The sequence below is a fragment of the Aythya marila genome, assembly GCF_965140915.1.
Source record: "Aythya marila genome assembly, chromosome: 1".
In the NCBI taxonomy this organism is placed as follows: Eukaryota; Metazoa; Chordata; class Aves; order Anseriformes; family Anatidae; genus Aythya; species Aythya marila.
Window position 1 is genome coordinate 126,791,663 of NC_139042.1, and position 119,686 is coordinate 126,911,348.

Below are 119,686 nucleotides of genomic sequence, written 5' to 3' on the forward strand. Positions count from 1 at the left end.
GGTGCACAGTTGGTCGGGGAGAGATCTAAACGTGCTACATACTGCATGCTAAATGTAAGGACAAGGAGGGCACTCTGGGTAGCAGGAGGCGGAGGGGTGAAAAGGACATGTATGGGGAGATGAGGCTGAGGAGACAAGTATGGAGGAGTGGTAGAAATTAAGAGATAATGAAAGCAAAGAACCAGGCAGCATGGTGTAGGGCAGGGAAGGACTAGAGAGAAAGTAATTGACTCAAGCACTGGAGATTTCATCTGAAACTGTGAGATTAAATGTTCAGTAGGGGGATTGCAAATAATTTGGCAGTGATTGTTAATGGGATTGTTACTGCTACGCCACATGTAAATAAGCATTACAAACAGCAGTGTAATCACAGAGAAAACAGAAACAAGATGTAGTTTCCAAAAAGAATATTGCTGTTTCCCTTCAGCAATTGTATTTTTTTTTAATATATTTTGAATTGTCCTTGCATCACCTGGTTGAAAGGAGCAGTTTAATACAGTTTTGAGCAATCCAGTTGCAATACAGCAGGAAATTCCTGACAATGCCATATACAGAATGCTTTCAATTGTGTATCCCTGGGTATGTGAAGTTTGACATTTATGGAGGGTGTAACACATGGAGAATTCAGGGCAAATTAAAATGAAAATGCAGACCTTAGTATAGACAGATAAGGGGATGTCTGCTGAGACTCATATAGAGTTCACAGAGCTGGGGGGATTAAGTTGGGAATGTTCCCAGCAAGGGTAGGCCTGCTTTTCAGTAACCATATATGTAATGGTCAGACCTGGGGAAGCTGGAGGAAAACATCAGTGTTTTAAGCAGCAGAGTGGGAGCTAAAAATCTTAAGTTTTCACCTTAGATTCTCTGGGTTATTGTGGGTGAGTGATTTTGTCAGTGCCAATGTCCATTCAGCTATCAAAAGAAGATACTGTCCTCCCTGGCTCCCAGAAAGTTGTCAGGACCTGTGAAATAATGCTAGAGACTTTGCCTGCATTGTCAAAATGCTGGTAGCATTTACAGGAAGAACCCTAAGAGTTACTTTACCCAGTGAAGAAACAGCTACTCGCATTATCACAGTGCCTATTCGTGAGGTGAGCATGACTCTGAGCTTGCCTAGTTTATCATACAGATACTGCAACAGCTTTGCTTCTCCTAGGATTTTACATTGCAGTGCATACTAGACTATTTTACTAATCAGCTCTTCAAACATGGCCTCTTATTCTCATCCCAAAGAGATGCTCAAGAAATGTAAAATAAATTAATGGATCAGGTTGCCTTAGAAGTGGGCCATACTTTGGAAGGAAGGAATTTTCAGTTAGGGATTTTACTGTTTTAATGATGCAATTGTCTCCTCTCTGGGTTCAAATTTTCCCAGTACTGAAAGGATTTGAAGCAAGTATATTTATTTCTGTGAAAACCAGTTGAACAAATGTCTTTGCAACAGCTTTTTATCTTCTGCCTAGAGCATGTTTATATATCTGACCAATACATACTAATTTTGTTGGAAGCACGTTCTTCTTGTATGAACACTGTAAGCAGTAATGAATGACTGATAAATGGTAAATTCTCCATCCTTAGAGGTTTATAAGATTTTGCTTAACAAAGTCATGGGAGACCCGATCTAGCATTGGCAAAAACCCAGCTTTAAGTGCAAGGACGGTCTAGACAACTTCCAGAGCTCCCTTCCAATCAGCACTTCAGTGATGTTATCAGTGAATGCAGCTTGATTCCTGCTTCAGATACAGGATACTAACTGCTGGTTTTGCATAATTGAAGCTTCCCTGTCACTTTCAGCTACACCAAACAATAGAACCTCAGATTCACTGCAAGAAATGCAGGGAAGATATCATTAAAACACATTCCCCTAATAAATAGGCTAACACTTTTCATGAGTTTTCTTTTATTTTGTATTTAATCGGTTTAAATCATTGCAAAGTATCATCTTCTTTTACTACCCAAGTACCTACTCTCTGCAGGTGAGGCAAGTTTTCCTGGGTTACGTTTCTTTTGGGCAGGCAGAGCAACCCTAAGGCACCAGATAGAGAAGGCAGAGCACAAGCTTGGGCTGTGGTTCTTTTCTGAAGTCCCCAGGGAACTTAGACATGAACTACTGCCCTCTTTTCTTCCCATACGGGTTGCCACAGGGCAGAATGAGATTCCTAATAAATGTTTGTTCTCTTGCTAAACTTGGATTTCTTAACTCCAAACTTCCTCAGCATAGCAAACTTACAATGATAGTAGGAGAGGGAAAGGACGGACAGATAACTGATCTATCCTTTTACCCTTTTTATTCTCATTAACATAGATGTCTACTCTTTGGAGCTTGGCTGAGGACTATGAGTAAGACAGATATCCTACTGCTGCTTGCAAAGGTAATAATTACCAGAGCTATTGATCCTCCTGCTGCAGACCAAAGTAACCATGGTAGAAATAATGGTTAAGAAGAAATTTCCTCTTAGGATACAACACTACCCATCACGCTGCGTTACATAATGAAACCAGGAAGGACTCCACCAAACAGCAATAACTTGATTTATTTGTCCCAATAAGTTGACCTGGAACAAGAACCAGCATAGACAAAGCAAGACCCAGGCCATGTTATGTTCTGCTGTGTGAGGGCAGCTGCTGCTCTGGGGGCCTGGTTAATGTGTTACATGCTGTTACTGGGTTGAACTTTTGGCAGCTTTCTATCATGTTACTGACAATGGTACGGTGAAGGTCAGACTATCTCTGAAGATTTGATTGTCCAGTTGATCTCTGGCCCCTTTTCCTGGCATTAGCTGTGGTGGGACCAGGAATGGAGAGCACAAGAGACCAGGGTGGGTGGAAGGGAAATGTTTTCACAGTTTGCACTCCCAGCTTTCAGATCCTGTGGGACTGGCCTGCTTGTCCTGCTTGTAGATGGGGGTTTGGCACACCCACTCTTGCTTCCTCAGCACTTGCTCAACCTCCTGCTCCCAGTTCCAAGCAAATCATCTCTCCTCCAGGAGCCTCCAGCATCAGAGCCATGGCCAGCTGGGAGCCCTGCCAGAAGTGGAGGCCTTCCTCTTACCCTCTGGTGTTAACCCTTCTTTTCATTAGCTATCACCCTTCCTCCTCCATCGCCTGCTGCTCTGCTCTGAAGATACAGCTCCAGCCTGCTGGGCACTCTCCCCTCCCTCTTCCCCCAGCACCTGGCCTTCTGCCTGGGCTCGGAGCAGCCAGTTTCAGCTCCTCCTTGCAAGCCTCTCCCATTTCCGGACAGGCCCTGGCCCACTGCCCTTATCTCTTCCAGCCCCCAGGCTGTTTGCGGAGGAAAGTATAAAGGGGTTAAGTTAGAGAGCAGAGGTGCAGTACAAGCAGCACCGAACCAGGCTGGGTTATCTGTTTTTCTGCTCTACTTGCCACATCCCGCTCTGCACCATGGGGAAAGATGGACTGCCCAGCAGCTTTAACATCTTTCTCCTTCTCTTCTTCTTCCTTCCTGGAGATGCCTCGCCCGTCTCGCCCGTCACAGAGCCGTAAGCTACACAGGGGGGTCCCAGGGCAGGCAGGAGAACTGGGCTTTATTCCTCTATCTGTTGCTTTGTGTCTCATCTTCTGCCTGTTTTGTTTTACCCGAGGATAAAGACATCAGAACTGGGTAAAACATCTTCTGCCAGCAGCAGCAGAAGAGAAAAAGAGAAAAAGAAAGAAATAGAGGAAAAGAGAAAAGTAAAAGAAAAGAGAAAAAGAGGGAAAAAAAAAAAGAGAGAGAGAAAAGAGGGAAAGAGCTTTTGCTTGTAAAGAGAATTGACATGATTTCAGCGAAACTCTGCAACAATTTGCTTCTTTACTCAAAAGATAACTTTTTATAGCTGTTTTATAGTCATTTATACATTCAGTTTTCTAAAGTGAAACACTTTTTTATTTTTTATTTTTTGAAAAGACAATAAAATGTTTCATTCATTATGTTACTCCCAGGTCAAAACACCTAGGAGGTGTGAGTGCTTTTCTGATTGATAACACACTCAAAACAAGAACAAATAACGGATTTGGCATGACCAGAAATTGTTTTATTTTTTAATTCACATTTTTCTGCCCAGCCAATGGAATGAAAATTTCAGCCTCGTACAGAATTATGTAGAACTGTAAGGCTGTGACAGTTAAGGTCTGTGAGGTGCTAGCAGACTGCAGGGGTACCTTATACTTCATTCCTTCACCTCCTTTTGACCCATTTGTATGTGATGGAGTATGTATTGTGTGCATGCATGGAAGGCTGTGCTTACAGTGCTCTGAGAAATACAGGGTAAGTGGACAGCAGGGTCAGGATCCAAGGGGCCAGAGCTTTCTCCCTGCAAACTGGCTGGTGGACATAAAGGTGTCAGAGCCTCCCATGCACCAAGAGGAGTGCCCTACCTTACTACGCAGGTGTTGAGGTCCCTTCTACCAGTCACTTGCTGTTCTGGGGCTGAGGAGGCCAGAGCCTGCCCACCCAAAAGGATGCACTGGTTGTTGTTAGGTGGATCAGGTTTGATTCCCAGATGCAGTTCTGGGCAGCATGGCAACGCCAAACTGCTCATGCTCTGCAAAGTGGTAGGCTGCCTAGGACAGAGCAGGGACCCACTGCTTACCATGTCCCAGAAGTGCATCACTTCCCTGCAAAGAACTGAATTTGCTACAGGGTTTTGCTTAAGATCTGGCACCACACTGTGGCAGTTTTGGATCCCTGTGAGGATTGAGAGTAATGCTACAGATGGTTGGCAGAGTGGAGTCAATGCCATTTATTCAGTAGGTATTGGCACTTGAATGACTCCTGAATGCTACTAACATAGTCTACTAGTAGACTTTTTGCTCTTCATGCCACAGGCAGTATTCAGGGTCCCAGGAAAGAACACTGCTATTGTGCTGGAACCTGGAAAAACATATCCTTTCCAGACATTTACATTGAGAATTTCCTGTGGTATTTTACTTTTGAGACCCGGCTATCTGCTTTCCTGTGCTATTACAGACATGCCAGAAATCTTACTGCACTCCTAGAAAATGTAGCTCTCTCCCTGAACAGTGAGGGCTGTAGTTATCAGATTGGTTTATTTGCCCTTTCTGTACAGCTCCTTCCACCTATTCCTGCTCCTCTGACTTAGCCTTCCCCCTCTTTCTAGGCAATACATGGTGTTGCTGCCCTTTCTGATAAACACTGATGCTCCTGAGAAAGTCTGCGTTCAGCTGACCCACCTGAATGAGTCTGTGACACTGAGTGCCACGCTTGAGTATCAAGGGGAAAACAGGAGCCTGATTGATGATGTGGTGTCAGAGAAGGATATATTCACCTGCATCCCTTTCTCTGTGAGTATCTAATCCCTTTAGGCTGATTCATTGCACCAAGGATGAACTGTAAGGGCACTGAATAGTAATGAACAGAGTAACACTGTATAGGTATTCACTTTCCTCTTGACCACAGGTATGTTCATGTCCATCCTCAAAACTCTGTCAGAGCTGAGCTCTCCTTAGCATATCTGAATGGGAAATGCTCAGTCCTGGAAAGCCAGCTTCTCTCTAAGACAGGAGGAGATGTATAAGGATCTGACATGTCTGGTTTGGAAAAATAAATGTTAAGCAAAGACTAGAGACATTATCTGAAGGAGGAAAGGGATTACTCCATACCCCTCTGAATGTCAGAAAGACAGAAAGATTTTGATCAGGACATTAAGAATTTCTTGGAACATACTGGCAGAGTTGTGAGTTCCTTTACTGCACAATACTTGCACAATCACTACACAAAAGTAGGAAAGTATAGGAATACGGGACAAGTAAAGATCAGTCTCTTGTTCCTGATTTTAGTCTTCTTCACCTCTTTGTTGGGTCTGTCAGGGTTATATTAGATTTGTTATTTTAGGAAGGCCAGTTCAGTTCAATAGGCTTTTGCAGGTTGTCCATAACATAGTTGCCATCTTGTCATTCCCCAGATTCCAAAATTAAGTATCCTGTCACCAGTCATATTTCTCACTGTGAGAGTGAAGGGGGAGACCCTGCAGTTCATCAGCCGCAAGATGGTGTCGGTCAAGAATTCTGAGAGCTTGGTCTTCGTCCAGACAGACAAACCGATCTACAAACCTGGACAGACAGGTACCAGGGAAGGGGTGGAGATTTGCATTTGAAGCACAAATTACCACAAAAACTGTCCATTCTTAGTGCTTTCAGTGGGGGTTAGAAGAGCAGTCTCTCGTAGCTGAATTGTATGTTTTTAATCCTCCATGTGGGAACAATTTGGGAAACTTTAAAGTACATGCATGTAAGTGGGGCACCTGTGCACACACTCCCTGTGCCACTGGGAGTTCTGTTGTTGTGGTCCGTGTAGTTTGGATTCCCTTCCATAGAGTTTTGATCCCCTTTGTTAAAACCACAAAAACTGGAGCAATGACTGGCTATGTGTCCTGTAGAAAACAGGGCCAAAATTCAGGCTAAGTTGTGAAATAGTTTTCAAAGTGGCAGCTGATTTTGCTCAACAAAGATGTGAAGATAGAGAGAACTACATAAGCTATTACTTCCAGGCCATTTGTCTTCTAAACTTGGCCTGGACAGGGATGAATGTCCTAAAAGAGACACTGAATTCTCTGTTCATGCAGAGCCAACACAAACTTGCAGCCAGGTGCCAAAATGATTTTCTTGCATTCACTCTTCCTAAGAAGTCAATCTAGTTAGAGGAAAAAATTAGAAGACCCATGCTAATTCCAGTGTAAAGATGTATCTTTGCAAAGTAGGCAAAGACAAATTTTTGGTTCCAATTGATCAGTTTCTGATGCCCACAGTCAGTAAGATGTTCCCACTGCTATGGATTTGCTCTTAATATCCTGTAATTAATATAATTTCTTATTTGGGCAGCATAGCATGACATAGCTTTGTAGTGAATGAGATTTCCATATAAGAGAACAACTGTTCTCTGTTGTACTGTGTTTGCAAACAATGTTTTCTGCTTGGTGACTGCACTGTCAAACCTCACTATATGTTTTTCTCCATCAGTTCTGTTCAGAATTGTTTCTCTGGATGAAAGCTTTCTCCCTGTGAATGAAGTGGCAAGTATAACACTTCCTTTTCAATAGTCGTTTGGCCTTATATCTTCCATGTGTGAAAAGTAAGGAAAGAAATGTCTTTTGGGGAGATAGTTGTGCAGTTCCCAGGTTATCTCAGGTTTTGTTAACAGGATCTGTTCTTCAGATTTCTGCATGAGACTGCCTCTGCATTCTTGGAAAGGTTTGAGAATGTAACTGCAAATGAATAATGGTGTAAACACCTCAGCAGTGAGCAAATCTGCCACTATCACAGTGGACATCTGCTCTAGCTGGTATTCCAGATAATCCAATGTTAGTAATTTCAGGTGACTTTTCTGTCCTGGGTGAATGCCTGATACCAATGATGCCACTCTCTTGATGTATTTCAAAACGCATGATTGCTCCATATCAGGGACTTTCTTCCTTACCCTACTGCATTATCAGCAAGTTCCCTGAAACATGGTCGTAGCCATGGTCATTTGACAGTACTGTTTGCGCTGTCTAAATGCACATTCTAAATATGCTGTTTCATTTCTTCCCTTTCTAGTTTCCGCTGGTCTACATTGAGGTATGTACAGACATGAAATTCATGTTCAGATCTGTAAACTTGCCAGTTCCTCAAGATGTTTCTTGTTTATTTTATTTATATAGCAGGTCTGTAATATTTATTCAAACACATAAAGCTTTAACTTGTATGGTGGCAACCATGTACTCTGGGCCCAGAGCTCGTTTTGTTGTCCAGCCCTGGGCTCCCCAAACAATCCTGCTATTCCTGCCCTGCAGCCTCCCGGGGGTGGGCCTCTCCTCACTGTTTTTGTTAGTGCTTTTTAGTTATTGCAGCCTCACACTGTTCTCACAATTTCCTTGTGGTCTCATTATCTATAGGACCCAAAGAAAAACCGTCTGTACCAGTGGACAGAGGCAGAGTTAAAGGGGGGGCTAATCCAGCTGTTCTTCAACCTCACCTCTGAACCCATCGAAGGAACCTACTCCGTGGTGGTACAGAAAGCCTCTGGGAAGAGAATCCAACATTCCTTTTCCGTGGAGGAGTATGGTAACTGTTGCTGCAGTTTCAGATTCCTTGCAGCTAGCCCAACAGGGCATGAAAGATAATTGAACAGAGCGGTAGATATGATCAGGACATCCTGTATGGCTAGAAAATGTCTCTCAGTTCTCTCCCTCCCAAGCATCATTCCTTTTGGAGAAGAGAAGACTGAAGGACCTGGACAATCTGTCTTCACTCCTCCCTAAGGCCCAGGCCATGCAGTGCAGTGCTCCCAACTGCCTATATCAGCAAAGTTCCTAACATGAGCAAGTGTGCTTGTAGCAGTCTATGTTATTGACCAGTGGCTATACCTCCTCTCAGAGGTGATTTAAAGCCACAGCCTCATCTTCAGCTGGCTACGCACATCAAGTGTGATGCTATGAGTCTAGGTCTCACCTGCCTGAGTTGGAAAGTCCTGACTTTTTGGTGTATGCTGAGGCTGTAGATTCAGATCTTGCTTGTCCTCCCCCACAGGCTAAGCCTGTAGGTGTTGTGATGCCTTAATGCCTTAACATATCTCTGGTGATTTCATCCCTGTGCCAGTCCCAGATTCTTGAGTAGGAAATGTAATCCTAATACAAATCTGCACATGCCTCCTCCTTCCCCTGCCTTCCCTTCCAGTAGTCACTGCCTCCCTCAACACCCCAGCAAGCCAGCAGCAGCCTTTGTTTAATAGTCTGCTACAATCATGTAGCCAGGATGAGTCTTCTGGAAGCCCACTGTCCTCTTTAATTTGCATGGCTGCCCTGAATTTCTCCTCCTTCTCCCAAGATAGTCACTGTCCACTAACCCTCTTGCAGCTGGGTTTGGATGTGATGTTACTCTGTGGTGAGTCAGCAGGGAAGCTCCAGGGCCTTTCCTGTTTTCCAAACTGCTAAAGTCTACATGCTTTGGAAATGCAAAGACCAAGCTGTAGTCCCAACTCTGTATGTTTCTGAGAGATCTCTGTTGACCTAACGATCTGTTTTAATGTATCATACTGGTGTGGGACTGATCTGTTTTAATGTATCATACTGGTGTATCATACTGGATCTGTTTTAATGTATCATACTGGTGTGGGACGATCTGTTTTAATGTATCATACTGGTGTGGGACTAGCCCTTGTGTTACCTAAAGAACTGCTGTGTTTTAATAGTTGGTGTAATTATCCTGTCTTCTTACCCAACACAGTGGCTGGCTGAATGCCGGTGGCTTTCATTGACTTTGGTGGGATGTGCAGATGACACTGGCCACTAAAATCTGACCAGTTAGATGCTAAAAGCTTTCAGAACATTTGTAAGAATAACCTTTGAGCAGCCTTCGGGTCTCATTCTTATGTTATTCTCCACCATATAGACTATTTTCCTTTGTTTTTGCTGCAGTGCTGCCCAAATTTGAAGTAACGGTGAAAATGCCCGAGGTGATCACCATTCTTGATGAGAAGCTGAAGGTGACAGTTTGTGGCTTGTGAGTGTCATTCTTCTTTCAGTCCTTGGTTTCTGGTTTCACCTCAGCTACTGATGAAGGTCCTGTTGGGAGACTTCATTATATTTCTCAACCATTTCTGGGTTCTAGGACCAAATAGACTACATATACCATTAGACAAAAGGCTTTACAATTTTGCTTAGGACACTTTGTAACATAGAAACATTGTTTTTCTTTTTTGTTTGTTTGTTTTGTTTTTGAGAGTATTTTTGCATATTTTTAACATATGAGGGTCATAGAGGACATAAGATTAGCTGCTGTTCTAGAGAAGAGGTCTTTGTTTATCTCAACTTGGAATTGCATTTTAAACTTGGCTTCTACTCTCAATGCTGTGAGAAAACCATAAGTGATGTTTCCTTTGAGTTATGTCATTCAGTTCTGTGTGGCATGTTCCACACGTCCTGCAGGAAGAGACACAGCATGGGATGAAAAATGAGCTGAGAGACCCAATGCACATACATAGATAAACCAGTTGCGTCTGATTTGGGTGGTGATGTAGATACTTGCAACATGTTCTCCAAGACTAGGTGTACTCTCAACTGAATAAGCATTATAATAAATTATTTCTGCACACTTATGTCTTATTCCTAGGAATCAGGATTATAAGACTCAGTGCTTCTGCCCTTATTGCCAACCTTGATCCTAAAACATTACCAAATTTCTTGCTGCCTTTTACTTCCTATGATGACCCTGCTGTATCATGGAGGTGGTTTTAGGAAAGAGTTTTGGCTCCACTGGGGGTGAGCTAATCAGTTTCTCCATTCCTTTTACATTCCTCATGGCTCTGTTTTTCTTCCTATCCTCCCTGCTTGTAGATACACATTTGGGAAGCCTGTTCCTGGCCTCGTGAGTTTCCGTGTGTGCAGGAAGTTTCAATACTCATCCAGTTGCTATGGTGAAGAGTCTAAGGCAGTGTGTGAGGAGTTCTCTGGACAGGTGAGTCATGATAATTCCAGGGGGCAAAGTGGTAGGAGAAAATGTGGTTTATTGAGCATGCCTTTTAGGTACAAGTTTGCTCTGATGGAGTAGGTACAATCATGAGTGTGAAGAGGGGAGAGATTTCATGTATTTTAAGAAAGCCTTAAGAAGAAATGAAGATTGGATGCAAGGTGAAATCTGAAAGGCCTGTGCTGTAAGAAAGGTGTGTGAAAAGGCAAGAAGCTTGATAGAGAAGGAAGAGGTTACAAGAAAAAAATAAAAAAATCAGGAGACTAGCAAGTATAAGGGAATAATGAGATAGGGTAGGTATGCATGGTGAATGCAGAGTTGGGGTTGGCTTGCACTAGAGTCAGTGTGTGGGATCAGAAGTTGTTGCTTGATACAGGAAAGGAACAGAAAGAAGGGGATGAGTTTGAGCAAGGAGGAAAAGAATATGAATTTAGCATCAGTGATTAAGACAGATAGATACTCCCCTGACACACACACTACTATCACACTGGCAAGTCTACAGAGCAAAACTGAATGGCATTTGGAGCATGGACAAGTTGACTCGTGCTAACTTAATTGACAGAAACTGAAGGTATCTAGCTGAGGCAGTTGTGGACATAGGCTAGGACAAGAGAGCAAGCAGAAGAGAGCATGATTCTTGGAATGTGCGACAGCATCATCCCCACAATTGCCTCTGCTACTGTGCTGTAATCCATGCTAAATGGAAACATGAACACTGCAGTGCTAAACTCTGTTCTAGGTAGCTCTTCCCTTGACTGTGGAGACCTGTCTTGTACATGAAGATAATGAGAGGTGGCAAGCTTTTGAAATACTTTTCCAGCTGTTTTATTCTTTCTACACATACACAAACTTTATCTATGGTTTATGTATCACTAATACTGCCTGTGCATTTTAAGTCAGCAGCTATATTCCAATGTGCCTGACACCTGGCAAATGCTTCCTGTGTGGCATACACAAGAATAATTCTCTATGCTTCTGTATCAAGTGTTTAGAATAATAAACATCATAAACACACACATAAACAAAAATCTTCTAGGTTGCACATTCTTTGCTCTGATGTTCCTGCAGATACTTCAGAATGCTCCTTGCCAAGTTATTTAGGTGCTTTTCCAGTTTTGATAAAAACTGTGAAGAGCATGGCCTGTGAGGCTGTGAGCTTTTCTTCCACCTAACCACATCACACAATGATGGGATCATTAAGTTGGAAAAATGTCATGCACATGAGACTATAACAGCCTTTTTGTTTTCCTCCAACAGACAGACAACCATGGTTGCATTTCTGAAGTGGTAAAAACCAAGTTATTCCAGCTCAAGAGAACTGGATATGAGGATAAGCTCCATGTAGAGGCTAAGATTAAAGAGGAGGAAACAGGTATGAATGATCTAGATCAAAGAGACACATAATAAGCCCTGGAGAGACTAGCAAAGAGGCCTGCCGAGTAAGAGTGAGGGAGAAAAGCAGACTCCCAGTTCTGGAATCCTAAAGTTTCCTGCCTGGATATCAGGAGCATCAACTAAATTTATTGTCCAACAAAGGAGGATTGACCTGGAGCAAAAATAATTAATGTCAGGGAAAGGCAAATTAATTCTTCAATCTTCTTCCTGCAGGAGTGGTGTTGACTGGAACAAGCTTCTCCAAGATCACAAACACCATCAGCAAAATCACCTTTGAGGATTCAGACTCCCACTACAAACCTGGAATCCCCTTCTTTGGACAGGTAGGGAAACCTTGAGAAGTGGAGTGTCATGAGTGCTACTGAACCTCCTGGATGGGCACATGCCCACATCTGCAAATATGCTGAACCTCAGTGTTGCTGCTAATCCCTGATGACCTCCTCAGTTCTTCAGGCTCTCTAACCTGGGAACAGCAGCTGAGAGCATAGCTTTCATTCTGCTTTCCCCCTCTGTCCTTGTGACCCCTCTTCTTCAGTCAAGTCACATTTTGCTTCTCTGGTCTCCTGCTTAATAGGAGGCCTTAACTGGTGTGAGTGCATGTCAGTCTTTGTCTCTAGTCTTCTGGCACAGAGATGGAGATGAGAAAGAGACAAAGAAGTAAGATTCAGAAAGTTCACAGCCCTCTCTGGAAGAGCGAAGTGATGTGAAGTGATGCAAAGTGCCATGGAAATTTCCCTGTCTCAGATGGACCCAACATCCCCAGCTTAGTGACTGTACAGGTGTTCTCCTGTATCATCCTGTTTTTGTTCCTGCAGGTGAAACTTGTGGATGGGTCTGGTGCTCCAATTGCCAATGAAACTGTGAGGATTTCTTTACAAGGAGGCCAGGAAACCAACTACACAACAAATGAAGAGGGCAGGGCACAGTTTGCCCTGAACACTTCCATGCTGGAATTGGAATCTGTTGGAATTAGAGTGAGTCATGGGGGCAAAGTGATAAAGTGACCAGGAGGGATGGAGGGGGAGTACTTCTGAAGTTTCTACTACATATACAGAAGCACTTAGCTTCTTGATCCTGGTTGTCTTTGCCAACCTCAGCATCACTATGGTGGAAATAGCCATGCAACAGACCAGGTTGCCATGTGACAATTGCACTTAGCTTGTATTTGATTTCAGCTTGGCAATAGTAATAGAGGGTTAGAAGAAACATCAAGAGGTCATATAGTCCGTTCTGCTCCAAGGGATCACCAACCCTACCTAGACAAATCTGTATCAAGGATGCATCTAACTTATTCTTAAAAATCTCTCATGGTGGAGTGCTGCTAGTGCTTCACTGTCTTTTCAACTAAATGATTTCTCAGGTGTCTCATCTAAGCATCTCTCCAGGTTTAATTTAGCATTCTGAGATTCTAAACTCCTCTCTCCTTCCCTCCTTCCCTCCCTCCTACCTTTCTTCCCCTGCCATAAATAGAAAAACAGTATGAACAATTAACAGAAATTCTCTCTGTGGTGTAGAGTTCATTTATCTGGAAGAAGTTAAGTGCTGCTGAGCATCCTTTTGTTAGTGGAAAATGTAATATATATGTAACATACACATTTCCTAATATTTCACCTTGGAATAAGGCACTTTGTCCAGACTTATATTTGTTTTTTCTCCATACAATTCTTTTGTCACAGATTAAAACCATTAAAAAATATCTAGAAGTTACCACAATGTGCTTGAAAGTTGCAGAATTTTGCAAGATAAAGAAAAGGCAAGAATTTCTAAGTGTAGTGAGAAAGATAAAGAAATAAGGGCATGGAAAGCACATGAAATATTGAAACAGCACCCTTAGAAATGTGAAATATTTTCCCTTCACTCTTATTTTTAGGAAGACATGGCCTCTCACCTGCTAAACTTCTGTTTGATTTAGGTTTTGAATTCTCAATTGGAGAATTTTTCTCCTTTTCCGTAGCATCCTCAGCTTGATCCTGGTGCTAGTAATTCCTGAACTGGACAGCAACATCTGTTCTCCAGTGCCAGTGATGATAATAAAAATTAAAATTGGTTTATTTTCTCTTTAAACTAACTGAGAATTAGAGAGGGCAAGATATTAGGGTAAAGAGTCCATATGATGATACTGACAGTAAGTAAACAACCGATAAAATTCAGTCTATTTGAGACAAAGCCCAGCTTCTCTGGGATTGAGTCATTTCCAGTTATTTGCTCAGGATACTGCCACCCTGTCTGTCTTTCATCTTCGAGGCTCATGTTTCTGTTTTGGGTAGAATGCCTTTTTGTTTTAAGTACAAAAAATACCAAACTTGTAACACTAGACCATGAATGTTGGTCCCAGTTCTTCTGCCTGTGTTTGAGGATCTCTATGTGTGTATTTTCTCCATTTCCAGGCAACTCATAAATCATACTCCCACTGCTTCGACCATTCCTTGGTTTTTCCACATTATGAAGAAGGCCATCTCTACATAAAGCGCTTTTACTCCCCTAGTAAGAGCTTCCTCAAAATTGAGCCCAAGTCTGAGATGCTAAGCTGCGGCTCCCCCACAGAGGTGCGGGTGCACTATATCCTTACACCAGAGGCCATAGGAGAGGAGAGGAAAATTGTCTTTTACTACCTGGTAAGTTTGCACTTCCCATACAGTCAGCTTGTCACTGGTAATTGTAGAGGAGGTGGAGATGGAAATTGTGGTTTGAGGCAGCAGGCTTTAAACACTTCCCCATCATCCTCCACATGTTCTTTTCCCATGAAAAGGAGGGTCAAGGAGTGAGGATGTCCCAGTGTCCCCTGGGTGAGCACTGGGATTCTGCTACAGGGAGGCAGAGAACAGCTGAGCAGGATGCAGACATCTCCCTGTTGCTCACTTATAAACACTCAGTTACTCTCCTCTCAGGTTCTCCCTCTTTAAGGTTTAGCTCATGCATAACCTCAGTCACAGCAAGGTTTCTCCTTCCATTCAGGTGATGGCCAAAGGAATCATCAAGCAATCTGGCACCAGCATTCTGGATTTGGACCAGGAAAGTGGTAAGTTTCCCTCCCCTGCCATATTGTCTCTGTCCTGTGAGGCTATGCAACTGTGGCAGACACACAGGCTGCTTCCATGTGCAGTGCAGGAATTCCCATATCCATGTTCCCTAGGATGTGGGAAGAGTTTGAGCTTTCTTTTCTGTCTTTACTCATTTTTAGCACAGATTTGCACTAACCCCTGTACCAGCTGTCTTTATTCTAACACTGTGTTTCTGGGGCTTCAGTGCTCCTCAGAGACACTGTCTGGTGGTTTGTTTTTAGAAACTCAACCAAAATTCAGCTTGCTTATGCAGTGTAGAACAGGACTTGAAACAGGCCTTTCCAGTCAAACAGTGAGTCTTATGCATCTCTTTGAAAACAAATTCATCCCAATTGGAGACCTAGAGTTTCATTATAGCTAGAATGAAGTTCATCATCAAGGAAAAGCTGGAAATTTGGCTGCTCCATGAGCAGGTTTCCTGTACTTCAACTTTTTGCTCTTGTTTTGTTAGCCAACGGGGTCTTCTTGCTACAGTTGCCTGTGGAAGCTGATATTGCTCCAGTGGCCCAAGTGCTTGTCTACACCACTACTCCTGGCAGGGAGGTGATTGCTGATTCAGCCAAGTTCAACATAGAAAAATGTTTCAGCAATAAGGTAAGTGATCACTTCTTGAGGGAACAGCTATTAGACTGAAACCTGGTAAAACTTTTGTTAGATTTAGCCTGTCCAAGCTCATTTACTTAGATTTGCTAACACTGGACAAGCCACTAATAAATTGTTCTATGGAGCTTCACTGCTTTTTGGTTTGTGCTAGCTTGGAGGAGATCAACTCTTGGAAAAAGGATGCTAGCAGGGATTACACTGCTAAAATCTCTCATCAACAAGTCATAGTCACTGATCTCACAGACAATTTGGGGTAAGAAAAGGGGAGGCCATGTATCTTATGTCATACTGCAACACATGTATTTCACTCCTTTTCACACAAATTCTTTGTAAGAATGATGTGGCATCTTGTGTGGTCGCAGAGCAAAAATAAAACACACACACAGCCCCAGTCCAGTAGGCACATCTAATCTTTGTCAGATCTTTCAACTTTCATACATCTCATCCTGTCATTGTAATTTCTGTTATACATAAATGAAGCTAAACTTTGCTTAAACCTGCCATCTGTACCGAGCAATGAATGGTGGTGCTCCGATAGCACAGATGAGACTGCTTTTCAGCTGAAAGAGGTCAAAGAAAGTTCTGTGAACATACAGACCATGATTCTCTTGTGGACCCATCTATTCGTTATGCAGAAGATCAGAATAATGTATGAGCAGCCCTAAGAAGAGAGGATCCTCAAGCTGCCATTAGAGCTTCAAAATAATAGTACACTGTTAAAGGCAGTCCCTTGTCCCACTAAAAGCCAAACTAAATGAATTCTTGATATTGGTGTCACTGTAAGACATTGGACACCTGAATTTTCTTTTTATCTTAAAGGTCATTCTATGCACAGTATTAAAGTCTAGGCACATGCCAAGTGCCAATTAATTTATGTGACTAGGTACTGCTTTCCTCTCCAAAAGCATCCTGGATTCAAAGCAGCCTGGCTGGGACAGACTTTGGGCCATCAGTATGCTAGACATTGTTTTTAGTAGCAAGCTTGCTACATTCATTGTTCTGCTGTTTCCTCAAGAATATTTTTTTGCATTCACAAGGTTGGGAGACCACCCTGGGAGAGATGAGGGTTGTCAGCAAAAGGCATTGTGTGGTCTCACTGGGACATGAAGGAGACTGGCAGCTAGTGCAGCTTTGTCAGGGAACATGTTTAGTGTAAGGATGCTGTGATTGCTGTATGTTAGGGGCGCATTTGTATTGCTGATGAGAGGGAAGATCTATGCAGGTCAGCCATGCTATTATAAAACCATGTGAGATAGTGTTGAAATCAGCTTTGCTAGAAAGAACTTGCAGGGCAGAGGTTAGTAGGAGGTCATTAGATTTGTGAATTAGCTTTTGAGGAAGGCACATTAGTCTGGCAGGTCTCAGCCAACAAGCCGGTTCTTCAGAGCCATCACCAGGCAGTACATATTACAGTATTGCTCCAAGGTATCACTGCTTCTCATGTTACCAGTGAATCTGCCAAGTGAGATCACTGCAGGTTTGTTGTATCTCCACAGCACCTCTGGTTGCAGCACAGAGATTGAAGCTTGTTCAAAACCATACTCAGCTGTCTGAACAGATCTAGTCACTGTGTGGGATTATCTCATCACATTCACAGTGGCCTTAAAACCCCCAAATGCCTTAAAAGTTGTGAAAAGTCGCGATGCTTAAGTTGACAAGAACTGTTAGTGCTGATTCCTCTGGCATTGCAGGAAGGAAACTCAACAATGTTTCACAGAGGGAAGGGTGTGAGTATACATGTCTGTGTGGGATTCATAGGGTTGGGACTGATGCTCAGCTGGAGTCTTGCAAGGCTAGGGCATCTGTGACATAGGTATTCCTGTGGATACAGGTGGACTTGAGCTTCTCTCCTTCTGAAGGCCTACCTTCTTCTGAAACGCACTTGCTGTTCAGAGCCTCCCCAAACTCCCTCTGTGCTGTCCGTGCTGTGGACAAGAGTGTTCTCCTCATGAAGCCAGAAGCTGACCTGTCACCTGGCTCTGTAAGTACTTAATTTGCGTAGTACCTCAAAGCCTGGTCAGAGCAAGAGCAACCCAGTAATGGGGTAGAAGCAATGAAGAATCCTTCCTGAAAGTGCTGACACAGGAATGCTCTCCTGTGCTCTTGCTAATCTTCAGTGGGCGAAATCTGAGAACTAGGCAGCAGCTGTTTGTTTGTTTGGGATTTTGCACAACTGTAGGAATGGTAATTGGGAAACCCTGTTAAGGAAACTGCTTCTCATGTCCAGAGCCAAAAGCTGTTCTGTGTTTAATGATGATTTTTCAGTTTTTCTCTCTAGACATGGATTTATTTTACTAAAGTAGCATCTAGAAGTGTCAGAAAGTTCATTCTCCTCATGCTAAGCAGCAAATGACATTGCCAGAACAGGGACAAAGGGCTGCAGCCAGGCTGGCCACTGTAATTTTTCATATATTTGAGCCATAGTAACCAGAGTAACATACTGTCCATAGCAAAAGAGGCACTATCTCCAAATTTGGATGTCTGCTTGGACTTCCAGTTTCCTATTGCAACCACTTCAGGGAGGACCATGGCTGTGTGGATTTGACTGTTATGATGCTTGTGTCCAAATCCTTTACTTGTGATGGTGGACACTGAAAAATGCTAAATGTCCTGGCTTCTTCTGCCCAGGTGTATAGCTTGCTGCCCGTGAAGGAATTGCAGAGCTATCGCTATGGTCCAAACGTGCATGTGGATGACCCCCTGGAAGACTGTATCACCTTGAAGAATATAGTTGTGAATGGGATCACCTATTCTCCACTAATGGATAGTAACGAAGATGACACTTACAGCATCCTAAAAGTAAAACCTTCTTGCATGTTTGAGGAGTGAAATGGGAGAAAGAATGAGAGTGCTTAAACCTTTTGTGGCATGATGCAATATAAGGAAATGACTTGTGAATCTCAGTAGTCTGACACCAAGTTCAGTGAGAGTCATAAGCTTCACCTGTCATGACAGCTGTACTCCTGACTTGAATTGATCAGTCTTAAAGTTATCTTTTTACACGAAAAGCTTTGGGATTGGCTTGAATTAAGGTTCTAACTCAAGTTCTGTGCCATTACCTTACCGCATATAAATCAGTACGTCCCTGAGCTACACTGTAGCCACGGATATTTCCTTCCAAAGGGGAGACTCTCTATCTAATCTCTGGCAAATCCTGACCCCTAATCTGGAATCAGACTGGAATCAGTGCCCTACAGGCAAAGGGGATCTATCCCTTGACTTCTCTGAGCCACCTGGGCACCCAGACCCAGGGCTGGGGGGGATCATCTCAAGGTCCAAACCACAGACCATAACAGCTTCTGCTTTAGAAGCAATAAAATACTAACATCAAATCTGCTGTGTAAACCTCAGCTGGAATCAGTAACAGCAACAACAAAAAAATAAATCTTGTGTTTCTCTTCCATAGGAAATGGGTTTAAAGGTTTTCACAAATTCCAAGGTGAAGAAACCTAGGTATTGCAACTTTGGCAATTACATACCTGCAGGAATTGCGGTTCCAAGTGCACTCATGTTACCTAACTATGACGTGAGGACAAGCGGTAAAGGAATTGAGTCTTGCTGTCATCTCTATTCTGAACAGAGATCCCATCTGTTTTTTGGGGGGGTAAATAAACAAGAGCTGGGGTTATGGAAGCAGTAATGAAGTGGGGTGTTCACATATGTCATCTTCATCATGAGTGTGGGGCATGTCTCTTTTGCTGGGTTGTAAAGGCCTATGGATAGGCTTAAATCAATATAGAAATAAATATAGAAATTAGATTAGCCAAAGTATAGTTGAACAAAACTAGGAGGTAGATAAGGACTTTTTGTCTTTGTTTCGGTAGATTTCTCTTTCCTTTTGTCAAAGCCAAGCATACAAGGTCATAAACAGCTCTTTCCTCTAAGCTGCTCATTTTTACTTCATTTTTACTTGCCTCTCATAGTATGAGTTTTGCTGGGGACCGGTGGGTAATATGGAAGAGCTAGCCCTTGCTAATAAACACTGACCCAGAAACTTCACTGCTTATAGTACCAGTGCTCACTACAGCAACAGCAAGCATCTGCTGCCAGCACAGCTTCTAATTGTAGTGTATATTGCCACTTTCTCAGACCAAAGCATGATGCTGATGTAGATCTTGTTTGTTTGGAATTATCATCCTTAGACTCTGCTAGAATGTATGCCTCACCAATGCACCGTGTCAGCACTCCTGAAGAGCTGACAGAGACAGTCCGAAAGTATTTCCCAGAAACATGGATCTGGAGTTTAGTATCTGTAAGGTGAATGCCTTGGAATATTTCCTCCCTTCCTTTTATAATATAATTGGTTTTACAAGATGAAAACATGAATCTCATGTCTACCAAGCCTTTTCAATGCCAAGAAGTCCTTCACTGTTTGCAGAGATCAGTTGGCATTCCCCTGTGATGGAATTGCCTTTGTCTGTGGTTAGGTTTGTCCACATAGTAGTAGTGATTTTAGAAGATGTTCAGTGCCCAATATAGTGTGCCCAATCATTCATACAGCAAATATGATTCATTAGGCTGAAAGGGATACTGATAGTCACCAAAATCCCGTAAAAATCACCCTGTCCTTTCTTGCTGTCTCTTGCCAGCTCTGAAGGAAATGCTGAACTAGATGTGACCATCCCTGACACCATCACCGAGTGGAAAGCCAATGCGTTCTGCACTTCATCAGACACAGGCTTTGGCCTATCCCCAACAGTGTCTCTCAGAGCCTTCCAGCCCTTCTTTGTAGAGCTCACCCTGCCTTACTCTGTAGTGCGTGGTGAGGCCTTCACACTGAAAGCCACCGTTTTCAGCTATCTGACAGCCTGCATAAGGGTATGGAAGATTGAAATCCTTCTCTGTACCCACGTACCTTCTTGTACACTTCTTGCCTTCACCTAACCTTATCTCTGAGTAGCCTTAGACCCTTCTTTGCTAGAGAAGAAATAACTATTGCTATTTTTTCCTGTGTCTCTGATATTTTCTCCCTGTCTCTCAAAATCACCCCTCCTCAATTACATCTCTCTCTACAAATGGCAGGTCAGTGTGGCTCTGGCTCAGTCTACTCAATTTCTGGCAACTCCAGTGGGAAAGGAGGAAGAATCTTATTGTCTCTGTGAGAACGGGAGGAAAACGGTGGCTTGGCTAGTGACTCCCAGATCTCTAGGTAAAAGTCTCAGAATACTGAAAACTGCAGGGAGGGTTTCTCTATGCTATTCTCCCAGTTCAGTATCTGGTGTTAGAGCTACATAGTTTCCTGGGAAATACCGTGGCTGAGTGTCTCATCTCCGGTTATGCAGGATGTAAAGGCTGGTGGACTCCTAGTGTCCAAGGCCATGTCTGGCACTATGTGCAATTTCATCAAGTCTTACAGGCCTTGGACATCAACTTCTGAAACTTTGCTGGCTGGCAGGGACATTCTGTCAGTTCCATCCATGTCAGAGATTTGATGATTGCTCCATGAGGCCTTCACACTCTGCTTTTGCTGTTGCTGTTACATGTTGTGGTAGCAGCCATGGTTTGCATGCCAAGTAGCGGAGTGCTGAACAGCCATGATACTGATGAGTCCCACCACAGTGGTGTCCTAAGTTCTGGAAAAGAGCCACCAAAACAGTCACCTTTCAATGGCAGTGCAGCCCATCTGCTCCAGCATGCATTCCGATTTAGATAGCTAAATTCCTGTGGGAAAGAAGCTGGGCTCAGCTGTGATGGGAAATCCTTACCTTTGGGCCTGCAGGCTGAAACTCCCAGAAATGTCAATGAATCCTATTCCCTGGTGCTGCCCAGCAGGACTGGCTGACCCCTGTTTCCTCCAGGGCAGGTGGAGTTCTCGGTGAGCGCTGAGGCCCTGCAAAACCAGCAGCCCTGCGGGAACGCCATAGTGGAGACCCCTGAGAAAGGACGGAAGGACACAGTCATCAGACAGCTGCTGGTGGAGGTATGGGGGCTGTGGGCAGGGGAGAACTGAGCTGCCTAACAGGCTAGAGTGTTCACTGCATAGACACATGAAACAGAGCTCTAGGGGGTCACCACACAGTGTGGTGATATGATGGTCTTACATTATCTCTGTACTTTGGCAGGGCTACATAAAGGTTGCAGGTTAATAACTGTGCAAAAACTGTGTCTCCTGCCAGTATTTTAAACTTTCCCCATCTCCTAATGTAAACAGTTTGCCAGTCAGCACAAGCTGTCTCTCTGTTAGCTGAGTAGCCAAGCAAACTGCTTCTTAAGCTGAGTGTTACACAGTTCTGTTTGCTACCATAGCCTGGCTCCAGGGTGAAGGCAGGGGAATCACAAGCACCTAAGGGAGTTAGATGCCTGCAGAAAAGTCCCCACAAACTCCAGATATTATAAAAGTCCAGAAAACGTGTTAAAATTGTACAGCTTATCCATTTCCTATGGCAAGAAGAGTTGCAGATACTGCATGGTATAGAAGGAAATGTTATGTGGCAGTACTGCTGCTTTTATAAGAAAATGCTAGTTTATTATACTGGGTGTTGTAAATCTGACAGAAATATTCTGTGTTCTTAGCCTTTCTCTGTATCATAAAACAACTTAATGCTTGCATACTATGTTGTATTGTACCAGTAGTGTCATTGCATATTACAGTGCACATCTTTACTTCCTATTCTCAACTTTTTTTTTTTTTTTTTTTTCACAAGGCATCTGCAGGTTTATGATAAACAGAACTGCAGACACCTTCCAGGCAGCCCTCTAGAACTACTTTGAGCTTTTGCTACCAAAAGCGCTTACTGTAAGCTGTAGTACTTGTTAAAATGATACAGGAGTTTCACTTCATACAGCAGTTAAAATAGTCACCCATGTGATTGCCCTGCAGCATTTTCCCTCTCCTTCTGCTGTCCTTCATCCATGTACAACTGTGTTGGGTCTGTCATTTTGGATTCTGGATTTTTTTAATTTATTTTATATTTTATTTTTACTTAGATTATTATTTCAGAGCTCTTTTTTTTTTTAAATTCCAGGAAGTGTTTGTGACTGCCTTCCCTTCTCCAGTTCACTCACTTTTATTTTCACTCTGTTCTTAGGGATGTTGTTAAGGATCCCTCTGCCTGTATTCCCTGTCTCAATAACTTCTCGTTTCTCTTGTTTTTCTTCATCCCACTCAAGCCTGAAGGAGTTGAGAAGGAAACAGCCCAGAACTTTGTGCTCTGTGCAAAAGGTAAGGCCTTCTCTCCCCGTTCTCTCCATTTGTTCTTGTGTGGGTGGTGGGGGACATGCCTGGAGGAGGAAAATAGTGCTGCCTCTACCATTTTCTGGATAGGCTGATATTTCTAGATAATCAGAACATACCCCATCACTTGGGACCCTGAGACCTGTTTCTTTATAGCAAGGGATGAAGGGAAGAGGAGGCTTTCCTGATGTTCTACTGAAGCCCCTTGCTCTTATATTAGACAGTTTTTGGGACTGCACTGAAACTGTTTGGTCTTGTTTCTCTCTCAGGAAAGAGTTTGCAGGAGAAGTTTTCCCTGTCGCTCCCCTCAAATGTGGTGCAAGACTCAGGCAGAGCATATTTCTCAGTGCTGGGTGAGTGAGCTGCCCAGGAAGGATCTGATGGGAGAAAGAACCATGTACTGTTTCTGCCTGCCTGCCTACCTGTGTTGGCCTCCAACCTCACAGCTTTTTCTCCTGGTTCCTAGTACACCTCACTCCTGCATTTCATCCCTTCTGTCTCAAGTACTTTCCCTTCTAGTTCTGATCTTCTTGTTCCCTTTTCTGAATCTCATTCCACTCAGGGTTCTCTGCAGTGCCCTAAACATTGACTCACTACCGTCCTTTTCTGTGTTTCATTCCAGGACCATTATCAATACAGATTTTCTTTTGTTCTTCTCTATCATCTCCTGCTTCTTTTGTTCTGTAGCTTCCTCTCATTCTGGTTGCCAGCCATGAATTTTGTTAATATCCCTCTCATATCTCCTGTTCCCTAGGTGACATCATGGGCACTTCCATGCAGAACCTGCACCAGCTCCTCCAGATGCCATTTGGCTGTGGAGAACAGAACATGGTCCTGTTTGCACCCAACATCTATGTCCTGGACTATCTGAACAAGACAGGGCAGTTGAGTGAGGAGATCAAATCCAAGGCCATTGGATACTTAGTGAGCGGTGAGCTGGGACACAACTTTTGCTTCTGCTTTGGATTTTTTCCAGATCCACTGTGGCTTTCTTCTGTCAAATGCTGGCCAGATGTGCAAAGAGAGCTTCTTTCTTGTTCAGATCATCTCTTCTGCATGCCAGTGAAGCCCCTTCCATGTTTGTTCCTTTATTATTATCTGTTTCTTAAAGCATTAGGATACCCAGTCATTGTACCCACTTTTCTCTGCTCCCTAACAGTGTCACAATCCAGTGCACAGTTGCAATGTGACCCACTATAGTAGCTTGTTGTCATTAATGTGTCCTGCCTGCCTTCTGAAGAAAGACAGGTGCTACTTCTCCTCATGCAGTATAAAAAGTGTATGGAGGTAGGGATGTATCAGTACTTCTTATTTGCTAGTATAGGACTGACCTGCTCCTCTCTCTTTTGCTTTTGCTGTAATAGCTGTTTTTATGTTCCCTCATCCCTCAGCAGATGTTCTCCGGCATCTGTGAATCTTGCTTTAACTCTTTGTTGCAGGTTATCAGAGGCAGCTGAACTACAAGCATGCAGATGGCTCTTACAGTACCTTTGGACAACGCTATGGCCAACCAGGGAACACCTGGTGAGATTGAGTGTCACCCGTGCCTCCCCTGTATCCTCTCTTTCTCAGCTACACAGCTATAATACATGCTGTATGATGGTAAATAGGAAACGCTGTTGTAGATAAGCAGACTTTTCAGAGATATTCTGGTCCCTGTGCTGCCTCTCACTTCATGAAAGAGGATGCATCAGCCAGTTACGTAGCTGAAGCACCTCCTCCCACCTGCAGCTCTGAGGACCATGACGGATAAGAAGGAAGGAAATAAGTTGGGAAAGAAGGGAGCAGGGATTTTACATTCCAACTGGACAAAGCTGAAGAGTTGCAGTGACAGCTCTTCTAGAGCAGCATCTGCTGAGAAGGCTGCTGGGAAAGGTATTTGCATATAAGTGGAAAGGATGATAATCTGAGAGCAGTGCTGTATGGTTATTTTTCAAAAGTGTTTGTCTGTTACTAAGCAAAGACATCTTAGACAAAAGTGTGTGTTGCCAGAGTGACTTACTGTGAAAATTTGAGTTGATTCAGAATATCATTGCCGTTCACTTTCAACTTTAGGTAATGGTAAAAGTGGATGATTTCATCACCTTCTGTTTGCTTTTAGTCCTCGTGTCTCAACAGAACATTGGCCTCTCACTACATGCTTGTTTCTTCCCATAACTGCTTTGTAACAGCTCTAGCCTCTCAGCTCACTCTTTTAATATGTGCTACTATATTCATAGTTTTACTGACACATCTGGGGAATTCTGGGAAATCCATGAGACATGAATTTCTAGTGAGAGTCCTTCCAGCAGACCATGAGCTACGAGGGATTCATTCTTCCCTGTCATTTTGATTATTGCTGTCACACAGATGTTAAGCTAATTGGCATACAATTATCTGCTTTTTCCAAAGAGATTTGTTTAGATGCAGATTGTCTTTGTCCTCCAAACTATAGCTTCAATGCAAAAGAATCATAGGGTTTTATAGGCCCAGAGACAGAGGAGAACTCAAGGTGAGAAACAATTTTTTGACAGATACTTTGAGGTTAAGATGTACTTGTGGTCCAACTAATTGGCCTTTCATTCCCCAGGCCTTCCTGCCTTCCTCCAGACAGGTGAAGTGCACATGAGATGGACAGTGGGCCTGCACAACCCCTCTCACTGCTCTTTCTTCATTATAGGCTCACGGCCTTTGTCCTCAAGTCCTTTGCCCAGGCCCGGCCATACATCTTCATATATGAGGAGCACATCCAGGATGCTTTGATCTGGCTCACTCAAAAGCAGAAGGAGAATGGTTGCTTCCACAGTTCTGGGACACTCCTGAACAATGCCATGAAGGTAGCATGCCTGCCTGGTTGGCTTTTAGTTAGGCTTGTGCTTGACCATAAGTCAAATGGGTGCAGTTGAGCTTCTTGAGCACCCAGACAGAGAAATCCCATGTCAATGGCAAGAAGTAATGAGGCAGAGGCCATTCTGTATGATTGCCATGACAGGAAGAAGAGTCAAGGCAAACCTGCTGTATAAAAGTAACAGTGATAGCACCATATGAGCAGCAGTGGGGGGAGGAAAGCTAAAGGGTCTACAGTACAGAATAAAGTATTACCACAGCAACAGTAGAAAAAAATGAAGATGAAAAAATATGTCACTAAACATCTACCTTTGTCTTTCCTGGCAGGGTGGAGTGGACAACGAGGTTTCACTGACGGCCTACATCACTATTGCACTGCTGGAGATTCCTCTGCCTGTAACTGTATGTGACTGCACCCTAACTTGAGTCAGTCTAGCATGACACAGTACTGTCCAGAATTTGACCCAGACTGGAAAAAGTACACAGCTGTTGGTTCCTGTGATATAGGAGTTATGTGCTGTCATGTTAGACATTTCTGAAAAATACTGTACTCTTTATGTCCCTACACCTTATTCTGGCAGACCCCACTTCAGCATCCAGGGGAATGATGTATAGTTAGTAAGGCACAAACCTCATCTATTCCCAGCCTTCCAAAAATTGGTTATCTCTCCACAGCACTCAGTGGTGCGTAATGCTCTCTTCTGCCTGGAAACGGCAGCAAATGCAGAAGAAAACCATGTGTACACCAAGGCACTGCTGGCGTACGCCTTTGCTCTGGCAGGAAAGGAGGAGAAAAGGAAGGCAATGCTTGGCTTGCTTGAAAAGGAAGCAGTGAAAAAAGGTGAGTGTTCCTGGTGGGACATTGCTTTCTTCCAGCCCACAGACCTTACCTCTTCTCTTGATAACATGGCTCTTGTTGGTGGGGCAGTGGGTGCAGGAAATGGCTTGTGTGGGTGGGGAAAAGTGTAGAGAGAGGAAACACCTGTGACAGCTCCCTCTCAGTGTCCAGTCCCACTTCTCTGCTATGAGGGGATTCCTCAGGAGGCACTGCACAGCACACCATCAGTGCTGAGCAAAAGCATGGCTCTGCTAGCATCTCACCTTACTCTGCTCCTTTTGTAATGCCAAAAACAACTTAGTAAAGGCTTAGCAATGTTTATGGGTGCACCTTCCTCCCAGCGGATGTGCTTGACACAGAAAAAAGTACAGAGGATGATAAACTAGGGAAGAGAGAGATATGCTGAGACAGAAGACGAACATACGGGTCATTTCAGAGGCCCTAGCGTAAGCTCCGTGTCTTGCAGGAAACCGCATAAAGACTCAGAAGTGTTCTGGTAAAGTCAGCCTGGGCAGTCAGTTTGCCCAAGCGTTGTCTGTCACGGTGCTGAAGGAAGCGCCACCAGCACCTTCTGCCTTCTGCACCTGCGGGTGGCTCTCAAGCCCTGCTCCTCACGGAGCTTGTTACTTGCCCCACCCGGGCATCTCTGCTCAAACTGGGACAGTGTCCCAGCCCGGTGCTCCGTGTAGATCTCTGGCTCCATGAGGTGTTCAAGCCTTTAAATGCCTCCATGAGCATGGAGTTTAAGTGCAAGCGGTATCCTGGTGCAAAGACAGGACCTCAGCACTCCTAGACTAGTTGTAACCGTGCAACGAGTGAGGTGCTATTTCTCTGCTCCTGTTTCACCCTGTGGTTGCATGCTGGGGGCTCTGTCCTCACCGCAGCACCAACAGGGCCAGTAACTCCTTTGCAAATAAGTGTTCCCTGTTGTCTTCTTTGCCCACTCCCTGCCCCCTGTGAAGATGGATCTGTTCACTGGCAGCGGCCTGGGAAAGAGATGGTGGCTGATCTCCCCTACTATCGCTACCGAGCTCCCTCTGCTGAAGTGGAGATGACGGCCTATGTGCTCCTCGCTCACCTCACCACACAGCCGGCGCCTTCCCAGGATGAGCTGTCGTTCGCATCTCTTATTGCAAAGTGGATCAGCAGTCAGCAGAATCCCAATGGAGGCTTCTCCTCCACCCAGGTGAGCAACTCCCCTCCCGTGAGCTCACACGTCAATGTCAGGAGAGTGTCAGTGTGTCAGAGAGCAAGGTAGGAGCACGGTAAGGTTTGCCCCGGCAGGAACTGTACCCCTGCAGTTAGCCCTGTAGCGTCTGCCGCAGCTACCGAGTTCCCAAAAGGCTGCAGGCCAATATATATGCCAAGTAGAACCAATGGGAGTGACTGATATTCGGATTCATGTCCTGGCTTTCTTGACGCAGAGGGACAGAATGGCAGTGGCATGAGTGACAGTGCAATTTGGGGTCCTCACCACAGTTTGTGTATGCACATGCAGGTGCTGCTTCCCCCTGTGGAGAATGCTTTTGAAGGCTCCACAGAGCTCCACAACAGGGAGTTGAGGGTCAAGCGAGTGCTGTGCAGAGGACACAGCGAGAGCATGGAATCGTATAAAAACTCACCTTTTCCATCTCTCCTTCCTTAAGAGTGGGGAAAATGGAGAGTGGAGGAGAGGGTGCCCACCGCCAGCAAAGGGCAGGCTCTGGGAGGACGGGTTGTGGAAGGGCTGACTGGGCTAACGCGGCCATCCCTGGGTGCCGGGACCCGTCTCTTGCAGGACACAGTGGTGGCTCTTCAGGCCCTGTCTCTGTACGGAGCTGTCACCTACGCCAAGAGCGGAACAGCTTCCCAAGTGACCCTGAGATCTGGAGGGGACTTCCAGCAAGACTTCCAAGTGGACCCCTCAAACCGGCTGCTGCTGCAGCGCATACCCCTGCCCCAGGTGCCTGGGGAGTACAGCGCAGAGGTGTCTGGTGAAGGATGCGTCTACCTGCAGGTGAGGGTGGTGGAGGCTGGTGCTGTCCCGGGAGAGGAGCCCCTTCCCCGGGACAGCAGGAGCCAGGGAGAGGACAGCAAGGACAAGGGAGAGGGGAGGCATGGGAGGGAAGGCTGTGGCGGAGGAGAGAAGTGTTGTTGTACAGGGGAAAAAGATCAGGAGGGACAGTGCTGGAAGTGTGAGGGAGCTGTGAGAAGGGAGAAGAGGGAGGGCTGGGCAGGTAGGCGACGGTCTCTCTCCTGGGCTGTGCATGCACACCCACGCTCACACAGAGCTGCTGGCTCTCCCCCAGACGAGCCTGAGGTACAACGTGCAGCCCACGCAGGAGGACGCGCCCTTCACTCTCCATGTGTACACCACCCCAGAGACCTGCGAGGACTCCCAGGTCCCCAAGGTCTTTAACATAGGCATAAATGTCAGGTAAGTCCGTGCCTGGTCTGAGCCTTCCTGGGAAGCCATGGGAGCTGGAGGAGCTCTGGTGGTCCAGGGTGAGGCAGTCTGGGAGGGGCAGGGCAGCCCCCGCAAGGTGCGCCAGAAGCAGCCATGCTGGGAGGAGGCTGTGGAGGAAGGGGGCGTCCTGCGGGGTGAAGCTGTGTGAGGAGCCCAGGGCTGCAGTAGTGAGGGGTGGCACAGGTGTCTAGGGAAGTGCAGTGGGCTGGAGAAGAAGGTGTTGGGCTGCCAGAAAGCGGTGGGATGTCAGGCGTTAGGGAAGAAGTGGAAGTGCCCCCAGCTTTGACTCGAGGTGCTCTGAATCTTTGCTGCTTGGTTCCTCAGTTACACAGGTGAGCGCAACGTCTCCAACATGGTGATTGTTGATGTGAAAATGCTGTCGGGATTCATCCCTGTCAAGTCTTCAGTAAGAAAGGTAGGCGCCCATGTGAATTATTTCTCCAAGGATATCTGCCCCTAATCCACGCCCTTTTTTGAAGGTGGCCCTAGTTGTTCTGTTATCTTTTCCACTGTTAGCCGTGCCTCACTTTTTCCCCTAGTTCTTGTACCCGTCTCTTCTCCACAGGTCTCCCGTGGTGCTTACCTTGTGCACACAATCTTACCTTTTGTCTTATAGTTTGTCCTGTAACAGTTTGTTTCTAGATTACCTTTTGAGAGGTTCATCAAGTGCATGGCCTATAAAATAGTAGAGATTATGAGATGACACTGCGGAATTAGCAAGCCTCATATAATGTGTTATTATTGCGTTTTTCCATTGCTGTGTTTGGGCCAGTTATATGTCTCTGCTGAAGCTAGGCAGTACGTCATTTTGCCAGACTGGTGAAGGGAAGACCTTGGGCCTACCAAGGAGGCACTAAGTTCCATGCTGCAGACTTAGTTGTTTCCCTCATTCCCCCTAGTATTTATTCCCTTAGTGTCCCATCCATAGGCCTGCGGAAGTGGCACAGGGAGATTACTCTCAGCTCAGTAAAATTTTGCTTTTCTTTCTTTAGCTGCAACAACGCTCAGGTATTGAGCGTACGGATTTGAGTACCAACCATGTTTTAGTGTATCTGGAAAAGGTGAGTGTCCATCTGGGGCTGGGATGGGTCAGAGAAACACAAGCATGGGGACACCCAGGGCAAAAGACATGGACCTCAAAACTACCATGGGTCTGACAAAAGTAGGAATGAACTTCATACTGACTTTTGCCAAGCTTTCAAGATTTACTGGTACCTTCCTCCCAGCCCTCAGCAGGTTTTCTCTCCATGCCTGCACACAGATCAGCCCACACCTGCCCACCAGCCACCGGCTCCCCAGTGTGGGGAAAGGCCCCATGGTTTCCCCTTGCCCCTCAGCCAGGCCACACACACCCCCAGGGCCCAGGGCGGTGGTGCCTACCACCAGGGCCCACTGGTGGCAAGGAGAGCACTAGTGGAATGAGGCCAGTGAGGAGACACCAGGAGGGACCAAGGCAGATGCAGAGGCACCCCTAAGCCTCCACTGCTTCCCTTCCCCAGCTGAACTATGAGACCTTGAGCTTTTCCTTCACGGTGGAGCGGGACATCCCTGTGCAGGGCCTGAAGCCAGCCCAGGTGAAGGTCTATGACTACTACGAGACAGGTAAGTGAGGGTCTGGGGGTGCCCTTGGGAACGAGCATGGGGAGTTCGATACGTGGAAGTGCATGGGAGCTCTGGGGACCCACAGCTGCCCCTGGCACCCAACCCTATGCCAGCCAACAGCCCTGCTCTCTCCTTCCCCTTCTGTTTTCCAGATGAGTTTGCCACACAGGAGTACAGCGCTCCCTGCACCACAGGTAGAGTACAGAGGAACAGATGACATGTTCTAGTATGGCCAATTGCAGGTTCTTTTGAATGAACATCTTTGCAAACCTGGGGTATCCTCAGCCTAGATATAGTCTCTGGGCATGTCTTCACTATGGCTCTAGCAGTCTTGTGACATACCTTAGTACAGAGAAGGAATGCAATACTGGCTACACCATGTCCTGTGTAAGCCCTTCATTTTTGTTCACTGAGGCTCGATCCCAATGTTATGGCCTTAATTTACACAGAGACACTTGTATTTTCCTCTGTGTATGTCACGTTGAGGAATTGCCTCCCAGCAGTCTTGGGGAAATTATGATGCTATTGACATGCCTTCAGTGGGGACCTGTCAAATTGCCCTTTTTTTTTCTTTTTTTTTTTTTTTTTTTTTTTTTTTCCCATCCTTTGGGAAGTCCAGGTGCTGAGAGAGAACATGTACAGAGGTAGCACATGCTTTCTAAGGTGGATATCTCTGCCTCCCCTTCCCTCTCTGTAGCAAGGATTTCTTGAACATGTCCAACCATTCCCAATCCATCTGTGACTCAGAATTTTAGGTGATGTAGGTTCCTAGGTTTTAACTGGGCTTGAACTCACATGGCATGAAAGAAGGGGCCACCAGAATGCAGGGAAGATATCTGGGACTCTGGATACTGCTTCCTCAGGAACCATCTCTCATTCTGTCCTTTCCTCACCTCCAGACGAAGCCGAAGAGGGAAATGCTTGAAGAACACATCTTATGTGAGCCCTGCTGGATCAGCTCACATGTCTGTGCCTCTAGAGGATCTTCTTGTTAAGGTGGCCTACTGAAACATTACATAAGGACACCTCAACACCAAGAAAAGAAGTGACAGTGTAAATAAATTAAGTCTTGATTCTCCAAAGATGCCTCTGGCCTTATTTTTTGTTAGTGTGCCTTTTTTCTCTTCCCATCTGCAGCTCAGACTATGGTCTGAGATTTAGATAAAGAGCCATCCATTGCAAGAAAGTGTTTGGCAATTCCTCTGGAATACCAGGAGACAGACATTTTTTGGCAGTGGGGAGGTTTGTCATCATACTTGCCAGTTCTCTAGGAGGAAAGGGAATTCTGCCTGGTCCACTATGCCCTGGAAACTTGGATCCCTGCTTGTAAATGTGGGTGTTTTCTGCAAGACAGTTCTTGGACATAAACCTCTCTTCATGTAACTCCTGCGATTCCATGGTGAAATCACTGCTGTGCAGTAGATGGGCTGTATAACCTGTCCAAACTGATTTTTCAGAACAGATAGAAGTGAAGGGAGGACCTGTGAAAGGAAACATTTCCCATTCTGGCACAGAAGACGTTGTCTGTTTCCAAACAGCTGAAGTGAAATCAGAGGGGGACTGGCAACTTAACATCATCCAGAATTTCAAACAAGATCTACCTTCTGAGCTAAAATTGTTGCATTTTTTATGAAAACTTTATCTTATTCCCCTCAGAGGAGGCCTGTAGGACTATTTTATTCTTTTGAGTAATTTTCGTACAGTTTTCATTTTCTCCCCTTTGACAAGTTGCTGATCTTGCTTGACCCTAGCTGACCTAGTCTGATGTGTTACATGGAGTGAACAGTAGGTTAGAAGGTGTGATGGCCAAAGGAAGCATGACAGAGTGTTTTTGTAGAAGCTTTTATTTGACCAAATAACCATGCTCTTTTTTCTAATGCTTATGTGTCAACCTTACTGTGCCTATAAACTCTGAATGGGTATAGCAACAAAAGTCTGAGTGGAACTTTTTCTTGTAATTGGCCAAATTATATGGGACAATTACCAAATTGCTTGTCTGATTCCTGAGTTCCCATCATCTTGGTATGTCCTTTAGAAACAAAACAAATCAACCAGAGTGCTAGTGTGTTTCTAACTTTTTTCTAACTAGGCTTACAGCTAGGCTCACAATTAGGCTTAGAGTATTTCAGCAAAATTCAGATGAGAGGCCCTGTACCCCTATCTGGTAGTTTGGGTTAAACTTTTTGCATGTTAGTTACACAAATTATCACATACATTCTAGTCTCCCAAAGATCTCTTCCAAAGATGCAGTAGAGGTCAGCCCTAGCTCACTAGGTCATATGGCATGTGGTGTATTTTATTTGAATTGCTCTGTGTGCAGAAGTGCCTTTGAACTTTCCAATGATAGCTTAAGCAAACATATCTGTAGGAATCCCTCATGCAGCTTGTTTCATATGCACAGACCCAGGTTGTCAATAATATGTCACAGATTAAGCAAATAACATATTTATTTTAATGTTGCTTAAGCTCTTTGAGTTGTCATTATCCATGTGGGTGTCTGAAGATCCTCTTTCCCTTTTATGAGCTAAAACTCATCGTTTTGTGAGGAAAGCAATTTGCTCTGGCATTTTTCTTTTTTTATAGTTGTCCCCCTGCTTTGGGATTATTAGAGTATTGGAGATACAGTATTGGAGATACAAAGTCCCCGCTGAGACTGTTAGTTAAGGCCAAGCAGGTTCAAAAGTGCCAGGTGTGCAAACTTGTGCATGCAGACATAGGTTTGCAAATACAGATCCATCTACAGCAACCTGTAGATGGATGTCAACAGCTCCTTTAGTTTCATTTGCTTTTTGGCAAGTAGTTTACCATGGTTATGTTGCTGCATCTTTTCTGCCTCAAATGAAACAAAGTGATCATCATGACAATTTAGTTTAAAAATGTGTAAAATGTCTGGAATATGTTCCATTCACAGAATTTGGATAATGGTTTTCTACCAAAGAGTTAACACAATATTTTGTGGCTGCCAGGTTAAATTAAACAACACCTAATTGCTGCCCATGAGTAGCCACATCACTTATCATCTGGCTGGAGTTCCCTACCTAGCCCACATCTGTAAAGTAGTTTAACATCCCTCTACTTGACTAGGATGTGAATTGTCTGTCACATGCTTGCAGGCCCTCCATGGCATATGACACAGGAAACTTTATCAAGGCTACTGTAGGAAAGCACAAGAATATCCAAATATTCCATTTCTACCCCCATAGAGCACGCTTTACATGCTTCAAAGGCAAACTGCAATGGTCTAAAATCAAAACAGTTTCATTCAGAACCCAAAAACTATGTCGCTTTTAGCACCTGGAAAATAAATTATGTTATGCTAGGAAATGAAATAGTTTTACTATTTCTAAATCAAATAAAAATGGAATTAGTATTCGTGCTCAATTAGAAATTTTTCTCAGTATTCTCTGAAGCCTGTTGATTTCATAGGCTTCTCTGAATATGAGGTGTCAAAAAGGTCTTGGGTGAGTGAACACCAATCACTAAGAGATAATGTGAAATAATATTAATATTTAACAAAATAGCTGAAGAACTTTATTTGTTTTCAGTACCAATGTTTGGATAGGCGCACTAAGAGAAAATTGGATGCAACAGCTAGCTGTGCATACTTTGGATATACAACAAGCCATGATATCTAGCAATAAGCATTTAATGAGAATAAACAGTCACAACCTGGAAACACCTTAATATAAGAGGTTTAGGGACAGTTTCACCAAAGCAACTCCATGATTTAAATAAACATGCTATTTATACTAGACTCAGATAGTTAGGGTACTGGCAAATGCTTTTAGGAAGCTTCTAGGCCATGCTGCTTGCCAAGAGGGTTTTTACTCATACTCCCTGGGAACCTCCAAGAAGAAGCAGGTGCAACATATGGAAGTTTCCACAAGAAGGCCCAAGCTTCATCTGGAGAACACACTATTATTATAAATTATCAGCTTAAAGCATAATACATGCATATATCCCTCTGGCCCTCCACTGTCCCAACACCCCTTGCATGTTCTAAGCTTCATATATAACTTAGAAGAGGGCAGACTGTGTATCTGCTCCCACACTTCTAAGAATAAGAAACAACCCTGGATGGAGTGGCTCCTGGGCACATTATTTCGTGTAACGTTAGTTGACCATCCAGAGTGCCTCCAGGTAAGTTACATGGATAGGAACCTGCAGAGGGCAATTCAATCAAGTCATGGTTTCTAAGCCAGGGAAGAGAAATTGCTCTCAAGAAGTACCTGTCCTTCTCCATTGTTTAGACAGAATCTCAGCTAACAAGTTCGAAGTAAACATCTCGGAGAAGGCTACATTAGAAAAGCTGACCCTGACTTAAATCATCTTCTATCTTCATAACTGTCAGCCTTACAGTTCTGCACACAGGCATGGCTGGATGGGATGCTCTTTAACCTAAGAAGCCAGACAGATTAAAGCTGTTACTGGAGATTGAGCAGCAAGAAATAGAACTGGGAATAAGCTGTTCAAAAATCATTGGTCAGTACAGTTAATTTGTTTGTAAAGTTCATTTTACATTCCTTGCAGGCACTATCCAAATGTCAGTCTATTCTCTCCATAGCTGGTGGTGACAGCGAGGCAGGTGGGGTCTAGCAGCTTGGAGTGTTCCTCACACGTTGCCCTGGTCTACTTCCTCTGCAAGGATGAGAGAAAATGGAAGGGAACCGGAGTTAGAGTGATATGATAGTTCCCTCTCTCAGGTGGAGAGAAAGAGAGAGCAAGATGTATCATGCTGCAATGTGCCAGCAGCACATAGGGCTTTGCCACATACAGCTGCTAAGCAGGCTGGGGTGCAATATTGTACAGCTATGCTCCCCCCCCCCCCTCACCTCCCCCCCCAAAAAAATAAAATGACATGGCTGTGTGTACACCAGGGCAGTTTTCTCTCACCATACGAGGGAGGCAAACCCAAGTTCTTAAAATGGACAAACCACTTCAATAGTAAGGGCTGTACAGGATTCCTCCTTGATTCCTTCCTGCTGCAGGTATGGCTGTATACTCAGAGTAGGAAATGAGGGGCTACGAGCAGTACCATATTACAGCTTTGGTGGAAAGGTATACCATGCTTGGGCAGGAGGTTTTGGGGCACAGTATGGTATCATGGAAGGTCAGATCATGACATGCTGCTCTATGGGGTATATATGTTGGTGACCTTGATTTGTTCTATTGATTTAGACAGAGCGCTTCTGGCAAGCAGAGTGCCAGGTGTTTTGGAAGAGCCAAGTCCCATGATCAGAAAGATCCCATAGCTACACTAGCAGGAGAACTCAGGAAGAACCAACAGACACCCTGATGCCAAGGCAACAAAAATGATGTAAGAAACTCAAGCTCAAAGAAGAAGGAAATGGGGCACCTTCAGTCAAGCCAGGAGAACCTGACTGTAAGAATACAGGGAGAGTCAGTTTTCAATGAGACAACACCACTGTGCCTCTTGTGTTCACAGTTTTGCATCCAAAATCTGTGCATGTGCATTGGGAAAATCTCATTCAAAATAACTGTCAGACAGACATAAGCACTGAATGGAAAACCTCATGCACAGTGAGGAAGATGTAGAAAACTCTGAAGAAGAGAAGGGCTCTCCATACCCTACCTGTGGTGCAGGGAGCGCTGTACTCCTGTGTGGCAAACTCATCTGGAAAACAGAAGGGGAAGGAGAGAGCAGGGCTGTTGGCTGGCATAGGGATGGGTGCCAGGGGCAGCTGTGGGTCCCCAGAGCTCCCATGCACTTCCACGTATCGAACTCCCCATGCTCGTTCCCAAGGGCACCCCCAGACCCTCACTTACCTGTCTCGTAGTAGTCATAGACCTTCACCTGGGCTGGCTTCAGGCCCTGCACAGGGATGTCCCGCTCCACCGTGAAGGAAAAGCTCAAGGTCTCATAGTTCAGCTGGGGAAGGGAAGCAGTGGAGGCTTAGGGGTGCCTCTGCATTTGCCCTGGTCTCTCCTGGTGTCTCCTCACTGGCCTCATTCCACTAGTGCTCTCCCTGCCACCAGTGCTCTGGGCCCTGGGGGTGTGTGTAGGACTACAGGCCTGGCTGAGGGGCAAAGGGAAACCCTGGGGCCTTTCCCCACACTGGGGGAGCCAGTGGTTGGTGGGCAGGTGTGGGCTGATCTGTGTGCAGGCATGGAGAGAAAACCTGCTGAGGGCTGGGATGGGAGAGTCATCCATATGAGAGAGACAAGGAGACTGGCAAACAGGTTTGTGTTTCATGGTTACAAGACTTGAGGTGCTTAACATTCCACTACTTAAAGAAGTCCATGCTATTGCCAATGTAATTCAGAGCTCCACCGTGTGTCCCTCTGCAACCCTGAGTTTGTCCTCACCTTCGCTATATACACCAGAACGTGGTTTGAGCTGACTTCTGTTCTTTGGATTTGGAAAGGCTGGATGCTTGAAAGCTGGAAAGAGGATACAAGGAAGAGGTTACAGTTCTGAAGGGATGTCACTCATCCTTCAACTCACTTCTTCCTATCACAAAACATTTAGCAGGTAGAGGCTGAGAACTAAAACATGGAAAAACTATGCCCTATAGGAATCAGCAAATACTCTTGTGTAGAGCCCCTCACAGTAAGACTTATGCCAGTTCTGACCAGCTGATGCTGTTGCACTTCCTTGACAAGAAAAAAAAAAAAAAAAGAAAAAAAAGTAATGAGGGAATGGCATTTTCACAGCTATTGAAAATCTTTTGAGGCTCCTGAATACTTGAAATTGGGCCTGATCATCTCTTCCCAACTCTCAGGCTCAGGTCCACACAATACATTAACGCAAGCTACCAAAAGTGGTACAGGTGTGAGAAGGGGCTGTTGCTACTGGAATCCCTCGTGCACCATGGGAGATCAGTAGACAGGAGATCGGTAAAAGAACCAGGGTAAAAAGTGAGGCACGGCTAACAGTGGAAAAGATAACAGAACAACTAGGGCCTCCTTCAAAAAAGGGCGTGGATTAGGGGCAGATATCCTTGGAGAAATAATTCACATGGGCGCCTACCTTTCTTACTGAAGACTTGACAGGGATGAATCCCGACAGCATTTTCACATCAACAATCACCATGTTGGAGACGTTGCGCTCACCTGTGTAACTGAGGAACCAAGCAGCAAAGATTCAGAGCACCTCGAGTCAAAGCTGGGGGCACTTCCACTTCTTCCCTAACGCCTGACATCCCACCGCTTTCTGGCAGCCCAACACCTTCTTCTCCAGCCCACTGCACTTCCCTAGACACCTGTGCCACCCCTCACTACTGCAGCCCTGGGCTCCTCACACAGCTTCACCCCGCAGGACGCCCCCTTCCTCCACAGCCTCCTCCCAGCATGGCTGCTTCTGGCGCACCTTGCGGGGGCTGCCCTGCCCCTCCCAGACTGCCTCACCCTGGACCACCAGAGCTCCTCCAGCTCCCATGGCTTCCCAGGAAGGCTCAGACCAGGCACGGACTTACCTGACATTTATGCCTATGTTAAAGACCTTGGGGACCTGGGAGTCCTCGCAGGTCTCTGGGGTGGTGTACACATGGAGAGTGAAGGGCGCGTCCTCCTGCGTGGGCTGCACGTTGTACCTCAGGCTCGTCTGGGGGAGAGCCAGCAGCTCTGTGTGAGCGTGGGTGTGCATGCACAGCCCAGGAGAGAGACCGTCGCCTACCTGCCCAGCCCTCCCTCTTCTCCCTTCTCACAGCTCCCTCACACTTCCAGCACTGTCCCTCCTGATCTTTTTCCCCTGTACAACAACACTTCTCTCCTCCGCCACAGCCTTCCCTCCCATGCCTCCCCTCTCCCTTGTCCTTGCTGTCCTCTCCCTGGCTCCTGCTGTCCCGGGGAAGGGGCTCCTCTCCCGGGACAGCACCAGCCTCCACCACCCTCACCTGCAGGTAGACGCATCCTTCACCAGACACCTCTGCGCTGTACTCCCCAGGCACCTGGGGCAGGGGTATGCGCTGCAGCAGCAGCCGGTTTGAGGGGTCCACTTGGAAGTCTTGCTGGAAGTCCCCTCCAGATCTCAGGGTCACTTGGGAAGCTGTTCCGCTCTTGGCGTAGGTGACAGCTCCGTACAGAGACAGGGCCTGAAGAGCCACCACTGTGTCCTGCAAGAGACGGGTCCCGGCACCCAGGGATGGCCGCGTTAGCCCAGTCAGCCCTTCCACAACCCGTCCTCCCAGAGCCTGCCCTTTGCTGGCGGTGGGCACCCTCTCCTCCACTCTCCATTTTCCCCACTCTTAAGGAAGGAGAGATGGAAAAGGTGAGTTTTTATACGATTCCATGCTCTCGCTGTGTCCTCTGCACAGCACTCGCTTGACCCTCAACTCCCTGTTGTGGAGCTCTGTGGAGCCTTCAAAAGCATTCTCCACAGGGGGAAGCAGCACCTGCATGTGCATACACAAACTGTGGTGAGGACCCCAAATTGCACTGTCACTCATGCCACTGCCATTCTGTCCCTCTGCGTCAAGAAAGCCAGGACATGAATCCGAATATCAGTCACTCCCATTGGTTCTACTTGGCATATATATTGGCCTGCAGCCTTTTGGGAACTCGGTAGCTGCGGCAGACGCTACAGGGCTAACTGCAGGGGTACAGTTCCTGCCGGGGCAAACCTTACCGTGCTCCTACCTTGCTCTCTGACACACTGACACTCTCCTGACATTGACGTGTGAGCTCACGGGAGGGGAGTTGCTCACCTGGGTGGAGGAGAAGCCTCCATTGGGATTCTGCTGACTGCTGATCCACTTTGCAATAAGAGATGCGAACGACAGCTCATCCTGGGAAGGCGCCGGCTGTGTGGTGAGGTGAGCGAGGAGCACATAGGCCGTCATCTCCACTTCAGCAGAGGGAGCTCGGTAGCGATAGTAGGGGAGATCAGCCACCATCTCTTTCCCAGGCCGCTGCCAGTGAACAGATCCATCTTCACAGGGGGCAGGGAGTGGGCAAAGAAGACAACAGGGAACACTTATTTGCAAAGGAGTTACTGGCCCTGTTGGTGCTGCGGTGAGGACAGAGCCCCCAGCATGCAACCACAGGGTGAAACAGGAGCAGAGAAATAGCACCTCACTCGTTGCACGGTTACAACTAGTCTAGGAGTGCTGAGGTCCTGTCTTTGCACCAGGATACCGCTTGCACTTAAACTCCATGCTCATGGAGGCATTTAAAGGCTTGAACACCTCATGGAGCCAGAGATCTACACGGAGCACCGGGCTGGGACACTGTCCCAGTTTGAGCAGAGATGCCCGGGTGGGGCAAGTAACAAGCTCCGTGAGGAGCAGGGCTTGAGAGCCACCCGCAGGTGCAGAAGGCAGAAGGTGCTGGTGGCGCTTCCTTCAGCACCGTGACAGACAACGCTTGGGCAAACTGACTGCCCAGGCTGACTTTACCAGAACACTTCTGAGTCTTTATGCGGTTTCCTGCAAGACACGGAGCTTACGCTAGGGCCTCTGAAATGACCCGTATGTTCGTCTTCTGTCTCAGCACATCTCTCTCTTCCCTGGTTTATCATCCTCCATTCTATGTTCTGTGTCTGCCCTCAGAGCAGAGAAGTGGGACTGGACACTGAGAGGGAGCTGTCAAAAATGCAACTACCTTGCACAAGTGTTTCCTCTCTCTACACTTTTCCCCACCCACACAAGCCATTTCCTGCACCCACTGCACCACCAACAAAAGCCGTTTTTTCAAGGGAAATGGTAAGATTTGTGGGCTGGAAGAAAGCAATGTCCGATCAGGAACACTCACCCTTTTTCACTGCTTCCTTTTCAAGCAAGCCAAGCATTGCCTTCCTTTTCTCCTCCATTCCTGCCAGAGTAAAGGCGTACGCCAGCAGTGCCTTGGTGTACACGTGGTTTTCTTCTGCATTTGCTGCCGTTTCCAGGCAGAAGAGAGCATTACGCACCACGGAGTGCTGTGGAGAGGGAGACAGTGAGGCTGGGCAACAAGCTCTCTCCCATTGAATTCTATCATAGGAAAACAGGAAGAGTAGGTCCATTGTACACACGGACCCCTGAAAAACCCCACTGCTCTGTCTGATGGAGATTGTACCATCATGTATTCCTTCCCCTCCATGTCTTCTACCCCAGGTAACAAGTGGACAGCCAGAGGCTGTTCCTTATTTAGTACCTTCTCTTTTCTAATACATCATGTTACGGTGTTTCTTTTCCAGTTTGATTTTAAAAGTGGGAAGTAGGGCTCTAATCCTTCTGCCTAGGAAAGTATTCATTGCCTGACTGATTGCATGGGGTGTTGTGCCAACACAGTATGCTCTTACTAGTGTTCTGGTAGGAATGTACAATTTCAACAGAAAAGGAGAATTTTTTGGATGTAGAAATCCTATCCGTGTCATTTCTGGGATTTAAATATTATTTAACTCACCGTTAATCCATGGTGTACTCTTTTAAGTGAGCAAAAGCAAGATCCTTCACAAAAGAACTTAGAAAAAGATTAAATGAAATGTTTATGTGGGAGACAGGATTGGACAAAGGAGGAGACTGGAGGAAATGTTATTCCAGTCTGGGCTTGAAAAGAAAGAATATTCAGACAGTATTTCCTCTTTAAAAGGTAAAGGGGCTTGATAATCTGTGGGGGCCTAGTAGGGTAAATTACTACCAATAGTGACTCAGGTGATACATACAGTTACAGGCAGAGGAATCTCCAGCAATGCAATAGTGATGTAGGCTGTCAGTGAGACCTCATTGTCCACTCCACCCTGCAGGGAAACACAAAAGTAGATGTCATTCCCACAGAGCACCACTGACTTCTCCCTGTGCTACGCTATCTACATCATGCAAGGACAAATTCTTCCTAGCCTCCTACTTATCGTTAAGTCCTTCAGAAGTTGCCATTGGTTTCTTCCTGCTTTTTTAATAGTTCATATACATAGATTCCCCCTCCTTCCCAATCCCCAAGTGCTGATATATCTCTTTTAGTCCCAGGCTGACTTACAGTCAACTTCCAGCCTCACAAAGCTGATATGGAGCCAAACAGGCAGATATATTACCTTCATGGCATTATTCAGGAGCGTCCCAGAACTGTGGAAGCAACCATTCTCCTTCTGCTTTTGAGTGAGCCAGATCAAAGCATCCTGGATGTGCTTCTCATATATGAAGATGTATGGCCGGGCCTGGGCAAAGGACTTGAGGACAAAGGCTGTGAGCCTGAAAGCAACAAAGGGAACTGAGACAACCAGCCCTGTATCCATCACTGGTGATGGGGCCCATGCAGATATCACTGTTCCGGAAGAAAGCAGTAGAAGCTCCAAAACTTGGTTACGTGGGCTGGTTGGAAACTGCAAACTAGCTTAGCAATTTGTTGAGACAGGGACCAGTGCTAAAGGTAACTGCCATTCACAGACATGAGGACTGTGGGTAGGTGGGCAATTGCATTCTAGGGATTCATCAGCATCTGTTAAGAAGAACTTGCTTGGGCATCCTGAGGGTCATCCTTACTTGAGCTGAACCAGGGTATTGGGGAGGTAAATAGCTATCAGTGCAGCATTACAAACCTAAAGGGGATCTCCCTTAGCATCCTTCCTTGTTCCATTATCCCACATGATTATTTATGATGTCATGATTATCCTTTCACTTACACCTCCATTTCAGCTTTCACAATGACCAAGCACAAGAGGACACTGAGAAAAGGGAGGGGATGAAGAGCAGAAATACAAAGCCAGTACTACTGAAGTCTTACCAGGTATTCCCAGCCTGCCCAAATTGGGGCCCAAAGGTGCTATAAGAACCATCCCAGTGTTTATAGTTCAATTGCCTTTGATACCCTGAAATGGAGAGCAGAATATTTTTGTTGTCTCAGTACTTTTCAAGGAGTCATACAAATGAAATGTAGTAGAAATTGTTCTGGCTGTAAAAAATCAGGCCCAGTCAAAGGTGAAGAACACTTCTGAAATCTCAGTTCTAAAGACTTTTTGGGGCCTGAGATTCAGTATAAGCAGCTGCCAAGGTTACTGGTTACAGACTGATTTATATATTTCATAAAACCCTTTTATTATAGAAAAGAGTTATTTTATTGCCAGTTCTGGACTTTTTCTATGTTCCTGTTTGGACGCTGTCCTCTCTCACCCTGCACCTCTACCTGAGTACGGAATTCTTTCTTGTAGGTACTGTGTTAAATGCACTCAACCTACTACAGTATCATGTTCCCTTCCAGAGAATGCACTAGGAAAACCTCCCACAGATCATACATGCCAGTGGTAAAGTGTCCTTATCCTTATGCCAAGGAAAGGAGTTAACAGAGAAGCCATGTCCCAGCTCACCGCTCACTAAGTATCCAATGGCCTTGGATTTGATCTCCTCACTCAACTGCCCTGTCTTGTTCAGATAGTCCAGGACATAGATGTTGGGTGCAAACAGGACCATGTTCTGTTCTCCACAGCCAAATGGCATCTGAAGGAGCTGGTGCAGGTTCTGCATGGAAGTGCCCATAATGTCACCTGGGTAATGAGAGATTTTCAAGGGCACATTAGCATAATTCAGGGCTCAGAGGTCAACTATGCACAGGTTGAAAAAAACATGGCAGTGTTTTAAAACAGCATGTGACACTGAGAGTACTTCACTTACCTAGCACTGAGAAATATGCTCTGGCTGAACCATCCACCACATTCTCTGGGAGAACTAGAGCAACTGTCTCTGACATAGACTTTTCTGGGGAAAAACAAAAACAAAAACAAAACAAAACAGAAAACAAACAAACAAACAAACAAAAACAATAAGAACAACAACCAGATCAGTTTGGTTAGGCTTCCTGATTACGTCTACATGTATGCGTATCAGCTAATGGGTTGAGATACCATTCACTGCACAAGGGTTTCCTGCCTTCAACAAATCCATTCATCTGCATTTTTGTTGTGGAATCCTCCTATCCTGCACATTTTCCATTAGGCCTGCAATACTCTCACACACAAAATGTTATGGATTTCTACATTGCACTATCAGCAGGCCTGGTTTGGAAAATACACTTTCTAGCCTATTTTTCTGGCCTCTCCTGCTTTGGTGGCAGGCCTGGCAGAGTTCAGTTTGTGATTTTACTTACATAGAATTAAAGACATTAGAGATAACCCTAATAAATACCAGATATTCTGTCCCCACAGGGACCTAGGCAGCCTTACTTCCTAAGAGCTATGCTTCTGGCTCTGCAATTGCAGAAGCTATTACAATCACAGCTGTTTAGGAAGAATTAATTTCACTACCAGTTGGACATCCATGTAGCTTATTCAGTTTCATTAGATCCTTATAATTTTTAAGCCTCATTTTCTCTTTATGTCTTAGTCTTTTCTTCATGGAAAAAAAAAAAAGAAAAAAAAAAAAGTCCTAGAAAGAAATAAGCTCTTACCAGATGCACAGATCACAGAGTTATATGTAGTTTCCACCTCCATCCCTTCTGGCTTTGGGGAAGAGGGAAGAAAGAAAGAAAAAAGTGAGAAACAGACAGAAAAAGAAACAAAAGAATGATCAATAGAGAAACTAAAAGGGACACTAAAAAGAAAACAAAAAACTTGCAAATTCTCCTGTAGTAATTACTTCATCGTAATGCAAAGCCTTTAGAAGTTGCTTACAAAGACATTCCTCTGTACACAAAACTGATGATAGAATCATAGAATCATAGAATGGGTTGGGTTAGAAGGGACCTTAAAGATAATCTAGTTCCAAACCCCCCAGGCTATAGGCAGGGATGCCACCCCCTAGATCAGGTTTGCCAGGGCCCCATCCAGCCTGGCCTTGAACACCTCCAGAGGTGAGGCATCCACACCCTCTGTGGGCAACCTGTTCCAGTGCCTCACCACCCTCTGAGTAAGGAATTTCTTCCTGACATCCAATCTAAATCTCCCCTCTTTCAGTTTAAAACCACTCCCCGATGTCCTGTCATAGATACATGAGCAAAGAGTCCCTCTCCATCCTTTTTATAAGAACTCTTTAAGTACTGAAAGGCCATGAATGAGAGACTGTGTCAAAAGCCTTACAGAAGTCCAGGTAGATGACTTTTGTCATCTGTAACACAGGTATGTTCCTTAGTCCAGCCTAGCGGAACATTTCAGACTGTTTACAGCTGATTGTGACACTACAGGATATTCATGCAAGAGTTTTGACAGGTGATAACTAAAGCACTCCAATGTTCCCACAAGTTACATATTAGAAAAAACAAAATTTAAATATACGCCATTCAACTGGTGATTTTTGACTACATTTAATGAGGGTAACTTCTGTTCCTCTATTTCAGAAAATTCTAGCCCCGTTTTTCAGAAAAGTCAGAAAAGAAGACATATTTTCTGTTGAGGTGATCTAGAAGATTCTGCATAAAACTAAGGAATCAAATCTTTACTAGAATTTTTTTTTCAGAGTTTAATGTAGTAAGACCCCCTCAACATTTTTTTATCCTCCAAACAGGGGACTTGCCATTCCTTCATTACTGGTTTCCAGCTTTTGCCAAAAGATTTTTTTTTTCCAGTATGTAAAAAATGGTATTACCCTGACATTCTCACACAGTTAAAACATGTTGTCTCTCATTCTTCAATATAAAAGAGATGGAGAAAGATTAAAAGTTTGGGGAAAATTCAAAATCCAATAAAAAGAGAGAAAGCATTAGGATAAACTACAACCAAGCTAAATGCTTGTTTGCAAAGGTGCCTAGTGTTTGTTTCAGTGTACCACCCTGAAATGCAACTAAATGAGTTCCATTGTTTTGTTTGATTTTGAACATTTCAACAGGAAATTAAAATATACAAAACTAATTATTCAAAAGATTTTCATTTCCAGCTATGCAATTATTGGGTGAAAACAAAAAACATCCTGTATCCCAATTAGCTTTCATCAAGGATTGGTTTCCTGAGGGCAAGAGAATGCCCCATGGACTCTGGTCATCTCCCTTTGCTCTCCCTAGAGTCCCATGACCTGCTGCAGGGAATATTGACATCCATGTGTTTGGGACAATGAAGCTCCACCCCAAGCAAGTTGCACTGTATCCACCCCTGCTAATTAATTGTTGGATGCTAATCTCTGATTCTATCCACTCAGGGCTAGATGGGGTAGATTAATTACTTCATTACAATAACAGAGTGATACCAGTAATCTCTTAGACAACCCAACAGAAGTTATTTTAATGCTTATTCAGTTATTTTCACTTCCCCACCATCTGGGAGAAAAGACTCTTTTAAAATTCAGAAGCAATTATCTTCTAGTATCTTCAAAGAACAAAGTAATTACTCTTTTTCCTGAAGGCATGTATGAAATTGCATTTTTTTTCCTGAAATGTTCAATAGTTCTTTGTGCCCTGATACATGAAATGCACTGTACAATCACATTCATTTGTAAATAAGCAAAATTAAAAAATAAAACAAAACAGACAAAAATAGGACTGTTGTTCCATCATTACATACAGGTCAGAAAAACATTTTCTGAAGTTATATATTATATGAATCCTAGATCTGCCTAACTGAAAATTGGAATATCTACAATTTATGGAGGAGTTGCGATGTCTTGACTAAATTTTCTTAAGTAAGATTATTTCTTTCCTTTCATGTATAGGAGTGACAATGTTGTGACATGATATAGTATAGAACTCACTATGCAAAAAGCTAGTATTATTTGTTTGCCATTAATATCACAGGGAGTCTTAATACTGTGGATAAATTTTATGACTGCCTATTTATCATAAAAACTGTGGTTTAATCATTGTAAAATAGTGTCTAAGAAAAAAATGTAGAAAAGAATGAAAAAAAAAAGTCAGTTCATACTGGTTTGAACATTCTTAAAAGTATAATAAAAACATTTCAAAACAGTGATGGCATTTTTTTTTTTTGGAAATACATGTAGATCATGGCAACTGTTTCATGATCTAGAGTACTGGCCATGTCCTGGAGGAGACACATAAGTTTTCTGGCAAAGCTTCCATTTGTAGCCTCTCCCTGTGACTTATTACAGGCAACACCAAGGAGTTCTCATTTTTCTCCCAGATGATATCTCTGGGATGAACCTGCCATGTTTGCTTATGTTTCCTGTTTATGTAATGTAACACACTGCTTTTATGAGTTATAGGATTTGTTGGCCTGTATGAGATTTATCAGCTCTTAGTTTAATGAAGCATGCAGAATAAGAGCCATTATTTCTGCTATCACGACTTAAAGATCTTTATCATGCAGCAACTGTTACTATGTAGCGTGAAATTATTGTTACTCTTCTCTGCCACCTAACTCAACATCCCCCATACCTCCACCAGCAGCTGTCTGATGACTGTGTCCTTCCGTCCTTTCTCAGGGGTCTCCACTATGGCGTTCCCGCAGGGCTGCTGGTTTTGCAGGGCCTCAGCGCTCACTGAGAACTCCACCTGCCCTGGAGGAAACAGGGGTCAGCCAGTCCTGCCGGGCAGCACAAGGGAAATGGGGGTTTGTGTTTGTGCTGGGCACTCTCAGCTGTGTTACAGAGATTTTCCAGGAGAAGAGCTAAATATGTGCCAGTGTTTTATCTTGATCCAGCTGCAGCCTTCTAGACCACCTCTTTTGTGATGGCCACCCAAGCAGGTGCTAATCAGTCAGCAAGAAGAGCAGTGGAGGGGCAGGTCTTCTAAATCAAACAGTCTTGATTGGGGATTACTCAGAGAAAGCTAGCTCTGAATTAAATATTTCAGACCCAGACACATTAAGATACTTCATAGCTCCACAACAGGAATGTCTAAGCATTTTGCAAGTGTTAAGGGAATTTGTGATTTCTATTCAAATTTTGAGAAAAGGCCACAATCCTTAGAAAGTCTGTTTAGGACCTGCATCCTAATATTGTGTCTCAGCCTCAGAGCTGGACTTCCCACTTCTAGCACAGATAAGTTACTTCCAGACAAGTTTGGGGTCCTAGTTCCTCACACCAAAGATCTGATGCTATCCACAGATATCTTATTCTAGTATTTCCATGTAGTCCAGCCTCTTACCTAGAGATTTTGGTGTTACTGCCCAAGCCACAGTTTTCCTTTCATTCAGGCAGATGCAGTAGGATTCTTCCTCCTTCTCTACTGGAGCAGCCAGGAAATGAGTAGATTTAGCTAGAGACACGCTGACCTGCCATTTATACAGAGAAGTGTCAAGAAGGTTGGAATTACAGAGAAGCTGAAGTTACTGGAGTACATGGGCATGGGCATGGACCTGGTTATACTGTGGGACTGAGAACTTCATGGATATGGCAGTGCAAGAACTGGGTAATAAAATGGAAAAAGACTGAGGTGAGTAAAATTTTAAGAGATTGGTGAGATAAATGTGGAGAACACAACATGTATTACTCTTTAGAAAGGAAACTGATTCAAGGAAAATGGAGAGCATTTATCAATTATGTGAATAAAGACAAAGCAATGTCTATGAATGAAACCATGAGTTAAAGATCCCCCATCACAATTAATTAGGTGAAGAGGTAAAACTCCAGCAGTGTGAAAGCTAGTAAGGTAACAAGGGAGAGTGGAATAAGGAACCTGAAAATAGCAAACAAAACAGGAAAGACAGGGAAATGATACAGCATTTGAATGACTGGATCAGTATTCCTCCTTGTTTCAGCTTCCTTTCAGAATATACATCAGTGTTTGTGAAACACCAAGCAAAAGTGATTGAGATTTCATTAGAATCACCTCTCAAATTCTCTTGTCTCCTTTGATGGTGAAAGAATGCAGATAAGAATACTAAAGCTATACAGTTCTGCTCAGTGTCTTAAGGTTAGATGCAGTCAATTAGAGGAAGCATATTCCAGCAAATGTGGCATGATACTTTGTGAGATCACAGAATCATGAGGTGAGACTAAAGGCTAAAAAAGTGTATCCACTCTTGTGAGCCTGGATTTTCCATATCGGTAGGCAATGACACTGTGGTCTACAGATGACCTTATGGATATGAAGTCTATGTGGTCTATAAGTCTAAATGGTCTAAAGATAACTTATAACAAGTTCCTTGTTTGTATAGAACAGTAAAATAATTATAGGATGTCAAGGCCAGAGGCCTCATTAGCAGAGCTTTAGATTCTGAATCGAACATAGCTTTCAAAACTTTGCTGGAAAAACTTATTCCTCCTTCATGAAATCCATCAAGAATTCCTACATACATACACCCATATGAAATTATAATCAGGGATCAGTCAGCTGGCTTGGGAAACTATGTTATAAATAGCCCATTGTAGTTTTTCCGAAGCTGTCAGATTGAGCAAAGTAGTGAATATCTCTTACCCTGATGCAGGCTGTTAGGTAGTTGAAAATGGTGGCTTTCAGTGTGAAGGCCTCACCACGCACTACAGAGTAAGGCAGGGTGAGCTCTACAAAGAAGGGCTGGAAGGCTCTGAGAGACACTGTTGGGGATAGGCCAAAGCCTGTGTCTGATGAAGTGCAGAACGCATTGGCTTTCCACTCAGTGATGGTGTCAGGGATGGTCACATCTAGTTCAGCATTTCCTTCAGAGCTGGCAAGAGACAGAGAGAAAGATTTCAGTCGTATTTTGATCTATGCTTAGTGGCCTTGAAAAATCCCTCTATCTACTAGAAAGACCCCTCTCACCAAAATGTTGACACTTTCATTAAAGCTTAACTATCTTCTGAGGTTTTGCCCCAGTGACCACACTCTACATTCCCATAAACACTTACTTCACTGAAACTATGTCCCAGATCCATGTCTCAGGGAAGTATTTCCGGATGGTCTCCACAGGATGGCCAGCATCCATCTCTTCCATCATTTCATAGTCTGAATCATAATAAGGTTGCATTGAACTGCCTAAATCCGCTCAAGGAAAGGAAGAAAGAAAAAGACATATCAAACTCATTTCTAACCAAGGAGGATACTTTGCTTCCATTTAGTGGTTATTCTTAGCTAAAATTTTAAAATTTAAATAACAGCTTAGAAAACTTGATTACGGCCAGCCTCACAGACTCAAACTTTGAGCTGTCTCTATTTGTAACAGATCACAGTGATCCTTGCACTACATTCTTAACCTCATATAGACTGTCCACTGAAAACAAATGTATTGCTCTGTTGTCATCTCAATATTTCATGTTTCCTAAAGCTACTGCTCTTACAGAGATTGGGTGGGGTTGATCATTCTTCCTCCACTGCCAGCAAATCCAGGAGCTAACTTATGAGGCTACCAAGTGTACGTTTCTATTGCAATAGAGAAGTCAAATGTGGAATTCACTGCCTCTAGATATTTGTTTCATATAATTTATTAAGTTTTGTTGAAAAAATGATTATGTTTATACATGGCCAGAAACAGCAGCCACATTTATCCCTCCCTTTCTCCATCTAAGATTCTTTTGAGCTGAATATGTATCTTTGCATGTATGGCCACTAGCAAATAAGTAGTTCCGGAGAAAGGGAACTCTTCCTCACAGTGTTGCATAGTGCTGTGCCTTACAAAACACTTTCTATCAGTCTCAGAAGACTTTCCGTCTTCTCAAAGCAGCCAGCTGTCTCATGCTGTGCTCTGAAGACAGATCTGGCATTCCCAAACTAAAGACTTGATATGCTTTAACTAGAAGGCTAGAAAATTTCACCTGACCAAAGACTATTGTTTTTAATAGTAACTTTAATATTGTACCACTAAAAGTCGGTGATAGGAAGTGGTGTAGGTGAGAATGTTTTATATAGCCTTTCTAATCTCAGAGCTATTTAGAAAAAAAAATAAAATCTTTTTTCTATCTTCACAGTCACTGCAGCAGCAAAGTGACCTACCCAGACGTTTACAATCACGTGAATGGAAGAACTGGGAATAGAATGAAGCTTTTCAGCCCCCAGAGTTAAAACATAAACCCACAGATTCATACCACCTTTTCATTTATCTTGGTCCACTTTTGCCATTGTTGTTCCCCTAGTTATTGCTGAAATGTACCTACCTAGAAGTAGAGACTGTCCTTTTTTTTTAAGGTTTCTATAGATGGGCCTTTTTTGATGGAGGAACAAAGCTTATACTTTATGCTGGCAGTCCATCCGAAGGTAGATGGTCTTAGTGTCTACAGAATCTCTGCTGCAGGCCTGGCATGTGATTCACTGAGAACACACAGTTTTAACTAGGCATACCTGACTAGCTGGAGATAAGCACAGAGAGCTGTATCAGTTTCATATCTCAGGACTGTATCCTGAAGGAAATGATCCTGATGTAGGTTGGCATATCTGAGAGCAGAATCAACTTGTCTGCTCTGTGCTAGTGCTGCCTCAGCTTGAGTACTGTGTGCAGTTTTGAGCACCAAAGTATAAGAAGGATATCAAACTGTTAGAGAATAGCCAAAGGAGGGCTAAAAAACAAGAAGGGTCTAGAGGGCAAGACACATTAGGAGTGACTGAGGTCACTTGGATTGTTCATCCTGGAGAAAGGTAGACTGAGGGGAGACCCCAAGGAGACCTACAGCTTCCTCGTGAGGGGAGTATAGGAGTAGGTGCTGATCTCTGCTCTCTGGGGACAGCGACACAACCTGTTGGAACAGCATGGAGCTGTGACAGGAGAGGGTCAGTATGGATGTTAGGAAAAAGTTCTGCACCCAGAGGGTGCTTGGGCACTGGGACAGGCTTCCAAGGGAAGTTGTCACAGTACTGAGCCTGCTGGAGTTCAAGAAGCGTTTGGACAACACTCCCAGGCATAGGGTGGTCCTGAGTGGACCCTGGAATTGGACTTCATGATCCTTGTTGGTCCCTTCCAACTCAGGATATTCTATGATTCTGTGATTCTAATTAATATTCAAAGAAGGAGATGAGAAGAAAGAAGCACGATGCAAAATTTTAGGTAGTTGTGTCGAGGTAGAGTGAAGCAGGCCTTCTTACCAGAAACCATGTAATTCCTTTCCATCATGTGTTCTCTGTAACGCCGGCAGATTTCAGGCTTATGGATCTTGCTGCTAGTGAAAACTTTTAAGCCCAACAGCTGTTAAACAAAAAGAAAGTACAATCAACTTTTGAAATTATACTATTTTTACTATGTCAAGAATAGATATACTTATGTCTGGAACTGAGCAGAATAGCAAAGGTTTATATATAAATACTCGATAGATTGGTTCAACCCAGATGTTGAGGCCTTGTCATGACATACTCATCCTAAAGCTAAATGCTGGCATGATTAGGCAGAAAGTCAAGGTCTACCGTGGGGACATGTGACTGAAAATGATGTGTGAAAGGATTGAGAGTACCTATCTAAAAAGTCTTGTGCATGACTCTGTAGATGGGTGCAGGTATGTTTGAGGGTTATCAAAGTAACTGTCACTTTATTAAACCACTAACTACAGCAGACAGGGAGACAACATGCACGACTACGGAAAGGGTTTCTAGTATTATGGCACCAGGGGTCATTTCTCAGTACTGCTTCCTTATTTGAGCCTATTCACAGGTTTTTGTCCTGGCATTGAAGAGACCTGTCAAAGTTTTAATGGCTTGGAGAAGCGCTTAGGTATGAGCAATAGGCTACATAGATGCAGGGCCTGGGCCTGTGTATGTCTTGCATACACAGCATAGCAAGCTCACACCAAAGTTCATTCAAAAAGACCTTCAGGACAGGGAAGAGGAGGAGATGATACTGTATTCCAAAAAGGAGTAACTAATAAAAATGAAAGGCTGGTGCTTACTTTGAGAATGTCATAGGCATCACCTTTGCCATCAGGAGAAATGGGTACGTAGACAAATCCATTTAATAATATGTTGTCAAGCGACAAACAGGGGTTTACATTGTCATCTTCCAAATAGTAGTCCTTGAAGCTGTAGCCCTGGATTTCCTTCATTTCTTCTGGGAGAAGATCATACAACTGGGAAAATGCAAACAACCAGGGAAAAATGTGGCAGGTTGGTACTCATGGGGACACAGACACTACCTAATGATCAAGTGATAAAAGACAGCTTCTATAAAAACAGGTATAGTGAATGCAGCTATAAAAATATATGGCTTTATGTCCATCCTAGTTGATTCTTGTATTGTTCATTACCAGAAACAGCCAAGACTTACAGATCTGTGAGAGAGCTCATCTTCAGGCTTCATGAGGAGAACACTTTTGTCCACGGCACGGATAGCACACAGGGACTTTGGTGAGCTATGGAGTTGCAGACGTGTGTTGGAGGCAGGAAGACCCTCCTTGGGAATAAAACTCAAGCTGACCTGCAACCCCAAAAGTAGGTTAAAGCAGCAACTTTGCTGGATGCAGTTACATACTATTATACTGAAGTATCTAGCCTTGTGAACTGAGTTCTGCTAGTGCTCTACAGCTCTTCTAACATATTCAGCTTTGACTAGTGTGGTTTATAATGAGCAGTGATTCTTTTTCTTATTCTGTCTTCCTCCACTTTTATAGTTATGGCTTTGTAACTTATTCAGTCACTAATCCTCAGCCAACATCTGATCAGACCATTCCATGTGAATTCTGCCTCCATTCTGGAACTAATAATGGAACTACTGGCCATGAAGCAAACATGGGTTACATAAAACCTGACTTACTCACTTTATTGGGGAGGCAACTTTCAACCTGGAAATCCGCTGAACTGGCGATGACTTCCCCGCTGGGTAAAGTGGTATACACGAGCATCTGTGCCTTGGGAGCAATGGTCGCCTCAACAGGAAAGGTCAACCGAAATATCCCGTAAGCTACCAGAGAGAAGAAATGCTAAGCTATATACAAGAAGTTCTGCCTTCTTCAGATAAAGAAGTCAAGTTCACTCATGCTGAACATTTTAGTTAACAGGGGCAGGAGTACTGATGCATGACTGATGTCTATGCCTATTGCTGAAGACACCTGCATTCAAACAGTGATCATGTAATAGCCAAATGAGATGTTTAGTGGGCCTCAACATGTCCTCTAGATTCTCCCCAGCTAACACCTGGAATCACCTCCTGCTGTTCCCAACCTTTTTCTTCCTCAAGCTCTAAGATCTGCAGTTTACAAAAAAAAAAAACAAAAAAAACAGATGAGGGAAAAGACATGGAAATAAGGGACTGCTGTAATAGGTGGCAGCAGCCAAGGTTGCAGAATAACTGAAAAAATAACTCCTCAAAATAACTCCAAAGCTAGTATTTATTTACCTGAAACACCAAACTGTCACTCCAACTGTAGTAGGAAATGCCACATTCTAGCTTGACCTGAGCTTTTTGTCACAATTTGGATGAAGGTGATAGAAAATCTTTTGATATATATCTTTTGATATGAACCAAGGTATTAGTTTAATCACTACAACTAGTGAGGTAGCAGAACTTTCAGTCATACCCCCAACATCATTTCACGCAGCATGTAAGAACTTTTACTTTCACATACTGCATACTCCTTCTCATGGGCTTCTAAAATGATTTTCCTGGTCTTCTTGTCCAAAGACTTTTAAAGATGCATGATAGTCAGTCTCATTCAATTATGTAATCTTTGAACATTGTATATATACAAAAAAAAAAGATTGGTTAGAATATATACATATATATAATATATATATATAAGCATGCAAGCTATACATAAATATATATACCTATATATATATAGCTTGCATGCTTATGAGGAAGAAGTAACACCCCAAAAATGAAGAAAAGTGAGAGAGAGAAAGAAAGGGAGACAATCTTTTTCCTGCTCACTGTACACATGGGTCTTAAAATACTGGCAAGTACCCACAGTCAGAATTGGTGATGGAGGTCAGTGGAAAGCACTGGTTCAAGGAAAAAATAATCAAAACATTCTATATATTTTCTATGAAAAAAGTACAGAAAGTAAGAACGTACAGCAACAGACAGAATTCGGACCAAACAAAACTGACTCAAACCATTTAATCTAAAAGGAATTAATTTTCAAAATGTAATTCAATTTTTCTTGAATGCTTGAATTGCAATAATTTCTCTAAGTCCTCCTGCCCACCATCTCATCAGACATGCTAAAAATACATAGTTCTGCTCACCATCTCCAGGATTCACAGTCAGATCATGAGTGTCTGCTAACATAATGCTTCCCTTGGCCATCACCTATGTGACAGAGAAACACTCCTATAATTGTTGTTACTCATGACAAAAGGAAGAAGAATGAATGTTCATTGGGTTAGCTGTAGGGTGTGTGAATAGCACTGCCAACTGTGAGCAAAACCAAGAAGATACTAAGCAAATACTAAACTGGAATTTACTAGGTCTTTGGAGCCAGAAACGTGCCTTCCTAGAAGGACTAGTGTTTCCTCATCAGTTCCACCTTCTGTACACACTGTATCAGGTTCAAATGCACTTTACCTCTGAATACACATAAGTTTGGGGGGTCACATGCACATTTCTAACATTTTGGAACAGATTGATGATCAAAGGTTCTCCTCACTCCACTCTCACTTGCTTTGTGAAAAAGGATGGAGAAAGATTGAATCAGGATTATTATTATAACTCACATAGAGTTTGAATAGAAGAACACTGGCTGTAAAAAAGTATTTGAATAAAGTATCTGAAGTCAGGTTTGAAGCAACAGCCTGAATGCTAGCTGTGATTTCCTTATCTCTAGAAATAGTTTCCTTTTTCACAGCCAAAAATGTTCTTTATACAATTACTGTATAATCTTGTCCTCCATGCAGTATATCTATTCCACAGTACTATATTTTAATTTCAAGGTGTGGGAAACACACCTACAAAAATGTAAGTTTCCTCACCGTTTTCTTACCTGCTGCATGTATATACTTAAGATCTGCTTTACTAAGCCACTAGGATAAACAGGAATCTTGTGCTCAATTTATGGTTAGCAGTCTTGAAAATAAGCACACAGACATGTCTACCATAGTTTCCTATTTTCTTGTAATCTCAGTCTAACTCCTCCTAAATGTCCTTTATTATCCATCAGAACAGAAGTGTCTGTTCCACTTATGTTTTCTAGCTCTGCAAAGGTACTCTGTCTTGTATTTAATTCTAGCATCATTAAATGGGATAACCAGGAAAACAAATTTAGGGGGAAAGAAATTCTATTTGAATAGTCATCTGATTCTTTCTCTTCCCCCAAACAAAAGTGATAGATCATTGTTCAGTCACAGCTCAGTTAGCTTCTCTTCTCTGCCCCCCAAGAACGATTCAAATCATGGTTAATTCCAGCATGGTATAGTCTGTTCCAGTTGCTTTGGGATCCCAAAATTTCAATCATTGCCTGATTTACGAACACAGCTCTAAGCTTATCAGGTACTGGTACTGTAGATAGAGGTCTTGCTCTAGTTTCTGTGGTCAGGTGTCTCCCAAAGAACTGAGTATGAGGCAGGTTTCTAGCTCATCTTTCATCTTCTTGTAGGATGCTGGTTTCTGAGCTGTGACTATATATGAACCAGAATTTGGAACAGGGTACACTAGTAGTAGAGTATTATTAAATGGGAGTGTTGGCTGCACCAAAGACAATAGTCTCTACATCAACATTTTGACCCTCTTCTGTTCTTTATCAAACATGGGCAACATAACCATGTCTGCACACAGAAGACAACATGGGAAACACTATGGAAATATGTTTAAATCCCATGGTCACAAACCACACTTTTTCAGTTTCAAACTCCCTTTATCATTACTGAATAAGGACTAATTGCATAGCAGTGCTGTGGTTGCTGTATGGAAAGTAGTGCCACAGCGCTCTCTGTGGCCACGGATTAAAGTAACCAGGAACAATTCTTACCAAATAGTAAATGACAATTTTCCTCTGCTCTCCAATAACATCTGGTGTGAAGACATAGTGCACATGGACCTCTGTGGGGAAGCCACAACTTAATGTCTCAGGCTTGGGCTCAATTTTGAGGAAGCTGTTACTGGGGGAGTAAAACCGACTTATGCTATGCAAAGCATGCTCATATGAAGGCGTGATCCAGTCGCTGTCATAACAGTTCAGTTCAGGTTTATGTTCAGCCTGATAAAGGAGAATAAAAAGTTCACAGCTGACCAAAACCAGGTAACAGATCACATAAATATGCATGGGAAAAATCTGGTTATGTTCTATCTTTCCCATTCTTAGATGAAGTTAAAGGGAGATAGACATAGAAGAACATGCACAGGAGACAGAGAAGAGAGGTGAACTGCCAAAAGAATTGCTATATCTCCTGTTTGGCAGAAAGACTGATCATAGAATCATGGATAACCCATGGATAGATAATTCCTCTGCTGATCAAGAAGAGAGAGAGGCTTACCCCAATCTCTCTGCCCTGTCTCTGCCACTCACTCGGATTTCCAGGGAGGCTTCCGTGAAGGTGGTAGTATCAATGGAAAACCAGGATTGTCCCTGTTCATCTGTAGTGTAGTTGCCTTTGTAACTGTCTTCATTCACAGAAATTCTGATAGTTTCATTGGCAATGGGAGCATCAGTACCATCCACGAGCTTCACCTAGTAAAGTAAAAGCAAACTTCAGGTTTTAGACTAGAAATAGAAAACAATTCCCAAGTCCTACAAACCCTTTCCCCTTGTCATCCTTGCCAAGCAGGGTGTTTCTTATGGAGAAGAGCTAAAGAGATGAACGTGGAAATGTGGAAATGTGCAGGTGAGTCCTAAGTTGTCTAAGGTAGCAGATCTTCATCAGCAAAACAATCTGATTGGCCCATGGAAATTATCTGTCAGGGCCTTGAGTTTTTCAATAGGTTTTAGTATCATCTCTTCGTCCGGGAACTATGAGTTCAGGCTTGTGCCTTGCCCCAGTCTTTGACTAGGCTACATTGGAGTTAGATCTACACTCAGCTTTCTCCTGCTGTTCCCATCTTGTTGACTGGAATTCCTTGACTGAGCTCAGCCCTGACTTATCACCTTATGTTATCTGGTGACTACTGGCCTGTTGGTGGAAACAGGTACTGTCAACACTCCTGCTCTGCCCAGTCTGGTTGATGTCAACTAGTGATGATGTCACTACTCCTACCTGTGTTGTGGTCACCTTTTACTCCTGGCTCACTTTCCTGTGTAGAATAGCCCATTCTTGCAGCTCCCTAATGTTATTCTCATGTGTCAGAACAGAAGGCCTTCTATTATGTAACTGGTATGACTGCTGGAAAGTTCAGTGATGTGTTTGTCAGGGTGCTCTGACTGACACCAATTTGCCTGCCTAAGCAGAGGCAGAGGAAGGTGGACTATGTCTTCTGCATTATGTTCTGCAACACACTGCTGTTCCAATTGATGGGATTATGCACCGCTAAGTCTGCTGTGCCATTCACTTTCCAAGGTCTCAGAAGTTCCCTACCATCCCAAAGAGTGGGATCCCTGGTCTGTAATAAGAGTCCAACAGGTGGAAGCTGACTTTGCTCATGATGGATGTGATTTCACAGGAGCCTGTTCCAACCATCTCTATTCCTGAGAAAGAGCACAGTAAAGAGGGATTATTAATGAACTGCAACATTTATAGACATGTCACTCTATGTTCCTCATCTTTTCCAGGCCCTCCTGTTGTGGCGTGCCATCACTTTGCCATCTCCATATGATACGCACCTGTGCCATCTTCTGTGATCTTGCCTTGCACCTCGATGTTCATTTTATATCCGCTGCGCTGGAGCTGAAATATCTTGGTCCTTACTACATCAGAAACACACCCACGAGCATCTGCCTAAGCAGGTGGTTGGAGAGAAAATTGGAACAAATTTGGTGCCTCGTGAAACAGGAATAGGTATTACAAACCCAACATGCTTAACTGCTGTTCACGTAATCCCAGCCTCATGTTCTGGGGTTGTCTCCAACACCAGCACTTGTTTACAGCCCATTTCCATGTGTTTCACACACTTATTTTCTGTGTTGTGAGGCTCTTCATACTTAGTTCTCCAAGCCATGCAGTGGTTTCCTTGTTATTTCCCTTCTACCTTAGCCCTGTTTTTCTTCCTGTTTCTTCCATTGTCTTTACTCTCTTCATTGTTGTCCTTTCTCTCTTCTTTTGTTTGACCCATATACTATACTGCTTTCTTGTCTTCTCCTCCTCTTTTACACTCTTTGATCCCTGCCAGTCCTTTCCACAGTTATAAAATTATTTCCCAGATTCTTTCCTTAGTTTGGGGATCAATACCAGGGGCCTCATAGCGGCTAACTGGAGACCTGTGACCAATGGGGTAAGGATTTCATCTGTGGGGTTTTCTTCATCATTTCTGTTTCCAGTTCAATGACTGACCTCTTAAGAATATCCTTCTGTTAGAACATCTGTTTTTCCCTTGACAGAGTGTTATCATTGATGTTCTACCAGCTCACAACAGTCATAAATTTGCCCTCCATTAGACAACATTGCCCATTACCCATAAGGAAGACCCCTACATTTTAATCTTGGAACTCACCCGCCTGACAAATTCTTCACACACAGCTTCTGAATCTTTTCCATAACAATGTGAACCAGAATGAGAAAATTTCCGGCACACTTGGACATTCACCAAACCAGGGACAGGTTTCCCATAGGTGTACCTATTAGAAAGTGTTAAACAATATACTGGATGATGCCAGTCAGAGTCACATTCAAACATAGCTCCTTAAGAACTTCTGTGGATGACTTTATAAAATTTCTTCTCAAAGCCTAACTAATCTGATATTTTAATGATGCTAGTGATTATCTTTCCATCATTTTGGTGGTGAGATTCTTACATCATACATTAGAATCTGTTCTAGGTGGGAGACATCTGCAGAAATGCAGGAAAAGATTGTCTGTATAAAACTATTTCAGCTGGGATTATTCCTGTATGTCAAACTGTTGAGGGTTCAATGAAGAAGCAGAAAGGTTGAACAGGGGCTCAGGTGGATCAATTTAATAATTAAAAATTACAACACTGGGTTTGCACAACCTGCTTAAGTGATGTCTGATTTGACATCTCCAAGGTTCAGGAATGGCAGAAAATCTCTAACTGCAGAAGTGTAAAATGAGAAAGAGAGTGTAGAGTAAACTGGGAGGAGAGAAATGCTGCTTGGTTTGGCATCATCTTTTAAGGAACACAGAGAATCCACTTCTCATTGTCTGTTAAGGCCAAGTAGCAGGCTCAGAACAGATAAGGTGGAACAAACCTGCACTAGATGTCTTAGAATAGTATGAAAAGCCTTCCCAAAGTCTTCTTTCTGTGCTCAGCAGAAAGGAGGAATGAAGTAGGAGTGAGAGATTTACTACAATTCTGTGACTCACAGACCACAGACAGACACTGGAAGTTCCTTATCCTCAATAGTGATCATCTTGGGCAGCTTCACCAGGACCTCATACTTGGGCAGCACTAGATGGGAGAGAGAAAGTCTGATGAGAAGGATGAAGAGTGCGCAGAAACCCAAACAATCAGCTTAATATCAACCATCACTTCTGTGTGGTGTTCAATACAGCTCTGCTACTCCTTTCCTATGTTTTTACAGACTTCACCACCATTTGGGTTTAAAGGGAATTAAGGACTGTTCTAGCCCCTACCTTCCCTCAGCACATGCTTGTGAGATCCTGTTGTCATCAGACAGCCGTGTAGACCCCTCACATATGCCTATTCAGAGGGACATACCGGTGCTGTATGTTGTGTTTCATGTTTCAAAACACATAATTTGAGCTAAGTCTTGGAGCAGAACATTCACCACCTGTGTCATTTAACACCTTGAAACAGCTCAAATCATTGATACTCTCTGGCTGCTTCTTACTGTTCTGGAGATCCCAGGCTGCTGTTAGGCTCACTGATATGTAGTATGTGAAACTGTCCTCCATGTACATATGTTTCTACTGTGTCTAGCCATGGAAAATCAGTTCTACATTTTCAAGTGGATTAAGCAGCAATAAGGCCTGATATAAAGAGTGTCAGGTAAAAAGCATGTTTTACTCCTCAGTATTAATCACAGAATCATTTAGTTTGGAAAAGACCTCTAAACTCATCAAGTCCAACTGTTAATCTAGCACTGCCAAGTCAACCATGTCCCTAAGCACCATATCTACACATCTTTTAAGTACTTCCAGGGATGATGATTCAACCACTTCCCTGGGCAAACTGTTCCAATGCTTTACAACTGTTTCAGCGTAGAAATTCTTAATATCCAACCTAAACCTCCCAGGGTGCAACTTGAGGCTCTTTCCTCTTGCCCTATCACTTGTTGCTTGGGAAAACAACCACCTTGCTACAACTTCCTTTGAGGTAGTTGTAGAGAGTGATAAGGTCTCCCCTGAGCTTCCTTTTCTCCAGGCTAAATAAACCCAGTTCTCTCAGCCACTCATTAAGTTACATCCATCTTCCTGTTTTGTATCCTGCAACACTAAGCCCCCCCAGCTACTCAAGCCCAGGACTGCACTGAAGTATACAATGGCCTGCTTCCAGGCTTTGTACCTGAGATTTGATTTGATTTGATTTTTTTTTTTTTTTTTTTCCCAGTACAAGAGAGTAAGACAAAGGAGGGTGTGCACCTCCTCAGCTCAGTGATTCAACCCCAGGATACATTTCCTCAAAAGACTCTACCTAAGGTGTAACAGAGTTAACAGGTGTAGCAACAGGGGAAGTTCATGGGGATAAGGCTAAAGAATGAATAAAAGAAAAACTATTTTAGCATGAAGCTAGGAAAGGCATATACATCTTTGTTTTGGGGAGGAGGTCTGAGACATCTCTGTGGGAGGAGGCACAGCCCAATTGTCACCATGGCAGGCTGGAGCCTGTAACCTGGTTTGTGTTCAGATTATTCACCATGTTCATACTAGCCACAATGACTAACTGCAAATCAGATAAGCCAGTTCCCAAGCATTTCAGATACAGTCTTCTTTGGTTCTGCACTCTGTGTTTTCCAGAAATTGCAAGTTCTGAGCAATGTGCTGGGTGTTCCAGGTTTTATACAGCTGGGGGAGCCCCAGGGAAGACCCAGCACAGAGCACAGGGCAAAGAGCCACCTCAAATGCACACACAAGTTTTAATTGCAGAACTGGGGGGTTCAGATGCAATTTTTGAGGTGGAGATCACAAGCCATAAACTAAGCAACCACCTCTGGTATTTGGCAGCTTCTATGGTAGTTCCTCTGAACTCCATTGCCTGTGTATTCAGAATCCCTGTCTTTTCCATGCCATTCCCAGGAAATCCCAAAGGATTGAGAGGCCATGGTAAAAGACATTTCTGTCAACCCTGCTTGCAGCCCTTCCCTTCTTTCCTTACCATATTCCTCCACACTGAAGGAGTGCTCCACATGGGAGGTAATGCTCTTCTGCACGACTATTTTGTAGGAGCCTTGCATGGGGTCAGAGGTGAGAGGGAAGGACAGTTCTATAAGGCCGGTCTCCAGTTCCACTCCTTGCCATTGGTATATACGGTTCCTCTGTGGATCCTGCAGGTGAGAATAACTCTAAGTCACAAGGCAGTAAGTTATGTACATAAACAGGGCAGTTTGGTGCAGGATGCTCGCAGGGACAGAGCAGTGGAGTGCTCAGGAAATATACATCCAAGCTAGGAAATGCCTAGCTGTAATTACTCAGTAATCTGTGAGGATGTGTGACTCCACGAGCACTTACCTGTCAGTTCTGCATAGCTACCATGAAAGAAAGCAGACAGTTTATAACTCTGGAGGTCTTGTGTTCTCTCCTGCTCAACAACACTTGCATGCTTACAAAGTATGGGGCGCAGAGGCTGGGAAAGACTGACAAGGTAACACAACAGAAAGATGGACAGCAGGAATAAATTGAGCATGAGAGGAAAGGAAGGAAGTTTCATTACAGACTTCTTGACTTGCTTGTACAAAGTTTTTTTTCTGTGCCTGGAGTAGAGTCTGCTTGAGAACCAGTGCATAGTCTGTTGAGGAATGAGATATGGGACTGAGAAATCTACATGTTTAAGAGCCCAAAGTTTGTGGAAGGGTGGGACATGGGGGAAGGAACAGGGAGAATATCAGAGGAATAGGGAAAGTACATCCCAGATAAGTGCACCCAGCTGAGACCTCTCCCTTGTCTCTGGCCATTCCTAATTCTGGGGCTGAAACCTCATCACTGTAACAGCTGAGTATTGCTCGCTGTGAATTGACTGTCAATAGGCTATGCTCCAAATTCATCAAGACAGCCACAAATTTCTCAGAGATGTCACTGAACTAATGCAATGGTGCATTGAAGCTTGATGTACCCTTTCTAGGCCCCTCAGCAGCACAGTTAATGTTTACAGCCTTTCATTTTCTGCTTGCTCTATGCATTGTACCTTGACTGTCACTAAAACCCTGTTTACTCTAGATAGCTCAAGGTAAGTAACTGCTGATTGGGTACATTTACTTCACTGAGATTTTATCCCTGGGCTTAGTAAAAATGTGATGTGAACAACGTCATAGCTGGAGGTCATCAGTCGGAGGGCAGCAGAGCCTTGCTCCCAAGAAGCACTCCCAGGCGTAGGGAAGGCACAATCAGTGAAGTGTCTGTGGCTCTGACCAAACCCTCTTCATCATAAAAAAGCTCACCACATATTTTGAAGAACACCACTTGGGCATCCTTACGGGAGGAATTCATAAAATGTTTACAGATGGGCTTGTAATCTTGTTGCCATTTCTGTGATGGATTTATGGGGAAAGCCTGAATGTCAGTTTGTGTGTTTTTCCCAGGAAGTCTTTTTATTTTTTAATGACAGAAGCAATGTCAAAATAACAGGTCAGAAATAGTCTCATCCTAATATCTGCCTTTGTGGTCGACTATAATCAGTTAGCTATGTTAAGGATGGAATGATGAACATTCCTTTCCTTAGCCCTGCTAACTTTAAAGCTGTCACCTTCCTTCAGTATTGCCACCCTTTTCTTTGGTCCAGTCCAAATTTAATGCAAGAATGTGGTAAACTGTGGTGGATCTGATCTGGCCAAAAAAAAAAAAACAACCAACCTAACCAACCAACCAAAAAACACCAACCAACCAACCAAACAAAAAACAATCACAACCAACAACCTAGGGAAAAACAAATGGTGAATTTGTTGCCAGGTGAGTTTCCCAGTCTATGTCTATAAGCCCCAGTCTTTCTGTAAGAGTGTCTCACAGATGTCTGTGAAAGCTGAACAGCAGTGCTAGACTGAAAAGGAGCAGTAAGGAAGGGAGAGGTGCTGGTGGGAATGGAGGACAAGGCCTACACAAGCTGGTTTAAACAATACTGACAAACACTGTGCATCACAGGCTGGAGCTGAAAGCTATCCAGGCCTTACTGGTATTTTCAAACAGAAGCTTTTCATGGTACTGGTACAAGAATGGTTATGAAATTATTAGTGTTTTTATACAAAGACATATAGGATTTCAGGAGGCTGTGCATAGGCTTTCTTTCTTCTTGCTCATTTCATGAAATTCTTGTATTCAGGGGACTTGTTCCTTTGGGGCACTGCACCCAGGAGACAGACCTCAGCATAAAGCAGTTCTGAGATGTTCTCATCCTCCTGTCCCACACCATAAGTTTCTTACCCTGTTTTCTTCCACTATTCATAGACTGTCAGTAGCCCACCAGCTCTGCAATTCTGTTCTGGTTGTTTGCTGAGATGAAGGGAGAATAAGAGCACTCTGGCAGGAGTGTAGAAAAAAAGAACATAGCCTGTTTGTAGCCCATGCTCTGCTCCCCCTGTTGTGGCAACACTCCCAGCTTTAGAGAGAGAGAGCGCAGAATGGAGACAGGAAACTCAAGCCACAGGGAGCACTACTAGGACTGACTACATAGGATTCAGGATCACACAAACCAAATTGAGGATTGTGAATGCTGGTTTCATATCTGTTTGTGCTGCTGTCATGACTTCAGGGTCTATCACTGGGTCCTTCCTATCATTTTTCTGCTAGAAGATGTCTCTGATAGTAATTGGAACCTCTGGTTACTCAGCTGAAATAGGGGGTACCTCATTCACTGACAGAATCATCCTTCCCTCAACTTTTGTCTATCACTGAGGTTCAACTATAAAATATTAATAATAATAATAATAAAATAATAATAATAAAAAAAACAGGCAGGTTTGGGATGATAGGGGATATGCCTACTTACATAATTTTATTTCTTTAATTTTGCTAATTTGTTTAATGCAGTTTTATGGTTTCAGTCATACTTGGCAGACAGAGAATCCTAGCTCTGCTTGGGAAGAGGAATAAGCCATTCTAATATGACCTCTAGGCATGTGTAATTCTGTTCACAGCATGGCTAGTACTCATTAACTATTTTGGTGCTACAGCACATTCCTCAATCAAAGAACCATTGTCAGAACTTATTTTGATGCCCTACTAATCAGCTGTCATTTACACAAAGGAAAAAGGTCGTGCACCCATCTCTTTTCCCTTGCACTTCAGCCTACAAATACCACTGCTGGGGAATAATACCTCTGTGCATTCATATTCTGCTGAAATAACATACATGTAGTTATCCACTCACCTGAATATAGACCAATGGAAACTGTGGGGAAAGAACAAAGGAAAATCAGAGTTAGAAACACAGGTTGCATGCAGATGGAAGCAATTTCCTGATTTGAACTGAAGGGAGTAAAAACAACCTCGTAAGAGGTCCTCTGAGTTCTTTTCTGTACTTGCTCTGCTTCCTTAGTTCTTGATAGATAAGGGAATCTCTCCTATAATATTTTAGAACTCCAGCTTTTTGTCTTACCACAGTATGAATATGTGATAAAGTAAGAGTTTCTGAAGAACTGTATGAGGATCTGACTGACAAATAAGCTAAAAGGTGAACTACACCAATGACCAGTTTCTTCAAACTAAGTCTTTTTCATGCTGCTCTCTGTCTCTAAGCATGTGGTTGCACCCGCTGCCAAAAACATCTACACATCTGTCACTTTCAATGGAAATTGTCTCACCCATTTTTTCTCTAATGAAATCCCTGCCTACATGCTTGCTTATCCACATACATTCATTTGGTAATCTGGTTCTAAACATCTAAATCCCTTTGAAAAAAGGGGTGAGGTTTCTCAGTCAATGGAGTCAGATGAATTGTGTCCCAGGACCAGATATGACATATAGGATGGATCAAGGATGGTGTAAATAAGAAAGGATTATTTGCTTTAAATGCTCTCTTTGGTGATTCTGGATGAGGATAGTAATGGTATTAACTGGGAATTACACCTTCTGGTTAAAAACAAGGAATTATGTCTCTACCTTCTCATTCAGTGGGTGGAAGTCCTTGTCCAGAGAGACGATCCGAAATAGAACTGAAGAGTGTAATGGAAAAGAAGGAAATTCCACTGTTAGATTTTTAGCCATTACCAGGAAATGTCAATGTTTCAATAACTTATAACTCAGGTTCACTTCAGTGTTCAACAAACTCTGAACTGAGATCCCTAAGTTATAGAAACAACTAATTTAGGGTCTCTCTCTTTCAGATGGTGATAGATAGGATAGGATAATCAGTTCTTGGCTTAAATGAATTGTCCCTTGGGGGTGCTTGTTCTGCTCTGTTGATTCAAGTGCAGCCATGGGAGACTGTGCTTTGAAGTCATCCCACATTTGTGCCTCTTTTTGATTCTGTGCCATCTGAATAAGATGCTCTGCCTGGAGGATGGAAAGCAGCAATGACAAAGGTACCACATGGCCTAGATCTCAGCTGAAAGAAGTAAGATTTACTGTTGGCTGTAAATCCCCCCATGAAGAAGTCTGAAAACTTTAATGAAAGTATGAGTCCTCTGAGGAATGAAGCTCAGACGTTTTTTTGCTGTCAGAGTCAACATCAACCCAATTCCTTGTACCTGTCTGTCCGGGCTTGTAGATGGGTTTGTCTGTCTGGACAAAGACCAAACTCTCAGAATTCTTGACCAGCATTGACTTGCGGCTTCTGAACTGCTGCGTCTCCCCCTTCACCATCACAGTGAGAAATGCCACTGATGTGCTATTGGATTTTGGGAGCTGAGGAAAATGAAGAGAATTACTACTTCAGTGATTCATCTCATTGGACTGAGCCCTTGGAGGACAGAATATTAGCTAGGTCTAAAACTTCTCTGAAGGAATGCCAAAGATACAGGGCCAGAAACAAGAGTAAGACATGACTTTCTGATGTGAACTTGGAGGGCTCATTGAGGGAAGTGATTCTCCACTTCTACTCCTTACTAGTGAGACCTACCTGGAGAACTACGTTCAGCTCTGAGGCCCACAGTTTAAGACATGGACCTGTTGGAGCAGGTCCTGAGGAGGCCTATAACGATGATAGAGAGGGCTGGAGCACCTCTCCTATGAAGACGGGCTGAGAGTTGGGGTTGTTCTCTTCTCCATTTCCTTGCATTTTCACTATGCTTCTTCAGCCTGTCCTTCCAATACTGGAAGCCTTTCCCTATCGTCATCTATAAGCTTTCCTCAAAGAAATATTAAAACTGATCTCGCTCCATCCTATGATTTATTAAAATGAAAATCTGCCCAGATTCATTGTTTGTCGGTGGTACTAGTTGCTTACACTACTCACCAACCACCATTATGTAGGAAACAATTATGAATATGACCCAGATGGAGACAATATAACCTTGTGGACTTTACTTTCTTTCACCACTTCACCATCTTCTTTGGTTCTCATTCCACTTCATCAGTATTTTTCCTCTGAGGCTTAACCAGATCAAACCACGATGGGTTATGTTCTACTTTAAAGTCAAAGTTCTGGGATGAATCATCCCAAAAGAGTTCCCTAAGCCCTGCATGCACAAAAATATCACGTGGGATACAGAATTTGAGGAAAATTGATCCTCATAAGGCTATCACAGTCAGTTTTCCACATCAAATTCTTTTTTTGTTTGTTTGTTTGGCTTAGCTTAGAAGCCTCTAACTGCAGCATCTTATTTCTCATCTCTGAACTGTTCAGTAATACTACGCCTTAGCAATAAGCACAAAGGATCAGCCTAAAGGAATTAGATACTCACAGAGAAAGGGATGCAGGTGAATATATCCTTCTCCGACACCACATCATCAATCAGGCTCCTGTTTTCCCCTTGATACTCAAGCGTGGCACTCAGTGTCACAGACTCGTTCAGATGGGTCAGCTGAACGCAGACTTTCTCAGGAGCATCGGTGTGTATCAGAAAGGGCAGCAGCACCATGTATTGCCTAGAAAGGGGGGAAGCAAGGATCAGAATTGTGAAGTGGTATTAAGAAAACAGTATTAAATGAAAGGAAATTAACTAATCAGCAAGCCTAATCCATTACTATCTCTGTGAGCTCCAGTGCATATACACATGAACACATACATTTTATTTTGGGTTTATACATGTTAAATTGCCTAACTAATTAGCCTAAAAGCAAGAAAATGCTTTCAGTAGAGGAACAATTTCTATGCTAATAGACAGCCCTTTATAAAGGCTGTTTTGTTCAGCTTCACAGCAGGGAGTAAGGATGGCGTGAAAAGTTCCAGGCTGTTAATTGATTTTTGTGTATCCCACAATCTCTTATTGAGACTCAAAGGCATTAGCTAAAAAAGGTTGAAAATTCAGCAGTTACAGGGTTGAAAAAACCACCTACTTCTGTGGCTGCTCCTGTTTTTGCTTATCCAGGTTTCCAAACCCTTCTCACGCTGAGCAAAAATGTGAGTGCTTGCAGTTTGTGACCTTATTAAGATGAGCACACAAAGGATTTCAGAGAGCAGTGGTTTATTGCAACAGAAGTGCACTTGCATCTTCAAAGAGCTTTTGACAAAGGTCCCTCACAAAAGACGCATAAACTAAGCTGCCCTCCAATAAAAGGGATAATTTTACTAATTTTTGTTAATAAATCCAATTATTAATTCCGATGTGGATTAAGTGTTTAGAAGATAGGATGTAAATGGTAAGAACAAATTGTGTATTTGTACAGCAGAAGCAGGTCACCAATGAAAATCTTAAAGGTCTGCGTAGGGACCCCTGTTGTTCAATCTACTTCTAAGTGATCTGGGAAGTAAAATTTTTCTGATAATTATCCAGAGTAAGAAAATGTTGAAAAGTTAAAAACTTGTGAACTAGTTGTGAAAAACTTTTATCATATTGTGGGACTATAGCAAAAATGTCAAATAAACTGTTCATTAAGGGAAAAGAATGATTCAAGGAAGAAAATACCACCCCCACTACTATACCCCCAATACTATCATGTATATCATGCATCACTAAGTGGGCTATTACCACTAAGAAATGAACTCTGCTAAACACTCTTCTAAAATTTTCATTCAGTGATAAGTGACAAATGGCTTGGAAGGAACTATCCTTAAATCTGTGATCGTAAAGAAAGAAATAGAGGACAAACCAGAACACACAGTTTTGCCAATGTATAATTGCATCCACATCTCGAATATGGTATGCTGTTTTCTTCCCATTTCAAAAAAGAATTTAGAAGAAAGATTCAATGAAAGATGGTCTGAAATCTGGAATAATTTTATAGGAAGTGACACTACAAAGATTAAGATTCTTTAGCCTGGAAAAAAAGGAATGAGAGAAAGCTTATGCACAAAGGATTCCTAAAGTATGGTTTGTTCATCAGCTGTAACAATACACGTACTAAACAACACCATGTAAAAACATTAACTGACACTTCATGAAAAATAAAATGAAGCAGAAACTTCTTCACTAAGGTGCAAAATTAAATAAAGGAATCTAATGGTAATAGGCACTATAAAGCCCAAAGTATAATTCTGGTATGACTAGCCGTGGCTCTTGAACCTTCTGGTGTTCTCACACAGTCCAAGAAGAGCAAATATACCCAGACTGCATCATATGATAGACAGCAGCTGACTGTCCTTCCCTAGGTAAAGAACAAAAGGAGCCAGCAGGTACTACTGAATTTGATAATTAGGACCCTACCTGCATGTGCAGCCAAGTGCAGACCCTTAGAAAGAAGCTGTCACTCCCAGCTGCAGGTAACTCTAGGATATGGTTTGTGCCCTATGGTCCCAGTTACATTAAGTTTGTTATGAGACAAATTAAGGCAAGAAGACCAGCTATTCTTGATAGGAAGGTTATCAAAAATGGCCTGGGTAAATTCACTGTTCAGAAGGGGCTAGAAAACATAGGGCCACAGATGTAATCCCTGCTACAAGAAGACCTTGAATTTCTGATAAATAGAAGCTCCATAAGGGCAGAGCAGCTGGAAAACTCAGGCACAGTACCTGCCTTACTCCTCTATTCTGTCCCTCAGCACCGATCACTTACCACTTCTTGTGTGATGCAGGGCCATTTTTATGGACCTGGTATTCCCTGTTCCCTGTGTACATTCAAGCTTTTCAGTAGCAGGTCCTGGTGGCAATTCAATCTGAAAGGTATGTTAATCGCTGTATGGCAGGAAACCTTGGGTCAGTACTGCTAAAACCACTTTGCCATGGACCATCCACTGGGGCAGGGTAATGTGCACCTTACCAGATGGTTAATAAAAACACTTTGTAAAGGTCACACAGTCACAAGTGACCTAGGAAAAAGTATGGTGGTGTACTAGCAGCTTTGCTGAGGGATGGAAATCATGCCCAGGGCAGCAGAATGAAGAAATGGTTACTTTCAGGACTGAGTGTATTTAGACAGAGCTGATGTGAGAAGTGTAGAAATAGAGTGGTCTCCCTTCAGACCTGAGGAAAGAGATAGCTGGGTACATTCCGGAGCTACATTATTGCCCAGGCTCTGAGCTTTTGGGCACTTCTAAAAGTGCCCAACTTCTACTCTGAAGGCAGTGGGACCTAGGGAGTACCTCCATTTCCCTCAAAACCAGAAAATGGGATAAAGCATAGTAAGAAGTCAGCAGGCACCTCTGGCCACTATTTGCAGCTGCAGAAGCAGTGAAAGGAGGGACCTCCAGCCACCCAGGGAATGACTTGCAGCTTTTGATTATGCTGCTTGCTACACCACTACCCTTCCTCCATAGCCTTCTCACCACAGCTTCACTCTGCGTCCCCTAATCTAATTTTCCTTGCATCCTGTCAGTGGCAATGTGACTGCAATGTCCAGACTACTGAAGGGACAGTGTGACCTAGTTCATAGGGAATTTGGCTTTATTCCTCTTCCTGTTCACTGTTTCACTGAAATTTTGGCCAATGCACAGAACTTCCCCCTACACCATCTTCACGGTCTTTGAAACAAGGTTATGAAATACGCTGTTTATAGACCTCCCTTCAACTGTTGTGAGATGTGTTGGTGAAAAGGGCTAGATGAATTGAAGTACTATGAAAGCTTTAAATAGTCTGGGTCACACAGTCCATATATAGCCATTCCACGACAAAATGCTTCTGGGCTACCAGAAGAGACCTCACCAGCTTCACTGCCAGCAAGGTTGGCAGTATTCTGAAAACAGAGGCAGTGACTCCATCAGAAGCAGGCAACAAGGAGGGATAAGGGACCCTAGAGAAAGTGCCTGACTCAAAAATGCTAAGTTTGTCTATACAGAGGAGGTAATACTCTAGCTTAAGAGGGGCTAACTTGGAATTATAGAATCCTAGAACCCACGATTCTATGACCCTCGATACTTCCATGTGTCAACCCTCAGCTGCTTCCTGGAACAAACATTCAACCAAAGAAACTACCAAGTTTCATCAGCTCTGTCAATCCATATCCATATCTGTCAATTCAAGTACTATCATGGGCTAGCATTTTTGGGTATCTTAAATATATTCCCAAACATTATATACTACATTGTAAAAAAGCTTATATGCACAACCACATATCAGTATAGGTGAACAATGCCTACTGTTGAATTCTTCCAGAACAGATCCAGAGTAAGAAAAAAAAATCCTACTGTCAGTATGCTGTAGTATCATAAATATATACATATTTGTTTGTTTGTTTGTTTGTTTGGAAAGGACATGTGGATGTCTCAAGCCAACATCCCTCCTGGAAAAGGAAGTTGCAATGGGTCACCTGTTCCGATGCTGCAGTAACATTATGAGTAAGTTTTTTATTTATTTTTTAAATATCTAATCTGAACTTTAATTGTGTCTCCTGTGCAGATGGTCACTTCTGAAAAAGAACAAGCAGCAACTGCTGCTCATCAAAGCTATCTCCCTGTGCAAGATGCAGAAAGCAAATCTTGGTTGGAAGCTTCATTTTGATTTGACTTGGAGGTCTTCAGTTCTAGGATAGCTTCCCTCCTGTGTTATACACAGCATCTGATCAACCCTGCAGCACTTGGTACCAAGTGTGAATGAGATTCATTATTCTCACACCTGCCTAGCAATTTACTCAGACCGCACTGCCTACCTGTTCCCTGACTGCTTACTGCACTCAGCTCCTATCTTTGTTCTGTCATCCCAAATATACCTCTCTTCCTCACACCTTTCTCAACCCTTCCTCTTTCTCCTCTCCCAAAATGATGCTCAGTTTGGAGAAAAAGAGCAGCATGTTGCTTATGCGAGGAAAAGACCAAGCAGTTTCCATCTGATCTTGGGCAGGGATGCCAAGAGATTACTGTGGAGACACTGGAGAGCTTTGCCTGACCCCAAAGCAGACTTGGCTAGCTTATCTACCCCAGAAGCAGCCAAATAGGGCAGGTGAATGAGGGACTGATGGTTAAGTGTGAGTCAAAGGTCCTTCAGTTTTGAGCCAGTCACCACTTTACCTCTGACCACACAGTAAGCAACAGCAGTGTTGCTGCACCTTCTGCTACTACAGCTACTAGTGCTCATGCATTGCTTGTGGGCATGAGCTCTCTAGCAAGCATCACAAGACCAGCTTCAGAACCACAGAGGAGAGAACTGTGGGACAGCAAGAGGCACGCTGTGACAGCAGCAAGAGTCTAAAGAGGGAGACTGCTCTGCCTGAGAGAGTAGAGGCTGCGGAACCCTCTCTGGCAGGTGAGGCTGAGGTGAGGAGACCAGGCTGATTTGCCCTTGCAGAGCTTCTCCATGGGGCCCTCTGCAGTGTGAGTGCTGCAGCCATGCTGCTCACCTGCAGAGCCCCAGCGTGGACATCCCAGGGGAGGGTGCCAGCGCCAGACTCCATGCTGGCGGAAGGGAATTTAGGTCACAGATCCTCTTTGGGAACAAGCATGTCTAATGCTGCCAAGAGAAACAAACTGGGATGAAAGAAACAGGAGAAAGGGAACAAACCAGCTTGAAAGAAACAGGAGAACGCAGAGAAATGACTCAGTGACCAAAACAAGGATACTACAGGAAAGGTAAGTACATGCATACCCACAGAAACCCTAGCACCTGAAGATTTTTAGGTAAGAATATATTTAGGCAGAGATATTGTGCTGAACCAGGGCTGGACTAGCAGGGGAGTACCGGGGGGAAAAGGCAACACTGGCAGAGATGTGCAGGAAAGTCAGAGCTGGGCTAGTAGTGGGATGCAGGGTAGGAATGGGAGAAACTGGCACGGCTGTTTGGAGAATGACAGAAAGGAAGAAAAATGACAGAAGAAAAAAAAAAAAAAAAAAAAAGAGCACTAAGACCTCCCTCCCCCTTCCATTTGTGTAGCTTACGGTTCTGTAGTGGGAGAGGTATTTCCAGGGAGGAAGAAGAGGAAAAGGAGGAAGATGTTTGGTTTGCCAAAGAGCCAGTCCTTCCCCATGGTGCAGAGCAGGACTGTGGTGACTCAAGCAGACATCCAGTCTGGTCTGGTGCTGTTGTTTTTGTGCACCTTGTAATTCCCCTCCACTCTCTGCTGGGTCAGCCCCTTTTTAACTGCTCTCTGCAAACAGCCCAGGGGCTAGAGGAGATAAGGGCTGAGGGCCAGGACCCATCCGGAAATGGGGAGAGGCGAGAGGCATATAAGGAGGAGCTGGAGCAGAGGGACAGTATTTGGCTAGAGACTTTCAATGTGGGGGAAGGGTGTTTATTGGACAATACTTATATTAGAAATCTTTGAACCATTCATACCCTGCTTTCTTTAACCCATCAGAGATCCACAGTCTTGGGAAAACGAACTGGGTTTGACACAAGCTTGCTCCCTGAGGGTGGCATCCAATCTCAGCACTCCGACATCCGGTAATGCCATCTTTTGAAGTCAAAAGCTGTGCTTATAGGTATGTTACGATCAAAATGAAACCCACAGGGAAAAGCATTGCTCATGTTACATTAACAGAATACTGCAGTAGTTTGCTGACCAAGCCCCTAACAGGGCTGCTAGGTTAGACAATTAGCCTGTCAGTTATACAGTCCACAGTGAGGTGGCTGCAGGTCTAGATATGGAAATAAGTTGTTTCCACTGTGAACATGCATAAATATTAGGCAATGCCATCAGGTGGCATTCCTGCCCCAACCCCAACATGGTGATCATCTTCGATCATTCTGTGTTGCCTGCTCTGAGACTGCCTGGTCTGGGGTGAAGATGTTCCAGGTGCTCCAGGTGCCTCCCCTTTCCCTTTGCCAGATTGAGAGCTGTGCTGCTGTGAGTTGCATCCATAATGAAAATCACTCAGAGACAGCGCTGCTCACTTGGCTTGGTTGTCTGTGAATGTCTGGTTGCAGCAGCTTATCCAGAAGTTGAATTTAGTAAAATAAATAAATAAATAAATAAGATTGCTACATTCCAGCTGGTCACAGAAATGAAATATTCAGTCCAAGCTACCAGAACTCCGTGAGTAGCTTGACTTTGTGGGGTATTTGTATCAGTCCATGGAAGACTGCAAAAACTGCAACTGTAGGGCTTCAGCTTGCCCTGCAGTGCTTCTGCAATCAAAGGATTGGTCGCGCTCTTGTTAGAGATTCAAGACCCCTGTGAAGAGCCCTGTTTTGTATGAATACTCGGGAGAGAAAATACTTTAGCACAAATCATATTGCATGTGATTATATGAAGCCACATTAGTGGCAGAGGTTCTCTGATCTGCACAAAAGCACTTATAAGATCACAACAACACTATTGGTTTGTCTGAATATTAAACTTTGAAATATAGTGAATGTTAAGACTGAATGTTAGTTTAACTACATAGTGTGTCTTGACTCTTGTGCTGACAGAAAACTGCAGGGAAGAACAGTGCAAAGGATAAGGAGAAATGCCTGAGGATTAAAGGAAATTTAAGAACTGTGTTCAAAAATCAGGCACGGTCTCTCATGGAATAAAATTCAACACCTTTTCATAAACCACAAAAATAAGGAAAACAAACAGGAGGCAGCCAGTGTTGGGGAGAAATGTTATATAAGCGTAATGTGAAAAAGAAATGAACACACAGTCATAGAAACCAAAAGATTTAGCAGATTATCAGCTAGAGATGGAAATATTGATAAAATCTGGTTGTGTAACTACAAAGTAATAAAAGCCATATGGATCCTTCTCCAAAAATGCCCCCTATTGTCTGTCCTCTCCCTCCCATTTCCGTCTTCTCCAGTAAATAACTTGTGCAAAGTAGCAGTTTTCAAAGCAATTGTGTCCTGGATATTTGTTGGAAAACATGACTCACCCCACGTGTTCTGTTTTCACTCAGGATGTTGTGAACTGAAAACAAAAAGAAAGCAGAATGGACACGTACAGTATGCTTTAAGGATGAGCATGTAAAACTAAAATTCATAGATCTACAGGACTATCAGAAGTGGGGATTCAGCGGAGATCCTGCTCACTGTGATCTTTCTTCTACTCACCTATTTCCCATCCACAAAACATCTGTTTCTCAGTCCCCCAGGAACCACTCAATAGGTCTCTGACATCCTGCTGCCCACCTTGCTCCACAAGCACTGACTGAGGCAGTCTATCTGGTACCTATCCCATTAAGTGCAGAACAATTGAACTTGTATTTAGCTTGAAAGCTTTTTGGTTCTTTTTCATACCTTACTTCTTCCAGCAAGGGTAGCTGATCTGATAAGAGATATCTAAGGAAACAAACCCAAAGCAATTTACTTTAAATAAATAAATAAGAAGCATTACAAGAAAAAGCATTTGTACATATTAATAGGATTAACAACAGTACCCAGAAGGATAAAAAAAGGGTTTATTATTTTGTGGGAGACAAAATATTTCACAGGCTGTAGTGAAGAGAAGCTCCTCTAAAACTTACTAGGAAAACTCAGAAAGCATGAACATTATACAAGTCGCAACGTGCAGATGAAGGAAGATATTCAATGAAATGAAGGCCCATAAAAAGGCTTCATCATCTGAACTTCAAATTAAACTGAAAATATTAAAGCAAATAAAGATTATCCACTTTAGCGGCCTGTTGAATATCTTAATTTGACAGAAGGCTCTGGTGGCAGATTAACTGCCTTTCCTGAGTGCAGACATCTGGGCTGTCTAATATAACTCATATAAATTTCTGTGGTGTCCTATGAACAACTAAATCTATTCAGGTATGTAAAGGCATCAATGAATTACCCACATTTTAGTGTGCTTTGTAATGCATTGGGTTTTATAAATAGATTGTGACTAACTTTGTGTGATGCAAGGCAAGACCATTGGTAGTGCAAGCCCTATATGAAGTAGGGCTAATCCACCTTTCCCAACTTCTTATAACAAACATTACTTCTATTTATACTTTTTGTCTTGCCTTAAAAGAAACCTATGCTGTATGTTGCTAAAAAGACTGCGACCAAAGTTGTTAACCCTATGGTATGAGAAATCTGCAGTGCGTCAGTCTGATGTTTACAGAGCACAGTGGAATGGGATCACTTGTTAAAATCCCGCCATTAAATCCATCCAAGGTAATCAGTGAATAATATTAACAATTTTTAAATATATAACCATGAAACTAGCTGTTTCATGTTGACAGATATGGTTTTGATATTACAGAGAAATGAAGACGGTCCCTGATGTAAAGAATGAAAAGCTATTACATTTGTATTTCTCAGACTATTGCACAGAAAGGGTGGGGAAAAGCCAAAGTATTTACAAATGTGTCTGAAAACAGCATATGAGATAATTAACAATGCTATTTATGACTCATGTCTTCTCTTTTCAGATAAAACTTCACCACATAAAGTCATACAAAATGCATATAAAACTACAAATTTCACTTGATCTCTCTCCGTGATTTTATAATCCAGGCTCCCTTTCTCCTCAGATGAGATACAAGCACCTCTTGAGGTGGTTCTGGTGGTCCTAAGGTTGGTGTTCAAGGCAGGTAGCATCAAGGGAGAGACAGGCTCTTATCTTAGGCAGTGGCATGAGCAGAGGCAGTGGGCCAAGCTGTGTCCAGAGAGACTCTAACTGAACAGACAGAAAAAATGCTTCCTCCGAGGGTGGTGCAGCAATAGAACACGTGCCCAGAGGAGCCACGGGATTGCCATCCCTGGAGATTGTCCAAACTTCATGGCACAAAAGTACCAGTACAGAAAAAGACCATGGTAACACAGCATAGGCAAGTCAAAGATTTGATTTCAAAGATTTGTACAAAGATTTTTGTACAGACCAAAGATGTGTCTGTAAAGATTTTTGAGACAGAGGATGCTACAAGAAAGCAGGACAAGAAGTCCTGATGGAGTATTAGGCAAAGAAATAGGATACTCTTATGGTTAACCCTTTCCCATACACCTCCACATTGCACCTTGGTGGGCAGCGCAGTGTGTCACATTTACCCTGTTGGGTCAGGAAAAGGGGTAAAAGCCATGATGCTGGAGAACAGGTTCCTTTTGAATTTAGGATCCTGCTACAGAGCCTGCCCTGGCTGCATTACACCACTGCACTTCCCTCATGTTTTGGAATACCCTGCATTGGACACAAGTGATTGGTAGGGAACAGGACAAGTCCTAACTGCACAAGGACCTTGCCTAAGGAGCCAGAAAATGTCAGGAGAGCTGTGCATTCCAGATCTAGCTGTGCATCTCAAACTCCATGTATAGGACTTCCTAGAAGAGTTTTACCATGGCATAGGCATAAGGTCAGCAAGTAAGCGTGGACACACCTTGCCTTGACCGGAGGGACAGCAATGGGAGGAACAGGTTTCAACTAATACCCCAAGCCAGTAGGGTCTAGAGCTTATCACTTCCAGTAAAGTGAAGTTGGAAAGGCAAACATGTGGCGTGGTTATGCAATTGTTTCTGGTAATAACCTAGCCTTCACCTCCCAGTGGGTACTGAGCCAAAGAGTGGGAGGCTGAGAAAAAAATGTGCAAGGTTAGGACTTTGTGGCATGCACACAGAGCCCTGTCAATACACAGTATGGTGATTTTTATTCCCTCCACCTCTGCCTTCTTTGTTCATATTTACTCTATGTTCACTTTCACGTAAGAATTCTTCACTCTCCCAGCTGCCAGGTTATATACACAGTGTGAGAACACAGGGTCCAGGAGCCCTCCTGGAATCATGTTCTTAAGAGAGGTTTACCCAGCACTGGAACCTTTGGAGCAAGGAGCGAACAACTCCAGGACAGGATCAAAGGGCATCAGAAAATTGGTGTGTTGAGCTTGCAAGAAGATCAGAGAGGGGAAGACTGAGAAGTTTCCTTGGAGGAGGCTTGTAGGTCCTGTATCCAATACGATGCCTGGCTTAAAAAATTTCCTGACCCTCAAAAGGTGACCCTTTAGGAAACTGATCAGAAAGGAGTTATGTCTTGCTGTTGAGCTGCAGGACTAGCTGATAAAATTTTTCTTCTCCATTTGAAAAAAAAAAATAAATTGAGGAGATACAAAACATTTCATTTTAACACTGAATACACAATTTCAAATTGTACATGAGTGAGAAAGAGAAAAAAATATATTTTTTTTTCACTTGTTCCTCAAGAAGTCCTTTTCTGATGCTACCCTTATCACAACCATTGGTGCCACTGATGTGATCATGCCACTTGTCTGATGAATCAGGTGTCAGGCGATGCACACATGGCAGTACCTTACTAATTGCCCACCAGGAAGGTGGCAAATGAACTCAACAGAGGAATGATGAGAGAGCAAGGCTGATTTGTTTTCTCAGAGCATTTTGGCACATCACCACTCCTTGATAGAAGGTTCCTCTTGAACATTTCAGTGAGTTCATTGGTCATCACTCACACTTAATATTTGACAGAGGTGATCAGGAGAAGACCTGAGTATCAACAAGTAGGGAACAAGATCTGGAAAACAAGAGAAGTCATACAGAGTTCTAGTTGTGCCATTGTTAACAGCTTGGCTCTATTAACTTGTGACACTGCAATCACTGGAATCACAGAGGATTTGAGCCAAATGATGAAGCATCCAAATGCCCTGAACCAAGGATTCTTTTTCTAAATGAGAGCACTGGGTAAGCAATTGAGAGACCTCAGCAAGAGAACACTGCTACACTGAAGCTCATCTTTCTTGGTGAGATACTTTTTCCTTTTTTTTTTTTTTTTTCTCTAGACTTTGCACCCTGCTGCCTGCACTGTGGGTGAGACCTATGGTCTACAGTAAAAAAGTGTATGTTCAGGTTCCAGAACAAATGTGGTCATTAGAAATGGTCACATCAGCCTTTAGCAAACTCTTCACTGTGAACTCCACATAAGCAGCAAAGCAAGTCCCATGACACACATAAACTACAAAAAAGGCTTAAACACAAAGGGAAGCATGACTGAGCACTTTAGTCAAAGACATTCTCATGTGATTATACTTTTGTTATCCCATTTTTTCTCATAAAAATCCAAAGTTCAGAATAGCTTTTAATGCATTTTTAATAGAGGCATGGATAGATCCATAGAACATACATAAGCTGCAGAGCAGGCATGAAGGCACTGGCAGACCACTGCAGTGAATTTATTTCCTGTTTCTTGCAGCATTTCTGACAGTCCACAAACCTGTACAACAGTTTCTGCAGATACCTCTATCTGTCTCTGTTCTCTGATAGATTTTGAAGCTGTGCTGTGCAACACTGAGCACAGTAAACCAAGTGCACCTTTTGGGACAGTGGGCTTGATTTTCTGCTTGGGGAAACAGTTTGCCTAGCATGTATATCTTGCCAAAATGAAAGTAGTTCTGACCTTTTGAGACCTATAACACTCTCTGAGGTGCTAGGATTGAATGATATAACACTTCAATATTATTGGACTAAGAAGGAAGAAATGACATTCAGTCATTTTTGCGTGTTCCTGCTTTACCTAGTGAACAACTAAGAAACTTTCTTCAATTTTGTGTATGTGCCATGAAGCATATAGCTAAAACAAGACACCCAGGTTTCAGAAATCTGGGAGTTGCTGGAATGCACTTTAAGAAATACTGTTGTTCTTTGTGTAAGCAGGAGCCAAAGAGAACATGGTTTATATGTAAAAATCTGGAGGAAGAGTCTGAGCATGGGATGTTTATTAGATCTGACTCCAACTGGCAATTAGCTCTTTGAGTCACCAGATAAAATCAGGATATAAATATTACATTTTCAGTATGCAGAGGAAGAGTCTGCAGTGGGAAATACGCTTTTGATATTTTAATAGTTCAGGTTTGGCCTAAGAGAAAAAGAAGGCTCCACAAGAATGATAAAAATGCAGGCTTTCTTTCTTTCTTTTCTTTTCTTTTTTTTTCTTTTTTTTTTTTTTTTCTCCTCTTTTTCTTTTTTCTCTTCTCTTCTCTTCTCTTCTCTTCTCTTCTCTTCTCTTCTCTTCTCTTCTCTTCTCTTCTCTTCTCTTCTCTTCTCTTCTCTTCTCTTTTCTCTTCACTTCTCTCTTTTTTTTTTTTTTTTCAGGACTTTGTTTTTTCCCAGAAAATTATGTTTGCCTGAGCACAATAACATGTGGCTGGACCTGAGGGCTTTTTTCATGAGTTCCATGTGGAACACTGAAGTCTTCGCTTAACTAGCCTCAAATTCCCCAGAAAAGGGATATATTCCTATATCCACATCCACTCAGCCTGCTCTCCTTTTCAGCCTTGTTGCTGTGATCTCTTGCTTTAATGCAGTCTGATGCTGATGTAAATCAAGCCTATTTGCTACAGTTTGGAGTGTACCAGGACAGCAAAATTCACAGCTGTGCTTGCTTCCCTGCCACTGCCAGTGAAGTTTTAATTTTGTAACTCAGCACAGAAATCTGCACTCTACCCAAAGCAATTTCATGGCCCACAAATTCCTCTTGTCTGTGAAACTTAATGAAATGCCTTTTTATATAACATTAGTATCATGCAGATCCTGGACAGCCAGCCCTTCACAATTCTGAAAATCACATATGGCTGATAGATCCTGTGAGTATTTGGGTAGCCTGCTGCCTGTGGAGACTCAGACATCTGATTTCTTCAGGATTGAACTCAGAAGCACAAATCATGTTGTTTCTCTAATTGCGTAGCTCCTTTTGGGGAAAAAAAATAAATAGTTTGAGAAGGGTGATACTCTGTGCTGACATGCAGATTCATTTTGCCTGAAAAAAAAATCCAAGTCTCTATTTTCCACACGCATCATTAGCAAATTAACCACTGAAATGGATCCCTTTCCCAGTTCCTTTCAACATATATACAAGCCGTCAGCACTTCAACAGTTCTCATCTGCACTTATATTATTATTTACATGACAGGTCCTTTTTTCCCCCAGTCCTCTCCCCCCTTGTCTTCTGTCCATTTTGGTCTTCTTTAAAGTAGATTGTAAGCTGCAAATCACTCTATCAACTTCGGAGTCCACTGAGTTCAGCATGAAAATACTGGCCACAGTTTAAATGGTGCATGGCATGCTAAGAACATCGTACAGAATGTTGTTAAACACGCTTGTTCAAAAATGTCAGTGTCCTCAACATACATAATTTCAGGCCTAATTTCTTGCAAGTTTTACACTTGACACTTTATTTGGGACTAGCACATACTTGGGACAACTCTCTAGGCCAGGATCTGTTAGGGAATTTAATCAGTGATAGGATTTTTACTGAAATTTTTCTGATGGGGGAATGTGCATGCAAAGGAGCTGGTCATGCCCACTGAGACTGCACCAAGCAGCCCTAACTCCTGGCAACGTGTCAGGCCAGGAGCCAGCAGTGAGGCTGGTGTGGCGGATGGTCAGCCCCCGGCAGCACAGCCCAGTAGCAGACCCAATATGACCCTACAAAACACCACAAATAAACCAGGCGGCCGGACCTGGTTTCCAGCCAGCCTTCTAGCCCACTTCCCAACCATCCACCAGCACCGAAGGTGATTTTTATTTCCGACACTGCGGCTCCTCGCTGCCCTGCGAAACCTGCTTCTTGCTGCGCGACCCAGTGGGGCCCCGAGGCCCCCTCATCGGGGCTTCCTGAAGCGCTCGGCGCCGCCATGGCGGGCTGGGGCCCGGCGAGGAGCACGGGCGCCGCCCGGCGGGCGAGGGCGGAGAGAGGCGGCCGCTGCCTCGCTCCGGCTGTGGCCCAAGCCCGGCGGCCCCCAGGTGTATTTTGCGTTGTTGCCATCTGTGCTGTGGCTCTGTCACGGTTCAGCCCATGAGCATTTATCCAGCCCTCCCGTGCGGAAAGCACCGCGGCTCCATGTGTAGCAGAGCTGGGCAGAGCTGAGTGGGCGATGAGGAGAGGTGCAGGGTGGCAGCGGGCTTGTGGCTTGTATCAGTCCAGGGCAACATGCTCGAGGCTCTCACCATTTCTCTTGGAAAAAGTCTTGGCCAGTCCGGTGGACTGGATGGCTTGGCAGGGTGAGATTTGGGACTAGGAGGAAGTAGCACAGTCACGGTCATTATCGCATGCTGCCTGGTGCATCTACAGCATAAGGAGGTACCTGCCATGCATGCATGTCCCGTGATGTGGGACCTGAAACCTGCCCCTTTCTTCACTCGCTGTTCTACTTAGCGCAGTGCCAAGACACTCCATGATGTCTGTACATAAAACCTTACTTTTAAGTCAAAGGAGCAGAGTCAGCCCCTTAGTGGGGCTGGGGAAAAGTGTCAGGCTTCTCAATAGCCACGTGGAACAGGGACTAAACTTGACATGAGAGGCTGGGAGTGTCTGAACATGCTGCATGTTGCAGTAGTTACCAGTAGTTATCAGCTGCAGCTGATAACATAGGAGGCTGAATATCACATGCGGGACAGAGATGCTTCTTTCTTGTTCCTCTCCAGCCAGCCACCATAACATGTGGATTGTCATTAAACTGACTGTTCTCTGATACCGAAAGAAAGCCAATACCCAGTGTAAAAAGGAGGTTTATTGATGAAAAAGTATACATGATTATGATACAGATCTGAAGAGATATGCCATGAAGGGAAATAAAGAAACAGCCACTAGTACAAACAATATCACAGACTCCCACTGTGCTTAGACAGGTGAAAAGGCCCTTTCTGGGACTTAATGACAGAAGAAAATAGGGTGTTTGATCAATTGTTGAACATACATCATGATCCTGTAGGGGAAAAAAGAAAATAACCTTAATAAGAAAACAAAACAAAACAAAACAAACAAACAAACAAACACAAACAAAAAAAAATCAAACAGCAGGTACGGGATATAAAATACACTTTCAGGATACTGAATAGGCAGCCCATTCTGTGTAAAGCAGATAAGAGCTAGACCAAGGACTGACAGCAAGCTCTGCCCATGCGCCAAGAGAATTTCAGCAGATAACAGCCAGCATAACTGCTACACTGAGCAGCACACAGACCTGGACCTACCCTACAGTAAGACAGCATTGTATATCTAACTAGTCAACACACCACCTCCATGGTTGATGTCATCTCAAATATTTTCCTCAGAATATTCATTAGCTGGCCAGGATGTGGTTTCTTAAGTCCATGTGAAACATCTTGCTTGTGCCCATGAAGCACAGGCTTTGGAGGGGAGGCTTTCAAGGGAGGCTGTAGGTAGAATATAGTTTGTTAAGCACTGTCACTTTTGAGAAGACTCTGAAGGTATTTTACAGTGTCTCTGTTTTTCTGCATTTTGGCTTTCACACTACAGAGAAGCTGAGGCCTTCTCTTGAACAGCACAGAGGTACCTATTTAAACTCCACAGAGCATGTAGCATGGGAGAGGATCTGGTCACTGTCTTTGGCTGCTTTCTGGGAAGCCTGCTAGTGGTTGAAGGCTCCTTTTCTGAAAGTATAGTTATCACTCTTCTCATATGGCCAATTCCTATGTTCATGTTGTTTTATACTTCACCTTCTCACTTTTCTTTTTACTAACTGTTCTCTCTTGTTTCCTTCCCCAGTGCTTCATCCTCATTGCCACCTTTTGTTGTCATTGTTCATTAATTAATTAATTAAATTATTTATTATTTTTTCCTGGCTTTTACTTACCTTTACTAATCAGTCATCCATTTCTGCAACAGCATCTTTGCAAGGTGACATATACTGAGCAACAGCATACTCTTCTGGAAAAAGAGGGAAAGAAATGTTTCCTGGAGACCACTTCTTGTTCATTTCCCTGGTGATGTATATACCCTACATATACTTAATTTGAAGATCCTTGAAGATTCTTGAAATTTCCTTTGTTCTGGGACATACATTTTCATACCTTTCCAGTCATGCCCACTTGTCACCTTGGACATCAGCCCAAGCTCGCTAAAGTGAGATGGATCTTTCCCCTGGCATTAGCTCCAATTCCTAATACAGTTCAGAGGAGTGTTAGTTCCATGAGGGTTGGTTCTCTGTCTCTTACACATGTAGTAATTTTGCTCTCGCTGTCCCTTCCCCACACTTCATGCTGGTTAAAATAAAAAGACCTACCTGTTTCATAGTAATCATAGATCTTCACAGGAGCTGGCTTTGGATGGGTCACTACAAAGTCCTGCTCAACTGAGAAAGTGATTTCTTTCTTTTTCTTTTGCAAGATCTGGGAACCGAAGGACAGGAATCACATAAGACTTTCTATTCATATAACAGTCTTGGAGCAGACAGGGGGATCTGATCAATGATGTATTCCAATCCCAATGATGCCCCACATACAGATACACATTACCTGCCTGCCAAGCTGAAGAAATATTTTCAGAGAGTTCAAAGTGAAACTGAAGAGATGTGTTTCCTATCCTGTTCGTATTACCTTATTTTGTAAGTTAAACACATTTTATTGCCTTCAGGCCAGAGAGTCTTAAAAACTCCCAAAGGATTGAGAGCTTAATTCTCCAGGATCTCCCAAAGGTCAGGACAATCAGGTCTGGTATTCTAATTCCTCCATTTCAGGTATTATGTGTCACCAAGAAACTGTGAACCAATATACACAACTGGGAGATTTAATTTTGTTGTTAGTCCTGCAGGGCTCCAAGCAAATGTACTTTTAATATGCAAATTCTGGTCCAGAGGTTAGATTACAAGTTAGGTTTGGGAATGAACTGGCATAAGAGAAGGAATGGAAAATTTTTCAGGAGAGATCAGGGTATTGTTCTGCATCCTGTTAGAAGGACTGAGTTGTACTAGGACCCTACCAAGGGAACATACACATAAAGGAACCACGTTACTGGAGTTTATCCACTACTTACTGAAAAGAGAATGATTTTTTGATTAATTTATTTATTTATTTATTTTGATTAATTTCTTTCTAGTTTCTAGTAGCTCAGGAGTCAGTTTGAAGCTGTTTGGGGTATAACATAGTTTGAGGAGCAAGCAGCTCAGTGAATAGAGGGCAAAGCTGATGGGGAAGGGAACATAATAATGCACTTTATAGAGTGTATCCTCTCTGTAGGTGTGTATATTACACAACACTTTTATCATTTGTGTAAATAAAATAGCCAGAATTTAGAACTTACATTTTCCAGATAAAGGAGAACATGATTTTTCTTGTATTCTACTTGCATCACTGTGTGGCCATCAACGAGCTTTAAAATAAGGAAATGGAGATAAACTGACATATTAATAAATCATTAAAAAACAAGTGCTATCTTAGAACCTACCACCCTGTGGCTTTGGGATTCATTCTGCTCATAGTCTGGTGTTAATGGCTGGCAGCTGACATTTTTAGAGTCCAAATTTTCCTGAATAGATAGGGGGGACCGAGCAAAAACTGGCACTTAACTTAGCAGAGTTTATGAGCACTTCCCAAGTTGGGATGCACTGCAGTTCTTTAAGGGAAAACTGCCTGCCTACATTGTCATATAGGTTTCCAATCTAGCCTGGTAGATTTCTGACTCTTTCCCTAATAGTAGTCTTAGTACTTCCCTACTTAGCACTTCCCTACTTAGCCAGCTCTGAGTTGCAGTTGCCAGCTTGTCCGGATTTAGCTGGAACCCTTCCTAATTTTTAAAGTGTGAAGGTCTGTGTTACATGCTCACAGCTCCTTGTAGGGCATTCCTCCACACAGCAATGAAGATGGTGCAGCCATACGGACACCTCACAGGTTTTCATAGAATCACAGGATCATTTAGAGTAGAAAAGATCTTTAAGATCATCAGATCCAACCATCAACCTAGCCCTATCAAGTCCACTGTTAAACCATGTCCCTAAGCACCACATTAACACATCTCTTAAATACCTCCAGGGATGGTGACTCCACCCCTTCCTTGAGCAGCCAGTTCCAATGCCTAACTGCACTTTCCATGAATAAATTCCTCCTGAGAGCCAATCTGAACCTTCCCTTGTGCAACTTGAGGCTGTTGCCTCATGTTCTATCACTTATCTGAGAGAAAAGACCAACATCTACCTCACTATAACCTCCTTTCAGGTTGTTATAGAGAGAAATGAGGTGTCCTCTCAGCCTTTTCTTTTCTAGACTAAACTTCCCCAATTCTCCCCGCCTCTCCTCCTAACTCTTGTTTTCTAGTCCCTTCACTAGCTCTTCTTTTCACACCCTCTAGCAAATCAATATCCTTCTTGTAGTGAGAGGCCCAAAACTGAACACAGTACTAGAGGTGCAGTCTCACCAGTGCTGAGCACAGAGGGACAATCCCTTCCCTAGCCCTGCTGGCCACACTATTTCTGACAGAAGCCAGGTTGGCACTGGTCTTCCTGGCCACCTGAGCACACTGCTGGCTCATGTTCAGACTAACATCCCCAGGTCTTTTGCTGATGCGTGACTTCCCAGACACTCTTACCCTAGTTTATCCCCCTCCGTGGGGTTCTTGTGACCCAAGTGTGGGACCCAGCAATTAACCTTGTTGAATTTCATGTGATTGGATGCAGCCCATTCATCTAGCCTATCCAGATCCTTCTGCAGAGCCTTCCTACCCTCAAACAGATCAATATTCCCACCCACTTTGATGCTATCTGAAAACCTTGCACTTTGTATGTGAATTCTTCTTAACCAAGCCTATGTTTTCATGCAGCTCCTGTTGTCACAACTGGATATCTCCTCTGTCCCTGGGATGACGCATTCAATCTTGTTCCTATAGTTTACCTTATCCAGAGAAGACTTAACAGGAACAAAGCCAGAGAGCATCTTCACATCAATAATGACCATGTTGGAGCTACTGCGCTTCCCTGTGTAACTGAAACAACAGAGTGCCCTGTCAGTCTGGACTGTGTTAAGGGAAGCAAATCTCACTTTCTGTTTCTGGCCTCATACAACTGGAGTGAATCACATGCACTTACTGACTGGCTTGTACGGGAGACAATGGGGAGGCCCCTGGTATGAAGGGGTCAAGTATGTACAAGCACCATATGTGCTAATACCAGGGGTATTACAAGGTCCTTTGGGATAAATCTTATAGGCTGATATCAACAACTCTCTCCAGCACAGATCAGCTCATGGTTTATGACTTTAAGCAAAACTGAATATACACAGCAGTCTGCTTGGCACGTCTTGTCAACAGTTCAGATGGTTTGTTGATAGTACGTTACCTGCTTATGAGGACAATATCAAATTTTGCTGGTTGATCCTGTGGGCAGGAAGCATTTGATGTCTGTGCTGAGAGAGAAAATCCAAAGGCCCCCTCAGGAAGGTGAATGTTGTATCTCAGTGCTGTCTGGAGGAGGAGAAAAAGTATTTTTCAAGGAGGCCAAGGGATTTTCTGTGAATTCTAAAAAAGAACATCGGACCTCGTGAAGTTTCCTGGGGACGTTGAAGATCCTTGATTATGTCAAAGATGGACTCATCAGACTTCTGCTCTTTAACAATAAAGGTGCTTGTACCCAGTCACCACCCAGAGAGAAACCAGTTGATGATCAGAAAAGACTCTTTTTTTTGCCATTCTGTGATCCCATCATGGGAGTCAGAGTATGGGACAAGGAAATGACTGTTTGAAGAGTTTAGGAAAATCAAATCATTAGGAAAAATAAAGAGAAATCAGATGGAGAGTCATCAGAAACATGGCTGTATGGCATGCAGAATGTGGGACACAATGAAGAGAAGGGCAGACACTTACTTGCATAAGTACACACCCGGTGCCATTCACTGTTAGGTTGTATTTCCCAGGGACCTCAGGAAGGGGAGTCTGTTGCAGCAGGAGCCTGTTCTCATTGTTGACAGTAAATACCTTCTCAAAAGGCTTTTCGGAAGTGATCTTGACTACATTTTGTGTAATAGAATTGTAGGTGGCCTCACCATAAGCAGCAAGGGCTTGAAGAGCAATGACTGTGTCCTAAAATAAAAGACAATTAGCTACACAGTGTGACTGATGCAGAGGAAATCAAAGTCATGGTTCCAATACAAATCAAAGTCACTTTGTCCTATCTAAAAAATAACCTGAACTTGTGTATAATTTAATTAAAGTATAATTTTGTGTATAATTTCCCATATAGAAGGATCCAATTCATTCTGACATGTATGTTTCAGGGTGGAAGAAAACTCTCTTCTCATAATGAAGGTCTCAGAACATAAAATATAAGCACTAGAGCACACTTCTGAAGTTTTTCAGCAGGATATTTCAAGTGGAAAAGCATGTTTCCTAGGGAACTGCAGAGCACCCCTTGGTCATATAACAAAGACGACCTGAAAACCAAAGTTTTTTTTAGCCTTATTCTTGACATGAATATCTCTATTTGTTGCTAGTCAAATCATTCCTTCATGGATTTAACCTTTGTTAACCAAGTTAAAAAGAAGATAAAAAAAAAAAGGAAAAGAAAAGAAAAAAGAATTTGTAACCCTCCATCAGAAACGCTTGGTCCCTGCATGTATGAGACAGCAATAGCAAGAGAGAAATAAGACTAGGTAGTCATAGCCCCACTGACAAAACTGAAATAGTGTCCCAGTTCCTAGGACTGCCTGGGGAGTGGAAGGGAATTTCTTCACCTGTGTGGAAGAGAAACCTCCATAGGGATTCTGTTGCCTGATGATCCACTGCACAATTCCTGAGGCCTGTGTGAGATCTTTTTGATTCCGGTTGGGTTTGTAGAGCAATGCCAACAGAACATAACTAGTGATCTCAACTTCAGCCGATGGGGCATGGTCAGGGAAGAAGGGGGATTTTTCAGATGGGGATCTCTGCTTCTGCTCCCAGTGCTTTGAACCATCTGAAGAAACAAAGAGAGGGTAAGGAGCGATGAGAATGGATTATGGGAGTCACTGCTCTATGCTGCCTCAGAGATGTAATATGAATATGTCCTTGTCTCTTTCTCATAGCTACTTACTATGGAGCAACAGATATGCTGTAAGTTTACTCCAAAATTATTTTGGGATGTCTGGTGGAAGATTTATGTGTCTATACTCTCGATATTGTCAAGGTTAGAACATATGCCATCAGTAAGATCTATTCCATCTTCCCGCCTCTCAAAATCTTGAAATGGCTGAAACTCACCAACTTCCTTTGCTGATTTCTGTAGCTCTCTAAGGAATGATTCACATATTTCTGCCTTGCCAGCTAAGCAGAAAGCATAGGCCATGAGTGCCTGCGTGTAAATGTCACTGATATTCTTCTCAGATGCAGTCTCCAGGCAATAAAAGGCATTTCGTATTACTGTGTACTTCAAAAACAAACAAACAAAAAAGCAAAAATGTAACATGGGTCTGAATTCTGAACAGTTGTCTTCACCCGATCGAATGTGTCTTTAAACCTATTCTTCATCCTGTCATAGCAACTAGAATGGGACTTGAGTTTGTATAGTGACTTTGGGAAAGAGAATCCAAAACCCCTTAAGGAGGGATTTCAGATGGAAACACCATACAAATAGAGCAGATTTTCAGCGTGTTCTTGAAGATGTAGGTGTATAAACAAAAGACTGCTCTGCTTCTTTCACACATAATTCCTTCCGCTTACCTTTATGCTAACAATTCACACTGCACTTGTATGTTCAAGATTCTGTTGCCTTGAACAAACCCAGCATTTTGGGGTAGTCTATTCTTAGTGACTCTGCTGTAATTTTAATTTAATTCTGTGGTGTTGCACTAGGTTTACACCAAGTGAAAGAAGTTCACCATTGGACCCCATGTCCTCACTAATGTGTTCCTTAACCAGGAAGGTCCTCAAAAAGCACATGACAAACTGGAGACAAACTCATATATTGAAGTCTAACATCCCAGCTATACTCTTTTTTGTACTAGTCACTTTTTTAAAATGACAAATCTGCTTTTTATTCTCATGGACCTTCCTTTCCACAGAATCACAGAATGGCTGACATTGGAAGGGATCCCTGGAGATCATCTGGACCAATTCCCCCCTGCCAAGCAGGGTTACCTAGTGCATGTTGCACAGGATTGCATCCAGGTGGTTTTTGAATAATCTCTAAAGAAGGAGATTCCACAACCCCTCTGGGTAACCTGTTTTAGTGCTCTGTCACCCTTACAGTAAAGAAACATTTCCTCATATTTAGTTTGTTTCAGTTTGTGCCCATTGCCTATTGTCCTGTCACTGGGCACCACTGGAAAGAGTCCCGCTCCATCCTCTTGACACCCTCCCTTCAGATACATTGATAAAATCCCCTCTTAGTCTTCTCTTCTGCAAGCTAAACAGGCCCAGCTCTTTCAGCCTCTCCTCATTTGGGAGATGCTCCAGCCCCCTAATCATCTTTGTTGCCCTCTGCTGGACTCAATCCAGGAGCTCTATGTCGTTCTTGTACTGGGAAGCCCGGAACTGGACACAGTACTCCAGGTGACACCTCACCAGGGCTGAGTAGAGGGGCAGGATCACCTCCCTTGACCTTTTGGCAACACTCTTCCTAATGCACCACAGAATACCGTTGGACTTCTTGGCCACAAGGGCACCTTGCTGGCTCATGGTTAGCCTGTTGTCTACCAGGACTCCCTGGTCCTTGTCTGCAAGGCCGCTTTCATCAGATCAGCTTCCCGCCAGTACTGGTGCATAGGGTTATTTCTCCCTAAGACCCTGCATTTGCCGTTGTTGAACTTCATGAGGTTCCTCACCACCCAATGCTCCAGCCTATCCAGGTCACTCTGAATGGCAGCACAACCCTCTGGTGTATCAGCCACTCCTCCCAGTTTTGTGTCATCCACAAATTTTGCTCAGGGTGCACTCTGTTCCATCATCCAGGTTACTGATGAATAGGTTGAACAGGACTGGACCCAGTATGAACCCCCTGGGGACACCACTAGCTACAGGCCTCCAACTAGACTCAGAACTATGATCAGAACCCTCTGAGCTCTGCCATTCAGTGAGTTCTTAATTCACCTCATTGTCTATTAATCCATCCCACACTTCCTGAGCTTGGATGTTATGGGAGACAGTATGGGAGAAAGCCTAGCTGAAATCAAGGTAGACCACATCCACTGCTCTTCCCTTACCCACCCAGCTAGTCATTCCATCATAGAAGGCTATCAGATTGGTCAAGCATGATTTCCCCTTTGTGAACCCATGCTGACTACTCCTGATCACCTTCTTCTCCTCCATGTCCCCGGAAAAGACCTCTAGGATGAGTGATTCCATCACTTTTCCAGGGATGGAGGTGAGGCTGATTGGCTTGTAGTTTCCTAGGTCTTCCTTCTTGCCCTGTTTGAAGCCAGGGGTGACATGGGATTTCTTCCAGTCCTTGGGAACCCTTCCTGTTCTCCATGACCTTTCAAAGATGATAGAGAGTGGGCTAATAATAACATTCACCAGGTCCCTCAGCACTTGTGGGTGCATTTCATCTGGGCCCAAGGATTTGTGGGTGTCAATTTTGCCTTAGAGATCTCTGACCCAATTCTCTTTGATCTCTTTGTCTTGTCCTCCTTTTTCCAGACTTCCTCCCTTGTCTGTAGGTTTAGAGATTCCTGAGGGCTGGTCTTAGCAGCAAAGATTGAAGCAAAGAAGGCATTCAGCAATTTTGCCTATCCTTTGTCATGAGGGCACCCACCTTATTAAGCACCAGGCCCACATTTTCCTTAGTCTTCTTTCTGTTATTGATATATTTGAAAAAGCCCTTCTTGTTGTCCTTGGCATCCCTTGCCAGATTTAACTTCATTTGGGCCTTGGCCTTGTCTCATCACTGCATCCTCTGACCATGTCCCTGTATTATTCCCAAGTGGCCTTTTCCCAACATAGCTTTCAGTCCCATTTGTAGACTTCATAGATTTACTTGGAATACCTTCTTGACTAAGCCATGTTTAAGCCTAAGCCATGGTGTGTGGGCTACTGCCTGGCAAGTTTTTTTATCTGGTAGCTCAAAGGTGTCATTTAATATCCTAAGCTTCTCCAACAGAGATCTAATTCCACTGAGGTGTATAGAATTCCTGCTTGAAAACTAGTGGTTGAAGTGCAGTAGAGATGGGGATTTTTTCTATCACAGCAACTAGTTTGGATACATTCAGAGCAGGGTCATGTTCCCTGGGAGCTCTCTCTCTCCCTATCTCCATCTTTACTACCTGGACAATTTGTAGCAGACACAGAATCCAAGGTAACAAATGGGGACCAATTCCAGCTGAATACCAGTAGTGGAAAGCCTCCTTACCGAGATGGAGTGCCCAGCCTCTAGCATGGCAATGGTAATGTAGGCAGAAAGTGACAGCTCATCATCTACTCCTCCCTGAAAAGGACATGGAGAGAAGAACAATCATTGAATGGAATTAGTGAGAAACACACACACATCAGGAAAAGAACTTAAACTAAGAGAAACCCATTGCTTAAAAAAAAAATAAATTAAAAATTAAAAAAAAAATCTCAACAACAAACAACCAACAACAGCAAAACAAAAGCCTCAAAAACCCCAAAACAGTAATTCCCTCAAGGTTGCAATCCTGTAATCCTATCTTGGTTGTGCATGAAGTATAAAAGATAGTGTGAGGAAACTGACTGAACTGGAAATATTTCAGCAACTAAACCTAAGATGTGGAGAGAGAGCTCTTTGCAGAAGACAGGCATTTGGAGGAAAGTATTGTTTTTGGCAGGAACGGGAGAACATCTTTTTAATGATAACAGTGTAAATTTGACTAAAGTAATTCTGTACCACCTTCAAGACATTGTTGACGAGTGTCCCAACGCTTCGGAAGCAGCCATCTGGCTTCTGTTTGCTTGCCAGCCACATCAGGGTTTGAGCCTGGACATGGTCATCAATATAGATGAAGCGACTAGCTTGTGCAAACGATTTGTACACAAAGGCAGTGAGCCTGCAAGGGAACCATGAAGCTGTGAGCTGAGCTAGGAACAGAAAAAGTCATCCCTTCCACTCATGTTAGGCACAAGCCTGAATAATTACAGCCAACAAATTGGCGACTTGCTTTGTCCTTGTGTGCTCCCTTAGGAGAGGGTAGCAAAAAGAATAACATCTAGCTGGGACCCAGAGAGGAAGACCAGCACACTCTGGGTCTGGTCCTGGCTACAGAGCACTGCAGTGCATTGGGTTCCACAGGAGAGAGGAAGAGTGGGAATCAGAAAGGCAGCTGAGCCTTTAGTCAGCCTTCTGTCTGCATATACTCCCTGACAGGAGGTAGAGAACCATGTCTTTTAGTACTTACAGAGTCCCAGTCCTACCCAGCTCTGTACACCTAATTTAGCTAGCAAAGATAACATTTACCTACACCACGTGATTTTAATGCAAATTCATTTCTAAGTCATTTCTGCTTCAAATCACTCACCAGGTGTTCCCTTCTTTATCTCTGATGCCAAAGATGCTGTAGGACCCATCAGGATGTTTGTATGATAGCTGCTGCTGGTAGCCTGCAAGAACATGGAAGAAGGAACTGATACCTAATTTAAAGACAAAACCTAATTTTGTTTTCTACCAGTTTTCTACGGAATCACAGTGGGAAAGCGTGGAAAGGTGATATATATCTACCAAGCAAAGAGGGAGCCCTGAGGGAGCTTAAATGTAGGCATGGAACATCCTGTCCTGTAGAAACATGGAGTCACAGAATAGGTAGCTCTGTGTCAGTTTTGTGCTCCACCTAAATTGACAGGGTTAGGATAGATGCTGTGCCTGGGTTGAAGAGAAAAAAGGGATTAAAAGACAGACCTCAAAGTAAACATGACATCTGCATTTCAGTAAAACAGGATGAGGAAAGAAAAAAAAATAAATCAAAGAAAGCAAATGTCACAGCAGTCCCCTGGGTAACTGAGCTGTGCTACAGCATCAGTGCCATACAGCTTGGATAGCCATGCTACTGCTTCTGCTCACTGGACCTCAGTGGGGATTTTGGCACACACTGTAAAGGAAGCAAAAACGCTCACCGCTCACTAAGTATCCGATGGTCTTAGATTTGATCGTTTCACTCAGCTGTCTTGTCTTGTCCAGATAGTCCAGGACATAGATGTTGGGTGCAAACAGGACCATGTTCTGTTCCCCACAGCCAAACGGCATCTGGAGGAGCTGGTGCAGGTTCTGCATGGAAGTGCCCATAATGTCACCTGGGGAAGAGGTGTGTATGGGGATTAGCACAGTTCATGGACACTGAAATAAACAATAAATTTCATTCACTAGGGAGAGTCATGGAAAAAACCTGGCTGGGTTTGTAAGCCTCTATGGTACTGAAGAACTTTCCAAAAAGCCTGAAGTTCCCAGTGCTTACTGGGTGATTTGTTCTGTTCTGCTTTGCAGTCAACAAAAAAATCCCTACACTGACTCTTTTTAGGCTAAGTTGCCCATGCCAGAAATACTGCCTATTTTAGTGCCACTTCAAGCTGATGTTCTTTATTAGAATTGAAAAGAAGAACTTCCTGGAAACTTCACTTTCTAGAGAAGGAGAGGTAAACAGCCCAGAGATGTTACATTGAACCACGTATTACAGAATTAACAACTGATGCTGAAAAGGAACGTTGACTATGCAAAGGTACCATAGGCCACATCTAAATAGCTACTTCAAGGAAAGATTTCTAGAATGAGCTAAGATTATCAGTATTACAAAGCCAATATATAGTGACTACAAAGCCAATATGTAGTCATGTAACCAAGCCCAAAGTTCCCCACAAATCTTTCATTTTGTAGTTTAAAATTTTCTTTCCTTATATGTTTTATTAATTTTTTATTTACCAACAACAGAAAAGGAAGCTCTGGCTGATCCTTCCACCACATTTGTAGGTAGGTCTAAAGCAACACCTTGAGTAATGACATCATCTGTGAAGAATAATATCAAGTACATTGTGGTCACTTGTGTAAGAGCATTAGTTATAGAAATGAAATGCTCAGGAGAAATTGCACAGTTCAAAATCATGCACAAGAGACAGCAGTAGATAGAAACTCGCTATTGACACGAAGAACATCAGGAGAGAAGGTAGCACAGCTAAACTAATCTAGTGAAAAACAGCTCAAATGGTGCAGTAGTTGTCATTGTTCAACAGAAATAAATTAAACGAGATAAGGCTGCTGTTCACAGACTATTTATTGTCTGTGAACTCTGGGGATTTCTTCAGTCTGTCACTGGGGAGTGACAGGGCTGCCCTTGTGCATCTTTTAGACAGCTTCCAGGAAACTTTGGAAACCATTTGCAGTCAGCACCAAGATGGGATGGAGGGATACATTAGTATTCCCTCTTCAATTCTCACTAGAAATGGAAAACTACAAGCTACAGTTATCCTTGGAATAGAAGACAGCAGCCAAACATGAGTGCATGCAGCCCAGAATAGATTTTGCACAGAAAGGTTTTCTCCCTTTGATACCTTTATAACAGCCTTCCTTCAGTATCTGTGCACTTTTGACTCCAGCACAGATACTACCTAAGTGACATGCACCAGATCACACATTAATTTTGTAGCAGGGAACTGAACTGTTAAGCACTCACACTGGCTGCCATTAGGCACCTCATGCAAAAGCAAGGGGACAGCGCCAATGAGCAGGAAAGAGCAGAAACTCCAGCCTTCCCTTCATTTCCTTTCAGGACAGCAGTATATAGAGCACTTACCTTTTGTACAGATGAGGGAGTTTTGGGTCTCTTCCCTTCTGATTCCTTCAGGCTGGATGGTGATGGGGAAAAGAGACACATGCAACAGATGAGAACAAAGCATGCAGAAGTAATGCAGTGACAGAAGGGCCACACCCAGACCCAGCCTTCTGCATCATAAAACGGCAGTATTAAAGGAATAGTTTACAGGTTTATACTTGATGTGGCTGCTGCTAAAGCGAAGTACCCATCAGAGAGTCCCTCTTTTTCAGTTTCTCCTCTGGAAGAGGAGGAAGATGTGCACTGACCAACCAATATCCAGTGATCCTCATGGAAGAGGACATAAGAAGGGAACAGACTTGGTCTTATATCAAAGAGCAGGACACTGTCCTAGCAAGACTAAGGTGGAGCCTAACCATAAGTTCTTTACCGAACCTGAAAAACTTGTACTTCTTTTTGGTACTTTTGCTGCATTTTCCTTTCCTCATGAAAGGGAGTACAGGGAAAAAAGTAAGAGCTGTCAGCAGTACCTCAACCAACAGTGTCCTGATCTGTGTGTCCCTGTAGCCAATACTGATGTTCCTGGGTGCTTCATCTCCACAATCTCCATCATCTTCGGTCTCTGCTGTAATTCTGAATGCTACTTGACCTTAAATAGTAGCAGAAAAGAGGGAAATTTGACCTCTCTCATAAAGAATTATGACTAAAGTAAGAAATTACATTTGATAATGACTGTCTATACAGTAGTAGAGTAAGTAGTGCAGCATAATGAATGCTCAGTCGATCTAGGTGAGACAAGGAAAACGAACAGATCTCTGAAAATTGGAATGATAAACAAACTGCAGTTCTGGATAGACTTTTTGATCCTCCTGAAATAGGGGTAGGCAGATTTCTCCAAGTGAAAAAAAAGAATAGGTCTTCAGGTGAGGCATAAATTGATTATTAGTAGTCTCAGGACAGAAAACCAGATAGATTCACAGGCGCTTACCAATTTCTTTGGGGGAAATATTCCAGGCATAGGTCTTTCTTTTTCTGGCACATACACATCCATCATCATCTGTGGAGATTAGTTTGGTCTGATAATCAAGGGAATCTGACAGCAAAACATTAATCTGAGAACAGAAAGAGGAATGTGATTGGATGAAGATTTTATACCATAAGATAATCTCTATTTATGTCCAGAATTAACAGTGTAGAAGAGATTTAATGCCCTGGATGCTGGTGTGTAGATGAATCATCTATCATATACAACCTTGACAGCGTTCTCTTTTGCTCCTCATGACATTCTCCATTGAGATTTTAAATATCCAACAAGTACTTGTGATTCCTGATCAGAATTTTGAGCTATGTTCAGTTGACCTGGTGCTAATGGTTTTGAACTAACTTGCAAAGAAAAATGCTGTCTAATATTTATGTTTTTGTTGTTGTAGGAATATCCAAAAAATGAGGTCAAGAGATGAAATCCTCAATAACAGATCATTCCTAAGATATGTCTTGATTTTTATTCCTTTTGTGGTGGTCTCCCTGTGAGACTGGAGGGCTAACTTTCAACATTCAAACTAAGTAAAAGAAATATAAACTCTGTACCTGCCTCTCTTTTAAGGATTCCAAATACAACATAAGAAAGAAGTCCCAAAAAAAAAAAAAAAAGCTGTTTTTCTTTCTTTAAGTATGTTTTAAACTGTTTGTAAGCTCTCTCAATACAGAGGTGCTGTGCACCTGTGGTCTGGAGGCATTTTACCAGAAAAGTGCAGAGTACTGAGAGTACAAGCACCCAGCATCTGAGAGCAGTACAGTCTCTAGTTTGACACATACTCTGTAGGGCATGCACTGGGACTTTGGTACTCCCTGTTTTGGTACTCTTGAGAACTTCTGTCCCAGAGAAGGAGGGTTTGTCTGCTCTCCACTTCTTGCTTTTCCCACATACTTCTGTTTGGGAGGCACAAGCACTTTACTTCATCACACTTTCACACATATCCCTAGAGAAAAGACCCCAGTAAAGACATTGATGGATAGTGTGGCTGTGAAGTGTGAATGATCCTCCACAAAACACTTTTTTCTTTCCTGTTTAGACCTCTGGAGACAGTTGTTTGCATACCCGTCCTAGACACAGTTCACACAGATCTCCCTCTGCTTTGTAGTGGCATAGAAAGACAAATCCAGTCAGGACAATTTATCATCAGATAGATCGAGCAGTACATCGATCAAGAGCAGAGACAGATCCAGTCATCTACACCAATCTTTTTAATACCTTTTTTTTTTTCCTTCCAAATTACAAAGTCTTTTTTGGAAATGGTGTAGGGACTAATAGTGTGGGCAGAAGTACACACCTTAATGCAGTGGTTGAGGTAGTTGAAGACATTGGCTTTAAGTAGGAAATCTTCTCCCCGGATGATAGAGTATGGCAAGGTCAAATCCACAAAGAAAGGTTGGAAGGCTGTCAGGGTGGCAGGCACAGACATACCAAATCCAGCCAACTCTTCCACACAGAAGGCACTGGCTTTCCATTCAGTTATGGTGTCAGGAATGGTGTATGAGACATTGGCTTTTCCAGTAGAGCTGATGGAAATGGAAAAAGAATGAGTCTGGATGGGGGAAGTTTCATATACCTTAGTTCCCATAGAGGCTCCACGTTTTCACAGTAACACTAGCTCTATTCTGTCTGTAGAAATCCCATATCTGAGTCCCCTCAGAATTTATCACCTAAATCTTTGGACATAAGTCCATTTGAAAATTCTTCTGCTCATCATTTACCTGACTTTGGAAAGAAAACTTAGAATTCTTTGCAGACCCATTTTGCAAAACCATGTTTTAAACAGATGTGTTCCTCTTCTTACAGAGTATGAGTCATGGTACACACATTGTGGGAATAGATGTTCTGGGGACATTTTATCATGGAAGTGGGGAGGGCAGGTGATCAGGTGATGACTGAAAAAGATAGTTCTTCCAGGCCAAATTGTGAGAAGAGGTGGCAATAAATTGCAGTCATGCAGAAGAACATCAGGGTACATATTCTGTAATCATTAAAAACAGGCAAAGAGAGAGAAGAAGCAATACTCACTTTACAAGGACTATATCCCAAATCCAAGTTTCAGGGAAGAATTCCCGAATAGTCTCAAGGATGAGTCTCTTCCCACGTTCTTCTCTAGCAACTTCAGCTGTTAAGAGATAATGGAAATTTCATCGAACCATAGAATATCCCAAGTTGGAAGGGACCCATAAGGATCACACACAAAATCACACAGAGTCATGTAGGTTGGAAGAGACCTCCAAGATCACCTAGTCCAACTTTTGACCTAACACTAACAAGTCCTCCACTAAACCGTATCACTAAGCTCTACATCTAAACATTTTTTAAAGACCTCTGGGGATGGTCACTTAACCACTTCCCTAGGTAGCCCATTCCAATGCATAACAACCCTTTTCAGTAAAGTTTTTTTTCTTAATATCCAACCTAAACCTCCCTTGGTGCAACTTTAGCCCATTCCCCCTCATCCTATCACCGGGAACAAGGGAGAATAAACCAATCCCTGCCTTACTACAGCCTCCTTTAAGGTGCCTATAGAGAGCGATAAGGTCACCCCTGAGCCTCCTCTTCTCCAGGCTGAACAACCCCAGCTCCCTCAGCCACTCCTCGTAAGACTTGTTCTCCAGATCCCTTACTGCCTTCATAGCCCTTCTCTGGACATGCTCCAGGGCCTCCATGTCCTTCTTGTAGCGAGGGCCCCAAAACTGAACACAGTACTCAAGGTGTGGCTTCACCAGAGCCAAGTAAAGGGGGACAATCACCTCCCTGGTCCTGCTGGCCACACTGCTTCTTACACAAGCCAGGATGCTGTTGGCCTTCTTGTCCACCTGAGCACACTGCTGGCTCATATTCAGCTGACTATCAACCAATATACCCAGGTTCTTCCCTGCCAGGCAGCTTTCCAGCCACTCACCCCGCAGCCTGTAGCTCTGCTTGGGGTTGTTGTGCCCCAAGTGTAGGACCCGGCATTTGGCTTCATTGAACTTCATACAGTTGGCCTCAGCCCATCGGTCCAGGCTATCCAGATCTTCCAAGTCCAACTCCTGTCCAACTCCAAGTCCAACAGTCAAGTCCAACTCCTGGCACCACACAGGTCTACCCAAAAATTCTGATAATATGACTAAGAGCAGAGTCCAAACTCTACTTAAACTCCCATAGGCTTGGTGCCATGACTACATTCCTGGGGAGCCTGTTCCAGTGCACGACAACCCTCTCAGTGAAGAACCTCTTCCTGATATCCAGCCTGAACCTCCCCTATTTCAGCTTGACTCCATTCCCTCAGGTACTATCACTGATCACTACAGAGAATAGATCAGGGCCTGCCACGCCACTCCCCCTTGTGAGGAAGCTGCAGAGTGTGATGAGGTCTCCTCTCAGCCTCCTCTTCTCCAGGCTGAACAGGCCTAGTGACCTCAGCCACTCCTCATAAAATTTCATCAATCCTCATTCCAGAAAAGGGCAAGCTTTAATTTACGTGGACCAGTATGAAGGATAACTAGTGTTTACTCATTTATGTTTACCTGAGACTGTTGGTATTTCCATATAAGTGTCTCTCAATTTGGTATAAACTTACATCATTAAGCAAGAAAACATTTATTTAACTGCTCTTGGTCTCCATACATGAACATTAGACCTAGGACTAGGGCTTGGGACATTTGGCTTTTAGATATGTGTCCTGGCCACACTGTTGCACTCTTTCTTCAAAAACCTCTGTTCAGAAAGGAATCATTGTCAACAGCATCTCTTTTGTCTGGCACTCTCCCAATTGCCAACACTTCCTAGCATAGAACTGGACATGAATCAGAAGTGTAGACTGAAAGGCTGAAAGGTGGTTTTTTTTTTTTTTTTTTTTTTTGGCCATTGGCCATCATCATAAGCTATTTCATTCTGTGCCAGACCAGGACTCAAATGACGAGTTCAGAAAGTTTGAACATCGCCAAATGAGATCTGGGAGTACTGTCCATGTCTTTTCCACAGTTCATTTAAGCAGAAATATAAAACCTCTCTCCTGTTTCCTATATTACCTGATGATTTGACATGGTGTGTAGAAGCTGTGAATCCTGCATTCAAGAAATATGGCACAGGTCTTACAGTCTCGCTAGTACATACAACTGGTTGCCGAACCTTTGAGTTGGTAAAAAATTTCATGCCCATTTCCTGTGAAAGACATATTTTGGTGTCAGCCATAACAATACGGTAGATGAGGTTTATTGCATTCCTCCCTCTTCCCCATTACTGCCTTTGAATACTGACTTGAGTTCTGTACATGACAGAAAATCAGAGTACACCACAGTCAGTTGAGAATGGATGTCCATGCAGAGCATTTGTCATGCATGTGTTCTGCTAACAAACCATTAAAGCTGTAAAGCTACATAGGTGGAAGCTCACTTTAACAGATTTAAGTAATGTACAGGACATTTACCCTGAGGAACTGATATACATCTGGGCCTAATCCAGACATTACAGGTGTGTAATACAAGCCTTTGTGAAAGATGTTGTCAGATGAGACACAGGGGTCTTGGGGATCATCTTCTAGATTGAGCCCATTGAAGATATAGCCTTGCAGGTCTTGAAGGGGATGCAGACTGTATATCTATGAAGGAAGGAAACACAAAGGTCAATCCTCATTACATGGTCATGTACTGGCCATTGCCAGAGCAGAGATGCTGTCCTGTTTGAAGCAATGTTGTTTCCTGCATTAAAAGCTGCTGAATAGCCAGGCCTAGAAGGTGGTGATCAGTGGAGTCTAGTCTGAGGCTGGTAACTAATGGTGTACCCCAGAGGTCAATACTGGATCTGACCCTGTTTAATATCTTCATTAATAATCTGGATGATGGGACACAGCATACCCTCAACAAATTTGTTGATGATGCAAAACTGGGAGGAGTAGTGGATTTATTAGTGGCTCATGCTGTAATCCAGAGGGACTTCTACAGGTTGGAGAAATGAGCTGACAGGAACCTCATGAAGCTCAAAAATAAGAATTGCAAAGTCCTGCCCCTGGAGAGGAATAACCCTATGCATCAGTATAAGCCTGGGGCCTATCAGCTGGAAAGCGGTGTTGCTTCTCTGCTTCTGCTTCTACCTGGGGTCCTGGTGCACAGGAGTCAACAATGTACCCTTGCAAGAAAGAAGGCCAGTGGTTTCCAACACATTAGGAGGAGTGTAGTTAGCCACTTGAGGGAGATGATTCTTCCCCTTTACTCAGCACTGGTGAGTCCACACCTGGAGAACTGTGTCTAGTTGTGGGCTCCCCAGTACAAGAGAGACATGGGGCTCCTGGAGCAAGTCCAACAAAACACTACAAAGATAAGTATCTTACATATAAGAAAAGTCTGAAAGAGCTAGGAATGTTCAGCCTGGAGAAGAGAAGGCTCAAGGGGGATCACATCAATGTACATAAATACCTGAATGGAGGGTGAAAAGAAGATAGAACCAGGCTCTCTTCAGCAGTGCCCAGTCAAAGGACAGGAGCCCATGGGCATAAAACAAAGCACAGGAACTTCCCTCTGAACACCAGGAAGCACTTCTTTACTGTGTGGGTGACTGAGCACCGGCACTGGTTGCCCAAAGAGGTTGTGGAGTTCACCTCCTTGGAGATATTCTAAAGTCATCTGTACATGGCACTGGGCAACCTGTTCTAGGTGTCCCTCTGGGTGATTGCTGCTGAGAATCATGGAATAAGAATAATGGGATATCTATTTGGAGAGTAATCTGGGACTTTACCTTCCTTTTTGGGTTTTTACTCTTTATCAAGTCTCTTTTCTTGTCCTTGGCCATTCTGGGTATATATAGTACCCAGGATAGCACTGTTGCTCCTGTGTGGCCTGCCTGTTGACTTGTGATCATCTACTGAAGTTTCCCATGTGAGCATATGAGTCCTAGAGTCACTGGTTAAATCAAATCCCAGGTCCTTTACAGGACTTCTGACTGCCAAGAAACAAAGGCTGTGTATTACATATTATAGATGGTTCATGGCCAGCACATGCAAAAAGTGGTAGATGTTTAACACAGTCTCCAGTAGAGAGACATGTCAATGGAGAAGAAAACAGTGCTTCAGAGAAAGAGACAGTGCATTTGTTTGGATAGCTTACCATTTCTGCAGACAGTTCTGTCTCAGTCTTCAGGAGCAGCACACTCTGATCTACTGCCCTCACAGCACAGAAGGAGTTAGGAGCAGCTTCTATAACTAAGCTGACATTGGAAGCTGATTGCATTCGTTTTTCAGAGAATTGCATCTGGACCTAAAATTTATCAAACACATATTGGTATGGATAATCCCTACTACTCAAGGCTTCTCTAGATTTCTGTGAAAGGAGGATGAGAAAAAGAGTAAAAGCTCTTTTGTTAAAGCACAGCTGATCTGACCAGAGGGTGATGTCTGGTTTCCACTGCCTCTGTTGACCAGGCCTCAACTATAACGGGGTGTTAGGCAATAAGACTCCCACGTTATGGTAACTTAAATGAAGACTACCTTAACTGATTTAAAAAGAAGTGTGATTCTGTTGCTGCTATTGTCTAACCAAATCTGATTATGACACTGACTACGTGTAATAAGCACTACAATGAGCAAATCATATTTTTACTAGGTCCATGGGCTACCTTAGGAATTGCAGTACAGATCTGGTATGAATCCTGTCATAGAGAAATGTTTTTGATACTTGTGTTACATAAGAGGGGAAAAGTGTGTGTATGTGTTAGGGGGGGAGAGGGGAAGAGACTGTATCAGGTAAATGAAAACATTATCCTTAACACTGTTTGTTTTTTTCTTCTGTTTTGTTTCACGATAGCGATCTTTTAGCTTTCAGAAACTGAACTTGAGAAAAATCTTAAAAGTGAAATCTGAATTCAAAATGGCTAATCAATACGTTTCACCGGAAAAAAAAAAAAAGGAAAAAAAAAAAACACACATAACCTTAGACCCCAAGATTTTTATTTTTGCTTCCTTTTCTATATGTATTTAGTTGTTGTAAACATAAACTACATTTTTTCCACAGAAAAACTATAAAAAATTAGATTACGTTGTGAAGTGGGGTAAGACTAAAGTATGTTTGCTATGTTAAAGCATAGACTGTCAAAACGAAATAAGACACTAGTTTAGTGCTGGAGAAGTGGGTACAATATGGGAGTAGTGTGTTTCCAGAAAAGTAGTTTTTAATGTTAAAGCGGATTTGCCTTTTGGCAGTAAAACCAGGAGGTGGTGGCAGGGGAAAGATATAAGAATAAAGAGAAAAAAGGAGAATAAAGAGAGAGATGCTGAGAGAAGTAGATGGAAACGAGAAGTAAAACTGGAAATTTGTTGCGAACGTGTGCATAAAGAATATGTATTTATCTGGCAACATGTAAGACTCGCTCTGTCTTGGTGTCTCTCACCTTGTTTTTGAAGCACTTCTCAACTGGAAATCGGACACTGTCTGCCACCAGCTCCTTGTCAGGATGTAAGGTGTATACTAGCAGCCAAAGGGCTGGAGCCATTTTCTCACTGACCTCAAGTGGGATGGTGAAAGTGCCATTTTGATCTGTTATTAGAGAGGAAGAGACAAATAAAGAAACATACCCAAAGGTGGCTGTACTACTGCTGTAGTAGCCATCATAGACAGACATGCATCAGGACCTGTCAGTGGAGCAACCTGTAGTCAAACAATAAACTGAAAAATCCTGGAGTGACAGGGAGTGGCCAGGAGGTGACATGTCAGGGCTTAAACCCAGATGCCCTCAGATTTATCGTCAGTTTGAACAGGTGACCAGATTCAGACAGCCTCCCCAAGACAGACTCTCTGCATTCCCTCCACTATCCTTTGGGGACATCTTTACAGGACACTATTTCTTGAATTATATCTGAAACTAGTTTCTTGACTAAATGATTTTATAGTGATCTTACTAGTAATGCACTTGTGCATGGGCATAGAGGAATACTAACAACTCAACAGCTGCTGGGTACCTCCAAGAAGTCTTGTCTTGGTCCCCAGTTAACCCCTCTTTTTTTTTTTTTTAATTGCAGAACCATGATGGCAACTTGACTCACCAGCTTGGATATTAACTTTAATTTCCCCTGTAAGGACAATCTTGCCTTTTGCCATGCCCTGTACAGAAAACAACAATACATTTATGGGTTGGTAGAGGTTGGAGGAAGAAAATGACAATCAAGTTCAATGTACATTGATATGGCAATTGAAGCATGTGCATTGGGATGGCTTCACATGCTTAAACATCAGCCATATGGCACTGCTGATGTTACTGGCAAGGAAGCAGCATAAAAAGGAAGGGAAAGGAGTAGGGCAGAGAATACCATGAAGAGTTTCTGGTAGAGAAGGGAAATTAACCATAGCCTAAGCCAATATGAAGGGGGATACTTGCTACAAAATTAAGTAGCACAACCAGAAATTATGGGTTATTTTGCCTGAGCAGGTACTTTTGCCAAGTCAGCTCAGTACTGTTTCTGTTCATGGATCATTGTGGTGGCTGGCTATCCAGAGTCTGGAAAAGCACTACCATAATTGCTGGGGGTAAAGCTCACTGCCCAAATAGTTGCCTAGTAAAGCTCTTTCGGTGAAACTCTGTAAGAAACCCACGCTCACCACATAGTAGAAGTTCATGATGTTGATATGTTCATATCCTTCTGTGTTCAATATGTAGTGCACAGTGATCATCCTTTTCTGCCCACAGCTCAGATCTTTCCACAAAGGCTCAATCCTCACAAAGCTGCTAGTCCAGGAGTAGAAGCGTTGGACAGAGAGAGATGCATCGGGGTACGAAGGCTCTATCCAGCCTTCAGAGTGGCACTGGTCACTGGTTTTGTATGTTGCCTGATTAGGAGAGGTAATGGGGAAGAAAAGTAAAACAAACATGACTCACTACGGAAAACGTTATCATGTGCTCACATCAAAATGATTAGTTCACACAATGCACTATCTAAGAACATCTTAAGACAATCTGGGAAGGAAGAAATATCACACTGGTCTTGCAGCCTTGCAGCAAGCCATTGAATTGTAACAACTCAGGTATTTTCCTCACTTCTTTTATTTTTTGGGAGTTATTTTTTGAGAGTTTATTTTTGAGAGTTCTAGAATATTAAATAATACAAAAAATGGACATTTTTATTACCAGAATTCAAACCTCATCCAATCTTTTGGAGGTTCAGTTTGAGACTAGCCTTCTCCCTCTCCCTCTCCCTCTCCCTCTCCCTCTCCCTCTCCCTCTCCCTCTCCCTCTCCCTCTCCCTCTCCCTCTCCCTCTCCCTCTCCCTCTCCCTCTCCCTCTCCCTCTCCCTCTCCCTCTCCCTCTCTCACATCTTCCCCCTTCCTTTTTACTCCCCCTTATCCCCCCCCCCCCCGCCCCCATTCTGTACTCACTTTCAGACTGATCTCAGGATCAAACATTTCGGATGTGTCAATGCTAAACTCAGAGATGCCATTAACATCAGTGGTGAAATTGTCTACATTCTTGTTATTGACAAATAGCTGAATGACCTCATTGGAAAGAGGGGAGTTGTCTTTGTCTACCAGCTTGATCTATAGGAGAAGAAAATACTAGACATGTTTATCTTGTTATCTTTCTCTGTGTAGATATGCATGTTTTTCATCCTTTCCTTTCAGTGCTGCTGGTAAGATGACCTTATCCTTTCCTCACTGAAAAAGGCTGAACTGAATGTAAGACAAAGAAAGATACATTTATACCTCCGCTTTAAATCACTGACAGAGTGATGTGGGATTTGTCAACAAACATAAAATCATGAAAAGGCTTTTTGAGACAGAAACTGTTTCCTGCATATTTCCTTGTATATTTGTTTTGTTTTACTCTGTCTTCCCTCATTGCCCAGTGTTATTTTTTTTCTCATTTGTAATGGTCAGTTCTGAAGGGGGAAGCAGTGATTTGTATCAAACTGAAAACACAAGTTAGAAAAATACTAATTAATGGATTGTTTTGATGCAAAGTATTTCTGGCAGAAACAAACTCAGAATAAGTTTATACTCTTCAGTATTCGGAATTACTGATAAGGCACTCTATATGTAAAGAAAGAAGCTTGGGGAGAAAACAATCCCCCCAAAATAGTCCCCTAGTTTTTCCCGTCTTGGCAATCTTGTGATATCAGTCACCTTCACTACAAACTATCTGTGCCTTCACTTACCTGTCCAAAGTAGGGAATTCCTCTTCTGTAGTGGCGATCCATATTCTCAAACTGCAAACTGCTCATCACTCGAGTTATGGAAATAGACTGAGTAGCTGTAAGTTGCAGGCCTGTAAGACATGCCTGGAGTCAAGAGAAAATACACTTTGTCTTGTATATAGCTACATCAGAGGTAGCATTTACCTGGAAATTATTGCCATGCTTATAAAAATAGGAAGACATCCTTGTGCTCAGCAGACAGAGGTTGAATATCCTCTACTGTATTTTTCTAACCACACCACTGTTGCTGTTTCTGACTGTCTAAAAGGGATTACCTGTTCCTTTCTCTGTGACAATGGCTTTCACATCAAGATTCCTCATATAACCAATGCGATTTAGCTCAAAGATGTTGGAACTGAAAACATGGGAGAGGCAGCCATCAGTTTCCAGCTGGAAAGGGAAGAAAAATTATGTTACCAAGGATCACAGCTTACTAAGGATATTGGCAATATACAATGCCCTTCTTTGGTAGTATCTTTAAAAATTACTGAAGTTTCAGGCAGATGCTTCCTATGACACTGCCTAACACCCATGACCCAGGACAGCATGCAATGTTCCATCAAACTCCTGTTGAAATGTCCTGAGAGGTAACTGCCAGGCAGCAATGGGAGAGGAAAGGCACTCCTGTCAGTTTCTGCATGACAGGAGAGAAAAAACTCTCACAAAGAGTTGCTGCATCTTCCTCTCCTTGTCTGGCAGATCTTGACTCTGCCTGGGAGATTACTAATGCATGTGAAACCAACTGTGGATGCATCACATGATGTCTTTTCTTTACATTTTTAATTTTGAAATTCTTGGTCTACTGTTTTGGAAATACTGTGCTGCATAGTTTTGTATGAAGACAGCTCTGCTTAACTAGATGGGTATTCAACTGGTGAGACAAGTGAAAGTAAAGTTCTTGGGTCTATATACATGTATTTCCCACATCTGGGAAATACTTCTACCTGAAGAATGCCAGGCCTTCCACAGCAGAGTGAAAATGGGGAAAAATTGGTTACTGAATTCTATCAGATAAAATGAGTTCTCAGCAGTCAAGAGAAGAATTTTCCATAGCTTTCAAAAAGGAGTCTTTTCCCATTACTTTTGAATTGATCTATATAGAACTGATGGAGATACCACTACCTACACTTTTCAGGTGGGTCATAAAGAAAGAACATGTCAGTCCTTCTTCAGGCCTGGTGGAAAACCAGGACAATTAAGTGCCCAGAGTTTCTGGCTAGTGATCTAAGTGAATAGGTGAGTTCAATGAAGTGAAACATTGAAGAAAGAAAAAAAGAAATAAAATAAAGAAATGTTGTGAGCAGAGAGAGAAGCAGGAACATGGAGGAAAAGGCAAGCACAAAGAGGAATTATAATTATGCATCATACATCTTTTGTAAATGATTGACAAACTGGGCTTTTCTTGCATCTTCCATATGAATCAAAATCCCTGCACACGCTCAGCTGGACTTTCCCCTCAACAGGCTGGCCATAGGTGTACCTAGGGGAAGAAGAAAAATGTCAGTGAGAGGATGCTTGAAAAACTGGCTTAAGGAATTTATGCAGGAATAGACCCAGCTTGAGAAGGGATCTAGCAAGCCAGACACTAGGGTGATTTCACAATTTCTTTCTAACTTTCTTTCTGTTACAGAAAGATAATACAAATTGCAAGTTGAAATACTGATGAGTTTTATTTCACCCATGAACCAGAACCATACCATAAATGTCAAAATAAATACACCTATAAGGATGATGCCCAGACGTAACTGCCAACCAAATTATGACTGTTTTCTCCATTCTTCTTCTTAGAGAGAAGTCCTAGACTCACTGAGATCAAAGCAAAACTCCTCATAATTGTAAGGGGTTCAGGATTCCAACCAATAGTTATAAGTTACAAGTTCTTTGTATTAGAGTAAACAAGGTCTTTCCAAAGGACTAAGCTTAGTGGGAAAGTTAAAGACAGCTGAAACATTAAGACCCATGTTAGAATTTAACAGTGTTAAGCTGAACAAAGGCCCCCCTCCGAGGTGATTTGCTGGGAGAAGACACATCGTACTATAAAAGGGGACTCCGTGAAATATTTGGTTAACCAACCAAACACCATTGAGAAGAGAATACTCATACAATAAAATGAGAGGAGAATACAAGTAAATGAAAACTCCAACCATCAAGTCAGCCCTGACCAACCTCTTCTGAAGCCCTATTTATTCTAGTCTGTTCTCTAAGTCCTTTCTCTTTCCCCAGTCTTTGGGAAGTTCTTGCTCTTCAGTATGTTTACTAATCGCTCTGCACCTGGTACTTACACTCCACAGACTTTCACTGTGAACTCTGAATCCATGACTGTAAGACTTTCTGGTGCAGTGACTATAACATCAAATTTTGGCAACACTAGAACAAAGAATAAAAAGACAAAGAAACCAACACTGTCATATTGTCTCTTCTGAGATGAAATTAGATATAACTTTAGTCACAGATGGAATGAAAGCTCAGCACTGGGGTGTCAAGATAGCCAAGAAATGGCCTGATCAGTGAAGGTTCGTTTAAGCATTAATTCAAAGCTTTGATGAGAATGATGAAAATGACCATTCTGAATGATGAATTCTGTGATATCTAGAACTCTTGCAAAGCTATGGCCAGAAAGTTAGTGGACCTGCCTGGGAGAAGGTTAGCTCATCACAGTGGATTTTTCTATCAATTTATTGATTTATTATGCAGATTCTTTTCCCAGATGAATCTGTGCAAATTGGTTAATTTCTGTTGTCTTTTTACTTTTCTTCCCCCTCTATTTCTTAATGACAAATAAAATAATTGAAGTTACATTTGCCAGGAAGGTGTTTGAAGTATTAGCAATCATAAGGGTTGCCTGATAAGACTCATCTTTAATAATGTTTTCTACTCTGAATTAAAACCAGCAGGTGGCATTTACCATATTCCTCCACAAGGAAAGAATAATTTGTTCTATCTCCTGATTTCTTTTCTATGATAATTTTATAGTTCCCCAGGATAGGCTCTTCAGTTAGTGGGAATTCAATCTGGACAATATTCATCTCTGATGTCACATTTTGCCACTGAAAGATCCTGTTGTTCCATGGATCCTGAAGAAAAAAAGTATATAGATTCACAGTTTGTTTGCCTCAGAAGTCTTTTGCAACTAGCATACAAAACCAGAAACAAAGAAGCATAGGGCAAGTTGCTCTTAATTCATTGAAGAAGCTGTTTAATGCAAATACTCATTGAGATAAATTGTACCTTGGTACTCCAGTTATTAATGTTGCTAGATTCTCATCTGATGATCTCAGATTTGGCTATCCTTTGCAATCCTAGGTATTAGTCTCAATGATCAGAAGAAGTTGCACTACACTGTTTTCCCCTGCTTCTTAGCATGTATTTTACTAGTTTTGTGTCAAGGGGGGAAAGAAAGAAAATCCCTTCTTCATGCTTCTCCTTCACCCTAGCTTAAACAAATCTTGCCCTTAATTACCCTTCCCCCCCCCCCTTTTTTTTTTCTGCTGCCAGAAGGAGGAAGGGAACATTTCTTCTATACTGAAATGTCTTTTGCCTCTGACTGTATTTTATGCTAGTTAGGTTACAGAATACTAACTCGTGCAATTTCCTTGAACTCTTTACAACACAGACTGAAAAAAAATGCACACAAAACTCCAAATATTTATGATTCAACACAAACTAATATCACATGATTTCGCAGTGTAAGAAAATTTTGCAGGAATATTGTCTAGATGTGTTTTGTGATTAAAAACCACTGCAAAATGCAATGGAAGTGCCAGTATAGCTACTAATTTTACTCACTGCCTATATTTGTTCACAGTTTTGAGTTATGAAAAGATATACTCCAAAACAAGTTGAACAAACTGGACGTGGTGTAAGGGAGTCAAAGACAGGCATAGGAACAGTACAACTTTTATAACTGCTGAGATGAAAGTAGATATGTTTTCCATGTTAGTAAAGATTGAACAGCATCCTGGAATTTTATGGAGTTTCTGTTAATTTCTGCCAGTGTATTCATGAGCAGGATATGGCTTAACATAAACTAATATAAGCATATGTGCTCTAGATTTTTTGTTTGTAAGTGTGGTACATTACAAAGGGAAAAATCTCCTACCTGAATAGCGATCAAGGGGTACTGAAAAAGGAAAAAGAAAAAAAAAAAATGGGAGAAGAAATTAGATGTCTGAACAAACACAAATTATTTTTCTCCAGGATTGTGAGGACTGCCTAACTAATAAGAAGTATAATTCTAGATCTCATAATCAGTTTTCATAGCAATTCTGCATCAATAAGTAGATTACAACAAGGGACCGGATGAAATGATAATGTTGGGACAGGCTCTGATCATATTGGATTTAGGGGAAATCAGAAGCAGTTGATTATGCAGAGTTACAGTGGTGCATGTAAATCATGATTTGGGCTTCTTTGATCTTACATCTTCCCTCTGTTTATATAGCACCAGGTTTTTTGGTAACACTGTGCTGTCTTCTGCTTTACAACTACATGAAAAGAGGCCAGTAAAATCCCTCCATCTCTTGTGTTATGTACCATTAGCATGAAGACAGCTTACTGGCAATGAAAAAAAGTGTCACTGATGAAATAAACAGTCATGGTAAGTCTTTTCATTTCCTCTTTTTTAAAACGAGCAAAGTACCGTAGGTGGTTGACTTGCCTATTTTTGCAAGCAACAATTGCTGAATGGTAATAGCAGGAGACTGTCAAGTGGGCTTTCTAGTCAGAGCTATAAATAATGTCTGCAGCACAAAGGCAGGGGGTTTTTAAAGCCTCTTTCCCAGCAGTAGCAAGAGGTCTTGTGTCAGGAGTGCAATCTGCTACAGACTTGTCCAGTTACATGTGACTGTAAGGTAAGGGTAGAACATATCACCTGCTTAGGAAATCTTGTTTACTTTTCGCATGTAGTCTCTGCAAAAACTCTTATTTATTTATTTATTATTATTATTATTTTTTTTTTCCCACAGCAAACTGATTACTTAAAATCTGAGGGGAGTTTGTGTCCCAGTAATTTTAAATACAGGGAAATATTTCACATCACTCACCATCTCTTGAACAGGTTTAAAATTGAAATCCAGAGCAACAACACGAAACATCACTGGAAAGACATGGAACAAGGCATTAACGGTACTGGAGCTAATTTAGCTGAGCATGAGTTTTTGCTTTTATTAGCACTTCCAGTTTCATTGGATCTTCTAACAAACCCACTTGCACAGGATGTAAGTAATAAAATGCATCTGAAGATAAAAGAATGCTATGGGGACTTTGCTGAGTGCACTTTCCCCCAGCATTGTATTCTCACTCTTTCATGAAAGTTTGCTTAACCTCAGAGAAAGGGGATGGCTGCACTGCAGTGCAGGTCAGGTAGTCTCAACTGACTGCCATAATTCTTTCTGTGGCTGTCTGTGTGATGTAAGCAAATTTGTTCCTCTTCATTACCCAGTCTCTAAAGTGAGGTTTATTGCTTTGAACATATGAAAGCTCCTAATATTACTGCAACTCAGCAAAGTGTCAGTTTTTCCTAATGCAGTACAATCCTTGTTAGTTAAGTTTGTTCTCATCTTGTACACATTTTTAATTTTTTTTTTTTTTACAAGAGCAGAACTGAAAGAATGACAATCACTACACAATAAAAAACAGAAACAAGCATGCTTCAAAAATGTCCTTACAAACCATTATTTTTTCATTCAATTTAACCTACTGCTTCCCCGCACCTCAGTGCCAAACAATCTGTCAAATAATCAGTCTGTGTTTGTGAGACGCCTTGGTGGAACCAAATTCTGATTGGTAAGCTTTCCTTTCTGCAATCTGTTAAGACAGAACTCATCCCCAATTAAAATATAGATGATCCAGTCTAACTGCTATGTTATTTGGCTTACCTCTGGAAAGAAATATTCTTTCAGTGTTTCCCACAATGTTGTTTTAGAAACCTTAAAACCTAGCAGTGAATTAAGAAATTGATGGGAATAAATAGGGCTTTGTGTATGTGGAGTTCTGCTCTACAGCAAGATGAGAAGTATGGATAGCTAAATAGCATAAATGTCTCAACTTTGCAGGAAAAAAATAAATTATATATATATATATATATATATATATATATGTATATAAAGTCCTAAGCTATGAGAACTGAGGGCAAATAACATGATCTTTTATTTAAAAAAAAAATAATAAAAAATTGTATTTCATTTTTAAATCATGGTCTTGGTCTTTTGTCGGTCTTTGAAGCTTACTAGTATCACAGACTGTGGGAGCATTGTTTCAGCCAGCAATATAAATAGTGATCTTATCACTTCTTTCTACTTGCTTGGCTTGTTACCAGGAATGAAATGACAGCAGTAAAAGCTCCCCTCTTCTCTTAATTGAGGAAGGGACAAATAAAATGAATAGAGACTGTCTGACGGTAGTCTTCTGCCATCCTGAGGATGACTCTCTGAACTTCACAGCAAACACCCAGCATGGTTTTAACAGAAATTCTGAAGGTGTCCAGATTGTAACTCAGCCTGAGGAATACCCTTCATAAAAATTTTATCTGAAGAAATTGCATAAGGAAAATGCCATCAACTAAACAGATATTCACCACTCTGTCCTGGTTTGTAGATGGGTTTGTCTGTCTGCACAAAGACAAAGCTCTCTGCATTCCAAATCATCACTGACCGCCGCTCTTCCAGGTTAACTGTGGTGCCTTTGGCAGAGAAGGAAATGAAAGCCAGTGGGACAGAATTGACAGGAGGAATCTGTAAGGAAACAAGAAAACAAAGGGACGACGCTAGTCTCAAAGTCATTTGCTCCAGAACCTGTTGAACACCCATGGACTACCCATGGACTAGACTCCTAAAAAGAGAAACCCATCTCACTCCCATCATCTGAAATGTCTTTCTTGAACCTTTCACATTTCTTATGTCTATTAAAAATCTCTCCTTGTCTGTCACTACGTACCTTTTCTCCACTTCCTTTTTTTTTCTTCAACGTGTCTTATTTCTACTGCTTCTTGTTCCCTTCCTGCTCTTTCTTGACCCTCCCTACATTTCCTATAAGCCTCTGGCATCAGCCGTTCCAACAAGTTAACTTTTCCATTAGGACATAGACTAAAATTAATTTACCGTGAAGTTGAAGCACTGTAGATCATTGCTTGCCATCATGGTTTTCTCAAAAATAGTGGTGTTAACAGCACCATACTCAAGGATGACTCTAACAGATATCGTTTGATTGAGGTTGAGGAACTGTAGGCAAACCTGGCCTGGAGAGTCATTTTGGAGGACAGCAGGCACCATCAGAACATACTGCCTGTGAGATCCAACAGCACAGTGATCACATCATAGATAATCGAGAAACAGCCTCAACAGGAAGAAACAAATGCAAAGAGTTTGTATTGTTCAATACCTGCTGGTTGGTTTGGAAAAAACATAAGACACTCTTGCTGGTGCCCCCCACTTCTGCCCTACAGCTCCCGACAAGTTCAGCCTTTGTTTCCCCACACAGCTCTGCCAGTGCTCCCTACTGTTACACTTTAGCCCATCACCTTACTCCTGGAATCATCTGCTTTTCTGCTTTTAGCAAAGTATATTGTTGCTACTACTGCTATTGTCCTTTCTGAACACAAACATCAACTTCTCTGGAATTTCTTCAACAGGTGGAAGGTCTGCTTGGTTTTTAATGAGAACCATTCATTTGATGTCCACACTCCAGGTTAACTTAGCTCTCCAGATATGAAAGATGAGTCATAACAGTATTTAATATTTACAGTAAAAGTAGTGGCATCAACTAGCACTGTCTTTAAAGCCTTACAATGAATACTATTAGTAATAATATGGTAGTTCTTACGGCTCAGGTTCCTTTCCAGCTGTTACATGCAGGAGGACAATAGCCAGAAGAAACTTCAACCACATTTTTCTCACTGGGAAACAGAAGAAAGAGATAAATTCTCTTCCCAAGAAGTAATGCGTTGCTTGCTACTTTAACAGTTCTGCAACATTCCTCACCAAGAGCTCCAGATGAAACGAGTTGGCCCTTCAACTCCTCTCTGGTTCCTTCCTTAGATGCTAGTGCCTTTATAATTGCAGTAAGGGGTGGAGATCCTAGTCTATCCTAATTCCTTCAAGAACCTCCCCTAGCCCTACTGCAAACTACACCACCAACCCACTGTCTCCAGATAGCAACACTTTGCTGCATTTCTCTGAATGTCTGCACAAAGTGTCCTTAGCAGTCTTGTTTTCAGGTGAGGGGCTTTTCTTCTTATGCTGATACTTGGAACAGAAAACAATGAAATGACCTAAAACAGAAGGAGCCTGTCAAACTACATTAATATTTGAGGGCTTATCCCTTCATTCTTGTAATTTACCTCCTGGATTCCCAGTCGGGGTGAAGTAGAATAGTTTTCTATGCTTTGACACCTGATTCTGTTTAAAATAATGTGTTGGCCTCTCTTTTCTCTTCCTTCTTAGATATTTTGAATATTGGTGAGATGGACTAATCTCTGTCCATTAAGCACTTTGCAGTATTGTTGAAGTCTGTTTTATTTCAGCCTGAAATTAGCCAGTTGGTAGATCCTCAGGATAGCATTTTTGAGTTTCTCAGGGTTCTAGTTTTTACACCTCTGTGGAAGCTACTTAGTTTTTGTTTGTTTGTTTGCTTGTTTTTGTTTTGTATGTATGTGTGTAATGTATTTTTGGTTGGTTGGTTGGTTGGTTTGGTTTGTTTTTAGGGGAAAAAAATCTACTTTCAGCCAAAGAGCCAAAGAGATTTTTTTTTTTTGGGGGGGATGAAGAAAAATTACCTTCCCATTCATATTGTACTATGTGTATGTGTACTGGGTCTGGCTAGGATAAATTTATGAAGCCAGCTTTCTTCACAGAGCAGTTTGTATAGTGCTGTGCTTTGCATATGTGGCTAATCAGTGTTGATAAAACAGTGTTTTGGCTGTTGGTGATCAGTGCTTGCACAGTGTCAAGGTTTTCTTTCTCTCCCAGAAAAAAAAAAAAAAAAAGTCATTAGGCTGGGGGTGTGCAAGAAAGTGGGAGGGGACACAGCCAGGACCCAACTGACCAAAGCGACATCGTGCTCAGCAGTAAAAGCTGGGTAAAGGAGGAGGAGGGGGAACATTTGTAGTTAAGTCACTTGTCTTCACAAGAAGCTGCTATGTGTACTGAGGCCCTGCTTCCCACCTAGTGGCTGGACATATGCCTGCCAATGGAAACTAGTGAATAGATTCCTCTTTTTTCTTTACTTCTATGTGAACATTTTTGCTTTTCTTATTAACTGTCTATCTGAATCAAATATTTTTATCTTCCTTCTGTTCTTCTCTCCATTCTTCAGGAGAGGGAAGTGAGCAAAAGGCAGGGTGGGTACTTGAATGTTGGAAGTGTCAACCCCCCACTACATATTAGCAGAATGGGTAAAATTTATTAAAGAGAGATATGGTTTCAAAGGCATCTTCAAAAAAGCATACTTTTCTCTGTTTTCCTGATAAACTCTGTGACTGCCTCTTCTTGTTTACTGCTAAAATGTGATGTAGGGAGTGGTAGGGTGTGCCACCCAGGACAGCTATGAAACTTTCTCCCTTTATGTCTGTAAATTTTCACAGAGCATCAAAAAATACAAAACTGAAACAGGGCAGCAGCAAATAGTGGTCACCCAGAGCTTTGTTTGTGGCATGCTATGGTTGCTTAGACCACAGACAACATTCTGATATTCTGCTCTGAAAGACAAGTTCCTTGTCCTAACAATTAAAGGGGATTACCTGTGTTAACAATTCAGAAGCTTCACTAAGATTTTTTTTTCTTTATTTTTTTTTTTTCTGTAACAAGATACCCATACCATGAGCTGTCAAAAACAAACTCACTATCAAAGACTTGAACTAGAGTTGACATTGTAAAATAAGTAATGGCTTATATTGCATGTTCTTGCTCTTCCTGAATTTCTCAGGTAATTATGGTAATAAATTATTCACTCAGGTAATAAAATATTCACTTCAGAGAGGTCCATCTGATAATTATTGCAGTCATGTATTCCTGCACAGATAATTTTCTGAGGCTAATTTTGAAAGTGTAAACAAAAGATCAGGTGGGTTAGGTGACATTCAAATGTTGTATAGGTAGGATAGATTAGCTGTGAAAGTTTTAACTTCCTGTTATAATGAAGTTTGTTTTGCCCATTTATAGGTCGGATTGTGGCTTTGTTTAGAAAGTCCATGCGTATCTTCAAGAACTGGCACTAACCACAATGTCTTCTGTGCATATATGCCTTCTGAATGGTAACCAAATGTGGGACAGAAATCATCCATGCATCCTATGTCCAAACAATTCACTATGTTAGTTTAAATTTTCCACTAATCATAATGGAGAAGGTGATTATGAAATAAGCAAACAAGAAATCATAGAATCATAGAATGGCTTGAGTTGGAAGGGACTTTAAAGATCATCTAACTCCAACCCCTCTGCCATGGCAGGGATGCCACCCACTATGTCAGGTGGACCGAGGACCTATCTAGTCTGGTCTTCCTCCTAATGTCTAATCTAATTCTATCCTCTTTTAGTTTAAGACCATTCCCCCTTCTTCTGTCATTGTCTATCTGAGTAAAGCGTCCTTCTCCATCCTTTTTATAAGACCCCTTTAAGTACTGAAAGGCTGCAATGAGGTCTTCCCAGAGCCTTATCTTCTCCAGGCTGAACATCCCCAGCTCTCTCAGCCTTTCTTTGTAGGAGAGGTGCTCCAGCCCTCTGATCATCTTTGTGGCCCTCCTTTGGTCCTTCTCTAACAGCCCCACATCCTTCTTGTGCTGGGGGCCCTAGATCTGGACACAGCACTCCTGGTGGGGCCTCATAAGGTCAGAACAGAGGAGGACAATCACCTCCCTCAACCCGCTGGCCACTTCTCTGTTGATGCAGCCCAGGATGCAGTTGGCCTTCTGGGCTGCAAGTCCACACTGCTGGATCATGTCAAGCCTTTCATCTACCAGAACCCCCAAGAGATATGGTCACAGTGACTTCTGCATCAGGGAGTGACCTGACCTCAAATTTTACTCATTATTATTGCTCAGAGCCCTATGTTTTATTTATTTATTTTTCCCTGTGGGAGTCATGAAATGGCTCTTGGAAAATTCCAGTAGTCTCTGGAGTTCTGTGTTTTTTATTTTTATTTTTATTTTGCTGTATTTGTAGCTGCTCACATTTAATTTCATTATAGTACTTCTTTCTTTTGCAGTTTATTGTCATATTCCAATAATTCTTTGTATTTGACAGAAGTAATGTAGGAAAGGAGAGTGGCAGTTCTTTGGGAGTTTGCACAGTACAGCAGAGCAATGTTAAACTGGCTAGCTGAGCACTGCAGTAGTGAGGTAGTGGCATGACTTCTGGCAAAGCCTGTTTGAGGAGTTCCATGATTGCCTTGCTAGCAGCTGGCAGTCTGAAGCTGACTTGGATATGCCTACAAAATCTGTAACTGTTATTTTTGTGGTGTAGACACTGGCACTTTTCTTGTAAATCAGTTAATTGCTGCATTCACAGGAGGATCAACACAAAGAAACTTAGTCATTACAGCTACATGAATTAATTGAAAAGCACTGAAGCAATATGTGACTTTGACTATGCTTCCTATAAAACTTTATGTAAGCAGATTAGGTTGTAACAATTTGTTTAGGATACTAAAGGTCGAAATGCTTGGTTTGGCCCAGGTGGTTGGGGAACAATGTTGAAACACGGTAACTGCTGGTAAAGTCCTGCTTGACCAATAGGGTCTCTAGTCAAGCATGCAAGATTTCCTTCTTTGTTCTAAGATACATGGGCCCTGGAAAAGTTCCCTACCAGCAAAGCTAGCCAAAAGAACAGTGAGCTCATTATAGGAAATGAGTGTATCACTGGAGGAATTGTCACAGCTAGCAGTGATTTTGATGAGTAATAGAATTTCATTCAACAAAATGTGGTAGAGGGAGGGCTGCTGAAATTCATTTCAGTGGTCTGTGATGTTTTCACTTCCAGAAGAGGCAGTGGTTTAAAAGGTGCTATGCGATAGTCAGCCAGTTGCAAGGATTCTGTTACACTCATGACTCATATGAGTGTTGATGGATCATCTAGAACCTATTTTCAAAACTGGCACCTTTATCTTCCTGTGTGATGAGGCCTAGGTGAGCAGACATAACCATGTGTGAGCTGAAGTAGTAAGACTGTCCTTAATATGCAGTTTTACTGGCAAACATGCCTGTCAAAGTTGGGTACAGTTGGAGTCTCACTACTGTCTCTGATCCTGCAAAAACCTGAATGGATAATGGTATATTAAAGAAATTATGTTTCCTACTTATACATAGCTTACCTTGCAGAGCTTAGGCTAAGCTACAGACATTGTAGTACAGCTCGGCTATCAAGTTAGTCTGTACTTGTTCATGAGGTACTTTACTGTTTTAGTGCTTTCCTTGGAAGGATGGGATTAATTAGATACATCAAGACAGGAACTTCTGACATGGACTTCCAAAAATATAGCTAGTTAATTGATATTCTCTGGTGAGACAATGAGCTGACTGCATGCTCCCTCCTTAAACATCCCATGCTAACACTCCTCAGCTCATAGTTGGTACTGAGAGGCTTTCTTGTTTACCAAATGCTGTGACACAAGCTGCACATGATGTTGCTGTGTACTTTGCTCTCCTGGCTAGCAAGGCACCTGAAGCTAAAAGCCCTCTTTAGCACGCTGACGTGTGCCAAACACATTATCTGACTTTTCAGCTCGTCAGGAAAATTGTGACTCCTTGTTTCTGCTTTACAGATCCACATAACTCTCCTGTCTCCCGAGCCCTAAGTTTTGCCCTCTGTAAGTAGAAGCATTTGCTTTAAGTTTAAGTGACAACTACTAACAGTCCCACATAGAAAGAATTAGCTGTCTGAGGCTTTCAAATTGCCATAACTTTTCTCTGCTCGCAAGACTGGGCTTCCTTCTTCTCTGGAATTATTTGAGAGGGGAGATCTAGGAGTTTTGTTTCCCCTTGGGATGTCATCCAACAGAGTGTGAAGCCTAAAAAGGTTTTATGGACATAATTCTACCCCTAAGTTTCTTTCATGGAGTTGTGGCTGCTCTTGACACAATAGCTCTCAAACATCCCTCTGAACAGCAACTTGGGCTGTGAGGAGGGAATGGTGGAGGAGTAATGCCTTTACGTATTTTACATGTCCCCTACAATTCTGTGATTTTGCGATTCTATGATAACACCAAATGTCTGAGACTACAGTCCCTTTATGATACATAGGAGCCACTTTGAACATTTGCTGTTGACCAATACCTAGTTCCAAATTAATTTTGTTTATTGAAAACAACAAAAAACAAACAAACAAACAAAACAAAACAAAACAAACAAACAAAAAAAACTTTCCACTATGATATAATAGAAATTGAGCTTGTTCCAGATACGTTATGGGAGGCATGCAATTCAGAGCCTGCAGCTTTCTCTCCCTTTATCTGTTATTATTATCTATTTGGCAGCACAACAATACTCTTGTGTTACCCAATATAATTGCACTACTTCAAGGATTTCCCCCAGGGAGAGCCTGTGTTTGTGCCTTACACCCCTGACCTTATGCCTGAGAAGT

The 119,686-nt window shown here is 42.8% G+C and overlaps 3 protein-coding genes and 1 long non-coding RNA gene across 4 annotated transcripts; 2 read left to right on the forward strand and 2 right to left on the reverse strand.

Annotated features, from left to right (window-relative positions):
• Positions 1 to 3,306: 3,306 nt before the first annotated feature.
• On the forward strand, positions 3,307 to 32,240 carry A2M (alpha-2-macroglobulin). Its single transcript, XM_082751755.1, has 36 exons — positions 3,307 to 3,500; positions 5,121 to 5,304; positions 5,925 to 6,084; positions 6,979 to 7,031; positions 7,555 to 7,575; positions 7,893 to 8,061; positions 9,414 to 9,498; positions 10,332 to 10,452; positions 11,722 to 11,836; positions 12,073 to 12,182; positions 12,675 to 12,833; positions 14,247 to 14,474; positions 14,815 to 14,878; positions 15,373 to 15,515; positions 17,356 to 17,505; positions 18,153 to 18,323; positions 18,931 to 19,063; positions 19,667 to 19,781; positions 20,114 to 20,342; positions 20,547 to 20,673; positions 21,323 to 21,444; positions 22,635 to 22,686; positions 22,968 to 23,051; positions 23,453 to 23,629; positions 24,138 to 24,222; positions 25,358 to 25,514; positions 25,852 to 25,926; positions 26,200 to 26,365; positions 27,325 to 27,548; positions 28,140 to 28,358; positions 28,651 to 28,778; positions 29,133 to 29,223; positions 29,801 to 29,869; positions 30,308 to 30,410; positions 30,563 to 30,604; positions 31,310 to 32,240. Exons 1-36 carry the CDS (start codon positions 3,403 to 3,405, stop codon positions 31,333 to 31,335), a joined length of 4,455 nt encoding a protein of 1,484 aa, XP_082607881.1. The 5' UTR covers positions 3,307 to 3,402; the 3' UTR covers positions 31,336 to 32,240.
• Positions 32,241 to 32,415: 175 nt separating this feature from the next.
• LOC309873940 (alpha-2-macroglobulin-like) lies at positions 32,416 to 72,691 on the reverse strand. Its single transcript, XM_082751756.1, has 36 exons — positions 72,546 to 72,691; positions 67,046 to 67,229; positions 65,891 to 66,047; positions 65,304 to 65,356; positions 64,573 to 64,593; positions 61,372 to 61,540; positions 59,400 to 59,484; positions 58,570 to 58,693; positions 57,743 to 57,857; positions 57,498 to 57,607; positions 56,495 to 56,656; positions 55,958 to 56,185; positions 54,240 to 54,303; positions 52,811 to 52,953; positions 52,321 to 52,470; positions 51,947 to 52,123; positions 51,153 to 51,252; positions 48,989 to 49,124; positions 48,579 to 48,807; positions 47,307 to 47,433; positions 46,596 to 46,717; positions 43,725 to 43,776; positions 42,953 to 43,036; positions 42,649 to 42,825; positions 42,069 to 42,153; positions 41,380 to 41,536; positions 41,014 to 41,088; positions 40,122 to 40,287; positions 39,077 to 39,300; positions 38,267 to 38,485; positions 37,847 to 37,974; positions 37,402 to 37,492; positions 36,738 to 36,812; positions 36,198 to 36,300; positions 36,004 to 36,045; positions 32,416 to 35,048 (listed from the first exon to the last, which is right to left on the reverse strand). Exons 1-36 carry the CDS (start codon positions 72,632 to 72,634, stop codon positions 35,023 to 35,025), a joined length of 4,449 nt encoding a protein of 1,482 aa, XP_082607882.1. The 5' UTR covers positions 72,635 to 72,691; the 3' UTR covers positions 32,416 to 35,022.
• On the forward strand, positions 71,712 to 75,198 carry LOC309873941. The gene is made up of 3 exons (XR_014316765.1): positions 71,712 to 72,239; positions 72,965 to 73,088; positions 74,487 to 75,198. It is a non-coding gene; the product is annotated as an uncharacterized lncRNA (long non-coding RNA).
• A 7,922-nt stretch (positions 75,199 to 83,120) lies between these two features.
• LOC309873836 (ovostatin) lies at positions 83,121 to 114,900 on the reverse strand (the record flags this gene model as incomplete). The annotated part of the gene is made up of 36 exons (XM_082751590.1): positions 83,121 to 83,185; positions 83,541 to 83,646; positions 84,557 to 84,625; positions 86,140 to 86,230; positions 86,583 to 86,707; positions 87,107 to 87,322; positions 87,973 to 88,193; positions 88,478 to 88,643; positions 91,563 to 91,637; positions 92,061 to 92,217; positions 92,686 to 92,767; positions 93,278 to 93,454; positions 94,077 to 94,160; positions 94,945 to 94,996; positions 95,454 to 95,572; positions 95,912 to 96,035; positions 97,254 to 97,482; positions 97,985 to 98,081; positions 99,976 to 100,108; positions 100,374 to 100,544; positions 102,046 to 102,195; positions 103,325 to 103,470; positions 103,977 to 104,034; positions 104,530 to 104,757; positions 105,304 to 105,462; positions 106,080 to 106,189; positions 106,394 to 106,508; positions 107,487 to 107,598; positions 108,401 to 108,485; positions 109,024 to 109,192; positions 110,218 to 110,238; positions 111,161 to 111,213; positions 112,693 to 112,849; positions 113,216 to 113,399; positions 113,937 to 114,064; positions 114,889 to 114,900. 36 exons carry the CDS (start codon positions 114,898 to 114,900, stop codon positions 83,121 to 83,123), a joined length of 4,446 nt encoding a protein of 1,481 aa, XP_082607716.1.
• Between the last annotated feature and the right edge of the window lie 4,786 nt (positions 114,901 to 119,686).

Bases quoted from the DNA above. Each gene is read 5' to 3' on its own strand.
- A2M (XM_082751755.1), top strand. From the start codon at position 3,403: ATGGGGAAAGATGGACTGCCCAGCAGCTTTAACATCTTTCTCCTTCTC. The intron at 11,837-12,072 runs GTATGAATGATC...TTCTTCCTGCAG, and splicing joins GATTAAAGAGGAGGAAACAG to GAGTGGTGTTGACTGGAACA. The intron at 27,549-28,139 runs GTGAGCAACTCC...CGTCTCTTGCAG, and splicing joins GAGGCTTCTCCTCCACCCAG to GACACAGTGGTGGCTCTTCA.
- LOC309873940 (XM_082751756.1), bottom strand. From the start codon at position 72,634: ATGGGGAAGGACTGGCTCTTTGGCAAACCAAACATCTTCCTCCTTTTC. The intron at 56,657-57,497 runs GTAGGGAACTTC...TTACTTTACTAG, and splicing joins GGATCCCACTCTTTGGGATG to GTGAAGCTCGTGGATGGTAC. The intron at 49,125-51,152 runs GTAAGAAGGCCT...CCTTTCCTTGAG, and splicing joins AAGGAATTACATGGTTTCTG to CGGATTTAGGCAGTTCAATG.